Source organism: Hippichthys cyanospilos, chromosome 4, assembly GCF_059441005.1.
Source record: "Hippichthys cyanospilos isolate Australia breed blue-spotted pipefish chromosome 4, RoL_Hcya_1.0, whole genome shotgun sequence".
In the NCBI taxonomy this organism is placed as follows: domain Eukaryota; kingdom Metazoa; phylum Chordata; class Actinopteri; order Syngnathiformes; family Syngnathidae; genus Hippichthys; species Hippichthys cyanospilos.
Window position 1 is genome coordinate 25308785 of NC_142372.1, and position 144179 is coordinate 25452963.

Consider the following 144179-nt stretch of genomic DNA (forward strand, 5'->3'; position numbering starts at 1 on the left):
GATGTTATCTGGTCAGTAGCTTGGAGCTGTAGCTTGAGACTAAAAGTAACCAATTTTGAGTTGTAAACAGCGCACCTTTTATTTGTTTTAATCCTGACACCACATCTCAGCAAGCTTTAATTAAGCTCTTGTTTGTTTTGGGAGGGGGGATTCTCTTTAGTCTTGATTTAATTATTGTAGTAGTTAGGCTTCTTTAAAGCCAATGAGAACAACGATTTAGTTGGGCGTTGTGAAGGGGTGTGTTAGAGAGCTTCTTGGAACTGGATTTGTGGGATGAGGTTATCAGCAACTGATAAGGACCGCGTTTAAAAAGCTTGCTAGAGAATACTTTAGGGCACTTTATATTGTCAAAAAAACAATAGCAGAAACCGGATAGCACCAGTGGTCTAGAAGAATCATGCTCCTGGTTTATAAGGTCAATATTTTGGTTGTTTATTTATTTCTAGTCGTTGCATTTGTTTATATACCACTTTCAAACCTGGGATCCCACTTAAACAACAGCTGGAGCGAAACCGTTCGCTTTAGACACCTGTACGCTGCCAGGGCAGGAGTACATCTAATGATTCAAGAAGATGGACAGATTCTCGGCTCTGCAGATCAAACTCTGTATAGTAAGTAACACGTACAGAATTTGACAGTGCAAAATGCGGTGCTTGTCCGTAATATTGCTAGTGACTGTTTTTTTTCCTACTCTGCTTATTCAACATGAATTAAAAGGTCTGCTGGAGATTCGCCCTGTGCATCCAGGCTGTATAATTATCAGAGGCATTGAAGCCGCGCAGTATCTTTGCATGGAAGCTGATGGAAGGTTGTACTCGTCGGTAAGTAATCAAGTGTGTTGCAAAATTGTTCTTCACTTGATGTGAAAATTGCCAAGTTTTTTTTACATGCGATGTGCACTACAGTACTTTGGATTAATAGTTTTATTTCATGCCTTCAACGGTCATAAGCTTTATTGGGATGATGTTCATGTTGTTTTGAGTGTTGTTTGCTACAACTTGATGTCTGAGAGTTTATTTAATGACTTCAAAGGCATTGATTTTCTTTTTATCTTCAAAGTTGCTAAATAAATCCATCCTCAAGTCAAAATAAGTTCAAAACCTGAAGATGAGAAAAGGCTCACGGTCATTGTCATGTGCTGATTGGAAAAGCAGTCTTTCATGTTGATGTGATCAAGATTTCACCATTCCCTTTTCACCCTTGGGATTTTGGAGCACCCTGCACGTTTGCATTTTCTGCCCGTACTTGCATATTTTCTTTCGGCCTATCTTGAACCCTATCTTGTACGCAGGTGTGCCAGTGCATGGTGGTATTTTGGGATTTACCCTGTGATTAACTGGTGTGGAGGATAATTTGTTCCAACCTCACACTCAAAATTAGCTAAACATTTCAACAAGTATGGTGTACTGTCTACTTTGAAACCAAATTTTTTTTTTTTCAGGATCAGCATGACAAAGGCAGATCATGATATTCTCCCACATTGTATATCCAGGCTTACTAAAAACTCAAAATCATAGGTCTCAAACTGTAGTCCTCGAGGGCCACAATCCTGCAGTCGATGCTGCGCTCTTAAACACACCCGATTCATTTTCACAGTTCACATTCATTAAGTTTCATGCTCCCGCAGTGCTTGCTGATGAGCTAATACTTTGAATAAGGTGTGTTTAATACAGAAGGATCAAATACATGCAGCATTGCGGCCCTCGAGGACTGGAGTTTGAGACCTATGCTCTACATTTCCCATAGGTGTGAATGGTTGTTTGTGTATATACGTCCTGTCCAGGGTGCATCGCCCTTTTTGCCCGAAGTCGGCTGGCTCATGCTCCAGCTCTCCTACAATCCTAATTTGGAAAAGTGTTCTCGAAAATAGTTGGCTGGATAGACAGCTATAGTGCAACCTGGTAAATGGGAGTGCAAGAACTAAGCAAATAAGGGGGAAGGCAAAGAGGCACAGGTTGAAAATATGAGGGCATTGTTGAACGTGAACAGGGAATGGCACGCATGATTACAAGACTGAGGCTCCTGAGATGACCGATGTAAATAAATAAAGTAATTCAATAAAATACATGATCTGGGAAAAAAAAAAAAAAAAGACAGAACAGGCACAGGTTCAGAAATTGAGCAGTTGAGATTTTGTTGTCTTGCAAATGTGTTATTCTAAATTGCTCAAGGGATCCGCTAAACTGCATCTCGTCAACAACACCAACATTTTTAGGATCAAACATTCAAGTTTTGTGCCCCCAAGTCATACATTTTACGGAATTATCAGAATATTAGGATTATCACTTGCAAATGGGCAGTGAGTGATTGCTGCTCAGCTTTTCCTTTTCCTTACATGTTTTCTGTTTGACATCTGTATTCAGACAACACCAGATGTTCGGTCATTCATTTCAAACAGGCATTTGGTTCATCAACCTTTGTCCAGTTTGGTTAAGGATAGGATATGTTTACAAAGCAAAAAAACCTGAATGAAAAGTGCCAGCAAAAACAACCGTGTCCTCTGCAGCCAAGTCAAACAGATTTTGAAGAACTCAGAGAACAATGTCATGTTTTGTGTGTACACATGTACAAAATCTAAAATGAAAGAACAGCCGTATTTAAAGGACTTTTTATTTCATCAAAAGGCTTTGTCTAAAGAGTAACATTTTTTGGTTTTGTCAAAAACAAATAAGAACAAATTACAACACTATAATTAGCAAAGCATTAGACATTTACTGGTTTAACAGAAAATTCAGTCCCCATTTGACTTTGTTCCCTCCTCAAACTATTATTATATTATCTACTGCTGGGTATTGTGTCTTAAAAGTGTTTTGCGATATATTGCGATACAGCAAAATTGTATTGCAATACGGGTTGTGATGTATCGGGCAATGTTTGTTAAAAAAAAAAAAATCTATGGGATTTTAATTAACAATGACCGATTTTTTTTTAATTAGAATAGACACATTCTATTTATTCTTTTTCAGAAGCCACACCATTGTCATCTATGTGCACACATTAAACTTTTTTTTTTTTCCAAGCATGCCCTTGATCGTGTTAATATTCCTCCAGCAGTTGGGAATACTCTTTCATGTGGGACTGATGTGGCAGGAATACAGAGGCAGCACTTTGTCACACGTGCCTCTTATTGCGCACCACTTCCTACTCTTCTTTTTCTGGCATTTTTGCTCTTTAACCGTAAGCAAAACAGATCTGTGACATCACTTGCGTTGGTGTAAAAAAAATACAACAAAAACCAAGGAGATTTCTCTTGTTATAATTGATCAAATACAGTGAACCCTTGAGATACACTCACTTCTGTATAGTATTTTTCTTCATATTAAAAATGTACTTAAAATTACTTTGCATATTGAAAAAAAATCTAAATAAAACAAAACAAAAACAATCTCAAAACTCGTATTTGAATTCACTGCAACATGAGATTCTACTGCTTGTGAATATGGCTGCTTGGATATTATGGAGTTTCTCGGGAACACATACAGGAGCTTACTACACACTACATGAACAAAATTAGGAAGTCCGAGATTGTCACGTTCTGTCTGGGTTTTTCGGATTTAGTTTAAGTAGTTTTTGGTTCATTTCGTCTGACTAACTCGTGTTGGTTTCCCTGCGTCTGCCTTTTTCTCAGTCTAGTTAGTTTTATCTCGTCCACCTGTTGTCCGTGTATCCCCGCTCCTCACGTGTTAGCCAATCCGGTTCCCCTGCCTCTTGTTCCCGTCCAGCTGTAGTGTGTTTTCTGTAATTAGTTTTCATGTATTTAAACCACCGTCCCTCTGTCGCCTTCGTCGAATTATTGCACCTCTTACCCCACCGATATCTTCAATTCGTGTTCCCCGTGCCGCTGTGTTTTTCCCCCCTCCTACTCGCCCTCCATTCTACCCAGTCATCCGAATTAAGTCTCGTGAGTTATATTCCGTACCTCATTTATTTTGCTACTTTGTCCAGTTGCCTACTGCTTTTCCTGCCTTGTTTTATTATTAAAAGAGCATTTTTGTTTGAGCACACCCTCTCCGTCCTCCTGCGTTTTTTTGAGTCCCTTTCCCTCCACCGCCTCACGCCGCCAAACCACAACGTGACGGAGATGTGACTAAAACGGCAGAAATGAAGAAAATGCTAACTCCGTATCATGAGGTTTTCTTTTACTGTTGTTTGCCCTCCTCCTCTGCCGCCACTTTTGCTTTGGAATATCGCCTCACTCGAAAGGTAGCGTATTGTAATATTCAATGTGGTTGTTTTGAGGCGCTTGGAATGATTTACATGAAAACACTATTCAGGTGACAAAAATCATTATACCAAAGCCACTCTGAAGCGGATTGATTAAAGAAACAGAAAACAAAAACGAACGATCGCAAAAGTAAGGGGTTTCAAAACCGGTACGCAATATATTGGAAACTGAACGTTGTATTGCAATACGCGTATGGCGTCGAACTTAGTATTGCTATCTAGCGATATATGGATATTGTCGCCCAGCACTAAAAATGTCGCCCACTCTCACTGATTAGTGATACCTCCAGTTGTTTTATACCATGGATTTTGAAGACATTGTATGATCTCTAGGTGCCTGATCATTCAAATTTTGTTGCCATCTTTGGCATCCCAGTCATGAGTTGGCTGGTGTTGTTTGTTTGTTAATCACTTATGCTCACAATGGTCGCGTCATAGTGGAGCCTATCCCAGATGTATTTGGGCAATAGGCAGTCACAGAGCACACATAAGCAAAGAAACGTCATACTCACAACCTCACATAAGTGGTTAATTAACTTTTTATGCATGTTTTTGGTTTGTTGGAGGCAACCGGGGTACTCAGTCAAAACCCACAAAAGCACGGCGAGCATATGCAAACTCCAAACAGGAAAGTTGGTGCGAAGAATCCAACCCACAACCTCTGCACTGCGAGGCACTCTGCTAATGTGTTGCCTTGTTCATATAATTCGTGACTTCATCAACAAAGATTAACTTTGGTCAATGATTTTACCTATATGATGGACACCACTACAATGGATATGAAATGGAGGTGGTAACCGCACTCTAAAATGTAATTGTTCAAATTGACCAAACTGCATGGTTACATTTAATCAAGTTTGTAGTTATGTGTCCGACCGACCCTTGCCCCACAGGGATACTGTGTAAAATTTGACAGTTTTTCATTACGGACAGCAGGAGGTGCTGCATTTACCATTGTCCATAGCTACTGTATAACAAACATGGCAAACTGATAACTAGATTTACGATTATATTTAAAAGATACTGTTGGTCATCAACAGTTGCAAGTTTTTTAAATTTATAATCATTTAATTTATTCCTTTTTTCTGTAAAATGGTCTAAATCTGACACAGTCTCCCTTTAATACAACCAGAGATGGGCAGTCCATTGCCATCAAAGGACTGTCCGTTGATTCGTTACTGACGGGCACCTGTTTTGCAGACAAAATGCTGAAAGACTGAATGTCACCACCTACCCCAAATATAAGTGTACCACAAAAACAAAGTCACCTAAGAGCTTTAACTTGAAGCTGTAATACACCATCATGTTCTTTTACCTGCATTTTAGTGAAAGCAGGAGGAACGAGAATGCACTTAGCATTCATGTCCACTGGGTAGCATTATCACACTTTACAAGATATACAAATGCTAGATGTCAATTCTCATAACTGTTTGGTTAACTTTTTTAAAACCTTCCATTCAAATTTGTCTAACGTTCATCTCTCACACACACTATAAGTAAAGCAAAGTATTGCTGAGATTGAATTTACAAAAATATGTCTTGAAAAAGCTTCCATTTTGCATTTTCTGGCCAAGAGCCAATCAGTGAAAGAATGCAAATTATTTTTCACCCATTAGTTACTCGAAAAAGTGACCGCCTTGCTTTGGAAACGCATACCAGAACACTCTTATCAACAAACCATTTCTTTATGTAAAACATATTAAAAAAACAAATACAAACAATCCCTAAACACTTAATTTTAAACATTACTTTTAACTTTTGGTCAGCAAGATTTTGGTTTATGAAACCAGGACTAAGAAATGCAGCAACTACAAATCTCCAATAAAGTCAGCTGTCTTTTATCTGTGACGGACAAGTAGAAAATTGAACTAACCCAGTTTATTGACTCAACCGAACATATTTCTCCCCTGCTTGGTTGTGCTGTAAAACGACCATGATCACATTGACTCCAGGCTGATTGCAATTAGTACAATAATGATGCAGCAATATAGCAGATAATCACACAAGTCGAGTTATGTTTCAGTCAGCAAAATGGAGCGTGGAGGGCCAACAGACATCTGACGTAATGTCTATCCTGACAACGACTGATGAAAATTGCACTGCTGACATTTTTAATTCACCGTTTTTTGAGCATACCCGTCATTCGTCAATCTGTCGGCAAAACAGGCCTCTGTCAGCGCTGATGAAGTGCCCAGCACTGATAAAAATGACTGACCGAGTATGACGGAAAGTGGCTTTTCGGCCATTGTTGTAATCGTTGCGGTTAGTATTCTGTCGGCTTTCCGTCTGTCTGTCACTCCCATCTTGCCGACGCCTGACGGAAATATACTGCTTGTCTTTCATTTTTCATTTTTGTATGTGAGAGTTGAATACAAAAATAATTTATTAACTCATTAACATTCCAAGGATCTTGAATATGGAACAGTTGATATATTTAGAACAAGCCAGCAGGATTATGTCACCTCCCTATCTACTTTCCCCTATATGTTACACAGTTTGACAACTGAGTTTCTGGAGATTTCCATATGCAAAATACATTTTAAAATACGGATAATTTACATAACATTGCCCGTCCATTGTTGAACTGACAATTACAGTTTGATTTAGCTGGAAACATGGTAAATGTACAACAAATTCTGCATAATATATTTTGTTTAAAAATACAACATTTTTTGATGTGAGAAAATATGCCTATTTAGCAAAAAATATTTTAACATGATATATTTTAGAGATGTAATGTCAATGCTATAATAGTTTTGCTGAAGGTTACATATCTTCAGAATCTGATATCGCAAATGTTTGCATAAACAAAACAAACAAAAAAAATCATTTAAAATTTAATTGCATTATTAAGTTTAAAAAAATAATAAAAGACCTTTTTATTCACCAACAGATTCAATTTGAATACAAGCACTGTATATGTATTACTTGAAAACATATTGAAGATTAGAAAATAACATTTGCAAATTACCCACCTTAAAACAAACCAGGTTGATTTCCAATTATTTAGTCAAAAACAGTATTATAAAATAAAATGCTACCAAGCAATTGTAGACACAAGAGGCATTTTGACAAATTTCAAAATTGTTGCATTTGCTAAAATATATTTAGTCATATTAAGTCATTCAAATTCAATGCCAGGGATGTATTTTCACGTTTTTTAAGAGTGCAGACATTAAATCCCACATAATTAAGTATTAAATCGATGCGTTTTAAATATATATATATATATATATATATATATATATATATATATATATATATATATATATATATATATCGCAACGTGACTACAGCATATGGTGGGCAATCCAAACCTATGTTAAATAGCCGTCTAAAACCCCAAGTAATTCCCTAGTGAGGGTAGCCTCGCCATAGCTTTCTTAGCCTTCTTCGTATTTCTTGATTATCTCCAGCTTAATTTCCATGAAAATCAGATCAGGATGGTTGTCAAATCGAGCTTCTACCACCTGAGGCAGCTGGCCAAAATTAAGCCATTTCTAACTAACTACCCGGCTGGACTATTGTAACGCCCTTTATGTGGGGGTCAGTGCCTCGGCCATCTCTCGTCTGCAGATGGTCCAGAACGCTGCAGCATGTCTTTTAACAGGCACACAAAAGCATGAGCACATTTCCCCCATTTTAGCTTCACTTCACTTGCCTGTACATTTTAGGATTCATTTTAAAATCCTTTTACAGTACCTGTATTTGCTTTTAAATCCCTGAACGGTTTTTCCCCTTCATACCTCTCTGAGCTACTGCACCCCTACAACCTGCTCGCTATCTCAGGTCAGCTGATCAGCTGCTCCTGAGAGAGCCACAAACTAAGCGGAAGCTCAGAGGGGACCGTGCCTTTGCTGTTGCAGCCCCAAAACTCTGGAATAACCTGCCTCAGCACATCAGGCAGGCCTCCTCCCTGCCTGTTTTTAAATCACTTGTCAAAACCCACCTCTTCTCCTTGGCGTTTAACACTTAGTAAGACAGTAGACTTTTTACTCTTATTTTATTCCTTTATTCTTTTATCCCTTTCATTTTATTCGCTATTTTATTCTTTTTATCCTTCATTTTATTCTATGTTTTACCCTTATCATTTGTCTTATCAGATTTAGCGTTTTATATCCTTGAGCTATTGTGTCTGTTTTTACAATGTTCTTATTGTTTTGTACAGCACTTTGGTCAGCTGTGGCTGTTTTAAAGTGCTTAACAAATAAAGTTGGATTGGATTGGATTGGATATATATATATATGTATATATATATATATATATATATATGTATGTGTATATATATATATATATGTATGTGTATCTGATTTTTTTTGGGGAAAAAATAAATCTATATTGCGGAGACGTGCATGTCAGGCAGACGCGGTAACTATAAACGTACTTGCCACGGTTGTCGAACTACTGCAGTACATTAATTTACTTAAATATTAAATTATTAACCCTTATATTGTAACTTAACAGTTACCCCTCTCCATATCATTTGAAATCTCGCGGCTGCCGCGGTCATTCATATTATCGGCAAATTCGAGGTCGATTAAAGTTAAAGTGTAGATAATCAAACATGATAACATTCAGAGTTTACACTTGAAATACCGTTTTATTATAAAACAAAATCTAGGTAAGAAATTTCCAATGGTCCAGTGAAGGGATTTGCTTCTCTGTCTTGTTCTCTGTCGCCTGCGTATTTTTTGACTGACAGCTGGCTTGCGTATCTAAAGCAGAAGTTGGGGCGGCAGTAGATTACAACTCCTGCCCTCATTGGTCGATGGTTGCGCCGGGAGCCAAGAGGGTGATTGGCTCGTCTATTAAGACGCGCAATTGGCTCCCTGCGCATAAAATATAATAAATAAATACATATACAGAACAAGTAATATATGTATACAGTAATAAATGTGGTTATTTATTTTACAGCACATCTACAGCCAAGATGACTGCACTTTCAGGGAGCAAATCATGGCGGATGGATACAGCACCTACATCTCCGTCAGGCATGGAGTATTACTTAGCCTGGGAAAACATCGGCGCAGGTTGCTCCAAGGCAGAGACAGCAGTGTTCCAGCTTTGTCCCAGTTCCTACCGCGAATCAGTACTGTGGATCGGGCATCAACTCCAGCAGTGCAGTCCTTTTATCGCTCAAGTCAGAATGTATCACAAACAGATAAATCACTTGGTACAGTGGAATCTTTTGGTGTTCTTACACGAATCATTCATAGCCCCAGCTTTGACAAGCGATGAGAATGCACCAATAAACAAAGGTCACCTGCTCGATGCCTCTTATACTTAGGCATATCCAGAGGGACATTGCAATGATATTCAGCTCATAGTCACCTCAATGAAGTCCATTCTGACCTAAGAGAATCTAACAGATGGGGAATTGAATTTGCATCCCATAATCTGTAAAAATCAAACATATCACTGGAAAAAAACATCAAAAACATTAGGTGAAATGGGACTGAAATGGCTGTCTGCTCCAAACTGGAATGGCGTTGGTTTGAGTGTTCCTGTTATCTGAAAAGGATGGTGTATATATTAACGACACAATTCATTTACCTTAGCATTAAACCTGACATTTTTGGATTTAAAAGTCCGAAGAAATTAAGTCAAGCCAACGTAATTACTTGTATGGATAGCGCAAATGTGATATCCGATCATATCATAGCACGTATAAGTGTTTCATTCAAATGAAAGCGCTGCACTATCTGAGCTGCTCCTGGCGACACGAAGGCAGGTGCCACCACTTCACTATCGGTGAAGGTCCTGCAGAAATGCAAAGCTATCGGCAAGAAAAGTCAAGTCAAGTGTAATTGTATAGCCCTGAATTAACACAGTTTTAAGGGCTTCTCGGGTGAAAAAGAAATCCTACAGAGTATCACAAACGCACAACCCTGAAAAAAAGCTACCTGAAGGGGAAGGAGAAACTCAAAAACTCCATCTGGGGAAAATGAGAAACCTTCAGAAGGGACCGCAGGTGGGACGAGCCCCCTTCCAAGCTCAACCAGGAGCCCTAGATGCTAATTGCTAAAAATAACACGTTGTGTCATATTAAGCAGTAGGTGTCCAGTGCAAAGATGCCTTGACGGCAGTCGTGCGGAAAGTGGTAGCCAACCAAAAGTCAAAAGAAAATCCTTGCGAGCCTTTTCGCTTCTCGTTTGTCCCATTTGCTCAAATTGGTGTTAAACTCTGATGATTGTGTTCCCTTGAACAGCTATTTAAGCTGCAGTTTTCTCAGACTAGAATATGCAGATATAATGTGATGCATTGCATGAAATAAAATGCTTCCCTGCAAGATTTAGTTCTTGGATTGAAGCCTTTTGTCAACTACACGTCCCACAATGCATAGCAAGACCTTCACATTAAGGAATTCAGGCTAAGCCACTTAATAAACTCACTGAAAGTCTTGCAAATGCCATTTGTTGTCTACAAGCGCTCCCTGGTGGTTTTGGGGTCTCAACACAAAAACTTCTATTGCTTTTGGAAGGATTCATGCAAAAATGGGGGGTGGGGGGCGTGATAAAACATTGGGTTTTCAATATGTCCAAAATTGACAATATTTCCAGTTTTGAATGTGATTAAATGAGCATATATGGACTAAATTTGACAACTATAGGATGTACCTCTCCGCCTCCCGTTTGCAAGCATTTAGAAGGGACAGCAGGAGACTATATTGAAAGTTGACACGTTTTGACAATCTATGCAATATATTAGTCTCCAAGTGTTTTTTTTTTTTTTTTTTGTATTCTTTTCTTTTGATTTCACACATCAAAAACTGTAAAAGCCCCAGTTGGGTCAAAATTCCCCCCTGGGGTTAATGGAATGGCTCATCAGTGGAAATTTGAACGTTACCACAGTTAGAAATGTTTAAATCTCAACTGCCGACTTATGTACATTGTTCCCTGGCTACTTTGTGATTTGTTCATAGCAGATTCTGTTGAGGGGTTGTCAGTTATGACCTTAACTTAATCTTCTGCGGTTTTACCCTGCTATTTTATAAATGTTCTTCTTTTTTTCTTCCTTGATCTGAACAAGTCAATTAAAATTTTTTCTGAGAAATTTGTTTTACCAAAGATATGACCGCCCCCCTAAAATCCCCATTCTCTCATTGTGTTTGGATTTTGGAAATAAGCACCAATTATTAATATTTGATTTAATAATTTATTTTTGTGAACAGATTCTACTATGATTGCAAAAGAGGGCACTTTAAGTTGAATATTTTTCTGTGGATAAATATTTCTTTCGTTCTTTTTGAGAACACGTCTCACACTTGATGTTGATTATTTTTTTTGGACTAATATTTATGAATACTTAAGTTACTGATTTAATTTTGTGAAGAGATCTCTGCTGTAATCACAAAAGATGATGATTTATGTTTAATCTCAAATATTTATTCATAATTATTTCTTTTTGTGAACAGATCTCACACTTTATGTTGATTATTTTTTGTGTACAAGTATTTGTATTAAGGTAATAATTAAGTTATTCCTTTTTGATAAAAGATCTCTTCTATGATCCAAAAGAGGACACTTTATGTTGATTTTTTTTTTTTTTCTGAACCAATACAAATAAAGTTTGAAGGTGCGGGTATGTTTTTTTTTTTTAAATCCAAAAAGAGCTCAAGCTCAAGACAACCGTTATGCGTGTAACTTTTATAAATACGTAATTAATACTCATCGCTCACCCTACACCGCAGGCCCATAACCAAAGTAGGCCAGAAAATCCTACCTCTCAGTGATTCCGGCCCCATGGCAAAGCGAGGCTCAGAGGCCCATCCTCGCCGCCAAAGGTCATGGTCTAAGTACGACAAAGGGCCTCCTGTGACAAAGGCCTTTCATAACAGTACAAGCAGGAAATAGCATTTGAATGATAAAGTGGATCTTGGCCATTCTCGTTTAACCATATCCGGGCAAACATCTGGATGCTAATATAACACTAGACCCATGTCACGTACACTTACTAGTTTACGAAAAGCTCAAACTCACGTATGAAGCGTACAAATTTTCCCCCACAGAAGCAGGCGAAGATTACAAATCGGTTCCTCAGCCCGAGAACCGTTGGTGTCCAGAGATGCAGGGTTGCTGCCCACAGGCACATGGCCACTGTCCGAGTAATTTGAGATGTGTTGGGATTTCTTTCCACAATGTTCTCAGGTCATTGTCAATGAAGGGGTCCTCAATCTTTCTTAGCCTCATTGATGCCTCTCTTCAGATAAGTTCAGGCCTCATTATTTTGGGTTTTATTGCAAGACCCGAAGGCGGCGTTTGAGAATTTGAAGAGATTGAGGACGTTGCTGTTCATCCAGGCTTACCGATTAGGGAAAACTTGAATGCATTTTTTTTACCTTTAAAATGTCTGTATAGTTCTTAATGTAGGAGAGGACAGTGTCTGTATACTCCCGTATTACTAATGCATTCAGTAATAATGAGGGTTTGTAATGTGTTATAACACACTCTGGCCATTTAGTTAAAGAAGTGCAGCAGCAACTCCTAGTTACGGTGTATTTCGGACTATAATCTGCAACTTTTTTCCTCCAACTTCTTTTAACCCTGCAGCTTATAGACCAGTGCGTCTTATCTGCAGGTTTGTTTGTTTGTTTTTCCCAAGCCATCAGGAGACAATCCACCGATATAGCAAATGTGTGTATCTGTTCAAGGTGTCAATTTATGGAACGAATATAAAATAGTACTGAAATTTCCATGTTTTGTACTCCACATGTGCGGCCATTCATTCATTATTTCTTAACAATTCATTGACAATCCTGCATCATCAAAAGGAAATATTTTCAGCAAGATGAAGCATATAGGAGATTAGTGAATGAAATACCTTAATTCCCCAAATATAAGATGCACCCGTGTATAAGACCCTTCATTTTGTTATTTTCTATATTACCGTGTATTAGACGCACTAACACTTTGGCAACAATGTAAAAACTATCGCAAAACAGAATTAATACCATCTTTTGTAAACTATATTTTCTTGTGTTTACATCTGTAAGTTATATTTGTTACATCTGTGAGTTATATTTGTGTCGTGTTAAGATAAGCTTGTCCGGCTGGAAATGAATGAGTTAAAGACAACATAGAACAGTTTGTGATGGCTACAAAGACAAGAATGTCCAAAGGACAGTGTGCACCAATTTCTATTTAGGATAACACAGGAGAGACAGTGATCTTCAGCAGTTTCAACCATTGGCCTAACCCTTTCTTTGATTTATGATTGAATTTTTCATGGCCTAAAAATAATTTATGCAAACAACTTAAAATGCAGTCCAAAAAATAAATAAATAAATAAATAAAAACCCAAGCAACTCTCCGGTTAAAGTTAAAATACCTTTAATAACTCATGGCATATCAAAATTAGACATAACACCCGACGCGTTTCAGCCAAGATAGCCTTCCTCAGTAGGTCGAACAGAGTTGGAGAAACACAATATAAGTTATATACAAATAAGGTACACATAGGTCTTCAGCACCTGTTAGGATGTGCAGGAACTTTCTGTGTTTGGATAGAATTGTCCCACTAGGTATTGGTGTTAAGACTCTCCAGACAAGACAGTTAAAAACAAACAAACAAACATGTTTACAGACTTTAAAAGCAAAGTGAATAAAAATAACAAAAACACTGTAATCTATGCCCTCGTGATGTCTAGTCTCATGCCTTGCAGAGAAATAAAATCCAGTAGGGCTTATCAAATATGGACCTAACACCCCAACATATGGCTCAGGAAGTCAAAGAGAGTTATCGAAGCACAATGTGCCCTATATACAAATAAGACACCAATAGGAATTCACCACCTGTCAGGTTGAAGTTTTAATGTTTGCCTATAATAAGTGGCCCACCAGGTGGTGGTGTTAAGACCCTTCAAACAAGGAATCTTAAAAAATACATGAAATACAATTATGAATAAAACTTACAAAAACACTGAATTGTTTTGGAGAGAAACCTATTCCCTGCAATGTGATCACATATCCGTAGTTGGTAAGGACTACATTGGACGACCTCATTGCGCATCAAAAGCTAGCCCCTCAGTGTTCAAGAAAACAATGTTCACATAAAAGCAAAACAATTTTTCCAAGTCTTCTCTAAAGTTATTTAAAATAATTGATCTGTTTTGCCATCCGCCACTTGTGGCAGACAGTCCTTGTTACAGGAAAATGTTGAGCAAATATCACTGTCTTTTTGTCATATGATATCAGGGTATGCAAACACAGACATCAGCAAATATGGTCAGAAAAGTGTGTGTCCAAATCCTGTGCGGTGCGACCAGTTGAAAAAGGCAGTAGCAACAATGCTACTAGTGCAAGGGTTATTGTAGAGCCCTTCTACAACTCTCTTGCTCAGTATGGAAAAATACTTGTGCTAGTTACTAGGCTGTACTAGGCTGAAAGTTTCCATTTTAAAAGTGTTGGGGTGTTATGTCTATTTTATAATTGCCATGACATATTAATGCATCTTAATTACTCCAGAGAATGCCTTGGTATTAAGTCTTCCAAGGGTTCAAGTATTTTATTTATTTATTTTTTTGACATTACATCTTTAGAAGTACAAGGCAACAAAATTTCACTTAACAGATTCAGGAAACATACAAAGACAATGACCAACAGAAGTTGTAGTCGCAGAAAATTCAAAAACCTTTCGTCAACTTTTAGTCAAGGAAAACTCAAAATGATTTAGTCCAATTATTCAGCTACAATAAAGTTCCTTAAACTGTGGTCGTTATATGTGACTGGCAATTTACGAGAACAATGAAGCTGTCACAGTGTCCAACGTATTGGTTTTAGTGAGTACCGTATTTTACGCACTATAAGGCACACCTAAAAGCATTATTTTTTTAAAAAAGCTAATGGTGCGCCTTATAATAAGGTGCACCGTATATATGGATCAATATTGAGATAGGGATTCGTAGATGGAGAATGAACTGATAAAGTAAGTTTTCGTTTGTGTGTTTACAGTTGAACAAGGTTGGTCATACTGACATTGAGTTATTATGCTATTGAGAGTTTAGAGTTATTATTTGAGTTATTGTTATTTTGAGTATTACTATATTGTTATTGAAAAAGTTTTAAAATATGTCATTAATTGAGGGTGCGCCTTATAATCCGGTGCGCTTTATATATGGAAAAGGTTTTAAAATATGTCATTATTTGAGGGTGCGCCTTATAATCTGGTGCGTCTTATAGTGCGGAAAATACAGTAATTTTAGTTACTATGGAGGCCCAAAATTCTGTAAATAAATGTAACATTCAACAATTACATAAGTGTTGAATTAATGAAAAGATTTGTTGAGTCATTAATTAAATAAATGTTTAATTAAATAAATGTGTCATCAAGTAAATAAATGTTTCAATATTTAAATAAATGTTTTATTAAAATAATACATTTAAGTAATGAATGAAACATCCTAACTGTTTTAAGCTTTCAAGAGAGTTAGGTAGACATCATTTAGACCCTGCTGAGGCCTTGTCTACATGCAAACTAGCAGTAGATCTCTCCGTTGATGTCTAGCATGAGTTTCCATGGTGGATATGCAAGCACCACCACAAAACTTTAGGCTTAATACAAAAACTAAAAATGTATTACAGGGCTAGCCTAAGTTGCAGGCAGCTTACCTTCGCAAATATAGGATGGCTAGCCTTCAGGTGCCTCTTAAGATTTGTTGTATTTGTTCCTGTGAGTTTGAAGACACAACACGAGGACATCGAGGTGGCGCTATCTTCTGATTCGTATCCCCATCTATTTTACTGTCCCTTGGACAGTATGGTAAGTACTTGGTAAAGTACTACCATATACCATCCCTATTTTTACGACCACCTGGCCCTACTGCCTCTGCCATGGTGTGTGTGTATGTGTTTGCGGACAAGCCCAGTCCCTTCTCTCTCTCTCTCTCTGTGTCTATGTGTGTGCACGCGTGAGGTTACGCGTACTGATGATTAGAGTGTGATCATTCAGTGTTTGTGTGGACATGAGGGGCAAGCGGTAGGCTGATGATGGGGGCGTAATCATTTGGACCAAGCAGCTGGACTCTTTGACACTTTGCACTCACAATCTATTGGGTCACCAACTAACAATTTTCACAATTTTGGTCACAATTTAGTCTTTACAGAGCTATGGTGACATTTGTCGTCATCTCATTTTCATCATAGAAATAAGGGGTCTGACGTCACTTTTTTTTTGTCAAGCCTGACGAAAACAACACTAATGGGAAGACCTGGCGGTACACGCAATATGGCCCCCCCAAGATCTTTGATGAGGAAAGAAAAACACGAGGAAAATGCCACACAGATATTGTGGGGGGGAGCAAGGTTGTGTGTTTCTGTGTGTGTTTTGGAGTGTCCTTCAGTTGATGTGCCAAACATATTGTCTCTTGCATAGAGAAAGTCCTTATCCTTATTATTGTCATGTAGCAGAAGTCCTCCTCCAGGAGAAAACTCCAGATAATAGATGGAGATAATAGTTGTTTTGGGGACTGGCCGACAAACAGTGTGGTCAATCTTGAGTTTTTTGCATGACGCTTAATGGGGCTTTGATTAGAAAAAAAAATAGCAATTAGCAATCAATTCTTCAAGGCGAGATGCCAACTTCTCCATGATGACAATCGTTTTCCCCAGTCTCATCCCACACCATCAAACCGGGACCCCCTTCAATCCTATAAGGTGCATCCCTATTATCAGGATTACGCAATAATGAAGATGTCCTGCATATATTGTACTCTATGGACAAGAACGATAGGCACACAATCTTCCACTTTTCCAGGAATCCATGGTTATCCAGTGGCAAATATCCTAGTGGGACAAGAAGGCTCCCTTGTATCTGCTCTTCTCATCAAGACAATTCTGTCAAATGAGTTGAGAGCTCAGCTGACCAAGTCATTGTTTAGCTTTTCAGAAGAAAATACAACAGGATAAATTAATAGTTGAGACTCGAGACCAATGCAGTACAGGACAAAGTCAGCAAAGCAGGGAGATACGGGTGGGAGATGAGCGGAGCGAAAAGGGACCACCTCTGTTGAGAGCCAAGCAGAATGAGTTCTTTTTTAACTGACTTTCCCATCCCCTAAAAGTACCTCTGGATTCAAAACTTACTCCTTGTATGTCCAGCAAGTGCTTCTCAATTTCAAATTAAAATGCTGGTTGCAGGTACTTCTTTACAGAATCGTTGTTTATGGGACTGAAAGTTTTTTCAGCGTGTTCTTCTATAAAAAACAATGGTTGCCACCAAAATCATTGATGCTACTACCGTGAATGTCCTCCAGCGAGACCATCCATTGATTACACCTTCCTACAATGAAAGGCAGAAAAAAAACTATAGTTCAGTAAAGCAATACCTGTGGTAATAATATTAATGCATAACTCACCCAGCCTCCCTGCTGGACAAGCCAATAGTGGAGTTGTTCTTTGATAACCTGTAGAACCCAGCTGATGATAAGTCTGATGTTCTCTAGATGATTTGTGGTCAGGGCCTTTGGGATAAACCAAAAATAACAAAATCTAAAAACTCTATATATTATATTATATATAATAATAATTATATATATATATATATATATATATATATATATATATATATATATATATATATATATATATATATATATATATATATATATATATATAATTATATATATATATATATGTACACACACACACACACAGTGGTGTCTCTGGCTGACGTTTTTTTCCGGTTACAATGCGGAATGCAGAGTTTTTTCGTCCCAGGCATTTAAGGCATTTATCCTGCTTTACAATTAACATCAACAACTGTCATGACTTGTCATGGTTGTTTCTTGTTTTGCCTCCCTCCTGAGTAATTTTTAGATAATTGCACTTATTTTCTGTTGCGTTTACATATATATATATATATATATATATATATATATATATATATATATTTTTTTTTTTTTTTTTTTTTCTTTTTTGCTGGTCCGACATTCGCCATAGCCCCACCCCCTTTCCATCATCATAGGTCTGTCATTTTTTTCAGGCCAGATGAAATTGGAATTGTCTGTTCGTCATTTCATGGGTGCAAAAGCCCAACCTTCTACCACCACTAAAGGGCGACATTTTTCAAAAAATAATCTGGTCTGTCATTCATCAGGCGCTGATCCACCTCTATCTGCACTCATAATATTTTTTTCCTGTTTTATGATTTAGACTTAAAGTTTAACCTTGTTTGTGGTTTTACAGTTACACTGCAACTGAAACACAACACAGTAATATGTGTAATACAAAAACAAAGCCAACTAAGGGCGTTTAACCCTAGACACACCATCATGTTTAATACAAGGGATGAGAGTGCAATTAACAATCATGCCCACTGAACAACATTATCATATTTTACATGACTCTGAAATGGTAGATGTAGAGTGTCATTTATAACTGCCTGTCTGTAGGAGCCTGTAGGAGATGGTTTCATTAACATTTGTCTAAATTTTATCCCTCATATACACTACAAGTGAAGCAAAGTATTGCTGATCTTGAATTTACAAAAAAAAATGTCTTTAATTAGGGGATTAAAAACTTCTATCTTGAATTTCCTGGCCAAGGGCCAATCAGTGATAAGAATGCAAATTCGGTCTGCGTTCTTTGGTTACTGGAAACGTATCCAGAATACTCTTATCAGCAATAAATGAAATGAGGACTAAGAAAGGGAGTAACTACAAATCTCTGGTAAAGTCAGCTGTAATATAGCTGTGAACGACAAGTAGTGACTTGAACCAACACAGTTTATTTACCCAATTGAACCTATTTCTCCACTGCTTGGTGGTACTGTAAAGTGAATTTTGTCACACTGACTGCAGGCTGATTGCAGTTTAAATTATAAAGATGCAGCAATACAGCAGATAAACATCCAAGTCAGTTGAATTATATTTCAGTAAGCAAATTTTTACGCCATTTTTATTTTGCCATTTTTTTCCAGTATTCCTGTCATTTGTCGGTCCGTCAGCAAAACAGGCGACAGACTGAAGGACAGTCTGTCAGTGCTGATGAAGTGCCCACCTCTGGTACTAATATTGCATATCTGTCAATGATTACCTTTGAAAGGTTTGAGTTCTGTTCAATGGCATGCTCACCCAGGAGCCAATAGGAAACCTTAACTTATACAGGATTTGGCCTGGACCTGCTATGGTCTTTCATAAATACTTGGATTAGCAGCTGTTTACAGTACTATAACACGTATTACAACTCCAACATTTAGGATTTTAATGGTAAACCGAATGATACAAAAGCATAACTTCATATGTTGAGAATTCATAGATTCAGTTTTCACTTTCCCAGTCAGTGTGTAAGTTTGTCTAACATATCACTTTGGCGTGTTGTTACCTTGTATATGAGTCTGTACGCTAGATGAAAAAGAGCCACAACCCGACCCCAGTTGATGCCGTCAGCAAAGATGTTTCTGGCCACCTGCATGAAAATATCCTGAGCACAGTTTCCTTGAACCTGGTTGATTAGTCTGAGAATGAGAAAAGGAAATATGTAAGTCATCACTTGCAGTGAAATTTTGGTAGCGAAATGTGGGGTGACCAGATTTTCAAAATGAAAATCCATTGGTCAGTCTTAAGGATTCATCGTGTCAATTAGGCATGGGGGGATATCAGATTCTGACAGTACACTGCAGTCAGTGACAATATTCACTTTACAGTACCACCAATATTGCGATATCACGGTATTGAAATTACAACTCACGAAACATTCAGGAAGTGGTCTACTGAGGCAGAGCAGGTCATTCAGGAAGTGGTCTACTGAGGCAGAGCAGGCTCTGAGAGACTGCTTTGAATCTACAGACTGGGATGTACTGCAGGGGTCACATGGGGGAGACATTGAGGAGGTGGCAAACTGCACTACAGACTACATCAACTTCTGCATGGACACTGTTGTTCCTGTAAGAACTGTTCGCTGCTATGCTAACAATAAGCCCTGGATCACGAGCGACATCAAAGGCCTTCTGAACCAGAAGAAGAGGGCCTTTAAAGACGGTGATCAGCAGGAGCTAAAGCGGGTGCAGAGGGAGCTCAGAGTCCAGCTCCGGGAGGCGAAGGAGCAGTACAGGAGGAAATTGGAGCGGAAGCTGCAGAACAACAGCATAAAGGAGGTGTGGGATGGAATGAAGACTATCACCGGCTGCAGCACAAAGCGGGGTGCTGCCATGGAAGGAGATAGGGGGAGAGTCAACCAGCTGAATAACTTTTTCAACAGGTTTGACCACCCCCACTCGTTCCCACCCCGGAGTACTGCAGCTTCCCTCCTAGCTCACCCTCCCCCCCTAGACACCAGCACAGAGGAGGACATCCCCCCCCCACCCAAGATCACTGCAGCCCAGGTGTGTGGAGAGCTGAGGAGGCTGCGACCCAACAAGGCAGCAGGTCCAGATGGAGTATCCCCGCGACTGCTGAAGGCTTGTGCGTTGGAGCTGGGAGACCCTCTACAGCGCATCTTCAACCTGAGCCTGCAACGGGGGAGGGTCCCCCAGCTGTGGAAGACATCCTGCATTATCCCAGTCCCAAAGAAACCACGACCGGAGGAGCTCAACGACTTCAGGCCGGTCGCCCTGACATCACACGTGATGAAGACCATGGAGCGGTTGCTGCTACACCACCTGAGGCCACAGGTCCGCCATGCCACTGACCCCCTGCAGTTTGCCTACCAGGAGAAGGTAGGAGTGGAGGACGCTATAATCTATATGCTACACCGATCCCTCTCTCACCTGGACAGTGGCAGTGGTGCAGTGAGGATTACTTTTTTGGACTTCTCCAGCGCCTTCAACACCATACAGCCTCTGCTGCTCAGTGGTAAACTGACAGAGATGGGAGTAGGCTCACACCTTGTGGCATGGATTACGGACTACCTGACAGGCAGACCCCAGTACGTGAGACTGGGGGGCTGTACGTCCGACACTGTTGTCAGCAGCACAGGAGCGCCACAGGGGACCGTGCTGTCTCCTGTCCTGTTCACCCTGTATACGTCAGACTTCCAGTACAACTCTGAGTCCTGCCACGTGCAGAAGTTTGCAGACGACACTGCTATCGTGGGATGTATCAGGAGTGGGCAGGAGGGGGAGTACAGGAAACTGATCCAGGACTTTGTCTCATGGAGCGACGCTAACCATCTGCACCTGAACACCACCAAGACCAGGGAGATGGTGGTGGACTTCAGGAGGCCTAAACCCCATCCGGAACCAGTAACCATCAAAGGAGAATGTGTAGAGTTTGTCCAGACCTACAAATACCTGGGTGTGCAGCTGGACAATAAACTGGATTGGACTACCAACACAGAAGCTCTGTGCAGGAAAGGACAGAGCCGACTGTACTTCCTCAGAAGGCTGGCGTCCTTCAACATCTGCAAAAAGCTCCTGCAGATGTTCTACCAGACTGTTGTGGCGAGCGCCCTCCTCTACGCAGTAGTGTGCTGGGGAGGCAGCACCAAGAAGAAGGACGCCTCGCGTCTGGATAAACTGGTGAGGAAGGCGGGCTCGGTTGTGGGCACAGAGCTGGACAGTCTGACAACTGTGGCTGAGCGACGAGCGCTAAACAAGCTGCTATCAATCATGGACAATCCAACGCATCCACTACACAGCATCATCCACAGACAGAGGAGCTGCTTCAGTGACAGATTGCTGTCACTGTCCTGCTCCACGGACAGGCTGAGGAGATCATTCCTCCCCCATGCCATGAGGCTCTTCAACTCCACCCGGGGCAGTAAAAGCTCACATTAAACTCTAAACCTCATACTCTGCACTGCACTATTCACTTTATACAAGCACCTTAATTATACTTGCACTAGACTCCAACGATTCACACTATTCTGTTTACACTGTTAACAAGCACCTTAAGTATACTTCTGTACTGGACTTATGTGTATCTTGTGTACTTTATTTCTCATATTTTATATCTCGACTTGAGGATACTGCTGGTAATGTGAATTTCCCTACGGGGATGAATAAAGTATCTATCTATCTATCTATCTATCTACATAGATTTAAAATCTTTTGAGGAAAAATTGCCATTTTTCTCCATTATAAAACATTTTTTGGTAAATTGCCATTTTTCTACATATTTTTTTAAACAAAATGTTTAAGACAGCGTTTGTTAAAATAACAAACATTTACCATGCTAAAAAAAAAAAGAAAAAGATTGAGTTTAGTGAGCAACACGGGTTTTGCACACCAATAAAACATATAAATGAATTTTTTCTGATTGAACACATCCCAATTTTAACTGAAATATGGGCACTTAATAAGTATGAAATAACAATATTTTTTAAAATGATCATTCAACAATTATGTGTATCAATGAATAGTACAATGTGGATTCTGCCATTTTACGTTGACTATTTCCAACTACTATGTGTATCAATTAATAGTACAATGTGGATTCTGTTATTTTGTACTGACTATTTCCCCACACACGCACTCACACATGCACATACGTACAGATAAACTAACCTCCTGTCACTTGCGAATCTTCCTGTCACTCGGGCTCTCGCCCGCTTCGGCCACTTTGCGTTTGTTTTGAATAACGCCGCTAGGCATTTGGTAACGTCCAAGATCGCTAGTGACAGCTTTAGGCAACCGGGGGGGGGGTCCTATTTTACCCATAATTGATACACTTTACATGCGATAGTTAGCCGTAGCCGACGAAAAAAGAAAATGCTGCAGGAAATGAGGACCTATGTATGATACACAATGAAAGCTACATTTGCAGCTACCTGTTAAGGTAAATGGCGCGGGAGCGAAAAAAATATAAATTTGGACAGACCGGTTTGGACAGACTTGGACGGTTTTAAATAACCGTGACTTCTAAAACCGCCATATACCGGTAATCCGGTTATCGTCCCATGCCTATTGTCAATTCGTGATGACATCCAGCTTGGCCAGTGACATGGGGTCATCATGGAAAAAAAACTAAGATAGAATGGAATAATCAATTAAATAGTTGTATCTTTCCAGTGATTTTATAAAGTAATTATGCCGTTTTTATTTTATATTTTAATTGCAGTTTTTAAATTGTATTTTAATTGCCGTTTTTATATTGTATTTTGGATTTCACGTTTACCAATAAAGTACTCAGAGACTAAGCAATGTACACAGTGAGACAGCTCCAACATACTGCAGCGCGGGGGTCACCAATGCAATCACATGAGTGGCCCATAGGCCTGTTCTGCAAATAGCTTACAAGATAAAGAACTTTGGTGATTTTCTATGAATTTTACAAACAATTTTACATGTATTACATTTACATTACATATTACACATGATTTCCATATTTACTACAGCTGTTCCTTAATTATTGTGAAAAATCATAAACGTCATTGGTGTTTCCACATAAACTGGTAGCCCTTGGTATCACTCAGTACCAAAGTAGCAGCTCTCAGTTTTAAAAAGTTTGGTGACCCCTCCAGATGAGGGCCCTCATCTGGAGGCCTGGATGCCCTCAATTGGCCTGGCCTACTGTGCACTCTCTTTTTGTTGCTGTTCAATGATCAAATACGATTACTATATGAACTAAATATTAATAATTTCGCTGATTGAAGTAATGATGTGGGTTTTTTTTGTCATTAACTATATTTCTGGAATGTGTTTCTTGTGCCATTCAATGATTGTATATCTGCATTGCAATTATGGATGACAAGTGGTGCATAGGGAGGCTAATTTCTCCTCATTTTCAGTCTTCCTGTTGGGGGCAGTAATGGTGTCAGGGAGTGGCAGTGCAATTAGCAATTTACAGGTAGCTCAAGTGCAGGGTCCTCTATTTTTTCGAGTTGTGTTGCGGTGTTGTCAAACATTTGTAATAATGGACTCTATTCAGAAACTTAAACAATTGTAATCTTTGGTTTTCAACCCAAAGAAGGAAATAAAATCTAAAGTAAGACTGACGCCAGACCTAAGACATAAAAAACTTGCTTCAGAACACGGACCAGAGAACCCGCTCATTTAACACAGACTACACACGAAAACGCTGGCTCTGTGGATGTCCACTCAGAAACTGCCTTTTCTGCTTCTCCTGCCTTTTATTTGCATCGTGTTATGACAGTGTCTGGACGCAAATGGGCTATTTTGACCTTAAAAATGTACAACAAAGCATCATTCATCATGAGCAGTCCACCATTCACATCCAAAGCCAGATCGTGCTAAAAACTCTTGGAATGACAAGGATTGACTTGGCTTTAGATGAACAAAGAAGACTTAACATATTATATAGATTATAAAAAATCTAATTAATGACCTGTTTCCTTGCCAAACAGCAGCTAACATTTTGTGGAAATGAAAGTACAAACTCTCACAATTGTGGCAACTATACTGAACTCTTACATGCTTTTGCAGAGAAAGATGACAGGCTAGATAGACATTTTGAAGACATCCACTGTATTTTCTGGCTTGCCAAACAGAATACAGAATGATTTAACTGACGCAATCGTGGACGTAACTAGAAATGACATAAAGAAGGAGATCCGTGCAGCCTCATTTGTTGCTGTAGAAGTTGATGAAACCATAGAAGTCACAAATCAAGCACACATTTCTGTTATATTGCGCTATGTGGCCCAAACAGAAATGGTTTGTGAGGTGAAGGAGGCATTTTGGGATTATGATGACGTGAGCGAGGACAAACAAACTCCAATTGCCGAGTATATCCTGGGAGTGTTGGAGAAGTATGACTTTTGAAAAGCTTGCAGCTCAGACCTATGATGGAGCAGCTGGAGCAGCTAAAATTAAACAGAGTACCCAAAGCCATTTTACACAGTTTAGCACACAAGCTGAATTTGTTGCTGGTGCATTCAGCAAAATGCATGCCCACGTGTCGCGAGTTTTTCAAAACATGGAAATTGAAATAAAAGCAGAAAATCTGAAAGTGGAATTCAATATACCGTATTTTCCGCACTATAAGGCGCACCTAAAAGCCTTATATTTTTTTAGAAAGCTGATGGTGCGCCTTATAATCAGGTGCGCCTTATACATGGATCAATATTGAGATTGGGATTCATAGATGGGGAATGGACTGATAAAGTAAGCTTTACCTGTTTCTTTTGGGTGTTGAACAAGGTTGGTCATATTGACATTGAGTTATTATGCTATTGAGAGTTTAGAATTATTATTTGAGTAATTATTGTTATTACTTTGAGTATTACTATATTGTGATTGAAAAAGTTTTAAAATATGTTATTAATTGAGGGTGCGCCTTATAATCCGGTGCGCCTTCTATATGGAAAAAAGTTTTAAAATATGTCATTAATTGAGGGTGCGCCTTATAATCCGGTGCGCCTTATAGTGTGGAAATACGGTAAATATTATTTTAATATGTCAATTCAAAGAGTATACAGATTGTGCTTTTAATTATCGCAATGCAAAATTTGTGACACAACAAAATGGGTTTTTTTTCTGAAAAAAAGTGTAGAACAAAAAAATGGAGACCAGCACCTAGAAGAAAATGAAACCCTGTGTCTTAATTAACAAAGGAAAATAAGCTTTTGAAAAACTTTGTTTATTAGTAAAGGAAGTATATGACCCAAGCAGTAATCAGTTGATCTGTTTAAACCCTACCGTTGGAGCTCTGCATTCCTGTTCATCTCATCGGCTATCTTAAGTAGCTGTTCCACAATTTCTTTGATTTGTGGTTCTTCTTGTTCATTTGATCGTCCACCTAAATCCTCATAGGTCACATGCTGATTTGGGTCTTCTGTGTTCATTCGCTCAATCACATACCTGTGATTGAGAGAAAAAAAAAAAGATCCATAGAAAAACGCTTAATCAATGGAATAAGATCCCTTGTTTTTCGCGGGACCGGACCCTCCATCCCCGTGATAAATGAAAAACCGTGAAGTAGCATCAACCCCTCCAAAAAAATTTTTGTGTGTGCTTATGTGGGTACCTGAATATTTTGAATGTAAAATGTATATATACATTACATATTTAAATATTGCTGCAGTACACATATTTACTTAAAACTAAAATTCAAATTACTAAAGGTAAGAGGATCCCAAAGCTTTCTTTTCTCCTTGCCTGTCCGTCTCTTTTAGCCGCTGGTGTGTGATTGACTCAGAGAATTTCCTCCGCAGTGAAAAAAAGATGCTTGCACTTCTACAAGACACAAGATTGTCTCTCAGTGAGACAATCAACCAATCAGAGCAGGAGTTCTAATCCACCCCAGCTCATAAATTGAAATCCACTTCTCATTGGTGTCCGTAGCTTGAGTGCCCCTTGAGCTGACTCACAGATTGCCTGGCCAGTCAGATGAGAACAGTCCTACTTTTTTTTTTTTTTTGGTCATTGGGGAGGAAGTTCTCTGAGTCAGTCACACACGAGCGGCTAAGAGAATGCTTGTGGCATGTGCTTTTACAGTTAGCTTGTCTCTCTGGCATGCAGGGAACCTTCACATTTGCACCTCTCCGCAATATAGCTTTTTTTCTTCATAAAAAAACAAAAAACAAAAAAAAAACAATCTGCGATGCACTGATGGCGCGCTAACGGAGGCGTGAAGTAGCGAGGGATCACTATTATATCCTGGTATTCATGTGAGTAACCCACAATAAAAAAAAATTATGTCCACCCTTGATCATGCAGAGCATAAAAAGGGATGCACATTCTCCAGTGGACCCAATGTCAAAAACAGCCAAGAGAAAATAGATCTCGTCTAGTGCACAAACGTTAAATCTCGAGGCATTCTGTTCTCACAAGATTAGATTGTTTTATGATTGTAGTTACCAAATATAATTGCCATATTGGTGTAACATGTTAGTGGCATCATAGTTCTGAATTATATATAATCCTCTTAGGTTGATTTCAAAGGGAACAGAAAGTTGTTGTCATCCAAGCACATCCTTTGCACGTTTGTATTTTAATGACACTTTTTTTTGTTTGTTTGTTTATATTTTTACCATGTCAGAAACTACAGGTAGTTCTATACAAGACCTGAATGTCTACCAAAAAAAAGAAATATTCAAACGAAAAATAAATCAAGCCAACAAAAATAACGAAGTCCATTAAAAAGTTTTGATCGGACTTACCCTCTGAGGACAATTGCTCCTTGCTCTAGGATGGGATCATCAATGACATCTGTTAAAGGTGACAGATGTTTGATTAGTCTTCAGATCAACTCCACACCAAAGTATTGAACATTTGGGTTTGACATCAAAAGGTAAATATGAGTCTAGGGTGGACTGTATACATGTATGAGAAAATACCATGGTACCTTGCTTTGCTGTTTATAATGAAACGTTACCATTATTTTTTTTCCAAGTACAAGTATTTCATAAACAAAACTCCAACTATGCCAGGAGCGGAGCTAAGTTGTGACCATTGTTTGCCATGGCAACTGTTCAGACTGACTTTCTATTTAAATAAATATTGATACTATTAAACCACACACAGAATCTGAAAGAATCTTTCATATGAGTGAAATGTTTTTACTTGAGTATTAATAACTTTCACCCTGAGCGTACAATCAAAATGACCAAAAGGACATTGTTCATCATGTCATCCGCACTCAGGGTGTCATGAATTCAAATGCATACATACAGTATACCAGTCTTGCCCAACAAAATTACACTTAAGTAAAAAACAACATTTAGAATTGTGAAGAATTATAAGATTCCATTACAATTATAAGATTCCATTACTTAGGGGCCACATGGCTCCGCAGTAGAATGTTTGTCCGCCATCTGGAAGGTTGTGGCGATGATTTCAAAGGCTAGGTTCACACTGCAGGGCTTAATTACAAATTTTTTTGTGAGGATGTTCACGTTTCCAAATAAATGCAACCTGTATGTGATCTGTATTTGAATGCTTAAGAGCCCAAAACTGTGCCGCATACGCATGGAAGTCACAGACAGCGGTGTGCATAAAGTACGTGGCGATGTTGAAATGGCTGTCAAAGTGGAACCCTAATACAGTGGGCCCCCGGGTTACGAACTTAATCCGTTCAGCGGCTACGCTCGTATCTCGAATTGCTCGTATAGCGGGCAATCCAAACCCATGTTAATTCGTGAATGCGTGCAACGCGCGCCGAAGCCTTAGGTAAAAACGACACACTGTATACATATATTAAAATCGAGTGACATAATCTGCTGCACTCTTACATTACATAATAATTACAATGGATATATAGCTTTTACCTTTAAAACGACGAGACTTGAGCTGGGTGTAAGCAGAGGGGGACAGAGCCCTACGCTCAAAGTCAACACGGCGATGGAAATGCTATTGCTCTTACAGTGTTACAGTAACTCTTTCAGTCAGGGTGCAAATCACGCAGATACTAAAACATCATCCTCTTATTTCTTTCTTTACCGCTGCTAGTAATTTTAGAAGCTATGTCTAACAGATAAAGTTTGCAAAGTCTTCACAACATTCCGTTTTTCACTAATTTTCTCTCCTTACTTCCATCCTGTCCCATCAAGCTAGATAAAGGCGTTCGGCCAATAGCATATCGGCATTTCTGTGATTGACGTGTAACGCCGGCCAATAGCATCTCCGTGAGTGAGACCGGGTGACCTTAATCGACCAATAGCATATTCGCATCTCCGTGACTGACTGATAATTATTCGCACTTTTTTTTTTAAACGGTTGGAATGTATTGACAATTAATTTTAAAAAAAACACACATTTAAACCAATGACAATTCTTTGTCCTGCAATCGGCACATTTAATTTCATGTCAGCTGTTTTTCCCTTTAGCTGTACAAACACTACACTTAAATGGTAATATATTTAGACACCGTGAGTGAGACAGTCAGTGTGACGTTGTAAGAGCAATAGCGTTCACGATACTGCCCCAAGCATCTACTGATGATTAATGCTGTCGCTACTGTTGATTTAACTGACGCAATTAAACGAGAACATATCTATATACTCAATGGCCGGCATGTCGAATTGCTCGTAAGGCGAGAGGTTTGTTCGTAAGCGGAGGACAAAATTCCCCCTGATCCACGCTCGTAAGGCGAATTGTTCGTAAATCAGGGTGCTCGTAAGCCGGGGGCCGACTGTATTTGCGATTTCTTAAATTTAAGAAGTAAATTAAAAAGGTGTAGGGTGAGGTTTTATGTCATGGCATTTTGTGCAGTGCCAGCAACATCCCTGTCGCTTGCTTCGAGCAAGTGCCTCACTTACTCCAAGCATGCAAGTGCTCACCTTCACCTCGTTTGCTATTGTTATTTTGTTTTTTTCCAAGCTGCTTGCGACTTTTTGAGAACAGAATTGTGACGTGTATTGCTTGATCGGATACGTATCGGATTTAGTACCACATACCCAATGGCCTGGGTCGCATTTGATAAAAAATTGCCCCCCCCACCCCCTCACCAAAGTTTCAGAAGTCCATCAGTTATGCTTTGTGCATTTCATTTGAAACCCGGTTTACTAAGTGCAAGGGAGTCAGAGGTAAATTCTACATCACTACAGAGTGACAAAATTAACGATCTCATTCACACCCTCACAAAAATGAAACTGGAACCCAATGCAGGTAGGTTAGTATTAGGGTAATATGATCGAACTCTCTCGAACTTGTCAAGAGTTTTGCTGCTAAATTTTGTACTGCCTGTAGGATTTTGATGCAAGACATGGGAAGTCCAAAAAACTACGTTAAAGTTGTCAAGGCAGCATGTAAAAACCACATTAATTAATGTTTCGGCATCGCCAGGGGATAGAATAGAGCGAATCTTAGTGATATTGTTAAGGTGAAAGAACGCAGTTCTCATAGTGTTCTTTAAAGGCTTTTGAAAATAAAGAATTGAGTCGAAAATCAAGCCGGGGTTTTTAGCTAAGCCACTTTGGCCAATGGTACAATTATCCAGATTCAACCTCCAATTTACAGCACTTATGTGGATTTGTTATTTCTAAAGGCATATATATTTGAATTTCATCATATTTATTATCATATTTATGCATATCACCAATCTTAAACGCTTCTCATACCGTGCTCCAGTGCCGTGCAAGAGGAGGGTGGCATTGATAAGATTCAAGAAAGATGATTCTAAAAACAAAAAGTCTATAAAGAAGTTTGCCCGGAAATGGGTCGAGTGTGCAGGTTGTCAGTTTTGCTGTATTAACCAGGTGTGTAGAACAATTCAGAGATACTAAATCAAACTGGGAGAGGGTTATCAAATTTTTATTAGCGTGATTGTCCAATCTTACGTCATCAATCACAGAACCCGAGTGGGTTTGTGGCGCAGCATCCTTTTATTTTGTTCATTAGCTGAATCCTCTGAGTATAACCACTGCATGAAAACGTGCGCTGAATGGAGGGGAGTTCTGAGTGGTCTGCTGCTGTTGTGTTAGCTTAGTTACCGTATCAAATAAATATTTAGATTTGTATTTATTAAGACCAATTATTCTGAAGAAATAATTTGTTTTAGCTAAACCAAGAGCATCTTTATATTTCAGCAAGATATAGCACTAAGCCTGATGGAAGACCTTGAGTTTGGTTTCAAGTTCAAGTTTTTCAACTTCAAGTTTTTCAACTTCAAGTTTCCTACTTAACTGTTTATACGTGCGGGTTTCTTCTGTAAAAGAGTTCGAATGAGTTTTAAGTCTGCTATCAAATCAAGGGCATTTCAAATAACAGTATCAAAAAAAAAAAAAAAAAAAAGGACTGCATAGATGGATAGCAATGCACACTATTCTACACAAATAAGCACATAGTGATAACAACCTAATATATGATTCCCTTCACAGTCTCCTACCATAGAGCCCTCTTTCAGTGAGTTGGCGGCGGATAGTTCACATTGCAGAAATTGTAACTTGTGTCTGAAGGTCAGCTTGAATTTTTTGTTGTTGAATGTTTTGTAGTTGTCTTAGGTTCTTCTGTCACCATTCGAGCAACCCTTTGCTGCAATCTGGTGTATGTATATATATATATATATATATATATATATATATATATATATATATATATATATATATATATATATATATATATATATATATATATTTTTTTTTTTTTTTAATTTTATTTTTTACTGGATATACAGATTACTGGGCCACACATGTCATGTTTCTGTTGTTGGTACGGGTTGTTTTTTTTTCGGGGGGATTTCTGTATTTTCAAATTAGTGTCCTCTTTTTAATTCTTGTCTTGTTCCCATTTGATTTCCTTCATGCCTGTTCTCATTAGCATGATTTGTTTCCACCTGTGTACCCACCCGCCCTCCTTGTGTCATCTAGTCAGCTTCATCTGCCTTTTTGTTCCTCCCCAGCTGTTTCGTGTTTCCTCAAGTTTGAAATTTATTTAAGTCACCAGTTTTTGTTCAGTCAATAGTCGTGTCATTGTCTATGTCGCACGTTGTTGTTTTTTATTGCCCTTAGTCCAAGTTGAGTCCTGAGTTTTCTTACATCACTAGTTGAGTACCATATTTTCCGTACTATAAGCCACACCTTTATATAAGCCGCAGCATCAAAATATGAGTAAAAAACTATTTTTGTCATGGATAAGCCGCACTGGACTATAAGTCGCAGGTAATAACATCAGGTCTTTGTGCAAAAAGGTGGTATATGAAGTTTATATTTTTTTGTTTTAGTTTTTAGTTTAAAAACTTTTAAAAAGTTTCAGTTTTAGTTTAGTTTTAGTTTAAAAACTTTTTTGAAGTTTTGAAATTTTCTGCCAACATCCTTTTTTTGTCCCAAGATATTTATAGAAAATGGATGGATGGATATTTTCAACACTAACAGAATACTGTTAGTTAAATAGCAGTTCAAAATCAAAATCAACACTTCAATAGCATCTTTTTTCGTGACCTTTTTTTGATACGTTACGTAACATGAAAACACATTCCATTTGATTCATATATACAATCATAATTCCATGGATAACATCATCTAAACTGTGTACTGTATATCAAATCTACACATCACAAATTATCCAAAATTTTATACATTCTCTTATTCAATTTAGACGTATATATAAATAGTTCTTTTTAAATTTTTAAACTCTTTTTGAACGCAGCCATTGATTCACATCTTTTCGGTTCTATTTCATAGTTGTTGCATAAATTGACACCTCGAACAGATTCACACATTTGCTTGCTGGTGTCTAGCAAAAAAAAAAAAAAAAAAACACCTACCCTTTAACATAAACATTACAAAGTATTTTTTGTAACTTCTTTTGCAATACAATTAGCAGTATATGCCCAATTCCACACTTCTCAGATGTTGTACTAGCTTGATTTTAATATATTTTCAAAATCTGGCATTACAAGTTTATAAGCCACAAACCTCAGCTAGAACTGAGCCACAGCCGTGGAGCAGGGCCAGCCTGTAGTGTAGACTGTTGCCCTGCTGGTATAGTTGTTAGCAACATGCTGGTTTTGTTGAAAAGGTGAGACACAGTTAGTTGAACGGGTTGTCCAGCAGTCAAAAAGGCAGAGGTACTAAAAGTCCTTGGCCTGTCCGTTATCGAAGTAACCTTTTGCATGATAATGACCCCTAAATTACCTTACATGCCCCCCTCCCCCAATCCTCACACATATATACAGGTGGGGGGGTGACAAAAGCAAGACTAGTTCAAAAAAGCTACGTTGAGCTACGTTTTCTTTTCAGTAGGTTAATGATACACCTGTAATAAGTATCTACAAGCTAATTAGAACAATCAAAAAATTCATAGATCGTAATTACTGAACTTCAGATTACTCAATAATGTTAGTATTTATCAAATTATTCTGAACGAAGAGCATATTGAATAATATCTGGTTAATATGTCCAATCCCCAAGCTACACTTGAGCTTCATTCACATTTGGGTTTATGGCTGACACATCTTTGACCAATTTTTACATTCTTCAGTCTGCACCTCTGTACACGTAAAATCTCCAAAGAACTTAAATACTCACTAAATTAAGATCGAATTTGACTCTGGGGTGCTTTATTTAATTAATAGTAGTCCGCAGTTTTCCAGGTAGTGAACAAAGCTCGCGACTTGTAAAACTTTGCTAACAAAGTTGCAATTTGTCAGGCAAGCAAGCGGTTGACAAACACTTCCTTAAAATGCTTTTCGAGCTTTGAAAACTTGAGCGCTGGACTAAACGCTAAAATTCAGTTTAATGTAAAAGTTCACATCGTTTCATGTGTGCAAGATAAGACGGTGTTGCTCGACATACCTTCCCCACCCACGGCACCGAGAAGTTGTTGTTCTTCGTCGTTGTTCTCCTTTTCCCGGTTGTCAGACATAATCCAAGAGTCTTGTTTTGACGCGGTCACACAACTATACTGTATTTGGATATAATAGTGAGAATAATGAAATATAAAACACGCTGAAGAATCAAACAGAAGAATGTCTCGTTCGAACGTGCCTATTACGTCAAAGGTTTGAGGAACGAGGAAATGAAAGGGACATGGGGATAGTCTTCTCTGTTACCTCCACGCTCCAGTTTAGTGCACACTAAAGCATGCACGTTTTTTTTCACTCGTGGCAGGATACTGCCTCTCCCAGGTGTGAGAGTATCATAACACTCCCAAGTTATTTTACGCCTTCTGACATACAGGGGGCAGTCAGGAACTGGAGATTTTGCCACGTGAATAACTACCTGGGGTGGCAACAACACGTAAAATCAATCCATCTATCCATTTTCTTAACCGCTTATCCACTCTGAACGAGTTGCCAGCCAAATGCAGGGCACATAAAGACGAACAAGCGGTCTCACTCACAATCACACCTAAGTGCAATTTAAAATGTCTAATATACCCAGTGTTAGGCAAATTATTTCAAAACTGTACTGCATTGTTTATTACTTATTACTGTCATTCTAAAGTAATTAGTTACATTACCAGTGTTGGGCAAGTTACTTCAAAATTGTATTGCTTTTTTTTAATTACGTATTACTGTCATTTCAAATTAATTAGTTACATTACAATATTACTATATTTGAAATGTTTTGCATTACACTACTATAGCATGACTTATATATTACTCTCTTCACCATAACTGGAAATATGGATTTCAAATGAGATGGCTGAGCTGGAGGAATGTGACACATTACAGCAAAGTTTCTCAACTATATTTTGCCAGGCCCCCCCTAGAAAAGAGAAAAATTTTCGCGCGCCCCCCCCCCCCCCTCAGTTGATGCACTGAATATAAATAAGATTATTATTGATGAAAATTGTATAAGTATACCTACACATGTATCCTTTTTAATATTAACAACAGAAAAACGCAATATAAATCAACTTTCAACAACTGTTAATTATTTTTATCGTGTTTATACGGTTTATAGCATAGTCTAAAACATAAAAAAGAAGCAAGTGCACCAAAGTGCCTGAAAGTAAAAGAAAACGATGAAAATTATTACTTTATTGCAATTACATTACACATGACAAAAACAAAGCCTTTTTCCTGGGATCATCCGCACCCCCCATGCGCATCACCTCGCACACCCCCCAGGGGGGCCCGCCCCACTATTTGAAAAGCACTGCATTACTTTTCTAATGCATGACTCCCAACACTGTACATTACAATATTACTTGATTTGAAATGTAGGGCATTACACTACTATTACATTACTTTTATATTACCCTCACCAACATAACTGGAAATATGGATTTCCCATTCTAAATGTAGTGCATTACACTCATTTCACATCCAGGGGAAGGCTGGCTTAAGCCCAAAAACAGTGCAAATCATTTAATTTTTAGGCAGAAACACTTAGTGTGTTCCATAATTTCAATTTAATATTCAAATTTACATTCAGTCGGCTAGTTTAGGACAGACGTTTTAAAAATCGATCGTTTTGGTTACATTAGCAGCTAGCCTACATAATCACTATTGTGTTTAACATATTGTTGTTTGCGACAGGGATCTCGCTGGCAAAGTTTGGAAATGCTGGCAAATCCACTACGTACAACATACGCCACAACGAGTTTCCTAACCTCTTGAGGTGGAAGTGGCACCCCTGAGCGAGAAAATGATCATTATGCTTGCTTTGTTTTATGCCATTCTCAATCCTCCATGTGCTTTATTTTCGTTAACTTTCACATTACTATGACTCCGCTCTAAATGGTTTGTCAAATTACTGATGCTATTTGACAATGTGAACCGCTATTTAGGTGTTGTGCACTAAGTGCATCTAACTATGGTATTCTCTTGTCTTTATTTCTGACAAAATGGAAGTAATGGGTGTGTGTCCATACTGCGTACATATTGTCCATATTCAACCTGTCATCAGCTGCTGCCACACTAAATTCCACTGTAGTAGATAGTAATAACCAGAGGTGCACATAAGTGGTATACAGGTACGCATGCAAGACAAAAATCACTGATGCATAGCATCGCATGCCCTTATTGCGCGCATTTGCGTTCCTACTTTTGTTATTGCTCATAAACAAGCTGCTCATGAAAGATGTACATAATTCTCCCTCCATATGTGTATATAGTCTTACACAGAATTTGTAGCATGTGCGCAAGATAAAAACAAACTGTGTCATACAGAACGTTAGCAATTTATTCTTCTTCTAATTCCAAAGCATTATCATTTTAACAGAGATCTTTGCAACATCAACAAACTTAATAGCACGGTAAGAACAGTTTGCCAAAATACACAGAAATGTCATTCATGCTACCAAAAAGCTAGAATGAATAGTTTCCAGCAAATTTTCTTAGCATGGTTTAACACTCATTGAAATGGTCAGAATCATCATCAGGCTTCTGTTGAGCTTGCTAATGACCTGATCATTTGATTTAGGTGTGTCGGGGAAATAAACCTGGAAAACATCCAGGACAGCGGCCCTCGAGGACCGACTTTGGAGACCCCTGGTTTAACAGAAGCTCTTGAGAGACTACACAATCAGCTTTCTTCAGCAAAAGCATGAGGAAAAAGTCAAGTGGATATTTGTGGTATGCGTCACCGGTGTTACCTCGCTACCAGCCTTTCAAATCAAGAGTTCAGATAAATACTTTAATAATTTTAAAAGAATTATAGTAACCCTCCGTTTTAGGAAAATTTTAATACCAAATTCATTCGCAAGGTTTTAATCTTTTGACATGTTTCTCAGTTATGTTGATCGTTTTAGTATTCACAACCAATGTATTTTCTTTGTGAATATTTTATTAAAAAGCTTTTATTTTGTGAGGGCTATCGTGACCAGGGTTATTCTTGCATACATACAGTAGGAAAATGCACGCTCCCTGGCCAAGCAGATTGAGAGGTATGGCATACATTTTAAAAAAGTGTTTTGAATTCCTTCGAACGCATACAACGACAGGTCTGCAAGCTTGTCGAGAAGTAATGACTGATCACCCTACCCCTTGCTAGGTAGTGATGCAAACTACAGGCATTGGCGAATGAACTTTGCAAACCATAACTGATGGACTTATAAAACCTTTTGAGGACACAGGCCGCCGCAGATGGTGCGCTGCTAATGTGGGAACGACACTGAGAAGAACTTTGGGAAGACTGTTTTTAATGAAAGTACTAGTACTAGTGTGAGTAACCCACAAAAATAATTATGTGCACCCATGCTAAAAACAGAAAATAAACATTTTTCACTTCAGTTTCAGGTTAAAAATGCATTGTAATGTCAAAGTCAAAGTCAAAGTCAAGTTTATTGTCAATTTCTCCACATGTGCTTAACATACAAAGGAATCGAAATTACGTTTCTCACTATCCTCTGCGTTTTACATGTACAATAACAAAGTGCAGATGCGCAAGACGAGACAATCCTAAAAACTAGATTCTTATCTATAGTAATGTAATGTGCAGTATGTTAGATCTACTTTGCCTAGTGTTGCTAAACTAATAACTAAAACTAAAAACTAAATACGAAAAACCAGGTATGGCAAGAGTACCCCAAGACAAGACATAAGTAGCAGCATATGATAAGACAATCCAACAGTACGAGACAAAGCAAGACAACTCTGACTGTGGTTGTCCCAGTTGTGTGCATTTGAGGTAGTTGTTATAGTTCTAAGTGTAATCGCAAGTGCAAAAGAGGTATAATTATAAATAAATATGGCAGCAGCAACTCTGTGCAAATTTTGCAAGTGCATGAGCAAAGTTTGAGTTTAGGTGGAAGGGGTCGAATGACCTAAACTTTGTCTGCCAGCTAGGTGTTTCTTCTGGCTGGGGCTGAATGTGGGAGAGAGGAGGGGAGAGAGAGAGAGAGAGTTCAGCAGTCTTACGGCCTAGTGGATGAAGCTGTTCCGGAGTCGGGTGGTGCGGGAGCGGAGGCTCCTGGACCTCTTTCCTGAACAGACTGTGTGCAGGGTTGCTTGTGTCGGTAACAATCGTGACGGCTTTGCCGCCGAGGTGGGTGGTGTACAGGTCTTGCAGGGAGGGTAGCGGAGCGGAGCACCGATAATCCTCTCAGCTGTCCTCACGATGCGTTGTAGAGCCTTCCTGTTGTAGTCAGTGCAGCTCTCGCCCCACATGGTGACGCAGCTGGTGAGGATGTTTTCGATGGTTCCTCTGTAGAATGTGGTCACGATGGGTGGCGCAGCACTTGCCCGCTTCAGTTGGCGCGGGAAGTAGATACGTCGCTGTGCTTTCTTGGCCAGAGATGCAGTGTTGGTGGTCCAGGAGAGGTCATCGCTGATGTGCACCCCCAGGAACTTGGTGCTGCTCACCCTCTCCACTGCAGCACCATCGATGGTCAGTGGGGGGTGTTGCGTGTGGCCTTTCTGGAAGCTGACGACCATCTCTTTGGTCTTGCTGATGTTTAGCAGGAGGTTGTTGTCTTTGCACCATCTGGTCAGAAGCTCCACTTCTTTCCTGTAGTGGGTCTCATCGCCGTTGAAGATGAGGTGTTGTGTCGTCAGCAAACTTCACGAGGTGGTTGGAGCTGTGGGTTGCTGTGCAGTCGTGTGTGAGTAGGGTGAAGAGGAGGGGGCTGAGTACGCAGTCTTGTGGGGCCCCGTGCTCAGAGTGATCCTGCCTGAGATGTTGTTGCCAACATGCACCACCTGAGGCCTCTGGCTGAGATAATCCAGCAGCCAGTTGCAGAGTGAGGTGCTGAGGCCCAGTTTGTCCAGTTTGCAAGTGAGTTGTTGTGGTGTTATGCTGTTGAACGCTGAGCTGAAGTCTATAAACAGCATTCTCACATATGAGTCTTTCTTGTCACAGAGCAGAGCAGAACAGATTGTCGTCTGTGGATCGCTTTGCCCTGTAGGCGAACTAATACGGGTCCAGGCTGGGGAGCAGGATGGATTTTATGTGTGACAGGACTAGTTGTTCAAAGCACTTCATGATGATGGGTGTCAGTGCCACTGGACGATAGTTGTTGAAGCAGGATGGGGAGGATTTCTTTGGCACAGGTATGATGGTGACAGCTTTGAAGCCTGATGGCACAATGGCTTCAATCAATCAATCAAATTTTATTTATATAGCCCTAAATCACCGAAGTCTCAAAGGGCTTCACAGAATGAAAAGAGGTCGTACAGAGACATCTTTTCAGTATGAGGTACACAACAGCATCCCCTGTCAAAGCTCCCAGAAGGGGAAGGAAAAACTCAAAAACCCCAATTTGGGGAAAATCAGAAACCTCCAGAAGGGACCACAGGTGGGAGGAGCCCCCTTCCAGGCCCACAGGTTGAAGTGGATGCTGCATGTACCAGACACAGAAACAATATAAATTACAGAAAACATATTGTGCTATATAGTGCAGTGATGTCTTGACAGCAGGCAAAGCCATTGGGCAGGAACCATAATACATTCCAACCAAGTGGACCGCAGATGGCCTATCTCCTAACCCGTGATGGTCGATCAGCACAGGACCAGATGGAGGCGGTCAAGTCAACCCTCACCATCTAGCTAGCCCCCTCTCCCAACCGGAAGAGAGAGGCAGGAAAAAGGAAAAAAAGAAAAAAGCTGCAGACAGGCTCAATTAACTAAATGCTTTTGAATATAAATGTGTTTTTAGTCGGGATTTAAAGATTTCTACTGAGGTGCCTGCGCAAACTTCCACAGGTAGGGCATTCCATAGTACTGGCGCGCGAATGGAAAATGCCCTTGATCCCGCGGACTTCTTTTTAGCCCATGAGGTCGATAGCAAACCGGCATTTTGTGATCGAAGTTGTCGGGACGGAACATATGGTGATACTAAGTCGACGAGATAGGAAGGAGCTAAACCATGTACAATTTTATGAGTAATTAACAACACCTTAAAATCACATCTCATGTGTATTGGAGGCCAATGCAGGTCAGCTAGAATCGGAGTAATATGATCGAACTTTCTCATCCTTGTCAATTGTCCAATCAATGTCAATGTCTGTGTCGAGGTCTAAACTATCTGAGGTCCCTGGAATACTGTCTCTGTTATAAATGGTTCTGCATTCTTTTAATGTAGGACATGGGAAGTCCAGAAAACAAAACGTTACAATAGTCTAGGCTCGACGTAACAAATGCATGAATTAATGTTCTGCATCGCTAAGAGAAAGAATAGGGCGAATTTTAGTTATATACTGCGAAGGTGAAAAAACGCCGTTCTTGTCATGTTAATATGTGATCATAAGGAGAGAATTGAGTCAAATATCACGCCGAGATTTTTTGCAGAACTACTTTGGGAAATAGTATAGTTTTCCAGGTTCAACGTGGCATTCTTAATCAAGTGCTGATGATGAGCAGGGCCAATAATTAACATCTCTGTTTTATTAGGGTTGAGGAGCAGAAAATTGGAAGACATCCATTGTTTAATCTCGGCAAGACAGGCCTCCAGTTTATTGCACTTGTACGGATCTGTTATTTCTAAAGGCATATACAGTTGGGTATCATAAGTATAGCAACGAAAACTAATAGCATGTTTACGTATAATACTGCCAAGAGGAATCATATAGATGTTGAACAGTAAGGGACCAAGTACTGACCCCTGCGAGACACCACATGAGACAGAGAAAGGTTTAGAGATCGCGTTGCCATAAGAGACACTATGTGTCCTTCCCAGGATGTAAGATCTGAACCAAGAAAGTGCTGATCCCGAGATACCAACACATGATTTAAGACGTTCTATAAGAATATGATGATCAATAGTGTCAAATGCGGCACTAAGGTCAAGCAATAATAATGTTGATGAGATGTTGGAATCCATGGCTAAGAGAAGATCATTCGTCACTTTTACAAGGGCTGTCTCAGTTGAGTGGTTGGCCCTAAAACCTGACTGCAGGAGTTCAAATCTATTGATATCTATCATGAAATTGCTAAACTCTTGTGCTACAACTTTCTCAAGAATTTTGGCAATAAACGGAAGGTGTGACACTGGCCTATAATTAAAGAGATTTTCAGGATCTAGGTGAGGTTTCTTAAGTAATGGTTGAATGACAGCCTTCTTAAAAGCTTCAGGTACAATACCAGAGGAGGGCGACAGATTGAGAATATTCAAGGCAGATGATCCTAAAATCGGGAATAAGTCTTTAACGAGTTTGCCTGGAAGCGGGTCGAGCATGCAGGATTTTGGCTTTGCTGCATTAACCAGGTGTGTAAGACACTCTGGGGATACTAAATCAAACTGGGACAGGGTTACCAGACTTTCATGAACCTGATTGCCCAAACTAGCATCAGGAGTTCATCACAGAACCCGAGAGGGTAAGTGGCGCTGCCTTTTTATTCCGTCCCTTATTAACTGAATCCGCTGAGCAAAGAAGGGGTATGTAAACTCAGGGGAGACATAAACTTTGTAAAAACAAAGGTTTGAAGTATTTTAAAATGCATGTCGAACCGTGGGGGTGACTGTGTAACAGTCTCGATAATGAAGCAGACTAACAACTAGTACAAATATAAATCTGTTAAAAATAAAGTATAAAATATATGGAAGACAAATGTTAACATAACATTGGACGATGAAGGCTGAATCTATAATTAGAATAGAGTAATTGTTCTGTGGTAACTTAGTTTATATTATAAATATATTTATAGGGATAGGTAGTTGGTTATATAGTAGGTATGTGTATATGTTAAGTGTGTATATTAATACTAGTGTAGTAAATAAAGTATATTATAATATATTACACTAATTAAATTACATAGCATTTTGTCATATTCATATGTATAAGTACATGTATATAACCTGTATATCTTTATTATTGTACAGTCATGGCTGAAAGTATTGGTACCCTTGCACATGAAGACCCAACAACGCCAAATGTCTGTAAAATAAGTTAAAATTGAGAAACATGTATTTGGTCTGTCAAGTTCTTTTTGAAACTAATAATAGTCCAGAAACTTTTTTTTTTTTTTAAACCATAAGTTAATACTTCACTGTTAATAATAGAGTACACAGAAATGGTCTGGACAATATTATTGACACCTCTTTAGAGTGACAAAAAAAAAAAAAGAATTTCAAGCAGGTCATTTATCTTGAACTCACCTGTGGTGAGTTTGCAGTTGACAGCAATCTAGTAATCAGTCATTTAAGCAGTTTAAATGGAGCACACCCCTCATTCTGCTGTTGTGTGTCATTGCTGACACATACTGAGCATGGGCAAATGAAAGAAAGAAAGAAAGAAAGAAAGAAAGAAAGAAAGAAAGAAAGAAAGAAAGAAAGAAAGAAAGAAAGAAAGAAAGAAAGAAAAAAAAGCAGAGTTGTCTGTGACAGAAGAACCTAAGACAAATTTTACAAAACAAATTCAAGCTGACCTTCAGACACAAGTTACAATTTCTGCAATGTGAACTATCCGCCGCCAACTCACTGAAAGAGGGCTCTATGGTAGGAGACTGTGAAGGGAATCATATATTAGGTTGTTATCACTATGTGCTTATTTGTGTAGAATAGTGTGCATTGCTATCCATCTATGCAGTCCTAGTTCATCTTGCCCCAGTCGTTAGATAAAGCTGTTGACGCAGGAAAGTGTGAGCTGGGGACCTTGGCCCCGCTGTTGGTGGCGCCCGGCTGGTTCTTTTGTTATGTTTTGCAATGTGCAATGCTTTGCTGAATGAATAAAAAGCAGGTGGGGACGCTTGAGTGACGAAAAATGCTGTTGGCAACACATGAGTATGTACGGCAAGCTTTTCCTTTTGCCTAGGCGGAGAAAAGTCGATCTTGGCTGGTCTGAGTTACTCTTTTGCTGTTTAGCAGCAGGGCTTGTCTTAAGTCTACTTTTAAAGATAACCCTGACAGAGACCCAGAAGGAATTATCAACTGAAAGACAGGCACAAGAAAACCTGGCTAGAGTTTGCCAAAACACACCTGAACAAGCCAAAATCCTTCTGGGAAAATGTCCCGTAGACAGATGAGACCAAATTGGAGCTTTTGAGCTCACATAGAGTAAGTGTTTACAGGAAAAGAAATGAAGCCTTCAAGCAAAAGAACACCCACCCCACGGTCAAACATGGTGCCGGTTCACCAATGTTTTGGGGTTGTTCTGCAGCCTCGGGTACTAGGTGCCTTGAATGTATTCGTGACATTATGAAATCTGGCGATTACCAAGGTATTTTGGAGACAAATGTTTCAACAAATGTCATGAAGCTGGGTCTTCGTCAAATATCATGCGTTCCAGCAGGACAATGACCCAAAACACACATCAAGAAGCACTCAAGAATGGTTCGACAGAAAATGCTGGACTTTTCTAAAGTGGCCAGCAATGAGTCCAGATCTCAATCCCATTAAACACCTGTGTGGAGGGATCAGAAAATGCAAGTTGGAAGAAGGCACCTTTCTAATCTGGGTCAACTGGAGCACTTTGCAAAAGAAGAGTGGGCCAAACTGCCTGTAGTGTAGGCATCTCATTGAAACCTATAGGAAGCATTTGACAGCAGTGTGTATACAGTATGTAGCAATATATATATATATATATATATATATATATATATATATATATATATATATATATAAGTGTATATATAATACAAAAATATTTAAAAATGGGAATGAAAGGGGTGTTTGTTTGTTATGTTTGACTTCTCTTTTGTTCCCATTTTGACTGGTAGTGTTAGGTTTCTTTTTTATGGTGCTGTCAGTTTTTGCTCATACTATATACATTATGGACACATCACTTAAATCTATCCGAAAATCACAGATAACCCTCCTTTCTAATTGATTCATAAATGTTGTTAAGGTTTTGGGTGTGGTTGGTAAAATGACACCAAGGCCTTGCCCTTGTTCAGTAGAACAATGGACAGGATCAGGTATACTCATACAAATGCAGAACTCATTCCCTTCATACCAAGGCCAGGCGTTACTTTCAGCCACGGGAAACCTTGAATGCCTCAAAAACCACAGTGACACTCAACAGTGAATTATTTTGCAAACAGTTTTCTCTGTTTTTGCCACTGCATGAGGAGGCACACAAACCAAACGTTGGTGCTGTGGTCTGAGTCACTGTTGATGAAGCCTGTGCTGATGGTGTCAATCAGGTTGGTTCACTTTGCCTTTATTCACTTGCAAGCCCAGTACTATTTACTAAACAAGACTGTCACTATGTGCTTATTACCATTACGATGACGATTCCCAACAGACAGCTGGGATAGGCGCCAGCAAGCCCAGAACCCTTGTGAGGATAAGTGGTCAAGGGATGGATGAGTAAATATATATATATATATATATATATATATATATATATATATATATATATATATATATATATATATATATATATATATAGGCTCGTAAGACGAATTCACGGAATGGCGGGCAGTCCAAACCGATGTTAAATAGCTAATGCGTTTAGAACCCCAGGTAAAAATATCAAAATTGTACATACATATTAAAAATTGGTACCAAAATAGTAAAGTGCAACATATATATGATATACATGTATACAATTAGAAAACATGATGAATACAAAATTATAGAAAGGATTTATTTACCTTTGCGTACCGCTTTTTATGCCCATATTCCCTAGTAAGCATAACTGAGGCTAGGCCAGCTTCGGATTTCTTGATTATCTCCAGCATCGTTTCCATATAAATCATCTTCTTACTTCTCTCTTTAACATCAATAGCAATCTTGGGACCCTTGGCTAACCCAGCCAGATTTAATAACCACTCACGATAGAACATTCCGCCATTTTGAAACGAGTGAGGCCGACCAATAGAAGACCAGCATCTCTGTGTGGAGACGCCAATCAACAGAGCAGCATTGTAGTGACGCGTTGCATGGAGGCATTGAAAATAATTACCTAAACAAATACAGCCAACCCCATATATATATATATATATATATATATATATATATATATATATATTAGTGCTGGGCGGTAATATCAATATACAGTATTGTGATGCAAAGTGTGGCAGGTTTTTTTTTTTTTTTAGTATTGCAATACTAAATTCAGTTTCCAATCCATCACGTATCATTCCAAGCGCTTCAAAAACACCACAATAAATGTTCCAATACATTACCTTTTGAGTGAGGCCATATTCCAAAGTAAAAGTACCGGCAGAGGAGGAGGCGAAACAGCAGAATAAGAAAACTTTGCGATACGAAGATCACACTTCTGCCGTTGTAGTCACATCTCAGGCTTCTACACAGTGTTCAAGTCATCTGTAGCTCTTGTGTATGTTCATGCGAAGCGCAATAATATCCAATCAACCATATTAACAAGCAGTAGAATCTCATGTTACATCAAGTCAAATAGGAATTTTGAGACTTCAAGTTTTGTTTTATATGCTGGGTAAGTTTCAACATATGAAGAATAAAAACTGTACATGGGCGACAGCATCTCGAGATGTCACTGTATTTGAGAAATGATAACAACAGAGTTCTCCTTTATTTCTCCTTGTTTTTTTGTCATATTTATTTCACCGTTGCAAGTGACGCCACAGATCTGTTTCTTTTAAGAGCAAAAATGAAGAGTACGAAGTGATGGGCAGTAAGAGGCACATGTGCCAAAGTGCTACATCTGTATTCCTGTGACACCAGTGCCATCTGAAATAGTATTCTCAACTGCTGGGGGAATATTAACACAGTCAAGGGCTTGAAATAAAAAATGTGGACATAATACCTATTTTGAAAAAGCATGTTTAATGTGTACTCATATATATATATATATATATATATATATATATATATATATATATATATATATATATATATATATATATATATATATATATATATATATATATATATATATATATATATATATATAATGTGTGTGTGTGCGTGCGTGTATGTACTATACATTAAAGTAGATTTCAAAGCCTGTAGTTTTACTTGAGTATATATTTGGATCAACAATTTTATTTTTATACATGGGTGATTAAACAGAAAATTTAACAGCTGAAATGTTTTCAGCTTTTGCAAATTTAACAGATCTTTGGGCAGTGTACATGTGTGTGTGTGCGTGTGCTGACTTTAAGTCTAGCTAAAAAAATAGGGTTCTGACTTTAAGTGGATGGGAGTTCACCTTGGAAAATAACAAAACATTCAACAAGTGCAAACATGTCTGTCAAGGAATCTCCATCTCACTAAGAAAGCTCAGTTTCTGTAGGAAGGTTGAAATCATGTTGCTGTATAATTTATACATTTTGCCAAACAACCAACAATGTCTTCATGGTCATATACAACATTGTAGGCACAGTTTAGAATTTGTTTTAGCATAGTTTTATTTTTGAATAATTTCCCCCTGCTTCTGGCCAATCAGCTTGTGCTGTACACGTATGGGAGGAGAAACTACCTGGAAAGATGACAAACACTTCCTCCTCCACCCTGTCTGTTTCAGGTGAGAGGGAAGTGTCACAGGCAATAACTGGAATTATTTTGTAAAATTTTCCAATCATTCGGAACCTTTTTAACAGTGCTGGAAAAGGTAAAATCTGAAAAAGGTAAAGGTACCTAATGTTCATTGTTGTTTACTGTGGTAACCTATTTTTTTTTTCACATTTAATCGTTATGTAATTTTCTGTGTTTTCTGTTCAAAGTTAATAATGCCATTAACAATGACAATTACTGAAATAAACATCCAAACGTCACGGCCATGAGTTGGAAAACATATTGTAGCCCCAAAAGAAGGGAAAGATTTCAGATGCCTTTCCTCATCGCATTTTTCTCACCGTAACACTATTTGGTTACATTTTGGGTGTTGTAGTTCATTGTACTTCTCCATATCAACTGCGAAGCTACGCACACTGACCACTCACGTGCAGGTTTTAACTCTCACGAATGATTAAAGTGCTTTTTCTGGAAGTGTAGGCGACTTGAGAGATTTGCCACCTTGATGTTTAAAACACCCCCGTAAACACTGGTGGGTTGTGGTGGTATTTTCTTCCCTCCTTATATCCTTCGCAAGTGGGTGGTACCGACTGGATCGTTGACGCTTCTTCACTAAAACACTGCAGCATTACGACAAATTATTAATGATAATTTCACCGTTTTCTGTGCCAAAATAGGTCAATTGCTGACACCCAAATCAATTCAGCTGTTTGTTTTCTCGAGGTATAAATATTTGTTTTTGTCATTCGCTTGTTAACATACATACATTGCCAAAGCCATATATGAAACCTTCAATGATCTGGTTTGATTTATTATTTTTTGACTAGGTTTCACGCCATGCTTAGTGTTTTATAATTAAATAAACTGCGAGACAACAGAGCAAATTTCAATAGGAAAACGTTTATATATATATATATATATATATATATATATATATATATATATATATATATATATATATATATATATATATATATATATATATATATATATATATATATATATATATATATTCGTTTTAGTCATCCGGGTCATGCGTGTCTAGGCAACAAAACAGGCAGTTATAAACCACGTGGGCACAAGTGCATACACAGATTATATATATACTACAGCGAGGGATCTTGTCGGGTCAGAAGCTGTTAAACGAAATGGAGTGTCAAGCGACTGGCAGTTTAATTGGTCAAGACAAGAGAGAGGATACTGGTGAGAGCGCAATTTTTTGCCATATTGAATGTGCGTGCGCGTGTTCTCTCGCATTTGCTTGTATGTACGTAGGCGCGTGCGTGTGATGGGGATGTTATTTGCTATTATTTAAATAAATGTAGTCCATCCGAGATTCATCTGTATCGGCCTTTACAATTTACAGTACCTCTCATCAACCGGTACTCCGCATGTTTAAAACGATACAAAAACCAACAACCTTGTTTATCGTCACAGTGTTTGTCAAAGCCAGGTGTTTGAAACGATTGATATAAAACACGACGTAAATATTTCATTCATTTTCGTGTAGCTATGTGTGTGTGTGTGCGTGTGTGTGTGTTTGTGTGTGTGTGTGTGTTTGTGTGTGTGGTGCGGGGGAGTTAATGTGGTCAAAGTTTATTTATTTATTTATTTATTCATGAATGTATTCATTTATTCAGTCATTTTCAGTCGGACGCGCACTTTTTAAGCAACGGTTTCATGTACAGTCCCAACACATTTTGTGATCAGTTTCGAGCGTCATATTAAACAAGGAGTCTACTCAGCATTTGCGCAAGTTACTTTAAACCTCACCGTTGTATAGTAATTGCAATGCAGGTACTGTTTAAGAAATTAGATAGTGTAGATTAGATAGAATATTTAGTTTTCTGAAAATCAGTGTTGGGCAAGTTATTCAATAGTTACATTATAATATTACTGTATTTGAAATGTAAGGCATTAGACTACTATTTCATTACTTGTATGTTACTCCCATCAACATACCTGGGAATATGGATTTGCCATTCTAAATGTTGCTCATTACACTCATTACACATCCAGTGGAATGACCTTAGCTCTTTCATTGCCAAGCGTTATCTGAAAAGGCAACAAAGGCAATTTCTAGCTTTTTGACACATCTTTCAAGACTGACAGAATATTGTATTGTATGGCTATGTAGACATCGGTGATACCATATGAAAGCTTGGATTCCATTCTTGATCTAGAAAAGAAAGTAGGATTGTTATCTTAATCTGTTCTTTAGTAATTACTGTTTGAACATAGATGCTTTGAGTGACACCAAGGTATTTTGGAAGAAAAAAAAACGTAAGTAGTTTACATGATGAACATTCTCGTCCATGGCATAAAAGAGTTAAACTCTACTTAAGTCGACTTACATGCTCAAAGTAAATATTATTGCTTCAAAAAAAAAAAAATTGCTGCAAAAAAAATCACTTAAACAAAGTTCTCTGCAACACTACAACTATTACAACTCTACAACATACATGAGCGCCGTCTCAAGGCAACCACATGAACTGTATTCATGTTATCAGCTGCTTCAAATAACATTATAAATTTATAGTGTTTCAGAGCATTTTGGGGGTGGGAGCTATATATTTTTATATATTATGCAACAATTTGTAGCATTTGTAGCAGACCACAGAAACACTAATTGCAAAACATGTTATTTCATAAAGGAGAAACATGCTTTTTATTTCATTATTTTATTTTATGTTGAATTATGAAACATATATCCATCAATTCATCCATCCATCGATAGATGTAATAATTAATAGTGACATTGAAACATTGACTTAGTATGTTGTTTTCATGCTCTTGTGTTTCTTTGTCAAACACCACATTATAAAACTAATCCAATATTAGCTTAATTTCAAAATATTTAACTGACAAAATTAATGGCAAGAAACCGGTTTATATGCAAACAATAGGTAAATTCAGTGTTCAACAATCACCGAGGCATGTTATTTGATGGTAGTTTGAATCCATTAAGGCATCACAAGACCTCCTCAGAACCATTATGCGCTTGTTGCATCCCCTCATGCCATTTCCTCATTTTGTACATTGCCCATGGATCTGCTAAACTTGCAAAAGCAGAAAACATTTCAGCGGTTAAATTGTCTGTTTAATCACCCATGTAAAAACAGACTTGAGTAAAAATAAAATTGCCGGTCAAAATATATACTTAAGTAAAACTACAGGCTTTGAAATTGACTTTAATATGGTATAGTTAAAAGTAAAAAGTACACCCAGGACTGGTTGCCAGCCAATCACAAAGCGCACAGCGATGAACAAATATTCATGCACCCAATTAGACCTAAAGACAATTAAGAGTGTCTAAAACACCTGCCATGCTTTTTTTTGGAATGTGGGAGTAATTCGGCGAGAACCCACCGAGGCTCAGGGATAACATGCAAACCCCACACAAGTTGGAGTGAGTTGAATTTGAACTCAGGACGCTGAACTGTGAGGCGGACATGCTAACCACTCTTCCACCGAGCTGCCCTATGCAAATCAAATAACCAAATAAAGACACATACTTATGCCAAAGATGTACAGTAAATAAATAAATATATAAAACTGCAAATGAATCAAGTTGAAGTAATCAATTCATTTAAAACTCTACTGCATCCCCTTTGCACAACAGTGAAATACATGGATACATGAAATGATAATAATATAATAAAATATAATAACAATTATTTTCCATTTCCATATTGTTGCCTTGGGGATCTGTTTGAGTTGTCTGCAGGCTACTTAAATAATGCCCCATATGCATATCATATTTAATCTCAAATGGAAGAAAACAACATTTCTGTTTGGTTTAATCTGAGTTATCAACTCAGTGATTTCAATGGTGATATATGCAAGTTAAAGGCACCCAGGCACAGATAATTAAGTTCCAGCGATCAAATTGTACTAGAAATGTACTAGAATGTGAATTTGTTGAGATGAAGAGCCGCATCCCTAAATCTGAGGCCATGTTCCTCAGTTGGGAAAGGATGAATTGCCCTCTTCGGGTCGGGGATGTGATCCTGCCCCAAGTGGAGGAGTTTAAGTGTCTTGTTCACGAGTGAGGATGACCAGGATGGAGCAGGAGATCAACAGGCGGATCGGTGAAATGGCTGTTGTGAAACATACACTGTACCGGTCTGTCGTGGTGAAGAAGGAGATGAGCCGAGGGTCAAAGCTCTCTATTCACTAGAAGATCTACGTTCCTACTTTCACTTATGGTCACAAGCTGACCAGATCCCGGATACAAGCGGGCGAAATGTGTTTCCTCCCCAGGGTGTCTGAGCTCTCCCTCAAAGATAGGCTGAGAAGCCTTGTCTCTCAAGTGGGGCTTAGCGTCGAGCCACTGCTTCCCCGCATTGAGAGGAGCCAACTGTGGTGGCTCGGGCATCTGGTTAGTATGCCTTCTTGGTGAGGTGTTCTGAGCAAGTACCACCAGGGAGGCCCTGGGGAAGACCCAGGACATGCTGGAGAGACTACATCTTTCAGCTGGCGTGGGAATGTCTGAAGATCCGGGGAGGAGTTGGATGAATCGGTTAGGGAGAAAAAATTCTGGGCTTTTTGCTAGAGCTGCTGCCCCTGTGATCTGAGCTAAAATAAGCTGTAGATAATTCATGGATGCCGCCCTGAACAGACTCCTCCACTGTTATTTTTTATCGGCAAAGCGACTACAACTAAGGCTTATGTCCCAAACAACATGTGGCGCATCTGTGCATCTCCCCTTTTCCATCGCATTAAATAAATTTGAAGCCGTTTCTTTGACATTTTTAGAGGTGGTCTGCGAGATAAAGCCATCCGGGTCCCCTGTTGACTCATTCTTATTTATTTAACTGGGATTCTTCGTAGCATTGGCAAATAGGTTGTAGCTATTCACTATTGCTGTCTGTTATCTGAAGTTATTGCCCTACAAACACGCTGCAGACAACGCGAACGCAAACCATTCTGCTGTTCTCCTGCTAACTGATGCTTGTAAGAGGGAGCACGTAACTCCAAATCTGGCCTTCTTCACTGGCTCCCTGTACATCTAGCAGTAATGTCAAGATACTTCTATTTGGTTTCAAATCATTAAATGATCTCACCTCACCTTAGCTCGCTGAGGTACTCCACCCCTACATATATGCCTGCAGTCTCAGGTCTGCAGACCAGATGCTATTGGAGATGCCAATAAGCACCGACTCAGAGGAGCTCAAGCTTTTTTCTGCTTTTTGGAATGAACTTCTTTTGAATGTTAGTCACATTTTTAATCTTTGGCTTTCAACTCAATATGAGGTTTGGGATTGACATATTGTATATATGTTTTGTTTCTAAATTATTTTACTTTACATTAATTGTATATGTATTTGTTTATTGGTTTAATTTGTGTTTTAACACTGTTTATACTGTGTAAAGCACTTTATACACAACAAAGGTTGTTTTAAAGTGCTCTATATATAATTAAAGCTGGAAAATCTGTCGCCAAAGAGTCTGTGTACTGGTCACTGTGTATTGTTGCCAAACATGGGCCTTCGGTCAGTGACTCAGTGCTTTGGTGATGGATTGCCCAGTTCTGTAAATACTGTTGAGTTATTTTGAGACATCCAGCACTCTTATCTGCGGACACTCAGAATTTGTCTGCGAGTATCTGGATCAAATTCACCAAAATGGCACACACTACAACCTGTACTAGAACCTAGAAATGCTTTTAGCTATCCTAAAATCAGGCCTACGTCTGGTCACCAAACTGCCAGATGCGTCAGGAGCGTAAATTAGAATACACTGGAATGTCAATTGAAGTGGAGAGTGGTCTATCAAATTCACCCCGGGACAAAAATGAAGATGTACTCATTTTTCTGCCAAACGCATGGGTGCCTGTCTAAGAAAATGGGGCCCATTGACTTCACTAATATTTTTACTGGTTCCATGCAATTGTATTTCTTAGTCAAATATAAAGATGCAAATCCAATATTAACTCAAAAACTCAATGAATACCAGTTTTTAAAGTGTGTCCTGTGTAGAAATGCTTCTCCAATAGTGGGGCGGCCAACCCCTAGGGGGGGCGTGAGGTGATGACAGGGAGGGTGTGGATGGACAAAGGGAAAAGGCCTTGTTTTTGCCATGTGAAGTGCAAAATAAGAATTTCGTCTTTTTTTTCTTTTTTTATTTCAGGGAGTTTGATGCACCTGTTTTTTTTTCTGTTTTAGACTAAGCTGTAACCCATATAGACACTGTAAAAATAATTAACAGTTGTTGAAAGTTGATTTATATTGCTTTTTTTCTTTTGTTACTGTTAAAAAGGATACAGGTTTACAAATACTTATACAATTTTTATTGATATTCTAATTTATAGTAAGCGCGTCAATGGGGGGGGGGGGGGGGGGGGGGGGGCGTTGGCAAAATGTAATTGAGAAGCACTGGTGTAGAACATTTGTCAATGTCAATGTCAATGTCAATATCTCCCAAACATTAAATCTTGCTGACTAAATTCGTTTTCCCATATTATATACAGAGAATGTTTTTCAAGTTTTTTTGAGTTTTTCAATCATATCAAATGTGAAGTGGTGAGGCACTCGTAGTTTTCTGTTTATCATCAAGGAAAATATTGTTCATCAGTCACAGCACATTTGGCATTTGGCAAAATGAACAGTATCATAACACTATTTTTCAAGCAGGTTTCAGCTTGAATTGTTATCATATTTTATACAATTCCTTCAACAACATATTAAAACACCGACGGACTTATTTGGACTTTTAATATTGTATTTGGCTGTTTGAACAATGCCTTCTGTAGTAGCAGCTTATTTTGTCTTGTTTTTCTAGAGCAACACAATTCCTGAAAACATTTTAGTTGTTGCGTGTCAAGATCAATTCAAGACAGACATAAGGTAAAAACTTGCCACTTAGTTCCACACTGTTTACCTTAGGCCAGGGGTGTCCAAACTTTTTGCAAAGTGGGCCAGATTTGGTGTGTTAAAAATGTAGGGGGGCCAACCTTGACAGACGTTCTTTACATATAGCAGCAACTAATTTAAATACATTTCAGCGAGCCGTTCTGTGTTTAACATTTGCTTTTTTATTTTCATTTCAGCTATCTATGTGTTTTGGTTCATTTGAAACATGAATATCAAAATTGAATTGACATTAAATATTGAAATTGAATATTCACTTCACTTCACTTTTTTAACACTTTAATTATTTTTTTTGTAACAGCTGAGCAGATATAATTGTACTCTTGGGTGCAAATTACATTTGAAACATAAAAAAAATATCTCACCATGGCAGTGTAATATTTATAGAATTTTTAAACACAATAACAGAAATGAGCAAGTAATTGTCATATCAACAAGTGCAGGGCTCATTTAAAATATAAAATAAGTGCAGGGCTCATTTAGAATATGAAATTATTAACTATAAATGTTGATTGGATTTTTAAATGTTTATTATTCTGGGGTGAAAACTTAAAAAAAAAAAAGTTTTCAGACTTATTGTAAATGAAAAATGACTTGTCCGCAAGATGTCTTGTAAGTGAGAGTCTGATAGCTGTGTCCTCGCACGGCTCTTATTTGAGTTCATAACCCTGAATGTCTTCTCACACAACGTCGACCCGAACAAGCTTAGCATTTTCTTACCAAATGCTCGAATCTCTTGGAAACTTGTCCTCATCCAGCTGTCAGTAAAAGTTGGCGATATGAAGCTGCTGGTGCTGACCGCAGCTCACTGCGTCACACTGCAGCCCAACTTTACTTCTTTTGTTGATTGTTGCCATTTTAGAAAATTAGGGGCTCATACAGTCAATGACTCATATACTAATTTGCTGTTCCTAATTGAGCCTATAGATAGCAGCATTTAGCACACGCAGGTAACAGCGCTGCTGCCCAACGTATTAATTCTCCATGCGGGCCAGACGTTATTGATTTTATGACGGAGGCTGCGGGCCGGATAGAAATTAACCACGGGCCGCATTTGGCCCCCGGGATGGACTTTAGACATGTCTGCCTTAGGCATTGTCAGGGATTTGCGCCCTATGTGGGAAAAAAAACCACACACTTTTTCAGGACTTGAACAATGGTGTTTAAAATCGCACTCTGAGGTGAGTTGCTGGGGGGAAAGAGATATCATTAATTTAAAGTTATTTTGTTAAAAGTTTAAGCACATCATAAACAACAAGAAAAAGAACAGAGCATATAAACACATGCATGCCTTTTTTAACCCTTTCACTCCCATTTGGACAATGTGTCCCACAACTTTTCAAAATAGGGCAGTGGCATTTAGCAACTTTTCCATACACAACAAGCCAGTGCCGGGTCCACTGTCAACAAGGTAGGTTGCCATCTACAATTTCTCGTGAAACGATCTCATGTTTTCAAACTTTTTGAAGTCAGGCACCCTTTTCAAAAGCAAATTTTCCAAGGACCCCCATTACAAATATTTACGTAAAAAAACAAACAGGAAAAAAAGTAAAATGTAAAATTTATTTGCGTTATTAAATTTAATAAGTGCCCTTTTTATTCACTGAAAGATTAAATTTGCCAACAAGTATATTTATTACTTGTTTTATTACTGAAGTTTAGAAAAGAAAAATTGCAAATTGCACAAGTACTTATGAGAAACTGGGTCAATTTCCAATTATTTATTCAAAAACAACATTATAAAATAAAATGCCGCTTTAGCTTTGCTGGCTTCATTGCCTCGTTAGCCAGAGTTGGTAACAATTACTGTATTCACATCCCCAAACGATTTCAGCGACCCTCACGCGTATTTTCAAACTGAATGGGTTTTTGTCAAACTATTGTTTTGAAAATACATTGATTTTAAATCCATCTCTCTGTACATTTTTAAGGTTCTTCCACACCGAAGACAGTCAGCCATAAAGCTGAGGAGCTCTGCATTATGCGGAGAATTGAGAATTATTCACCAGTTCCCAGTGAGGAGAAAAACCTTGATATGGACAACAACAAAGCCCGGGATGACAACTCCATAGTAGGAAAATGCATCGGTCTTTTTATATGAATAGGAAACTATACAGTTGTTTTACTAGTCATGCCAAATGTACATTAAGTGGTCTAATGTACATTAAGCCTTGAAAACTAACATGTATTTATTGTTTTGAGTAATGTTAAATGTAAAAAAAAAAAAAGTCAGATGAGACGCAATGAATACAGTCAGCCCCCGGCTTACGAGCATCCTGATTTGCGAACAATTCGCCTTACGAGCGTGGATCAGGGAGATTTTTGTCCTCCGCTTACGAACAAACCTCTCGCCTTACGAGCATTCTGACAAACCAGCCATTGAGTATGTAGAAATGTTCTCGCCTAACTGCGTCAACATATTCAGCAGTTGCGTCATCTAATTTCATCAGTAGATACTTGTGGCGGCAACGTGAACGCTATTGGTCTTACAACCTCACACTGACTGTCTCACTCACGGTGTCTAAATATATTACCATTTAAGTGTAGTGTTTGTACAGCTAAAGGGAAAAACAGCTGACATGAAATTAAATGTGCCGATTGCAGGACAAAGAATTGTCATTGGTTTAAATGTGTGTTTTTTTTTAATTAATTGTCAATACATTCCAACCGTTTAAAAAAAAGCGCGAATAATTATCAGTCAGTCAAGGAGACGCCAATATGCTATTTGTCGATTAAGGTCACCCGGTCTCACTCACGGAGATGCTTTTGGCCGGCGTCACACGTCAATCACAGAAATGCCGATATGCTATTGGCCGAACGCCTTTATCTAGCTTGATGGGACAGGATGGAAGGAAGTAGAGAAAATGAGTGAAAAACGGAATGTTTTGAAGACTTTGCAAACTTTATCTGTTAGACATAGCTTCTAAAATTACTAGCAGCGGTAAAGGAAGAAATAAGAGGATGATGTTTTAGTATCTCCGTGATTTGCACCATGACTGAAAGAGTTACTGTAACACTGTAAGACTGTAATAGCCTATCTGTAATAGCCTATCTGCGTTGCCATATTAACTCAAGACGTTAATCTCTGCACCCTGTTACGGGTGATATTACAGTGCTATTTAATGGTCGCTTGACAAAACTGCATGTCATGTTAGTCGGCGACCTCCCGACATGCTTTGGGACAGCGCCATTGTTGCAATTCTGTGAGTTGAAACCAACAGTGAACTGACGCTCGAACAAGCTACAAGTGTGGTGCCTAGTTAATACAACACACACAACCTCCCCTCCGCCTCCACCCAGCTTAATTCACGTCGGGAAAAACAGCTGACATGAAATTAAGTGTGCCGATTGCAGGACAAAAAAATCGTCACAGGTTTAAATGTGTTTTAATCAATAAGATGTCAATACATTCCAACCGTTTCAAAAAAACGTGCCAATAAGTATCAGTCAGTCAAGGAGACGCCAATATGCTATTGGTCGATTAAGGTCACCCGGTCTCACTCACGGAGATGCTATTGGCCGGCGTCACACGTCAATCACAGAAGTGCCGATATGCTATTGGCCGAACGCCTTTATCTAGCTTGATGGCACAGCTGGTTGGGATGTAAGGAAGTAGAGAAAACCCTGACTGAAAAAGTTACTGTGACACTGTAAGACCAATAGCATATCTGATTTACCGTATTGACTTTGAGCATTCATCTCTGCTCATCTCTGCTTATCTCAGCCCAAGTCACGTCTTTCCAAAGGTAAAAGTCATTTTTCCTTTGTATTTGTTATTTAATGCAACTGTACAGTAGATTATGTCACTCAATATTAATATATGTATACAGCGTGATGATTTTACCTAAGGCTTCTGCGCGCGTTGCACGCATTCACGAATTAACATGGGTTTGGATTGCCCGCTATACGAGCAATTCGAGATACGAGCGTTGCCGCTGAACGGATTAAGTTCGTAACCCGGGGGCCCACTGTATATCATTATTATAATTTGACTTTCATAAAAATAAGAATATAATTCCAATGAAGTTGGCACATTGCATAAAATAAAAATTAAAAGTACAAAAAAGCACAATGATATGCCAAATGTCTTCAACCTATATTTAACTGAGTAGATTACATTAGTGGTTCTCAAACTCAAGGGCCACTTTTTGAAAGCAAATTTTCCAAGGACCCCCATAGCAAATATTTGCAAAAACAAAACAAACAATTAAAAAAAACAAAAAAACAATAAGCCAAACATAAGGGCCTTTTTCTTTCAGCTACATATTCAATTTGACAAGTATATTTGTTACTTTTCAGTTATCGTATTTTACGCACTATAAAACGCACCGTATTATAAGGTGCACCTTCAATAAATAACCAATTTTGAAACTGTTTTCATACATAAAGTGCACCGTCTTATAAGGCGCATAGAATAGAAGTTACGGTACTGGCTGGGGTTGTGTTATGCATCCACTAGATGGAGCTGCATTAAAGGGAATGGCAACAAATCAATCAAATAAATCAGTCAAACTTTTAAATCAGAAATTAAGAATAAAGATGATTTCTGAAGACTACTATCTGAAGAAAGAGGGAAAAATACCTCATGGTTAAATCAAAAGATTGTTTAGATCAATGCTAAGATGAATCAAGAGTTCAAATCTAATGTTCTGTCCTTCCTAGATGTTACAATGGCTTCTGTCTCGGGAGGCAGACAGTGAACAGTACATGAGTGTAACTCTACTTTAATTTAGTTGTCAGTAGTACACTTTCACTCATTTATATTGTAAAACTGTAAAGTATATACACCAAACATAACTCATTCCCAAATGTAAAAATTATATATATGAAGCACATGTACACAAATTGCATAGCTTGAATCAATCATATAACTGAATTACAAATGATATTCCTTTCAATAGAAAAAAACGTTAATTAGATTAAGACGAGTATGATTATCAATACAAAACATTTGCATATGCTAACATTTACCAAAAAGAAATACCTTGCACGAATAAAAATGCTAATGAGCTAAACACATACAAGGCTACACGATATAACATGCTGAAGCTAAAAACTAACATTAGCAAGCATGTTATCTACAGTCACAAGCTGGACCAACAAATGACTAATTTTGGGCATATTAGCATAAATAATCACATTCCAACAAAGAAAACACAACTCACCGGTACTTTTGGGCCAGATATCACAAAGAGAAGGAACAACGCGTGCGCACCGACAGGAACTGCTCCCAACTAAAACCACACTGTCCTTCCTCACCACAAAATGCACTATCAACAGCGGCGAGAGGCGGCGCCACAAAACAAAGAATAAGCCAAACAGGGCACAAATCTGTAACTGTTAAAGGATAAACTAAATCAATTCCAAAACACCCAAATTATTGCTGTGGTCAGGCCAAGGACCCCCCGGGGGTCTGCCGACTTGACTTTGAGAACCACTGGAGGACATGGACAAGATATTTAATGTTTAAATAGATCAACTTTATTATTTTTGTGCAAATATAGTCATTGCAAATTTGAATATCAATACCTATAAAAACAAAAAAATTGGAACAAAAGACAAGAAAAGTTGAAACTAAAAAAAAAAAACACCTCTTTGGAATATTCCACTAGCAAACAGGTTAATTGGAAACAGGTGAAAGTCATGATAGTGTACAGAAGGAGCATTCCGAAAGGCTGTCTATGGTGTGAGAATCAGCACTTTGTAAGAAACTGCATGAAACAATAGTCCCAATAGTTTAAGAACAATGTTTCTCTATGTTTAATTGTGAGGAATTTAGAGAGTCCATCATCTACAGTTCATAAAGTCATCAAAAGAATTAGAGAATGTGGAGAGTTTTCTATGTGTAAGTTCCAAGACCTAAAACCAACCATGAACAGCCGTGATCTTCGATCCCTCAGTCATTTATTATTACCATTGACCCAGTCAGGGATTCGCGCTCCCTGATATGATGATATGCAGAGCTCTTCAGCATTAACGACAATGTGTAAAGAAAAATACTGCGAGGACTCAGGAACATTTGAGAAAACTGTTTTCAGTTAACACAGCTCGTCGCTACATCTACACGTGTGTGATATGACTCTACCATGCAAATTGAAAGCCATACATCAAGAACATCCGGACACACCAGCACCTCCTCTGGGCTCTAAGTCATTAAATGGATAGATGCAAAGCGTAAAAGTGCGATATGGTCCGATGAGTCCACACTTTAAATTTTTGGGGGAAATCAAATCGTGTACTCCAGGCAAAGGAGGAGAAAGACCATCCAAATTGTTATCAGCTTGAAGTTCAAAAGCCAGCATCTGTGATGGTATCGAGGTGTGAGTGACCATGGACGACTAGGAGTTACATCAAGTTTTTGGAGCAACACATGCTGCCGTCCAACCAATGTCTTTTTCAGGGATGTCTTTGTTTATTTCAGCAAGATCATGCTAAGCCACATCGCGCATGTTTAAATTAAGATCAGCAAAACCTTGTTATCTGTAGTGCACAGGTGTCAAAGTCAAGGCCCGGGGGCCAGATCCGGCCCGCCACCTGACTTTTTGTGGCCCTTGAAATGCTGATGTGACTTCAGGTTTCTGACTAAAATACCAAAATTGCAAGTTGTCTTTAACTTTTAAAAATTGGGTGGAAGAAAAACAAACGTTTTCTTATTCTCCAAATCTCTTTTGAACAGTTTTTGCCGGCTTCTGATATCAAATCTTGGTAAATGTGTGATCAACACACTTAAAATGTATTTGAATTCACAGTCATTCCGGCCCTTTGACAAAAACGATCACTACAATGCGGCCCAAAATAAAAATTTGTTTGACACCACTGCTGTAGTGTATGGGATAGATTATACTGTATGTGCTCATAATTGAATTTTGTTTCCGGTGTCGGGCAATTTACTTCATAACTGTTATGCATTATTTATTTTGCTACGCGAATAACTACCTGGGGTGACAACAACACGTAAAATCAATCCATCCATCCATTTTCTTAACCGCTTATTCAACCTGAACTAGTTGCCGGCCAAATGCAGGGCGCACAAACACGAACAACCGTTCCCACTCACAATCACACCAAAGTGCAATTTAAAATGTCTAATATATCCAGTGTTGGGCAAGTGATTTCAAAACTGTAATGCCTTTTTTATTACTTGTTACTGTTATTCTAAGGTAATTAGTTACATTACCAATGTTGGGCAAGTTACTTCCAAACTGTATTCCATTTTTTATTACGTATTACTGTCATTTCAAAGTAATTAGTTACATTACAATATTACTGTATTTGAAATGTAATGCATTTTACTAATATTGCATTACTTTTATATTACTCTCACCACCATAACTGGAAGAATGGATTTGCCATTCTATTAAGGTCATTGCGCTCATTACACACCCAGTAAAAGGTTGGCTTAAGACTAAAACCTGTACAAATCATTCCAATGGTATTGTGTTGTGAACCCTCAAAGACAAGATACAAAATCTTTTTTTCTAGTTTAATTCCTTTATTACTTCGCTTCACGACATAATTATGTATTGTTTATGCCTGAGGCAGAAACAGTGCATTTCACAATTTCAATGTTGATATTCAAATTTCAGTCAGTCAGCTCGGTGGGGCTAACTTTAGCATCTAGCCTACATCATCGTTATTGTGTTTAACGTACTGTTTAACGTGTTTTTGATATACATTGACCAGTACTATTTATAAACTAATATTAATAGCAATTGTACAGTAAAAATTAGCATTAACTTACCTTGCTAGTTGCAAAAGGGATCTTGCTGACATGGTTTCAAAGTGCTGGTGAATCCACTGTGGAAAGCGCCAGCATATATTCTACATACGACATACTCCGAAACAATGCTCCTAAACTCTTGAGGTCGAAGTAGCATGCCTGAGCAAGGGAGGACTATTTTTGCCTGTTCTATTTTATCCACACTCTCAATCTTCTGGGTGTTTTCTTTTCATTCTAAAAGGTTTTTCAAATTACTAGTGCTATTTGGTGAAGTGGACAGCTCTTTAGGTGTCACGCACAAAGTTCACCTAACTCTTGTATTGTTGTTTTGTTTATCTCTGATGAACTGAAAGTAATAGGCGTATGTTCATCTTGTGAACATATTTTCCATATTCAACTTGTCGTCTGCTGCCGCCGTACTCATCTGTGCTGTAACAGATACTAACAGGAAGTAAACATTTTGCCCCGAACTTTTATCCTCCGATCTCGTGGTGTGTTTTTGAGAATTTGGGGGAAACCGCCCCCACCATTTTAAGACCAAAAATTACATTGTAATGTATTGCATTCATTTGCTCTCATTTGTACCAAGTAAAATGTCACCATTATTTTGTGTGTAGTATATACTGTACTACCGTATTGCAGCTAAAAATTATGCATTACAGTAATTACATTACTTTTGTAATGCTTTACTCCCAGCACTGTTTGTTTCATGTAACTCTTTATGTAAATGGCCTTTGAAAGAATAACTTCAAAAGCTGAAGTGTGCCTGCCTGAATCAAAACAATGTGTATGCTCCCTAGTGGATGTGATTGCTAATGGCATTTCAATGCAGAGGGAACACATTTTATCAATATATAGTACACACTGTATGTAACAACATACTATGGCGTTATATTTGTGCCACAATTACGAGCGCGCGAAAAAAAAAAACTGAGCGGAGAAAATCAAACTGAGCGAGCGAAAACAAATTTTGAAAGCAAGAAAAAAAGTATTGAGCGCGTAATGATAAGAGTTTGAGCGTGCGCCAATGGAGTTTGAACACAGAAAAAGAAATTGCTCGCTCAAAATTCCTTTTTGCTCGCTCGGGATAGCCCTCTCTCGCTCAACATCTCGCTCTCGCTCGCGATACTCCTCCCTCCCTCGCTCAACATCGCGTTTGCTCAACATCGAGCTCTCGCTCGCTCGAGTCGTCCTCTGCACTCGCTCAGTTCTGCTCACGCGTTACGTTTGTGCCACAAAACCAGACAATCAGAGCTTGTAAAAGCACTTTGATTGACAGCTTGGTATCCAATGAGATTGCTTGTACGCTATCCATTGACGCACTCTCATTTGCCCTGTGTTCACTTGAAAAGGGCAAACGAGGGTGCGTCGACACGGACTTGGGCTGGAGAGTTACTTTTAATATTATTATTATTACTGTATTGTATCATTTGACAGAAATACCTTGTTAGTTTTTGTACTTTAATAATATAAGCCCACCCCTCCCGCCCACGTCGATGTGACACACTCTCGTTTCCCCGTTCCAAGTGAACACAACAAGCAATCTAATTGGATTCCAAGCTGTCAATCAATGTGCTTTTACAAGCTCTGATTGGCTGGTTTTGTGGCACAAACGTAACGCGTGAGCAGAACTGAGCGAGCACAGAGGACGACTCGAGCGAGCGAGAGGTCGATGTTGAGCAAACGCGATGTTGAGCGAGGGAGGGAGGAGTATCGCGAACGAGCGAGATGTTGAGCGCGAGAATGCTATTGCGAGCGAGCAAAAAAGAATTTTGAGCGAGAAACTTCTTTTCAAGAACTTTTTTTTTGCGCTCAAAATCTGTTTTCGCTCGCTCAGTTTTATTTTCAATGCTCAAAATTTTTTCCACACGCTCGTAATTGTGGCACAAATATAATGCCATAACATACAGGCTAGGGTAGTATTTTTTTCTTCTTTGGTATTGTCTTCTTTATATGGACGATTGAGTGACTGAAGTGAAGAATGTAAGGTTAAGCTTTGTCTTTTGTTTTAGGATGACATAGGTCTGTTGGGCTTGATGTTTTTGGTGACAGAAGTGATGATGGATGATTCAAGTGCCAGAAATAATGACGGAACTCTCATATATATATATATATATATATATATATATATATATATATATATATATATATATATATATATATATATATATATATATATACACTATCCTCGCTCCTTTGCGCCCTCAGTGCATCGCAGTTTTTTTTTTCCATTAAAAAAAAAAACTATACGCCGGAGAGACGTGCTATGAAGGTTCCCTGCATGCCAGACGGATGAGTTATAAATGCACTGACTGTAAATGCACTTGCCAAGGGCACACCTCAGATATTAAACTACTACAGTATGCATACAATATTTACCTAAATCTCAAATTGTTAAACCTTATACAGTACAGTAACGGTACTGCTGTCCCTTACTATTCCAATTTATTACAAAAGAAATCTAGGTAAGAGGTTTTACAACACTCCAGTGCAGCGGTGCTCTTTCCCGCGCTTCCTATGCTTCAACATAACAGCGTATGTGAGTTTCATGAGGGAAAAGGGTAGTTCTACAAGGCACATGATTTGCATGACTATTGACCAATGAGGGCAGCAGTTGTGATCTTCTTCTGCCCTTATGTCTTGTTGAACTATGCAGTAAGGCGGCAGAAATATTTATTAGGAAAAGCCACTTATAATGCTTACACAATCAGCAGTTCCGTTACTTTCAAATGCATTCGTTAGCAGCGGCGTGAAATGTTGCACTTGCATTTGCCAGACCACAATGCAGCCATGTTGATGAATGAGAGTGGACCACATCCTGTGTGTCCGACGCTCTGCGCTTCGTCTTGGCTGCGCCGCTGTACACCAACTTTACGCAGGACCTGAAAGATCTGCTCCACAGTCGTGCGCCATGGCCAATTCCACAGTTCAGAAAGCACCAAACAGGAAACAGAACGTGATCTACATCCGGATTTACAAAGAAAAAGCACTGCACTCGGACAAGATTTTCTTCTCCTTGATTGATTGGATGAACCCAAAGGCGACTGGTCCTCCTCTGTGCCATTGTCATAAAGACAAAAAGAGCTTTCCTCCTGTTAAATATATATTACTGTTTGAGTCACAATTCTATCAATTCACTTAAAAGTTAAAAGCAATATCGTATGTGTGAAACAAACGACATTGGGACGCTTTTATTTTGAAGTTACTCGGAAGCAAGGTTGAACAAACTTGATCATCGTTACCTCACAGTGTGAGCAGCACTCGTAAAGATAGTTGTGTTCTTTTTTTCTTTTTTTTTTCTTGATTGACGTCCTTTCTTTCTGTGAGCTCAAAACTCACATAGCGGACGAAGTTGTCAAAAATGTTCCCAAGTGTTTAGGTTTTGCTGACTAAAAGTGTAGATGGATGATGATTAATATTTTGATGTCAAAAAACGATGGACATATGTTGATTTGATTGCTTCATGGTGGATGTTTTTCGGCGATCCTATTTTCAAAGTCAGCTGACTTGATCAACATTGTTTCCAAGCCCCAAAAGGAACCAACATCACTTTTCACACACTAAATATACTGAGCAGCGAAAGGATTCAACATGCTAATTTTACAATGCATATAAAATTATTATGGTGTGTGGGGGTATGTGTATCTATTTAAGATTACAGTGCCTCTGTTATATCAAATAAAAACAATCGCTTAAGAATTTTCTCTTTTTCTTCTAGCCAATGAAAACTCTTAATTCAGAAGACAGAGCACCCTTGTGCCCTCAATTAGGCCCATACTTTGCTGATGGCCAGCGGCGAGTGGACTATGTGCTTGCTTACCACATCCAGAAACCCGGCAATTTTCATCACAAACCATCCAAGTTTGGTGATAACAACTTTGTACGCCGGCTTCGACGCAGTTTGAGTTCGAGGAGCAGCCGCGCACCTTTACAGCCTAAAGAAGACCCTGAGATTGTTGCCCAAGACCAACAAATTGATGATGAGAAGAGATTCAGACGTGAAGAGTTTGAAAAAAACCTTAGAGAAACTGGGTTGGAATTGGAAAAGGCTGATGAGGTAAGAAAAACATGTATGAATTAGGTGCAATATTGGTTTCACATGTTTTTCATTGAATAATCACAAAGTATCAAACGACATTCATATTATGGAAAACATACTTATAGAGGGTTCCCAGCTTTTCGGCTTACCCAGAATGTATAGTCTTGCATGAATGTAGGAAACCTTTTTGTTTGTAGTGACTCTTGCTGTATAATCGGTAGCTGTAATAGTCAACTTCCTTCAGTCCTGAGAACGATTACAAATCAGGGATTAGTATACGGGTGTGAAACTCAAGGCTGGGGTTACCAGATTCGGCCCGCCATGAAGTACTGATTTGACTTGAAATTTTTGGCTTAAATACAATACTTGCGAGTTGTCTCCTTTTCTCGCTCTCTCCTTCCTTCCTTCCTTCTCCCTCCCCTTGTTCCCCTTGCTTCATTCCTTCACATTCCTGAATCCTTTATTTTTTCATTTCTTTATTCCTTCTTTCTCTCTTCTTCCTTCCTTCACATCCCTTCCTTCCTTCCTTTTTTCTCGCCTTTTCTCTCCCTCCTTCACTTCATCCTACCATTCCTTCCTTCTTTCATTCCTTTCCTCTCCTCCAATTGTACTCCCTTTCCTCCCTTTATTTTGACTTCACACTCATTCCGGCCCTCTGACAGAGAGTCTAACTATAATGTGGCCCACCATAAAAATGAGTTTGACAACCCTGTTAAATAGAGGTTTAGAACAAAACGGAATGATGAAGTCTGTCTGTCTGTAATCTGATGAATTTGTACCATGTAAATAAGTCCCCCTCGAACATGGTCAGTCTCAGCTCATCCTATGATACTGCTCTGCAAAAAACACACACACACAGCATACACTCGCATGGAGCAAATATCGTCATGGGATCAGTACACTGGTGAATGTTCGAAATCCAAATATACTGTAGTTATTGCCCTGTATAAATACTGTAGATCTAGGATGGCTTTCTTGAACAAATTATTTCTATTTTGAATTAATGTGTTCATGCGCTTATTGCACAATTTCTGTAACTATCACAATTCTGTGCATGTCAGCTCTACAAATCACCAAGGAAGTGACAGTATAGCAAGTGAGGCTAAGTGTACAGTTTGTTAAATGCCCTGTATCATGTAATATTGTAATTTTATATTGTAAGGTACAATAAGTAATTCAAAGTTTTGATTGATTCGAGATTGATAAATGTCTCCTGGGCAGTTCTTTCAGGTCAACAAGGCGATCTGTTATATTTCATAAGGATCCAAATCACCAATCAAACGCAATTTGCTGGCATACCCTGCACTCGCCTACTTGTTGAATGTTGTATTGTTACAGACTGGCTAGGTCCATTAAAACTGTTACTCACAAACTATTATAACTATTCACAGTGGGTTTTCAGAATAAAAAGGGAGACTGACCAACCAAAATGCCTGGTCGCATGTGATTGTGGTATATGTTAATGTACTATGTTTATATATATATTGTATTTATATATATATATATATATATATATATATATATATATATATATATATATATATATATATATATATATATATATATATATATATATATTGTATTTATATATATATATATATATATATATATATATATATATATATATATATATATATATATATATATATATATATATATATATATAAAACATTAATCTGACATACAACCGACAAAAATTTTTACCTTTCTTAGTAAATTTAACTAATAAAATTTAGGACCTTTAACATAAATTGTTTTTAGTTTCATGAAGATCCATCAAGTACAGTAGGTTCTGAGATATGGCCATTTAGAGTTGGGTCAACCATTTTGGAACACCTTGTACATATAAAGTGCTATTATTATTATCAATATTATTATATTAGAATTAAAACATCTGAATATAAAAGACATCCATCCATCCATCTTCTATGGCAACCTTCAAAGTCATGCTTCGCAGCCGGTACCTGTCAGCCGCCTCTGGAGCCCCACAGGCCAAAAAGGCCCGGTAGGACTCCTTCTTCAGCTTGACGGCATCCCTTACCGCTGGTGTCCACCAGCGGGTTCAGGGATTGCCGCGACGACACTCACAGACCACCTTACGGCTACTACTCCGATTAGCCGCCTCTACAATGGTGGGGGACATTGAGTCCGAGTGGACCATGTTCCGCGCCTCCCTCGAGACGTGGGAGAAATTCTGACAGAGGTGGGATTTAAAACTTCTTCTGACAAGGGACTCTGACAGACGTTCCCAGCATCCCCTAACAATACGTTTGGGTCTGCCAGGTCTGCCCGGCATCCCCCCCCCCACCATCGGATCAGTTGACAGCTCCGCCACTCTCTTCACCCGAGTGTCCAAAATATGTGGCCGCAAATCTAATGATACAACCACAAAGTCGATCATTGAATTGCGGCCTAGGCTTTCTTGGTGCCAAATGCGCGTATGAACACTCCTAGGTTTGAACATGGTGTTTGCTATGAATCCTTGATGAGCACAGAAGTCCAATAACAAAGCACAACTTGGGCTCAGATCGGTGGGGGGGGGGGACGTTCCTCCCAATCACGCCCTGTCATTGTCCACGTGAGCATTGAAGTCTCCCAGCAGAATGAGGGAGCCCCCGGAGGGAGCGCTCTCCAACACACCCTCCAAGTACTCTAAAAAGGGTGGGTACTCTGAACTGCTGTTTGGTGCATAGGCGAAAACAACAGTCAGGACCCATCGAAGGCGGAGGGAGGCTACCCTCTCGTCCACTGGGGTAAACCCCAATGTACAGGTGCTGAGCTGGGGGGCAATAAGAATGCCCACACCTGCTCTGCGCCTCTCACTGCGGGCAACTCCAGAGTGGAAGAGAGTCCAACCCCTCCCGAGAGGACTGCTTCCAGAGCCCAAGCTGTGTGTGGAGGTGAGACCGACGATATCTAGTCGGAACCTCTCGGCCTCGCACACCAGCTCAGGCTCCTTCCCTGGCAGAGAGGTGACATTCCATGTCCCAAGATCTAGCTTCTGTAGCCAGGGATCAATTCGCCAAGGTCCCCGCCTTTTGCCACCGCCCATCTCACTTCGCACCCGAGCCCTATCGCCCCTCCCACAGGTGGTGAGCCCATGGGAAGGGGGACCCACATGGGAAGGAGGACCCATGTCATCCTTTCGGGCTGAGCCCGGCCGGGCCCCATGGGGGCAGGCCCGGCCACCAGGCGCTCGCCTACGAGCCCCACCTCCAGGCCTGGTTCCAGAGGGGGGCCCCTTCTACCCGCGTCCAGTAGAGGGAAACTTGAATCCATTTACCGTATTTTCCACACTATAAGGCACATCAGATTATAAGGCGCACCCTCAATTAATGACATACTTAATTTTTTTTCAATATAGTAATACTCAAAGTAATAACAATAACTCAAAAAATAACTCTAAACTCTCAATAGCATAATAACTCAATGTCAATATGACCAACCTTGTTCAACTGTAAACACACAAAAGAAACAGGTAAAGCTTACTTTATCAGTTCATTCCCCATTTACGATTCCCAATCTCAATATTGATCCATATATAAGGCACACCTGATTATAATGCGGAAAATACGGTATTTAATTCATCATAAGGGGTCTATGAGGTGTGCTTAGTCTGGAACTTCATCTAGGACCTGCTTGTCATGGGTGACCCGACCAGGAGCATAAAGCCCCCAACAACTTAGCTTGTAGGAACACTGGAACACGCAAACCCCTCCACCATGCTAAGATGACGGCTCACAGAGGGGATATAAAAGACTGATTTTTAAATAATCCCTGGCATCAGGCCCAAACCTCATAAATCAAAACGTTGTAAGTTTTATATTTTTTCAACAATCTATTCTATTAGCCTTTCAAAATCCACATGTGGGTGTTCTTACATATCTATCTATATGATATAAATGGCTTGCTCTTTTCAATGACTCGAAGTCAATGGTTAACAAACATGCCATTTTTGGAGTCTTCTAAAAATAGACTACTTTAGAGGTACAAGGTTTCAGCCCAATGTCAACAATATAGGACGATAAAATATGTCTGTCATGCAATTATAACTGGTTTATGCATTTATTTCTTTGAATTTGTAAAGGGTAAGATACCAGGAATTGGCTTTTTGAAGATCCATGCCCCATGGAATGTCCTGTGTCGGGAGGCTGAGTTCATGAAGCTCAAGATGCCAACAAACAAGGTACACAAAAAGAAGGCCATCCTTAAGTAGTTAATCAAAGCTTATTTACAATGTAGAAATAGAGAATATTGTTCTGTCCACTTTTTAGGACTGAAGATGATAAATTAAAAGTCTCAATGAGTACAAGGGGTCTTTGGTTTACACATTGGTGAATGGCATTTGAGGTTCGGCATGCAATTAAGTAGCTTGTACATTGCTGTTGGGATACGTAAACACATAACACAAGCTACTGACTGGCTAACTAATCCCCATTTCATTTGGGCCATATCACAGATAGTGTAGTGGTACATAAACTGTGTTCAGTGAAGTCAGAATGGCTACATTTCCCACTCAGTGCTAGTCTGAAGAACTTTACTCACCATAATCTAATATTGTAATTTTAAATATTAAATTTCATAAAGACGATTTTAAATCTCAACATGATAACCAAACATTGTCCTGTTTTTCTCGCAAAGGTTGCCTTCATAAGGTTATTTTGCTCCTTTTTTTCTACATTTCATCCGTTACAATAACAAAATACTGTAACTTCATATTTGCTAAATTGTCGCTATCTATCTATCTATCTATCTATCTATCTATCTATCTATCTATCTATCTATCTATCTATCTATCTATCTATCTATCTATCTATCTATCTATCTATCTGTGAAAAACATCTATGTAAAACACACGCAGGCACAGTGAAGAAACCAGTTCTACGCAGGAAGGCCCTGAGGCCTGCCTTGAGGCTTTGCAAAGTAAATACAGAGCAAAAGTTGTTGCATTTTATGCAATCAAACAAAAAAGCCTAGAGTTTTTGAAGGCAAAGCTTCAAATTTTCCAAATGCTTAATAACTATGCTGCATGAGCTTTAAAGAATTCCAAACATCACGTTTAATTAGAGTCAAGGCTTGACGACCGATACATACTAATATTCTTTTATACATAAAGCGTCACCTAGTGGCAGAAAAAATATAGCTTTTTACATATTTATGTACTGCACTGAGCCCGTTGAACAAATATAATTGAACATTTGTCAGGAATAGCTGAAGACATGGATATTCATTAACGTGGAACATTGCAATATTTTGATACTGAGCCATGACCGCCAAATTCCATGATGTTATTACTTATGTTATTATTTTTTTGTGCAGTTTCGTGAAGTTCAAAAAATATATATTTTTTGCCACCAAATGAATGAAATTCCATTGTAAACTGAGGACCCCCTGTATATGCACAACTCTATCTTTATCAGTATTGTAATGGTTTATGTTTAGAATTTGTCTTTTTTTAAAAAACAGTATTACCCAGCCCACAATGACACCATCCTAAAAAGTTAAAAAAATTCAACATTACAAATTTAAAGGACTAAAATAGTAGTTTGTTTTAACATGCTCTTCATACACAGGTTCTGTTTGTCTCTTGTTGGCTGGTTATCACATTGCACATAGAGTATTTCACATTTTTTCATTGGTCAACGAGCAACCAAACAAATAATTGACTAAAAAAAACATAAACCTTTGAAAGACAATCAGTTGTCATCTCAAATTAACAGTTTTATTCTCATTGTATCCGTTGTAGGTCTTTGAAGTTAAACAAGGAGGTAATATTGTTGAAAAGATCCGACTGTTCATTCACAAAGCCACATCTCCTTTACACCCAAAAGTGGACACCAATAAGCCAGAAAATGTGAAATCACTCTCACACCCTTTTTCCAGAGAGAAGGAACACCTGTGAGTAATATCTTAACCCGACTAGAAATACTGAATGTTTTTGTCATATCTTGTTGTGATGAATGCTTTTGTTTAACCTTAAACACATTATTCATGAACAGTTCCATATTTTGGCTTTGTTCAGTGATTATTGTAACCACAATAGTAATGTGATATTTAACATACCAGTAAATATAAAGCAGTGCTAAGATGTGATTTAAGCATGATTATCCTGTTTTATGCTGTGTATTTTATCGTTTCTTTAACATCGCACCAAAGAGGCTTCCAAGAGGCACTCTAATTTGAGGCCCGAGCCACATCAGCTGGCTCCTCTCAATGTGAAAGAGAAGCTGCTTGGCTCTGAGTACCTCCCGGATGACTGAAAATCCCACCCTATATCTAAGGCAGTGTTTCTCAACTATATTTTGCCAGACCCCCTAGAAAAGAGAAAACTTTTGATCCCTTGATAAATGGAACACACCCTCTGGTCCCTATTCAAAATGTGCACCACCACCCATGTCTGCCAATCCAGAGGCACTCTCAATGCTGTCCATGCAATGTTGTAGATGCAACCAGGGCATTCTTGTGACTTCAGGAATTACAGATCCACTCTAGGGGCTCTTTGTAGTATTCTCCCCACTGGTTCATGATGTCACGAGTTGAGGTCAACAGTTCAAATGTCCACTAAACACAGTGTTATTGGTGCATTACATCCGCCAGATGCTGGATGGTGGACAAGAATTTTGTCAAAGCCGATTCTTCCCACATCAATATTTTGGACAGTTTATGGACTGATATGGAAAAAAGCTGGCACCGTGTCATTGCGATGATATGCTTGGTGCATCAGCTGAAGGACACTCCGACGCATACACATACACAGAAGTCATACACAACACAACCTTATCTTCAACACCTGCACTGGTCCCTACATTCTGCCCATGTGATGTGACCTGCTGCCGGAGCACCTGGAATTGCCTCATATGCCTCATTTTGTATCCATCTGTTGGTCATTTTCTTTGTATGTTTCTTGGAAGGTTTAAGATTGCTAATTTAAGTTTATAAACACTTTCTTATGAAGGTGTAATGACAATAAAGCAACCATCAATCCCTCAAACTTTCTTCAACACAGCCTCCAAGGATTCCAAAAAGGGTGGGTCCTCTGAACTAGAGGTAAGATCCGGCCTAAAAAATCCAGCCCGACCCAACCCAGGCCCCGGGGTATTAAAGCCCGACCCGGCCCGAGCCCAACCAATTAACTTGATTTGCAGGCCCAAGCCTGAAGCAAACACGACATTTCATATTTTATTTGTGAGGACTGTCGGGAGGAGGAGGTGATTTATGATAACAAATTAAAGCCTTTTGTAATGAAAGTTTAACAAGACTGTATAAACATTTACATCTTTTATATGGTCTGTGTCTGCTGAGGTTACACTAACCGAAAATTTTCCATCATTGATGGATTTTTTTTTTAAGAGTTGACGGGGAAAATTATAAGGCCGTCCGTCATTGGTGTGCACTTGCTTAATTACACGGAGAAATACTACAGCCCACCAGGCTTTAAATAGAATAATGCAAATCAAATAAATGGGAAAAGATACATGAAATTGTTATTTCTATAGTTTTGTTTAAACGAATTGAGGTGCCAGTCTTTTTGCTCTCGTATGAAAGTAAAGTGCCACATTGACTACATTCAGCGAAGCCAATGCAAGTTTCTGTAGCATTTTCAATGATCAATTTGAAGCTTTTCCAGACCTCACTCTTCCCGGTGTGTGTTTGCCTTTGAAGTTCCCCTGTCTTTAGCTTATCCTTGATTTCTTGCTGCTCCATTTTCAGGGATACCAGATCAAAATAGATGCGAACTTGTGAAGGGGAAGTTTATTAAGAGGGCGGCGTTCACTTGATCGGAGCATGCTCTGGCTCTGCACTCTGCTGCTCGTACAGTAGTTAAATAGCAATTACCTTACGGCACCTTCTGTGTTGTATCCAAATTATGTATTTTATAACAAGTATTCCTTAGTTTAGTATCCACATTCCACACATCGTTTTAGTATACATTTTTATAAACATATATTTATTTTTAAAAAGTCAGCGAGATAGAAGCCCGGCACGAACAGACCCGGAAGTAATGAATGACATTTTAGGCCCGACTCGGTCCGGAATTCAGGTCGGATCGGATCGGGTCGGGCTCAAGCTCGGGCTTAAAATCTTACCTCTGCTCTGAACCGCTGTTTGGCAAAAGCAACAGTGTACATCCGCAGAGCCGGTGGGCAGTAAGGATGCACACACTTGCCTTGCTCCTTGCTTTACATCTCTTACTGTGGGCAATTTCAGAGTGGAAATCCAGCCTGTCTTAAGATGCCAGTTACCAAAACTTAAGATGCCGGTGGGCAGTAAGGATGAACACACTTGCCCTACTCCTTGCTTTACATCTCTTACTGTGGGCAATTTCAGTGGAAGTCCAGCCCGTCTTAAGAGGCCAGGTACCAAAACTTAAGATGCGTGTGGAGGCCCCTTCTCTGCCAGAGAGGTGGCCTCCCATGGCCCATGAACTAGCTCCTGAAGCTGAGGATCAGACCATCAAGGTCCCTGCAGTTGGCCGCTGCCCAGCTCCCACAGCATGCAACCCTTATGGCTCCTACCATAGGTGGTCATGCTATGGGAAAGGGGACCCAGGTTACATCTTCGAGCTGTGTACAGTCAGGCCTCATGGGTGCAGGCCCAACCCAAAGAGCTTCAGAGGGGGGCCCTGATGGCTCACGTCAGGCAAAGGGAAAACAGAGTCCATTCATTTCACTCATCATAAGAGTTATACCCTTATAATTGTATTTTTACTTCGTTTCGTGTATTTTGGATGGCAAGGACTTTTCATAGGGTTGATAAATTACACTGAAAACCTATTTGAAACTGTGATTGCTTCGAAGACTAAAAAGTGTCTAACAACATTCGTTTGGGCTTTCGTTTCTAGATTTGATCTATCTGACAAAGATCATTTTTTTGACAACAAGACAAGGAGCTCAATTGTAAGTATGATGATTACCCTAATTCAGGTGTACATCACAAGCCAAAAGTTTGGACACATCTCATTTTACTGTTTTCCTTATTTTCATTATCATTTACATTGTGAATTCTCACTCAAGGCATTAAAACTATGAATGAACACATGGAGTTATACACTAAACAAAAACTGGTGAAAAAGCCAGAGGACCAACGAATGACATGAACAGTAAAAAAAAAACAAACAATGGAATAAGAATGTCGGAAGTGTTTTTCATCGTTGTTGTAATCCTTGGGATAGACATTCTGTCAGATGTCCCTCGGCTCGAGGATCCCTTTTGCTGATGGAAATACAAGCCAACTGTTTGCCTGTTTGTTGTGTTGCTTCTTTCCATTGACTATAAACTGGAATGACTTTACAGACAATGAGACTATAATTGCTTTACGCAGTCATTAAATGAAGTGGAAAAGTATGACTAGTTAAGTGTATGAACTACTTTGGTTCAAGTCACTATTTGTCATTCATAGTATGCATGACTGAGGATGTCCTTGTTTGTGCTGCTTTTCTGACTGATTGTTTTTATGAACCAAAATGCATACTGCACAAAATCTTTCTCAGCAGGAGGATTGTACAGACCTGAGCAAAGCATTCTGGGATGCCTTTCAACAGGCAAAGAGATGATGCCATTCCAGTGACCAATGGGCACATCCCAAAGTGACAAGCTCATTCTTATCTGCTCTTAGCCAGGATATGCAGAAAATATGTTTTAAATTTCCTAATAAAAAGCATCATTTAAAATGGAGAAAAATGTGAGGAAAAAATCTTAATGGAATCTATAATGGTTGTTCAAGCCCAACAATCACTTCATTTCATTCTATGTGTTAGTAGTATAATGGAATTTAAAATAAAAGTTTTTTGAGGGGGGTGCTTACAGAAGTGAGCAATGAGGGTGAGGAGGGATGATGACAGAAGTGAGCGACGGACCGGCAGTTTTATTGATGACAATTACAATTTTTGTCGTGGAAAAAAATGGCGAACCGACGATGACGGAAGGAGGCAGTGCCCTGACGATAAAAATGTTTTATGTTCCGCTTTATTTAAAACAGTCACCCTTTGGGCTGATTGCATTCTTGCACACTCATGACATGTTCTCCATGAGCTTCAAGAGGTAGTCACCTGTAATGGTTTTCACTTCACCTGTCTGCCTTAGGGTTAATTGGTGGAATTTTTTTCTTGATCAATGGTGTTGGGATCATCTTTTATGTGGTATAGAAGTCAGGTTAATATGAACCCGATAGCCCATTTTAATAACTGTTCAAATTTCTATTATGGGCTACTATTAAAATGCATATTATACCTTTCTTTAACAAATTGAATGAGAAACTGTGTCCAAACATTTGGCCTATACTGACTGTATTCATGGATGTATGTACTGTATGGATGTAGGTACTGTATGGATGAATGGATAGAGGGACTTCTTTTATTGTGGCACGTATGCCAGCATGTATCTGCTGTGCCTCACTATTTGTATAGACTGACTGAGAGGGGAGAGAAAAAGAAAGATTGCTGCGCAGTTGTAAATCAGCACCTGCTAGTGATGGATGCTGCCATTCTCTCCCTTCGCATAAGTCTTTCCTCATTCCAGTTCCGTCCCGATTTGTTGTGTGGAAAATGGCAGTGGTACAGTAGGTGCTTCCGACAGATGGCTATTAGTCTGTATCAACCAGACAACTTGAAAAGTGAATGCAATGACACATTAGGTGTATGGGAGCCCCCTACTATCAAGTTTGCGAAAAAAAACAAAAAACATCTACACACGTCATTAGCAGCAACATGAAGCAAATGTTTTGAACAGGAAGAGCAAAATGAGAAGATCACATTTATGATAACATGAAAATGGGTTAAGCACTATACATTATTCACGTTAATAGTTTATGTAATACATAATAGTGTCTATAAAATGTCGCCAATATTAACAAATACTTAAGTCAAGTTAAAATGTTGTCATATGCACAGCGTAGAAACAAGTTTGTCCAATGACATTTTACCTTTGCCGTCCACATGAATGTCTTAAAAAGAAGTACCAAGTTAAGACAAAAATCAAGGTACTGTATAAATAACACACAAGTAACAACGCAAGTAGGAACCGTATGTGGGTAAGTCTTCCATATGTGGGTTAGTTGTGTACAAATATCTACAATAACCTGCAAGATAACGTAATAATGTGGAAGTGCGCTTGGGAGATTAAATAACGTGCATGTATGCATGGTAAGGCATGAATGAGTGGCGGTCCTCAGTGTGGGAGACATCTCTCCTGTGGATTCTTACCTGGTAGATGGTCTGCAGGGAGGGCAGTAGCGCTCTAGTGGTCTTGGATGCCATTTGCCCACTCTGCAGGTATTTGTGGTCCACAGCAGTGGAGCTGCTGTACCACAGAGTAATGCAGCTGGTTAGGATGGACTTAGCAATGCAGCTGTAGCAGCTGCTGAGGACTCAGGGTGAGATACCAAACCTCATCAGACTTTGCAGAAAGTACACGCACTGCTGAGCCTTCTTCACTAAACTGTGTGGTTTTATTATACTCCCTGATGTGGATGCCCAGGTATTTCAAGCTGCTTACCCTCTCCACTTCCCGATCTTATAAGAGCAGTGGCTTTTGAGTCCTTCTCACCTTCCTCATGTTCACTATCATTTCTTTGGTCTTGTCTGTGTTGAGGGTGAATCTGTTGGATTCACACCACGCTAACAGTCTGGCCACCTCCATCCTGTAAGATGCGTCATCACTGCCGGTGATGCATCCCATCATGGCGTTGTCTTCCACGAACTTCAGAAGGACATTTCCTTGTGGGAGGCCACCCAGTCGTGGGTAAACAGCGTATAGAGGATGGGACTGAGTACACTCCCCTGTAGTGTTCTTGTTTTGGTGATGATTCTGGCTAAAGTCTTGTTCCCTGTCCTGACAGACTGAGGCCTGCCAGTCGGTAGGCATAATGCACCTGTCAGTGTGGTATGCTGCTCTGAACGTGGGTCAACATCACTCTTGCAGAGCACTTCATAATGATAGGAGTGAGTATTACTGGCCAGTAGTCATTCAGGAAGGTAAGGGGGCTCTTCCTCAAGATTCAAGAGTTTGATTGACATATATATATATAGTAACACTACACAATGAAATTCTTATTCTGTTCACTTCCCTGATCAGACTTCCATTCCACACAATAGAGCAATTAATAAAGTGGGCAATAAAAAAACAGAAATAGGGCAATAAGGGCAGTGATTATGAAACACTAATAAAGGAACAAGACTCACAACAGGAACAGACTTCTTGAGGATAGCACAATGGAAGTATTCTTGAAGCAGGAGGGAACAGTTCTCTGGTTGATGGAATGACTGAATATGGAGGTGAGAATATCTGTCAGCTCATTAGCACAAAGGCGATGAGGGCTCTTCCAGCGATATTATCTGGTCCCGTGGCTTTGTGGGGGAGGATTCTTTTTAGAGCTTTCTTGACAGCTGATGAGATGACTGGTGTTGTGGAGGGGAGTGTGATGGCCAAAGCACCTGCTAGGCTCCTCTCTGAGTTGGGGATGGAGGTATCAAATTGCATGTAAAAAGAGTTGAGGTCATGAGGCAGGCTGTCCATGACACTGATGGTAATGTATGTATGTACAGTGTGCGTGTGTGTGTGTGTGTATATATGCCTATATGTGTGTGTGTGATTGTATATGTGTGTGTGTGCGTGTGTGTGTGTGTGTGTTAATAGCACATCAACTCACACCGACATTTTGATGTTTGCTCTGTTTGCCAGGTGCATGAAGTGCTCAAAAGGACAAAATGTACTAGAGGAATGTACTCAATGGGTAAGAGTCTTCAGATCACCCTAATTCATTAGTGCTCAATGCATTGACCAGGGTCGCTCTCAGAGGTAGTGTTGGTCGACAGCAGGACATCGCACTACATGAGGGGAAAAAAAGTCAGCCGAAAAAAGATGGTACATCGAAAAAGAAACACGTGTTGTTTCCATCGACAGGTGCTCTGGAAGGAACATGTTGTCAGCTGACTTTTGTCATGACCATGCTTCCGGGATGATCTTCAAAATTATAGTATACCAAGGCTGTTGGTGTTATATATTACTTGTTATGGTACAATTTATTTTGAAGCAATGACTGGCTTTCTCACACCACACTGGTGTCAAACTCAAGGCCTGGGGGCCATATCGAGCCCACCACATTGTTTTATGTGGCCCGTGAAATGCTGATTGGACTTCCAAGTTTCTGGCTAAAATACCAAACTAGCAAGTTGTCTTCAACTTTTAAAAACAACAACATTTTATTTCCCAATCTCTCTTTTGAACAGTTTTTACCAGCCTCTGGTTTCCAAACTAAACTAGCTATGAGTGTGACAAACACACTTCAAATTTATTTAATTGACAATCATTTCAGCCCTCTGACAGAAATTATAATTACAATGTGGACCATGATAAAAATGAGTTTGAGTACCTAGATATAATTGAGAAGAATGGCATGCAGTGCACTGTTCCCATGTATTTCATTACACTTCTGTCTTATCCCTATAAGTTACTGGATGTTAAATGTTTCTCTCTTGCCAGGGTCATTTTTACTTTTTTTTTTTTTAAATATAGGTGCAAAAGAGGAGCTATTATTTCATTATTATATACTAGTGTTGAGCTGTATTGGCTGCTCACTGTAGGTTTTTTTTATATTTCAACAATTATTCTGTAATTTTTTCTAATTATGATACTTATTTTCACAGGGATCTCCAGTCTGCTTGCAAATGGTGTTTATACCTCTGCTTATCCTCCTCACGATGTGAGTATCAACATAAATTCCTCAGGCCTGAGAACAGTTGTCATTTACATGTATTTTAGTGAAGCTCCCACAGACTGCATGATTCTTGTATAGAATGTGTCATTAGTGGATACAAAAAAGTAAATATCATACAACTACTAAATTATGTTCTAGTGTGCTAATGATGTTGAATTTAGTGTTTGAATTTTACAGGGGGAGATAGAGGGAGTTGATGCGGAACCCAATGACAGAAAGGTAACCAAAACTCCTAATGTGCTCCTTAGTAAACACATTCTGAATTAATGCTCAATAAATCATGAAACTGAGTGACACTGTAGCAGAGTGGTTAGCATGTCTGTCTCACAGTTTAGAGGTTGTGGGTTCGCGTTTGGCTTCGTTGTTCTTGTATGGAGTTCTGCGTGGACGTTCTCCACATGCCTTCAAGGGTTTTCTCCGGGTACTGCGGTTTCTCCTAACATTCCAGAAACATGCATGGCGTTATATTGGGCACACTTAATTGTCCTTGAGTATGAGTGTTCTGTTCCCTGTGATTGGGTGGGAACAAGTTCAGGGTATCCTCCGCCTACATAAAGACAGCTGGGATAGGCTCCAGCATGCCTAAAACTCTTGTGAGGATAAGCACTCAAAATAATGAATTGATGTATGAAAAAAAAAACAACTACAAAATAACATGACATTTGATCACAACAAATCAACACGTTTATCTTTTAATATTGTCAGGTGTGCCACATTCTCAATATATTTCGTAAAGACCTTGTATATTATGATGTGCTCTGGCACTGAGTTCCACAAATTGGCAGCCCTTACCGACCACATCGACTTAATAAATGCTCTCATACGCTGAGGAATGTAACAGTCACCTCTGACAGAGCTTCAGGAGCCAAATTATGTAGTGCATTATAAATGAGTTTTATGTCCAAAAAAATTGCAAAGACTTTCAGTTTAAAGTACTGTATTGCTTTTGTATTGCACAGTGATTAAAGAGTCTATTTTTTTTTTTTAAATCAAAACTGGAATTGCTTGTTTGTGCAAGACGTCTAGTGGTTTATGTGCACTCTGACCAGCCTTGGACTGAATAAATAAGTATAGTTAAGAATAGTTAAGTTAAAGTGACTCAGGATCTTAGAATGTCAGTATATTTTTGCGGCTTCAGTTGCATGGAAAATATGTTACGTTTAAAATTTCCTAAACACACCTTAAATTATCAAAGGTAAAGAAATATTTGGATCCATATTATCTAATACAATTAAATTGTAGGTCTATCTTAGTTATCAATTTAGCATATTCTATATATCATATGATTGTTATTCAATATACTGTAGTTGAATTGTTATTGACTGTCTCTTTTCACAGACGTTATATGAGGAATGGGCCAGCTACAGTGTCTTCTACAAGTACCAACCCATTGGCCTCATTAGGTGAGATTTAATGTTGTGCTATTAATATAAGGAAAAAACTAAAAGGGATAACAGATTTTTGAACGTTTATTCATCAGTACACTTCTTGTACATTATTTGTATGTTTATATATATATATATATACAGTCGGCCCCCGGCTTACGAACACCCTGATTTACGAACAATTCGCCTTACGAGCGTGGATCACGGAGATTTTTGTCCCCCACTTACGAACAAACCTTTCGCCTTACGAGCAATCCGACATGCCGGCCATTAAGTATGTGAATATGTTTCTCGCTTAACTGCGTCAACAAAATCAGCAGATGCGTCATTTAAACCTTCAGTAGATAATTGTGGCAGTAACGTGAACGCTATTGGTCTTACAACGTCACAGTGACTGTCTCAGTCACGGTGTGTAAATATATTACCATTTAAGTGTAGTGTTTGTACAGCTAAAGGGAAAAACAGCTGACATGAAATTAAATGTGCAGATTGCAGGACAAAGAATTGTCATTGGTTTAAATGTGTTTTTTTTTTTAATTAATTGTCAATACATTCCAACCGTTTAAAAAAAGTGCGAATAAGTATCAGTCAGTCACGGAGATGCCAATATGATATTGGTCGATTAAGGTCACCCGGTCTCACTCACGGAGATGCTATTGGCCGGCGTCACACGTCAATCACAGAAGTGCCGATATGCTATTGGCCGAACGCCTTTATCTAGCTTGATGGCACAGCTGGTTGGGATGGAAGGAAGGAGAGAAAATGAGTGAAAAACGGAAGGGAGGAATGTTGTGAAGACTTTGCAAACTTTATCTGTTAGACATAGCTTCCAAAATTACTAGCAGTGGTAAAGGAAGAAATAAGAGGATGATGTTTTAGTATCTCCGTGATTAGCACCCTGACTGAAAGAGTTACTGTGACACTGTAAGACCAATAGCATATTTACTTCGCCGTGTTGACTTTGAGCAATGGTCTCTTCTCCCCTCCGCTTCCACCCAGCTCAAGTCACGTCATTCCAAAGGTAAAAGTCATTTTTCCTTTGTACTTATTATTTAATGCAAATTTACAGTAGATCATGTCACTCAATTTTAATATATATGTACAGTCGTGGAGTTTTTACCTAGGGCTTTTGCGCGCGTTGCACGCATTCACGAATTAACATGGGTTTGGATTGCCCGTTATACGAGCAGTTCGAGATACGAGCGTACCCGCTGAACGGATTAAGTTCGTAACCCGGGGGCCCACTGTATATATATATATATATATATATATATATATATATATATATATATATATATATATATATATATATATATATATATATATAAAGGTGAAAATTGTTGATTTAAAATATAATAACAATAATCAGACACAAAACACCCACGCTTGCTCGAACAAGACTAACAAGACTAATAACTGATTTTTTCTCTTCCCACAGGAAGTATTTTGGGGAGAAGGTTGGGCTGTACTTTGCCTGGCTGGGAGTCTACACACAGATGTTAATCCCTGCTGCCATTGTTGGACTTATTGTATTCCTCTATGGCTGTGCCACAGTGGATGATAATATACCGAGGTAGAGTGGAGATTTGATTTGTGACAAAATGTATATTTTGTGGATGAATTCAACCCTTATGAATTTCAGAAAATTCACACACACAACAGTAAAAAAAAAATCTTGATGCACTTTAGGCGCAAAAGATAAAACGTGCATTAGCCAAAGAACACTGTACATATACACACATAATTGTACATTTAATTAAGAGTGGGGAATGCAGAAAATAAAATATTTTCTTATTAGTTAAGGTCATAGAGTAAACACAGTGTTCATATATATCATTTTAATCTAAGGCCCAATCAATTTAACCCTAAATGCAAGACACACACCCCAGTGTCACGTTGCTTGTGCATGTAGTCGGCTAAAACCAAATGGCCTGTTCTCCCAAAGGTTAATACAAACAAATATACCGTTCAAATAAGTTGATTCACTGGGAAGAAGGGGGCAAAAAGATAAGATGCCACATCCTTCCTAAGTCCTACCCAAGTCAGCAACACTGTCTGGCTCCGTCGGGATCCTTGTTGTCCTCCGTACTTTTTTTTTTTTTTTAATTTATGAACGCCTTACTTGTTTGGAGTAAATGTGTCCCCAGCTGTTTAACACAGTCCATGTGCACGTGTTAGCCTCTGTGTTCGCGGGTAAGTCCACAAACTGAAATCTTCCACTGAAAACTCCACTCCAACTGATCACCATGACCACTGTTACCGGTTTGAATCTGATCTTGTTGACCAACATTACTAAATTCCATTAATGCTTTGCATACATCGCATCGTCCGTCGCATCACTTTCTTTCCTCTCTCTCCATTCTCACCCCATGCTCTCCTTCTCATTCTAGATGTGATTTTCTTATTTACATCGATAAATAATTCAACAGATGTACAACCCATATCATATATCCTAAAGAATTAAACAGTATAGTTCAAACAAACTGTAACACGGGAAAAAAAATGCCTGTTCTCTCTCACTCTGTTTCATATTCACTTTTAATTTGTACTCATTTTGCTTTCTTATCTCTCCCCATAGTATGGAGATTTGTGATCCGAGAAACAACATCACAATGTGCCCACTTTGTGATCATGCTTGTAGCTACTGGAAACTTGTTTCAGCATGTGGTACTGCCCGAGCCAGCCACCTCTTCGACAACGTGGCAACTGTCTTTTTCTCCATCTTCATGGCCCTGTGGGGTAACTGCAATTTTTGCAAAAAATAATTCTCCATTATAATTGTTACTCACAAGTCTCCATCATATAATAAATTAAGTAAGTCAAACTTGTTAACTGAATGATTCAGCACAACTTTAGCAGACTCGAATACTTATCTTTACTTTATTTATACAGCCCTTTCACAATCGCTGTAGCTGCAGCAAAGCAATTTGGAAAATATAAAAGACCAACAATAAGTGTCAGTGTATACATTGCTTCAAATATACATGAACTTACTGTAAATGTTGCTCATGAACATTGGAAGACATTACAATGTAATGTTTTCAAATTCTCGTTTTGTACAGGCCGGACATAAAGCCAAGATGTGCGCCTCAATAAAACCCTCTTCTTTCTAAACATCGCCTACAACTGATACACACTATTTCACTAAGGGTGTCACACTTAACCGACAATTTGAAAATATACTTAACAGACAATTTGAAAAATAGGCAAATTCTAATGGGCTAACAACAAATTAATGGGGCAAAGTGTGGAGCTGAGATTTGTCATCAAAAAAAAAAAAAAGCAAAAATAAGAGCAACGACAACAACAAAAATGTACAAATTTACTTGTCATACGGTAGGATGAGGAATTGAATTGCACAGTCTCAAATGTTAGGGGCAAAATGACATTATTTAGATGCAGTCCGGTGTCCCGGATTCTTCTGTATTCAATGACGTCATGAGTGACAAGTGAACGTTGACAAGACTTTCAACACATTAGTTTCAACTTAAAAAAGTTAGTTACCCTTCTATTTTCTTTTGAGCTTTACATTTAGTTGTGTTTGCTTTATTATACAGCTGTACTCTTCATGGAGCACTGGAAGAGACGACAGATGCGACTTAATTATGTCTGGGACCTAACAGGCTATGGGGAGGAAGAAGAGGTGAGCTGAAGCACAATACAAATACAAGATCATTGAATAAATTATGTTTTGGTTTTTAATTTGGGGGAATGTAACATTGAGGCAATATACGTACCCTTGACATGTCTTAATACCAGTTAGAGCAGTGGTCCACAACCTTTTTATCAGCATGGACTGGTCAATGCTTTAGATTTATATTGCGGACCTGGTGTGTGGTGTAATATCACCATGGACCGGGGGGTGCTGCTGCTGGCTGCTTTAAAAAACACATAATTCTTCTCAGTATGTATGTAATATCAACAGCGGCCAGAAGGAGTGCCAAAAAAACAAAGATCAAGCACAAACATATGAACTGTTAAAACTAAATAACTTCCAAAACATTATTTCGGGTACAACCCACACGGCCCGGTACCAGTTGATCCGCGGAGCTTGGACCAGTGATTGGGGACCGCTGAGTTAGCGCATAGGGTGCTGTTTTACATTTATTTCACGTTGGCCTTGAGGCACTTGAACTGACTCTCTAGTGACATGAGAACAACATTATCACAGGTGAAATGTTCATCCATCCATCCATTAACTGATGTTATATCCGGGGTCGGGTCATTGAGGCAGCAGCTTGAGCAGGGAGGCAGAGACTAACCCTTTCCCCGGCCACGTCATCCAGCTCCTCCAGGATAATCCCGAGGCGTTCCCAGGCCAGCCAAGAGACAGAGTCTCTCCAGCGTGTCCTGGGTCGTCCACGGGGCTTCCTCTCGGTGGGACATACCCGGAACACACCAGGGAGGCGTCCTATCCAAATGACTGAACCACCTCAACTGGCTCCTCTCAACACGGAGGAACAGCGGCTCAAAACTGAGCCTCTCAAGGATGACAGAGCTTCTCACTCTATCTCTAAGGGAGAGCCCGAACACCATGCGGAGGAAACTCATTTCAGCCGCTTGTATTTGGGGTCAGTTCGTTCTGTCACAACCCACAGATTGTGACCATAGGTCAGGGCAGGAATGTTGCTCGACCGGTAAATAGAGAGCTTTGCCTTTCAGCTCAGCTCTTTCTTCACCGTGACAGACTATCAATCTTCTGTTCTGTTCTACCCTCACTCGTGAACAAGACCCCAAGATATCTGAGGTCCTCCATTTGGGGCAGGACCTCATTCCCGACCTGGAGAGGGAAATCTGACACAGGTGGGCAGAGTGGGTCTTCTTACCGGGGCAGCAGGCATTAGGGTAGTCAGTAACAAGCAAGGTCAGAATTCAGGCAGGCAGAGCAGGGCAGCAGGTGGTTGGGTAGTCGGGGACAGGTGAGGTCAGAATCCGGGCAGTGTGGCGGTGACGAGCTGGAAGAGGCAGGCTTATATGCTCGGTGGGTATCACCTGGTGGTCATTAGACTGATTGAATGAAACCTGGTTAGACAGAAGGATGGATGAACTGGCTGGTCAGGCTGGCTGTGACACTGACTTGCTGTCCTTTTTTTTATGGATGTTGAGGAGGAACATAACATTTGACTTGCTTTAGCCTTTCCCTCTATAAACACATTTTAGTAAGTTGTCAGCACACGCTCAGTAATAGCAAAATTATCTGCTTCCTTTCTGTCAGCACTTGACAGTTTTAATGTCGACAGGGGACAAATGGTGAATATAAAGTGCATGTATAATATCCTCTTTCGGATACGGCCCATGCAGCCCAGGGTTGCAGACCGATGTTTGGTGACCTCTGATCTACTGGACATATTTGCTAGTGTGAAAGCATCCTCAGTGTGAAAGTGTCTTATGCAAGACATTGTAATATAGTTGAAAATGTTTAGGGATTCATTCTAAAATTGTTGGTACCTACGTGTTTCTGTTTTTATCATTTGATCTTACTGTAGTTCAGTTTATTTCTGTCACCCTATTATTGTTTTTATACAAATAAATATATAAATTCTTTCTAAAGTCATGAGTATAATTACTTGCAGCCTTCTTTTGTGTCTGAAAGCTATTAAACTATAATAATAACTATAACATGATAAAGTAATGTCTGTTTCAGGAACACAAGCGAGCTGAATATGAGGACCGTGTCAGACAAAAGGCAGTAGGAGAAGGAACTTCATTACCTAAGGTACAATAAATGTAAATAAATGTTTCCAACACTCTTAAACAGCTATAATACTTTCATATCAATGAAACGCTGCAAATATGAGCTCACCTTTCATGGTCATTGGCTTGGATTTGTCCCAGATAACTTAGGGGTGAAAGGCAGGGCTGCGTCTATACTGGTCACCAGTCATTTAGAGCGCACATATAGACATACAGTCACACATATTCACATATACAGTATGATGTCCAACAGGATTCCTACCATTACCCTGCCTTGGTCACATTGGGTGGGGCGGTGGGAGGACTCTGCCTAGCCCAATGTGGTCCCTGACGGCCCAAAATAAAGTCAAGTAAATGTTTGACAAGTAAAAGCATTTGTGGCAAAGAAACATACGACCTGTGGTCCCTTCTAAAGATTTCTTATTTTACCCAAATGAGGTTTTTGAGTTTTTCCTTCCCCTTCTGGGAGCTTTGTTCAGAGGATGTTGTGTATTTATGATGAAAAGAAGTTTCTGTATGACTTTTTTTCACCTCTGAAGCCCTTTGAGAACTCGTATGATTCAAGGATATACAAATAAACTTGATTTGATTTGATTTGATTTGTTTTGATTTGACTTTACCCCTGGATGAGGAATCTCGTGGAACAGGGTTGGGAATTATTTTTCCCCAGAGGCCAAAAGAGAAGCGGCCACTTGGTTATGTGTTACTATATCCAATACGTATCCAATCATTTGACAAGCGACTACAGCCTGAACATCCAGATCGCATTCATCTAACTCACACGTAACAAACAAACCACAATTCTGCGGTCAAAAAGGCTCGAGCAAATTGGAAAAACCAAAACAACAGTAGCGGATGAGGCGGAGACTACTCACTGAAAATAGAGTGAAGTGTATTTTGTCTCATTCGTTTTTTTTTCTCTCTTGCTCACTGGGAGCGAGTGATCCGCTTGCTCGGAGCAAGCGAGACTTTGCTGGCACTGCACAAAAAGCCATGACAAAAAAATCCTCATACCTCCCCCTCCTTAATCTGTTCCTTTATTAGAAAATTGAAACTATTCTGGCTCCTCCGTGACAGACAATTAATCATCGCCAGGTACTTCCATAAACGTGTCACTTTCAATCATAGATCACATAAAGTTTGCATTTATTTGGAAACGTGAACGACCACACACACAAAAAAAAAAAATTAAATTAAGATTGCATTTAGTCCTACATTATGAACCTAGCCTGTTTAATCTGATTCAATCCATTTGCTTTTTCTAGTATGGTTAAAAACAAAATTGGTCTTGGCTAATAAATCCATAATCACATAAATTTGAAAAATGACATATTGAAATCTCACTACCAAATTACAGGTCCCAATTGCATTTGCCTTTACAAGGTTGATGCAATAAATATATTGAAATAACAAGTGATAAAGCCATATTTCAATAACAATTATAATTTTAGAGTAAAGGATTTTGTTCATTTGAACAGTGCAGTATCCTTGCCTTATTACAATTATTCTCCCATAATAATGTTTGTGACAAAAAAAAAATGCTCTTCCTTTGTGCTTCCTTGGTTGCTCAGCTCCTCCTTTACCTTGGATTGGAGGCATCTTCATGCAGTGATTCAAATGATACCATGTCGTACATAGTATCTTGGCTGTGGCTTTAAAACCATGCATGGAATAATATATTTACAATTTACTTCATGCAATAATCCAGTCAGCTCTAGATGCAGTATGTTCTTATGTTGCTGTGTTTTTACTCTACGTATATTTTTATGTTAGGGTGAGAAAGTGAAGCTGACATGTGCTGACAGAATGCCAGCTTACTTGAACACTGTGGCCATGATGGCTTTCATGGTGAGTTACACTTCTATTTCTGTTAGATACTTCCTTGGCCTTATTGAAAGTTTTTTTTTTTTTTTTTAACAAAATCCTTTGTACTCTTAATGCTTGAGTCAGACTGCAAAATAATAAAATAATAACTGAAAAGAAACGCATAATACTATTAAGCCAAATAAAGCAAATACTGTACAACAAAAATAATTTCTATCTGATGTATAGTTGTTATATTATCAATGCAGTTCTAGCAAAAGCTGCTCTGCTTCAAATAGTTTAAGCAAGTGATCAAGTGATAGAAAACTTTTTCAAATCTGTTTTGTCTGTTTTGTTTTTTTACACTGAGAATTCATTTTCAACATACGCAGAAGCTTGATTCAAAAACATAATGCATACACCAATTCTTATTTCATACAGATTTATTTCAAAATCGACTCGGACATTTGGACAAATAAAACTAAATTACAAGAAAAAGAGAGGGCCTTGCAAAAGTTTAAAAAAAAATACATGGACTGAGCACTAACTAAAAGCGGGTTTACCTCCATTGATCTTGGTCTGTTCAGACAACTGTGAGTCTTTATTGGTTATATATACCTTCTCTAGTGATTTTTTTTACTTCTGCTGAAGAGAAATCCACAATTGACATTGGTTTTATTACGAACTGATGTGAGAAGCATCTTAAGATCTTATGTCGGCAAGAGGTGGGAAAGGGGAATCGTTTATTATCATATAAACACATAACATATGCTTGAAGATGTGAAAGCTTTAAACTTCATTAGAAAAATCTGAATTTGACAGACAAGCAGTTATGCAGTAGACTAGGCCACTGGTTTCTGTCACGTCAAATTGGTTGTTCTCTCTCTCTTTACTTACTGATAGATCACAGTGACATTTGTCATTGCCTTTGGGGTTATCCTCTACCGGATTAGCATTACGGCAGCCTTACAAATGAGCAATTACCCTTCAGCATGGTACAATGTCCGAGCCACCGTCAAAACAACAGCTGCCATTATCAATCTCATCGTCATCATCATCCTGGATGAAATCTATGGTGCTGTCGCACGCTGGCTAACTGTACTTGGTAAGAAAACACAAAACGCACATGCAAATAAATACAAAGTTTACACTTTCATGATGTTGTGTGTATAGGGCTGCACAATTAGGGCCAACATAATAATATCGATCATTTTGGTCAATATTTAAATCACGATTGTTAATCATGATTTGATCAAACATGTCTATTTATTGCCTTCTTTAAACAAGCGGTATATAATCAAGGCTTTATACTTACAATGAATAAAAATAAACTAAAATAACAACTCTTAATGGTGAATGATATAAATGGATTTAAGTTTCCCTCGCCCGGACCCGGGTCAAAGGGGCCCCCCTCTTGAGCAAGGCCTGGAAGTGGGGCTCGCTGGCAAGCACCTGGTGGCCGGACCCGCAGCCATGGGGCTCGGCCGGGCTCAGCCCAAAGAGGTTACATGGGTCCCCCTTCCCATGGGCTCACCACCTGTGTCAGGGGCCACTAGGGTCAGGTGCAGTGTGAGCTGGGCGGCAGCCAGAGGCGGGAGACTTGGCGCTCAGATCACCGGCTACAGAAGCTAGCTCTTGGGACATGGAATATCACCTCTGAGCTGGTGTGTGAGGCCGAGAAGCTCCGACTCTATATAGTCAGACTCGCCTCCACACACAGCTTGGGCTCTGATACGAGTCCTCTTGGGAGGGGTTGGACTCTCTTCCACTCTGGAGTTGCCCCAGCTCAGCGCCTGTACATTGGGGTTTACCCCAGTGGACGAGAGGGTAGCATTCCTCCGTCTTCGGGTGGAGGGACGGGTCCTGTCCGTTGTTTGTGCTTATGCAGCAAACAACAGTTCAGAGTACCCACCCTTTTTGGAGTCCTTGAAGGGTGTGCTTTTTTTTACCCCAGTGGGCGAGAGGGTAGCATTCCTCCGCCTTCGGGTGGAGGGACGGGTCCTGTCCGTTGTTTGTGCTTATGCAGCAAACAACAGTTCAGAGTACCCACCCTTTTTGGAGTCCTTGAAGGGTGTGCTGGAGAGCGCTCCCTCTGGGGACTCCCTTGTTCTGCTGGGGGACTTCAATGTTCACGTGGGCAACTGATCGCAGTTGTGGCGGCAATCCCAGGACCGGCTGGTGGACACCAGTGGTAAGGGACTCCATTAAGCTGAAGAAGGTGTCCTATCAGGCATTTTTGGCCTGTGGGACTCCAGAGGCAGCTGACAAGTACCGACTGGCCAAGCAGTGTGCGGCTTTGGTGGTTGCCATGGCGAAAACCCGGGTGTGGGAGGAGTTCGGCAAGGCTATGGAAAACGACTTCCGGACTCTCTTCAAGGAAATTCTGGTCCACCATCTGGCGTCTCAGGAGAGGAAAACAGTGCACCATCAACACTGTGTATAGTGGGAATGGGGCCCTCATTGCATGGACATCGGGGACAGCACACCTGGATTGGCAGACTGGGGTGGTGATCCCCCTTTTTTAGAAGGGGGATCGGAGGGTGTGCTCCAACTACAGAGGGATCACACTCCTCTGCCTCCCCAGCAAAGTCTATTCAGGGGTGCTGGAGAGGAGGGTCCATCTGGAAGTCGAACCTTGGATTCAGGAGAAGCAATGTGGTTTTCGTCCTGGCCGTGGAACAGTGGACCAGCTCTAAACCCTCGGCAAAATCCTAGAGGGTCCATGGGAGTTCGCCCATCCAGTCTATGTGTTTTGTGGACTTGGGGAATGAGTTCGACTGTGTCCCTCGGGGAGTTCTGTACGGGCTGTTTGGTCCTTGTACCACCGATGTCAGAGTTTGGTCTGCATTGCTGGCAGTAAGTTGAATCCGTTTCCAGTGGGGGTTGCACTCCGCCAAGGATGCCCTTCATCACCGATTCTGTTCATTACTTTTATGGAGAGAATTTCTTGGCGCAGCCGAAGCGTTGAGGGAGTGTGGTTTGGGAGTCTCGGTATTGCATTTCTACTATTTGCAGATGATGTGGTGCTGTTGACTTCTTCAGACCATGACCTCCAACTTTTGCTGGAGCGGTTGGCAGCTGAGTGTGAAGCAGCTGGGATGAAGATCAGCACCTCCAAATCTGAGTGCCCTCTCCGGGTTGGGGAAGAGGTCCTGCCCCAAGTGGGGGAGTTCAACTATCTTGGGGTCTTGTTCACGAGTGAGGGTAGGATGGAGCGTGAGATCGACAGGCGGATCGGTGCAGCGTCTGCTGTAATGCGGACTCTGTACCGGTCTGTCGTGGTGAAGAGAGAGCTGAGCTGGTCGATCTACGTTCCTGCCCTCACCTATGATCATAAACTGTGGGTCGTGACTGAAAGAACCAGATCACGGATACAAGCAGCCGAAATTAGTTTCCTTCGCAGGGTGTCCGGGCTCTCTCTTAGAGATAGGATGAGGAGCTCAGTCATCCGGGAGGGACTCAGTGTCGAGCGGCTGCTCCTCCGCCTTGAGAGGAGCCAGTTGAGGTGGTTCAGGCATCTGGTTACGATGCCTCCCGGACGCCTCCATGGTGAGGTGTTCCGGGCATGTCCCACAGGGAGGAGGCCCCGGGGATGACACAGGACACGCTGGAGTGACTCTTTCTCTCGGCTGGCCTGGTAACGCCTGGGGGTCCTCCCGGCTGAGCTGGATGAAGTGGCCGGGGAGAGGGAAGTCTGGGCTTCCCTGCTGAGGTTGCTGCCCCCGAGACCTGACCCCGGATAAGCGGAAGAAAATAGATTGATGGATAGATAAAATAAATAAATTAAATAATTAATTTGGCACACAGGGCAACACAGCTAAGTTACTTGCTGAGTGCAAACCAATGAAAAAATAACCCTACTTAGAATCAAGTACATTATTTTCTTTTAAGCACATTTTAATCAGTTAAGCAGTCAGCATGTCATTTTCAGTCATTTCAAACCGAATTTATTCCAATTTATTGCCAATCAGATTTTTCAAAATGGGTCCCATTTCCCAGCATGCACTGTAAATATAAGGAATCAGATGAGAAACTCAACGCCACTTCACACTTTTAAATACGTAATATATTAGGCTGAGAAAATAATAGGCTTTTGTCATGCAAACATGCGAAACATTGCTCTCTAATGGTGGTGCTTGATTTGACTTGTAATCAAAAAAAGTGCTTGACTTTTTAAATGTTAATATCGCAGATTATCATCTTAATTAATCATGGCGGCCAATATCATGATCGTGATTAAAACTTAATTAATTGTGCAGCCCTATGTGTATTCAATAGCAAATGTAATGCATTTTTTCCCCAATCCTTTGCAGAGGTTCCAAAAACAGATAAAAGCTTTGAAGAACGGCTTATCATCAAGACATTTGTATTGAAGTTTGTCAATGCCTTCACACCTATTGTTTATTTGGCTTTTTTTAGGGGCAGGTAAGAAAATCACACATTAGTTTTCCATAGCTGCACGTATTCATTACTAATGATCAAATCTACTATTTAAAGATTAGCAAAGTCCAGGACTACCTTAGATCTTTTTAAAATCAATTACGCTTTTGATTATTCCATCAAATAATTGAGCAATCGACTTCCGTGCTATCCATCAACAAACATTAAAGGGCCTAGAACATGGTATTTTTCAACTTTAAAAATATGCATATAAATTAAAATTGGCACATTGACATGTTCTTTTGTTGTTAAATATGAGTCCTATTTTGCCCCTTCTGACCAACAGAGGCAGTGCTAAAGGCACAGAATAAGCCTTTGCGCAAGCGCAAAGCAAGAATCCATGCCATCTAAAAACGTCATATATGACACGGGGGACGTATATAAGGCAGTGTCACTCAGTAGCCTGTCACTCAGAATCCTTTTCACGCGTTGGTTTGCATGCCAAATGACTGCTGTACTTTTTGCGGTTTCTTTTTTTCGGTCGCTTGTAGCTCGTTGACTTTATCAGTAAGGATTGCAGTTTGCTATCCATCCTCCGGTGGCTGCGACGCCTGTGTCGATTTATTCTCATATGGTTTTGTTGTTGCGCAACGTTTGCGTACTGTGGCTTTACTTCAAAGGGTGAGTTGCATTGTTTTTTTTATGTGGCTATCACTTTCTGGAGGTTTTTCTTTTGTGATTTTTGCCGTTTCTTGTTGTTTACTTCTTTGGCGTTACCTTGTTACTACGTGTCTTTGATGGTGTTCACGACCTGACGTGTGCGTGTTCCCCACACAGTTGTGCTTTGTGCAGCGTTTGCTACCTTTTTTAACAGCTGTTGAACCGTAGTTACTATGCTAACGATAATGAAGCATCGTCAGCTCAGTATTTAGCAGTATTTAGTATTTAGTATCGGCCACTTGATTGCGACATTTTTTTTTTGCTGGCAGGTATTGCCGTAAAGCGAGGGACACGCAGTGTAAAAAAATAAAAGAAGAAGAAAGGTCCTGTCGGTGAAAATATTGGCTCTGCCATATCCCAGAGAACTGAAAGCTCTCAGCAAATGCTCTTCTTTCCAGGTCTACCGTAAAATGAACAGCAAGTTTGGTCCACTCCCCTCTCCTGTCTTTGCATGACAAAAAAGTGGACAAAAACTACAACAGCAACAGAAAGCCCCGCGAATGAGCGTAGCAACGCGAATTTACATGTTCGGTCTGCCCGCACCATAACCCGTGCCATGTCGCTTGCGCTTCGATGTCGGGTGGTTGCTATAGTTCTTCTACCGCCGTACCGGCTGCGTTATGCGTCCGTCGCATTTCTTTCGTTACATGTTCCTCTTGGTGATCTCGCCTCCGCTCTCGGCTCTGTGTCCCGTTCCTGTCTGGCTCGCAGTGATTGCGTCTACAAATGCGCGGCTGAAGTCACAAATGTGTCATGAAGGTCAAAATGTGTACATTGAATTTTGAATGTACTGTTAACACATACAGTAGTTGAATGCGTACGTAGGTCTGTAATTAGAGCGATCTGCGAACACTCGGCTTCCTGGATTGGCTGGAATCATCCATGTGACTTTTGCTACAGTCCTGTCGCTACAGGCGTCACAAATGTGTGAGCGGATTTGCAAATGCGTCAAGGGATCTGAAAAAGTGTATCTCCGTAGCTACTCTTTCGATCCACCAGGGGACGCTACTAGTAAATTGGAAATTATGTCAAAATAAAATGTAAATAAAATGTTGACACATTAACATAAGTACGTATTAAATTTACCACAGAGTGTAGTACAAACAAATGCATTTCAATGGACGATATGGGAAAAACCTATTGGAACACTCTAATCAATATAATTTACACAACAGGCAGTCTCTCTCACAAACGAAAAGTAAATGTTGCCGACATTAAAACTGTATTTGCTTCCCATTTCGAATAACACATTTTGGAATAATTTTTAGTGTTCTTGGGCATTCATTTTGCGTGACCTATCTTTGATTAGCAAAACCAAGGGGCAATACAGTAGTTCCAGCAAAAAAAAAATAACGCACTGTTGAATGTGGCTTCTAATTCGCAGGAGTGAGGAAATGTCATCCAGTTTTTGTTATTAGCTTATGTTAATGTGTTAACATTTTATTTCCATTTTATTTTTACATGATTTCCAATTTAAAGAATATCACATAAATGGTACTTAGACAGTATTCAAGATTCAAGAGATTTATTGACATATGTATAGTTGTACCACACAATGAAATTCTAATTCACTTCCTGAGCAGCAGACGACATTCCATAATCAAGCAATAAATAAATAGCAATAAATGAATTGCGATACAAATGGACAGTGGAGCTAAAAGTGTAGTGCATAATATAATGTAGTGATATTGTTTATGCATAGGTAGGAGTCAGATTAGTTTGTTAGGGATTTGTTAAGAATCCGAATGGCACAGTACCATTGACAGTACCATTGAATAGAAGATGGGTTCATTTTTGTTTTCGAAAAACAAAAACCAAACTTCGAATACTGTACCTAATCTTCAAGCCTGCTTGTGAATTTTTGAGGTACTAGTAGCGTCCCGTGGTGGTTTGCTACGGAGCCACAAACAAGTGCCCAGATAAGCTTTTGCAGATCCCTTCACGCATTTGTGATTCCTGTGTCATGGCAGGACTGTAGCAAAAGTCACATGGAAGATTCCAGCCAATCCAGGAGAAGGCCAAACTTTAGCAGATTGCCCTAATCACGTGTTTAACAGTGATGAGAAGTAACGAAGTACAAATATCTCGTTACTGTACTTTTTTTTTGCCTGTACTTTGTACTTTTACAAGTATTTTTGGTCTGTCAACTTTTTACTTTTACTCCCTACATTGAAAACAAAAATGTCAAACTTTTTACTTGCTACGTTTAAAAAAAAATGCCTCGTTACTTTTTTTTTTTTTTAAACAATTCATAATAAATGGCTTTGTTACTTTTCTTTCAGCATCTTTGCGCAAACTACGTGAACTGTGTTTGACCAATCAGCCTGGCTGCCTCTAAATTTATAAAAACGCAGGGATGTCCCACGACTGTCGGCGCCACATATCCCGGAGAGCAGAGAAGATAGTGGTAGGTAGCCTTTGCTAGAAGCTAGTGTCGATTAAGCCATGGACAAATAAGCCAAATAGGCACAGGCTCAAGTGACTAAAGCCCACAGCCATTCAGCCTCACCCATGGCCTTACTTGAAGGATTTCTTCGCGTTCATTGGGGAAGCCAATCCGTCATGGGGTGGTTGACTTCAAGAACTCTCAGAAAGCTATAACCAAAGTTATAACTTTGGTTATAGCTAGTTAGCTTGGTTATGTTCGCAACGTGGCTAACATTAGCTAACTTTGCTAATAAAGAAAATGCTAACGTCATTAGCTAACTTTTTGTTTTCTTTTTGGACAAAGGATTAGGTCTGGATTCTCGTTGCTTTTATTTTCTACCAGGGTAAGAAACCCCATTTAGCAGGGGTAGCCCATACCAAGCAAAATTGTGAGGATTTTTTTCCAGCATAATTTGATTGATTGGCTTGCTATATTCTCATTGGTTTTATCTTCTACCTAAGTAAGAAACCCCATTTAGCAGGGGTAACCCATACTAAGCAAAATTGTGGGGATTTTTCTAGCACAATTTGATTGCTGTAACTTAATTATCTGTGCCTGGGTGCCTTTAACTTGCAGATAGCACCATAGAAATCACTGAGTTGATCACTCAGGTTATACCAAACAAATGTCGTTCCCTTAAATTTAAGATTACATATGACATGCATACAGTATTAGACATTATCGAAGTTGGCTGCAGACAACTTCCACACACCTACAGGCAGAAATATGAAAATCAAAAATCATTTTGATCATATTTTATTATATTATTATGATTTTATTTATCAGTTTACTACACTGTTGTGCAAATAAGGAGAGTGGATTATGAAAGGAATTGAGTACTTCAACTTGATTAATTTGCAGTTTTACATTTTTTAATGTCCTTCGCATACATATGTGTTTTTACTTGGTTATTTGATTTGCACAGCGCAGCTGGGAGTAAGAGTGGTTCGTACGTCCGCCTCACAGTTCAGAATCTCGAGTTCAAATCAAGATCGCACTGACCTGTGCGGATTAGGCAGTAGGCAGGGGACACTCTGGACTGGTTGCCAGTCACTCGTAGGGCACACCGTGACGAACAACCATTCACGCACCCAATCGCACCTAAGGACATGCATACCATTTTAACAGTTCCAGAATACGTCATTTTTTTACATATGGTAGTTTTACTTTTACTCGTTGCACATTGGTGGTTCTCTTTGCACATCCGTGACTTTGGTTACACATTTGTGGGTTGAAATATGCATTTGTGACTTTGATTACACATTTGTGGATTGAAAGAAACGTTTGTGAATTGAAATACGCATTTTTGAATGCTTTTGCGACAATTGAAATAAGCGTTTGTGATTTTGGTTACACATTTGTGGATTGAAATACGCATTCGTGACTTTGGTTACACATTTTTGGATTGAAATACGCATTTGTGAATTGAAATATTCATTTCAATACTGTTGCTACAATTCTGACCCCATATAACTGGCTTATTTAAACCCGCATGGTCTCCCCCTTGTTGTTGTTGTTTGTGTATTTAAAGAAATCGCATCCATACGAATACAGCGCGGTGTGGATTCATTCACTTATAAGCATACCAAGTCACTAGGGGCTTGGTTGTATTTGTGTTGTTTCGAATTGGACAAATTCTGTCCAGTTGGAAAGAACCTCTGCCTCTGATGTGTCCAATCACAAAGAACTTCCACCTCTGACGTCACCAGTATCTGCATCTTTGTCAGGAAAAAGACTAGCGCGATGACGCAAACCTCTGGTTTAAGCTGGTTTACCCGCAACCACCAAACCGAAGGATAGGGCAAATCTCCACTTTGGCTTTTGAAAGATTCGGTTTTGATTAAAAAATAAAAATAAAAAATGAAAAAAACCCAGCCACATGAAGCAAATAGGACAAACCGGAGACATTTACGGCTAGTTTGGAAGAACCCTCGGTACGCGTAGCCAAGGACTGTGTATGTGTAAAATATGTCTCTGTTTCATAGGCTTGTTGGGCGGCCAGGAGACTATCTGTATGTTGTGGGATCATACAGAATGGAAGAGGTAACAATTGAGTTTTGCGTTTGAAGTATATTCCATATATTTTAATCTAGTATATAGGTAATTCTATGTCAGTTCAAACAAATCCTCAGAAATTCCCCACTGGCAACTCTTTAGTTTGCCTGATCATTATTGTTTTATTTCCTTATGATGCCAAGTGAAAAATCAAAGGTTTTAGCCTCCTTCTAAAACAATTTTTGAGCCACAGATATTCTACGTTTGGGCGACATACACACTTTTGGGACCCAGGAATTGCACACTAGATTTGGGACAGTATTTGGAGGCCCTCATCATTTTTGATATTTATGGGGTCCATACCACATGTTTGGTGGTGTTACAACTCAACAAAAGGATATGAAACAAATTACATTTCTAGACACCCTGCTTCAGGCCCCTCATTGGCCATGTAGGCACATAATGAAGGGTTGGCTCATCACATCATCTTTCAAAGACATCTCAAGACAATAAAAACTTTAATTCTCAAACTTCTTCACGATACACTCCATATGTAAGCCTTTACATATTGTCCCATTCTGGGATATTTTCAGATTTTTTTTTTTTAAAAAGACTTTAGTCTGACATGTAGATTAAGTGTTATTCTAAATGTTTCTGGTAGTAAATACAGACCCACATAATTGAATCCAGGTGTAAATAAATGATGAGCAAAAAGTAATGTTGGCCAATATTTGCCTTGGCGACCACCAAAACAATACTTGACAGGTGCCAGTCGGTGCTTGTTAGCTGCCTCTGGAGTCCAAGAGCCAAAGAGGCCTGATGGGACTCCTTCTTCAGTTTGACGACACCATTTACTGCTTGTGTAAACCGCCAAGACAGGGATAAATGAGTATGTCCACTCCTAGTCTGTGCCTCTCACCGTGGACATCTCCAGAGTGAAAGATAGTCCAACCCTTTTCGAGAAGACTGTTACCAGAACCCTATATGTGTGTGCAGGTGAATCTGATTGTCTAGTCGTAATTTTTGCACACCGGCTCAGATTCCTTCCCTGTTAAAGAGGTAACATTTCGTGTCCCTAGAGCTACCTTCTGCAGCTGAGGATTGGATAGCCAAGGTCCTTGCCTTTGGCCACTGCTCAGCACACATGGTATCTGTCCATGGCCCCTCCAACAAGTAGTGAGCCCATGGGAAGGCGTGACTCATTCAATTTTCAGGCTGTGCCCATCCAGGCCGCATTGGTTGCCCAGCCACCAGATGCTTGCCAACGAGCCCAACCCCGGGCCTAGCTCCAGTGGAATGCCACCGTGACATATGTCAGGGCAAGGGAAAACAGAATTTCAATCTGTCACTCATCATTAAATGTCTGTACTTAGTCTGGTCCTTCACCGAGAACCTGTTTGCCTTTGGTGAACCTTACCTGAACCATTAAGCCAGGAAAAACGTAGCTCCATATATCCTTAGGACACGCAAACCCCCCATCATTTCAAGGTGACAGCTAATGGAGTGTTAACACTAAACCTTTCCAAGATATGGATATTGAAAATGTCAAACAATATCTAAAATCAATTTTGATGTGTTGTTTTCTGTTCAAATAGTATGCCTATGATAATTTGGAGTGCAATTTTTTAGAGACATGATCAAATTATGCATATCCTGTATAAAATTTTCTAGATGTTTACTTAACTCAAACCTGATGCCAAATTTAATGTGTAATTGCAGAATCCAAAAGGGAGGATGCCACCCCAACTTTGAAGGGCCATAACTCGAACATAGTTTGAGCTGGTGTCTTGCTAATAAAATGACAAGGTCTCCTGAGACACCATTATGGAAAGAAATTGACATGATTGACATGTGCCATATATCGGTTGATCAAGGCTCTTCCTGTTTATGACAGAAGTCCTCATTAAATAGGCTTTTTGGTTTCATAAAGTGCAAAACAGGACACTGGATCTTGGCCACTAGAACGTGGCTCTCTCTACCTTCTGACCATATTCGGACAAACATCTGGATGCTTGTGAACCACTGGACCTACGCCCAGTCACGTTCACTTACCAGCTTCAAACTCACATGGAGCATACTGGTTTCTGCCCATACTGGGAGACTCAAACTTTTGATTGTTTTTTTTTGACATCATATGGCAAGAAAAGAATAAATATCTGGCAAGCTGAAACGTTGTACATCAGGAGGGTATGATTGCAATGTATTTAAACTTGATGGAATGTGATTATTTTCATCCACACACACAACACTTTGCATTCTGGATTGAGTGTCTTCATGTTCTCTTTTTCTAGTGTGCCGATTCAGGCTGCCTTATGGAATTATGCATTCAATTATGTATCACCATGCTTGGGAAACAGCTCATCCAAAACAACTTATTTGAGATTGGCATACCGTAAGTGATAACTTTTCATTTGTTTGGAAGAATTTCAATAGTAGTCTGAAAACTATCAGATGAGAACCAAGATCAAGACACATTGGCTCGCAATTAATTATGCTACCAGGATGGCAAGGAAAAACCCAAACCACTTCATCTGGGGAAAAATCCAGAAACCCTGGAAAGAGCAGGCAGATGAGTGAAGATCTACTTTCAGGCTCAACAGGCTGCAATGGATTCAGATTAGCAAAAGTTAGCATTAGCCTTACTATACAATGCAATTGATACTATACAGTTGATAGGCACATAAAAAAATGAAACATTGATTTTTTTATTTTTCTCACAGTCGCAGCAAAATCCATACAAAATCCAACCATCAGCATATAGCCCCTTCTCCAAGCCATATAGAAAACAAGTTACAGACAAACAGGCCAACATATAGGAAAACTAAATGCTAGAAGGCATAAAAATAAGTCTTGGGTCCGGTTTTAAACATTTCTAGTGAAGTATTGATTAGCTCTTATTTCCATGGGTACTGCACTACCACTAAAACCTACCTGATATTGTAACAGAATTCTTTGGTCCTCCATGTCAAACACTGTCCTTAGCTCCAACAAAACAAGACACACATATTCCATTTTTCCAATAGTCCCGAAAAGAGCTTTCACCACCTCATCCCACTTTGCCCAGGCACCACACCACACCACACAACCTCCTTCACATTTCCATTACAAATGGTTCTGGACGGGGATGGGAGTGGAAATTGACTGAAGTGTGCAAGCCCTTTACAGCATGTGAGGTTTTGCCGTAAAATTTCACGATTATCAAGCTTGGGCCACTATTTTTGTGTGATTAAAAAACATTGCATTATCCAGCAATGTTGCAAAGTACTTTACAGCCAATCAAATGCTGTCATAGATGACGAATCAATTTTTGGGTTGAAGCTCATGAAACAAATCATTTATTTGGCCACAACAATTCATTTTTTTGGCCGACTGCCTAGTCCACAGTTCCTTGTCGTCAGTCTTCAATGTCTGAAGCCCTCTGGTGATCACCCAAACTCGTCATATGACTGTCAGTGGGGGGGAGACATAGTCTCTCCAGCGTGTCCTGGATCATCCCCGAGGACCTCCTCCCAGTGGGACTTGAGCTTCTCAGGAGGAGAGCTTGGACACTCTGTGGAGGAAGCCTATTCACACTGCTTGTATCCACAATCTTGTCCTTTTGGTCACGACCCACAGCTTGTGACCAAAGTTGAGGGAAAGAATGTAGAACAGGGGTGGCAAAGTTCCTCAAAAATCCTCAAGAGCCAGCCTGTTTTAATGTATCTCTTCAACCAACACACCTGACTCAAATCAGCGTTGTTATCAAGATTCTGCAAAACATGCTGATGAGCTAATCATTTGAATCAGGTGTGTTAGTTGAAGGGACACAATGAAAACAAGCTGGATTGTGGCTCAAGGACCGAACTTGGCCACCCCTGATGTAGAACGACTCAAAAACCAAGAGCTTTGCCTTTGGGCTCAGCTCCTTCACCACGACAGACCATTACAGAGTCCGCATCACAGCAGAGGCTGCACTGATCCGCCTGTCAATGTCCCGTTCCATCTGGGCCTCACTAGTGAACATGACCCTGACTTACTTAAACTCCTCCGCTTGTTGGAGGAGCTCATTCCCCGGTCCAAAGAGGGCACTACCCACGTTTCCATTCAGGTTCACAGTCTCAGATTTGGAAGTGCTGAGCAGCATCCCAAACGCTTCACACTTGACTGCGAACCACTCCCGTGTGAGCTGGAGATCACGGCGTGAAGAAGCCAACAGCACCACATAATCTGCAAAAAGCAGAGATGCAGTGCTGACACCACCAAACCAGGCCCCCTTATCACTTGGGCTGCGCCCTAGATATTCTGCCCGTAAAGGTAATGAACAGAATCTCTGACAAAGGGTAGCCTTGGTGGAGTCCCACCATTACTGAAAATTAATTTGACATAACTGCAATGTTGGCCAAACTGACATTGGTGGTACAGGGACCAAACAGTCTGAATGTGGGGTTTGGTGAACCACATCCCCGAAGAGCTGTTATAAAGTATCATTTTGTTCGTGAACGTCACATTTCAATGTGGTATCAAGGCTCCAAGTGTACTTTATACATGTAAAAAGCAGAAAAATCAGGTATCAAATTTTCCCCTAGGAATGGGATTAGGCTAAAAGTGAAAATGGGTCATGGCCACCCTAGGCTACCATGTAGCTCCATCCCTGGGCTCACTGGTTGCCTGAACTTTAGGTTTCCACAAAAATCCTCAGATGGAGTAGGGCTGTGGTTGGTGAGCCACAATGTAGCAGGGGAACACTGTGCTTTCATTGTTCTTTTTTTGTAGCAAGCTGAAAAAAATGCTCCTTAAGAAAAAGTCTGAGTTGGATCCAAAGCAACAAGAGGAGCTGATCAAAACCTTGCAACAACATGAGAGGGACCATTTCCTCTGTCCTTTTGGTGGACTTAATCCAGAGTATATGGAAATGAGTAAGAATCTTTGCTTTTTCAAATTCAGAAGTATGTATTTTATATATCTACACCTGAATGTATTGTGTATTATATGTGGCAACGACTGTTTTGGTAGCTCAAAAAAAAAACAATGAAGAAGGAAATAATAGCTAGCATAACAAAAATGATATTAAAAGGATTTAAAGGAAAAGTCAACCCCCCCCCCTTTTTTTTGGGTGTGTGTGTGGGGGTGGGGGGACTTGAGCCCTGAGCAAATGTGATGTAATTTCATTTGCAGTCAATAGCGGCCAAGTGGCAGACCCCGGAAATTGATTGAAAGAAGCGTATTTTTCCGCTGAATTCATTTTTAACAAACACAATATCAATCAGAATGCTATGCTCAGACTAATGAGGGCCCAGAGCATATTATTTTGAAGTAAATAATCGGGGTCTTTACCTTTAACTATTCTAAATATTTTTGCCATTTTATGTATCATTTGTCAACAACCACATCAGTTTCTCAGCTATGATACCCGGCAAAAGTTTTACATAATTTAAATTTTCTGGTTGAATTTCTCTTCTATAGTAATGAATATTTTTAGTTTTTATAATGTTAATGAGCAACTGTCTCATGTTTCTGTAGTCATCCAGTTTGGGATGGTGACTCTTTTTGTGGCCTCGTTTCCTCTGGCTCCACTCTTCGCTCTTCTTAATAATGTCATTGAGATACGCCTGGATGCCAAAAAGTTTGTAATGGAACTCCGAAGGCCGATTGCAGTTAAAGCCAAAAATATTGGTATGTATTGTTCTTGGGAAAAGAAATCATTGATTAACCACTGGGACTCATCCATGAAAGGTCAGATTTTGTTTGTTGGAACAAACAAAAAAAAAGCGAATGAGAGCTCGAGCAGATAAATGATTTGCTTATTGGCAAGGTCTGTATTAAGGATTTCACTTCTCATTGTTCATATACTGGCTTTCTTCCTCTCTGAATTTAAACATTAAGTCTAATTCAATTTTTTAAGGCAACGGTGTTAAAACTGAAATTTTATTGATGTATACCTTACCATTAGTGGCATCGTAATTTCCAATGTTAGGGACTTGAAGCCCCGGTCAAATATTCTCAAGCTCCCCTAATAATGACTGATGCTCCATGTCAAAGTCTACCAAAGTCTGGTATTGAATATGGTATTTCACTGTCATTATGCCTGATTAAAAAAAAAAACAACAACATTAAAACATTTCTTTAGGTATCACTATACTACATTACCCAGGGTGTGCCCCAAGACTGGTGCCATCCAAATCAGATGTTGCATGTCATAATCAAAGTCCCATGAAATCACCATATTTAACAGTCATTACACCTGATGTAAAAAAAAAAAAAAAAATTAGACACAGGGGGTTACAAGCCAGTGCAAACCCGGATGAATACAGGATAACCCATATGGGATAACCTACTGTATATGCAATTATTCTAACATCTTGTAAATGCAGTTTTTACCCGAGACTGACTTTGTCCTTTTTACTGCTCAATTTTTGGGACTCCAAACTTGAATACAGAGAGGGTTGTGTCAAGTGCATTTGACATAAAACTATTGCCAAATCAAATTTCTGTTGTGAACTTGGGCCCCATAGCTTTGTAGTACTGGAAGTACCAGAGATCCAACGGTTACCAGAGGTAAAATAAGCAAATGTCATTAAAATCTCTTTAGCATCCCCACAGACCAACATCAACACGTTGTCCTTAGAGTAATGAAGGTTCTTGTTGCTTGTTTATAGGTATTTGGTACAATCTGCTAAGGGGCCTCAGCAAGGCGGCTGTCATTGTAAATGTGAGTTTTCACGTCAGTCAGTAGTTGTCCTTGCAGATCATACTTCAAGATAAGAATGTTGTCCTTATCATTTCATCATCATTCCTTGAAAACACTAACTCATTTTTGGTTCTCAGGCCTTTGTGATCTCTTTCACATCTGACTTCATCCCACGACTTGTCTACCAGTACATGTACAGTCCAGATGGCACCTTACATGGGTTTGTCAATCACTCTCTGTCTTACTTCAACGTGAGTGACTTTGAGCCAGGCACAGACCCTTTAAAGCCAATGAACCTTGGCTATAAAGTAAACATATGCAGGTAAATGTATGTTTTGAAGCGAGCTAATTGTACATATGTAATACTTGTGCTGTCTGTGTGACATAACAAGTAAAGATGTGATCAACTTCTGACAAATCCTTTTAAGATGTTTTTATCTTCTTAATTAGATATAAGGATTACAGAGACCCTCCCTGGTCCAGCACACCATATGATTTCTCCAAGGAGTTCTGGGTTATTCTTGCTGTTCGTCTGGCTTTTGTTATTGTCTTTCAGGTTTGTGACAACACATACAATGACTAGCAACTAATTTTGTGATAACGTGCTCAAGCATTCAAATTCAATAATCTACTGAATCATTCACAAGATAATGCTAAAATGCCTTTCAAAACAATAGCCCCTATTCAATTTTGTTCGTTCAAAGTCTTGCTCGGGTTTTTCTTTTTTTTTGTTGCTAAGATTTCTTTTTTTTTTTTTAAAGGTTCTTAAGAAAAGACTACAATCTATTAATGCATTTTTTGAATGTGTATAATATCACTTCCTTAACTTTAGTATTATACAAAACCTTAAAATAACATAAATACCATTCTATGATGAGGGATGTTGTGCTCAATAGTATGCTGTTGGGGTTCAGGGTTCAATTTGGTAGATTAGTGAGTGCCACATCTTCAGAATTGATTGATTACTGAATGTTAAACCGCCATATTTTATTCTGGATGGGGCAGAGGGCAGTGATTACTGAATATGAAGATTCCTTATTTTCCCCTTAACCCTTTGAACTCCATTGACTGCAATTACGCCTGCAAAAGCCCCTCACAACTCAGTGTTCTTGGTGAGCAAAACAAATCCAGTCTATTAGCACAACATTGGAATGACAGAATTGGGCAGTAGCAGAGATGTCTACATACTGATTGTGGACCAGTTTTTGACAGTATTACTGATGTATAAACAATTATTTTGAAACAGAGGTAGGGGGCGTTGCCATATTGTTCATTGGACAGAAGCAGTTGAGTATATTGTTAAATGTTTCTTGCAAAACCTGGGTAAATATATTTGGAATCGAGCGTGTATGCCTGCATGCATGGGATGTTTTATGAGCATGCACAAAATAAAAGAGTGGTGAGTAGAGCTCACAAATGACGAAAGGCTGTCTGTTGATTTTCTCAAGGAAATGCAAGTAGCAGAAGAACATTAGCTAACCACTTTGTTACACAACTGTTACATTAAAACCACTACTTTGGCCTCTGTTACACATAAACTGCTCTAAAAATGTCCCGTGCAACAGAAGTGCTGCTTATCCTGAGCTATAAAAATCTCCAGGGGTCGTGCTGCACTTGGACGGTTTTCTTTCGTCCATGCTTCTTCTGACTGTCTAACGAGGAATCAAAATTTATCACTGACCTTTTTCAAATATGAACTGGATCTATAGTTGATTCCTAATTAGAGGTTAATACCCCTACTCATGATGACTAAAATCATTGGATTTGAGTTTCCTTTCCCAGGACACAGGTCACCTGGGCTGTGTTCAGCCCAAAAGGACAAAGTGGGTCCCCCTTCTAATGGGCTGCTGGCAGAGCCAAAGGGGTCAGGTGCTGGGCGAGCTGGGCGGCAGCCAAAGATGGGGACCGGTTGCTAGCTAGAGAAGCTAGTACTCGAAACATGGAATGTCACCTCTCTGCCTGGAACGGAGCCTGAGCTGGTGTGTGAAGCAGAGAAGTTCTGACTAGATATGGTCGGGCCTGACTCCACACACAGCTTGGTCTCTAGTACCAATTCTCTCGAGAAAGGTTGAACACTGTTCCAATCTGGAGTTGCCCATGGTGAAAAGCATCAAGCAGGTGTGAGTCTACTTATTGTCCCCGCTTCGTGGGACCTCAGTTTAGTCACTCTTCACCTTCAGGTCCTGACTATTGTTTTTGCCTATGCCCCATACAGCATTTAAAAATCCCCACACTTTTTGGAGTCTTGAAAGGGTGTAATGGAGAGCGCTCTCCCTAGGGATTCACTTGTTTTGCTGGGGGACTTCACATGTTCACATGGGCAATGACAGTGAGAATTGGAGGGGCATGATATCAAGGAACCCAAGCAGTGGTCTGTCATTGGACTTCTGTGCGCATCATGCATTGCATGTAACAAGCACAATGTTCAAGCATAAGGACGTCCATATGTGCATTAGGCAACCCAGACACCCTTGGCCATGGTTTGATAATTGACTTTGTGGGCACGTCATTAGATTTGTGGCCACATACTGTGGACACCCTGGTCATGAGAGTGGTAGAGCTGTCAACGGATCATTACCTAGTGGTTTGTAGGCTCTGATGGGGGTGGAGATACCGGTCTGACTCGGCAGACAAAAATTTATTGGAGGGCTTTTCTGGGAATATCAGGCATAATCCCGTCAGACGGAATGCCAACTCCCATCTCTGGTAGAGTTTTGTCTACAACCTGGAAGGCGCGGGGGCCTTTAATTCTGAGTGGACTATGTTCTGCTTCTCCATTGTCGAGGCGGCTAATCGGAGCTGTGACTGAAAGGCGGCAATCCCTGAACACCACTGGTAAGGGATGCTGTCAAGCTGAAGAAGTCCTTTTGGACTATGTGACGGACTGGAGACTGCTAATGGGTACCTGCTGGCTGAACGGAAGGTAGCTTCTGTGGTCACTGAGACAAAAATTCAGGCGTGAGAGGAATTAGGCCTGACCATGGGAAAACAAAAAATCATCTGGATGGCTTTGATGAAATTCTGGTCCACTTCTCTTGTGGCTCAGTAGAGGGAGCAGTGCACTATTAACTGTGAATTGCGGAGATGAGGTGTTGACTTCAACTCTGGATTTCATAAGTCTATGAATTTCTGTCATTTACTTTCTAATGTGTACTTCAATTCCTTTGGATCATGACATCATTTTCACATCTTGTTACTTAACTTTGTGTGAAAGGCACTACAGTATTCAAGTGATTTTTTTTCATCATCTGGTGTTGTTCAGGACTATGTGTGGGATGTAAAATTAAATCACATTTGTTATTCTTGACTTAAAAAAAAAACATTTATAAAGTACATTTTGGATTTACTTGGATTGTCTATGTGAGATATCAAAATTGGCTTAGTGACCCAATAGAATTTGTTAAAGTGATACAACGGCATTATTCTTGCCATTTCTCTTCATTTAAAATGTTTCTAATCTTTCTTCATATGCTTCCTTCCACCCAACAGAATGTAGTGATGCTCATGAGTGACTTTATTGATTGGTTGATCCCAGACATACCGAAGGACATCAGCCTCCAGATCCGTAAAGAGAAAGTCCTCATGGTGGAGCTATTCATGAAAGAGGAGTATGGAAGGAGTCATGCTGTATCCGACAGTCATAACAATAGCAGTTAAAACCAGAGCGAAGGATAACCACGTTCGCAGCTTGTATCAAACACAAACTGCAATCACGGTATTAGCTGTAAGATTCTGGAAAAACTATAAGCACAAATTATTCAAACAAAATACAGGGCTGTCCCCCAACTGTTCTGCCAGATGAGATATAAATATTTTTGCCTTAAAAAATTAGGGATCTCTAAAACAATAAATACAACGTGTTAAACAGGTGGGCAGTCCGTCATCACACTTCGTCTGTCAATTCTAAAAGTTTTCTTGTCATTCAGCTGTCTATCGGCAAATGAGTGATGGACCTCCGAATGATGATAATCTTTTAGAAATGGCAGACTAAGCCTGACGGAGTGGTAGATTTCCTTTGTCGTTTTCCTCCATTGTTATATTCGTCAGCTGTCACCCAATTGAATCTTCTAATGTTCTATGCACATAGGGATAACTGGTGGGTTCTGATGCATAAGGACACTGCAGTTTCACTTCAGATTGAAAGCAACACCTTCATGTCTTCTTTTTTATGTATGCACCTTGTAGTTATTACTGATCATGGTTGATATGTCATTGTTTGCTCTGCACTTCACAGTCATGGTTTCATAAAGTGAAACGCAAATAGGCTCCAGCCACGGGTGGTAAATCTCAACCCCAGGCCTTCAGTAGCATCATATTTACTCCTACCTAATATGCCTCACAATAACATCAATATGACATCAGTGCTTATACATATACAGTGTTTCCCTCGTTTTTCACGGTTAGTGAGGACCGGAAATCCCCCACAAATTCTACCCCTTCCCTGACCCATCGCACAGACATACATAAATAAACTTTTTGAAATGTATTTAGTAAAACCTACTCTAGCTTTCTTTCCCATGCCCATGGATCTCCTTACTGTAGTATGGAAATTGAACAGTCTCTTTTTAGGGCCTAACTTTCTTTTTCAGCACATAGCAGAGTGCATCAGTGAATGAAGAGCACCGGTTTCTAAATCTCTACTCTCACAGCAGGACAGAGCGTTATCGCTAACCCCCCCCCCCCATTCCAACATTACAACTGTTCTTAAAAGCCTGTCCTCACCCTATTAAATCAAAAATCTGGTCAAACTCTGCTCACAATATCTAGATTTTCTTAGAAGGTCCATCATGAAAAGATCAGATCTACCTCTTCACCTTCTGCCATCGTGGCTTAAAAAAAGAAACGATTTGTTGGTAGCAATAAATCCCTTGGTTAAAACTCACAGCATTTTACTTCAAAATGACAGCCTCACGGGAGACCTCATCCGATGACAAGACATGTACATGACTTCATGTTGATTTCAACGAAGGGCAAGCTAGCTTCTCCTGAGGTCGCAGTTTCACGAGATGATTGGTCCTCGGCATTGTAAAGTAAACAGGCTATGTCGTTTCAGGGCTTTCTCTTTTCATTCTGATGGCTCTGGGAGATTTCAGAGAACCTGGTAATACTAATTAGCTGAAATATGATTGGATAAAAAATGTTGAATCTAACTTTTTAAATATATAGCACTGCAATAAAGTGAATGTAATACGGCATACTTAGAACTGACAAGGGAGTATAAATATGTTAAAAAATGTTTATGAATAAATGTGTTTTCTGAGTATTTTTAGATCAGCAGAGTGGATTTAGCCCCCAGCGCTCACCACTGGTGTACACAATCTTGCTCAACACATTCATTGTACAGACCTAAAGTAAAAAGCAATGTTTAAAAATAAGTATTAAGGGTTTTTTGTTGTTGTTGTTATTTTCCTTTAAAATATGATTTGAATGAATACCTGGCTTTACCATACTGTAGCTAAGAAAGCATTCTGTGAAGCCTATCCTCCGTGGCAAAAAAAGGTGATGTCATCCCACAAACCAATAATGACACAATGTGGTGTCAGTGACAACCACTCTGATTGTCTCTCAGCCAGGAAATCCACGTCAGTTTTTGAGATACAAGTATAGAAATTACAAAGAAATTGGCATTCTCTTGTAAATTAAGCTCAGAAAAACTTTACTTGGGCTCGGTAGTTGTGTACGTGGTGGATGACATGCTCACGCGAACTTTGTTTTATGGAACCATGATTGTGAACGGCATTCAGAACAATTACTTCTGAGTGATGGCTGCATTAAAAACAACTATGTGTATGCCCACTGGTGTATGTATTTATGTGCAGACTACTGTCTGGGTCACACATTTAAGCAATATGCAGTACTCTTGTTGCTACCCCCCATGTGTTGACTTGGATTGATGGATGCAGTGAAGGTGGTGTCATTTTTTTTTTTTTTGTCTGTGTTGGATGCCTGAGTTGACTGAAGGGGACAGATGGAGGTTATATTTATTCTATAAAAGTTTTTTTTTTTTAAATAATGGAGGTTTTATTTATTCTTTATAATCTGCAACAAAAGTGAAGATGGGAGTGCTGTTAATATTTGGCTGACTGAGCAACTGATGAACTGTAAAGACAAACCAGCAAAACAAATGCCCACCTCTGTTGTTACAATTGTATTTATGGAAATCTATGGCCCACCCTGCACTATAATACCCATTGTAATCAAGCGAATAGCCTCCTAATCCGCTTTGTCTCTCTAGCTATAGAATGTTAGGCAATTAAATAATAAAAGCTTTGTGGTTCTGCATTCTGGGTTTAAAGGTTATGATTAGCAGAGCTGGGCAATCCATTGGCTTCTGTGACTGCTTCAGTGTTTTTGGTGTGTGCTTTATTACACGAAGCCTTGAAAAAAATTCAAGGTTCTAAGCAACAACTGAAGTGGGATCATATCTGTCAATTGGGATCAGTACAGGTGGTCCATATCTGTCTGTGTATTCTTAGGCACCACATGATAAAGCACTCAGCGAAAGTGCGGAAGCACTCGCCAAAGGAGGGCATTACCTCAGTGACTTGTCACTTTGGCAACTGATTGCCCAGCTCTGATAATTTGTATTGTTTAAATCAAAATCTTAATATAATGTAGGTGATCATTATCCAGTGTTGATTGAGTTGTATTTTTGTTCCCAACATGATTACGATGTTAATTTTTTTTCTTTAACTTTCTTTTTGTATCAATCATTTTATTGCTTGGTGTAAGACATATTTTTCTTGAGGATTGCATATTGAGGCAGCTTGTTAGACTTGTGGTGCGCATGTCCGCTTCAGTTCTGATGTTCTGGGTTCAAATCTCAGCTCACACTGTCTATGTTTGTTTGCATGTTTGTGCTCTCATGCTGGGATCAACTGTCTGGTTCTCAGGTATTCTAGCATATACTTACTATATGTAAAATAAAATCAAATAAAAGTTTTTTATTTGACTGATGTGTCTCATGATTGTGCACTGATGCTACTGAATTGTAATATAATAACCAGATTTGGACACTTCATCAGTGGGGAGTCACTGGTGACTAACCGATGGCCGTTTTGCTGATGGACCGATGGATGACAGGAATGCTAAAAAAAAATGCGAATTGAAAATGTCAGAATCGTAATCGTTGAGCTAGACATTACGTCAGATATCCGTCAGCCCGCCACACCCCTTTTTTGCTTACTGAAATATAAATCCACTGACTTGGATCAAAGGAGTAATTTATGTGAAATATAACTAGTACCAAAGTAGTAAAAACATTTAAGAATCAAAACACTTGTACACACAATGAAGAAGACACTCACTCTTGATTGCAATTTGAGCTGTGCATTATCTCCAAAGTCCAATAAGTACAAAGACAGAATTCTCGACGTTCTGACCGCAAAGACACCACTTGCGAGCAAGTTGGGAAGAAAAAGTGTACCTACACAATTTAGCCCAAGATTATATAGTTACAATTTACGAGTACATTCCCCTCTAGGGCTTTTTTTTTTTTTTTGGGGGGGGGCAAATGATATGACACCATCTGACTTGATTCTTCCATTCAAGGCAACTTCCTTAGGTCGACCAGATCTAGCCTTCGCAATCTGTAAATTCCTGTAAACACAGCCCACAAGCCCCCGGCTCCCCTTTCCTTTCTCCAAACATCAGCTCCTCATCCACTAAATATCAGCATAACAACATACCTATTTAATTAACATGCAGGCTGTTCCAAAATACTTTTTCCATGTATTCAATATTTATCTGCTATATTTCTGCATCTTTATAGTACAAACTGCAAACAGCATGCAGTCAATGTGACAATAGTCACTTTACAATACCACCAAACAGTGGAATCATATGTTCAATTGAGTGAATAAATAAAAAATAAAACCAATTGAATACAGAAAAACATTGCATTCTTTTACTAACTGGCCCTTGGCCAGGAAATAAAAGATAGTTGTTTAATTCCCTATTTTTTTTTTTTTAATAAATTCAATCTCAGCAATACTTTGTTTCACTTGTAGTGTATGTAACAGATGAAATTTAGACAAATTTAGACCAATGTTAATGAAACAAAAATTATAGCGCATGAGAACCGACATCCACCATTTGAGAGTCATGTATAACATTATAATGCCATCCAGTGCACATGATTATAAATTGCACTCTCATCCCCCCGCTTTAAACTTGATGGTGTATTATAGCCTAAGGTTTAACCCCTTAGCTGGCTTTGTTTTCGTGTTACATTTATATTACTGTGTTATGTTTAGATTGCAGTGTAATGTAGAACCACAAGCATGGTGTTAATTTTAAGTGTAAGTACTAAAACAGAAAATAGAATTAACACAAGTGAAGCCAGAAGTAGACCAGTGCCTGATGAATAAAGGACCAGAAAAAACAAAAACTGTCAAATGTCGCCCTCTATTGGTGGCAGAGGGTTGGGTAAAAATAAACTGAGGGACCGACGATTACAATTTTGTATGGCTTGAAAAAAATGACAGACTGACTATGGAGGAAAAGGGGGCGAGGCTCTGAAAACTGTCGGACCAGCGAAAAAATGTAAATCACCAACCTCTGATAATAACACATCCTCCAGTATATAAGTAGTTGACTAAACATGTTCAGATGAGTGAATAAACTGCATTGGTTCAATTCACTACTTGTCATTCACAGCTATAATACAAGTGACTTTACTAGCATTTTCGTTGTAGTTGTTCCCTTTCTTTGTCCTGGTTTCATGAACCAAAATGCATACTATACACCATCGGTCCCCAACCCCCGGTCTGCGGACCGGTGCCGGTCCGTGGATCAACTGGTACCCGGCCGCGTGGGCTGCACCCGAAAAAATGTTTTGGAGATGATTTAGTTTAACAGTTCATACGTTTGTGCTTGATCTCAGTTTTTTTGCCACCGCCTCTGGCCGCTGTTGATATTACATACATAGTGAGAAGGATGATGTTGGTTTTAGAGCAGCCCCCCCAGTCCGCAATATAAATCGAAGGCGTTGCCTGGGTCGTGGTGATCAAAACGTTGGGGACCACTGCTATACACCAGCGGGGGGTGCTGCTGCTGGCTGCTCTAACAACGATCAAGCACAAACATATGAACTGTTAAACTAAATAATTTCCAAAACATTATTTCGGGTGCAGCCCACGTGGCTCGGTTGATCCACGGTACCGGTTCCGGTCCGCGGACCGGGCGTTGGGGACCGCTGCTGTACACAATCTCGCTGACCAAAAGTTAAAAGTAATATTTAGAATTAGTGTTAAGAATTTTTTTGTCATATTTTGCTTTTAAAAATTGTTTGACATTAATAATTTGCTTGCTGAAAAGAGCATTGTGGAATGTGTTTGCATTTTGTATGATTGGCTCTTGACCAGGCAATGAAAGATATATGTTTTTAATTTCCTAATTAAAGATGGTTTTAGTAAATTCTGTTATGTTCAGTTGTGATTTTGGTGTTGTGGGTTTTGGGCTTGCTGTGGGGTTTTGTTTACGTTTCTATTTCATGTCACTGTTCCGTTTGCGTCTACCTTTCCTATCTGTGTTCTCGTTAGTTTGATTTTGTCCATCTGCCTGTTTACCTGCCCCCTGCGAGTTATCCAATCCGCTTCCCCTGCCCCTCGTTCCTTTCCAGGTGTTTCGTGTTTCCCTAATTAGTGTTCTTGTATTTAAGTCGCAGTTTTGTTTCACTAGTTTTCAGGTCATTGTCTTTTCCTCTCTGTTTTGCTACCACTCTGTCTGAGGTCACCATCTCCCCTGAATCAGTCCCTGTCTCCGTTCTCTACTGCCTCCTGTGAGTTTGTTTCTGTTTTGAGTATTTTTTATTTTTGTTACTTTGTATTATTTTTGCACCTCTTGAACCTGCCTCAGTTTTTGTTAAACCTCCTATTTTTGAGCCACATACCTAGCAGTTTCCTGCATTTTTGGGTCTCCCTCCTTCCATACCTCAACTCACCATGCCGAGATGTAACAAATTCAAGCTTAGCAATACTTTGTTTTACTTGTAATGTACGTGAAATAAAATTTAGACACATTTAAATGAAAACTGTCTTTTATACTTGTTAGCCAGGCAGTTCTGCATAAGAAGCGACATCCAGCATTTGTGGGGAAAAAAAAAAAATTCAATGCTGATTGATCAGTGTTGTGCCTACTGTGCTCCAGAACTAGTATGGTTGTAGGATCCTGACATTAGTGTTTGATGTGTTTTTTACTAATCAGAGATAATGGCTGAAGATGCAAAATTGATGTTTTTTTTTTTGTTTTTGTTTTTTTTTTTTTAACATCAGATCTAGATAAGAGCATCTGTACTGGATAACAGTGGGTCTTAAGTCTTACCTGGTCTGGTTGTGGGATAGCTACGGTTTAATTTTGTTGTAATTACAGTTTTCAATAGTTTGTCCAATAGATCAGTGGTCCCCAACCCCCGGTCCACGGACCGGTACCGGTCCGTGGATCAACTGGTACCGGGCCGCATGGGCTGCACCCGAAATAATGTTTTGTAGATGATTTAGTTTAATGGAGTTCGCGTGACTGGGCGCGAAGGCACGTCGGGCGACGCGATGGAAGCGAATGGAGTGACGCAAATGGCCGCGAGAAGCGAAATTTTGCCTTTTGCGTGAAGTAATTTTTGATGTACTTTTTCCGTGTTTCGAGTCGCCACAGCCAATCAACTTCGGGAACATTCAATGGCTCACGCAGGGGGCAGGAATGAATCATGGCGGCCGCTTTGCGGTCGCCCGGAGCAATCCAACACGGCCAGCTGAGCTTTCAATACGAAACAGAGCCAAGCAAGAGCCCTCACCTGGCTTGTCGAAAGACAGAAGCGAGAACTTGGGACAACTGGTATGTGCAGCGTTTGCTTCACTTAACAGCTGTTAAACCGTAGTTACTGTGCTAAGCTGACGGTAGCGCAGCATTGTCAGCACAATATTTAGCACGGTCTCGGCCACTCGATTGTGACATTGAAAGTTTTATTTTTTGCAGGCAAGTATTGCCGCAAAGAATAAAGGTGCTGTTGGTGAAAATATTGTCTGTCACATCCCAGAAAAGTGAACGTTCTCAGCAATGCTCTTCCTTCCGGATCTACCGTAAAGCGCACAGCAAGCTCTGTCCACTCTCCTCCCCTCTCCTCGCGCGGTTAAAAAAAAAAAAGTGGACAAAAAGTACAACGACAGAAAGCACCGTCCATACGTTTGTGATGTGGTTTTTAAAGCAACCGGGTTACGGTGATCAAAAGGTTGGGGACCACTGCAATAGATGACACTGTTTTGTCATTGTTTGGTTCTACTTCTGCAGTCTGCCTCGGAAGAAGAGCGAATAACATCCTTCCTTACATGCTATCTTTGATGGCTGTGTGTTTGCATGCTGATGAAAAAACTCTGCCAAGTAATACAATTTAAAAAGAATTGAAAGCAAATGACATGGTTGGTTCTGAAATTCCGAGGTTTTTTATTTTGAAAAGCAATATTAGTTCCAGCTAAGAGCACCTGTGCTTGACACCAGGGGGTGCCTAGTGTTGCATAGACCTTAGCTAGCTATGGTTTATTTTTCCATAGTTTTTTAAATTCATGAGTAATGGTCAAAGGTGCAGAATTCAGAGGACTTTTATTTTGAAATGCAAGATCAGCTCGAGATAGCAGCACCTGGGCTGGATGCTGAGGGATGACTTGTCTTGCCAAGTGTTGGTTTTGTTGCTGAATTATTATGGTTTGATTTTTATTTATTTTACATCAGTCATAATGGTCAATGTTGCAGAATTCAGAGAGCATTTGTCTTGAAAAGCAAGAGCTGGATAAGGTGCTGAATTCCATACTCTAGTCTTGCCTGGACCTGGTTTGGTTACGGGATAGCGATTCTGTGCTGGATACCAGGGGATCCTGAGTCTTGCCTGGACCTGGTTTGGTTGCGGGATAGGGATTGTTACGTTTTTATTTTTATCATTTATTTCTTTATTTTATTTTTTCAATCAAGCACAAGTGAAAGTCAAGGCGACACCACTATAAATACACTACAGTGTAAAAGAACTTTGTGCAGCTTCCATGAGGCGCTCCAGTGTTGTACAGAGCTGGTTAAGAAAATTACTGTACACGTTTTCGTTTTTGTTTTTTTTTTTTAGGTCCAGTACCCTAAGTTGCAGAATTCAGAGGCCTTATATTTGAAAAGCAACACCGGATCTCGATTAAAGAACCTTTACAGGACACCCAGAGGGTTGCAGTCGTTCCTAGAGTTAGTCCGGGTGCGGAAAACATCTTGATTTATTTGTTGTTGTTTTTTTGTGAATATTGGAATCGGGTATATTAGCAGTCACAGCATTTGTTAGGCGCTTTTATTTTGAAGGTGCTCAACTGGGCTCGTTGACGGCGTATTACCGTATTGCATAGTATTGTCAATCGATGTGGCAGCTCTTCGTACAAGTGTACGCTGGCCTAACTGCTGTATATCAAGGATGGTGTGACAATCTAAGTAATATACTTGTGTTGATACCCGTAGTATTAAACGATTTGAGGCTTTAGCGTACCTGTGCCATTTACTGTACAGTGAAGACAATTGTACAAGTTAAATAAGGAGCCATAATGTCGACAAAATCGTCTGTGGTCTTCAACTTTCCTCTAAGTGACTGTGTGACTTAAAAAAACGGAAGTGAAAGTAAAACGTTTTTTTCCTGACGACAGTTTCAACGAAACCTCCTCCAAGCAATGGGAACATTCCACTTTAACACAATTTTACTGGATATATCGAGTCATCTTAACACCGAACAGCTGGAAGCTCTCAAGTATCTCTGTTGTGACAATGTTGGAAAAAGGCAGTTGGAAACGATTGACAGCGGATTCAAACTGTTCCAATGTTTGACCGAAAGAGGACTGCTAAGTCAAGAAAAACCCGAGTTACTGTCGGAACTCCTCAAACAAATCAAACGACAGGATTTATCAGAAAAGTTGAACAGCTTTCAATCACCTTCAGAGTGTGCTGGCACCCAACTCTGCGAAACGGAGAGAGGTATGGTTTGAGTATATATCCGACTGAGGTATCATACAAAATGTCCATTTGATCTTGTGCAGCACCTCATATTTGACGGCGTGGTCACGAAGAATCAAAATTTGTAAGTGTACGAGAATGTATTGTTGAATGTATATTGTTTTCATTTTATTATTTATTTATTTGTTTTGTGTATATGTCCAAAGGTTTGGAACAATTATTTCTTATATTATCGATTAACCAGCAGGCTCATTTATGTTAATAATAATAATAATAATAATACGCGAGGATCTAAATATGACCATCCTATGAACATATCTCCGTTGCAACTAATATTAATAAAGATAATAATAAATTTAATGATGGTCACATTGCTGACAGTCGGCCTACCTTTTGGATAATGGCAAGTGCGATTCAAAAATCAGAGGTTTAGGGGCGCTACAGACAAGTCAAAAAAATCCAACTTGATTTATAAAGCACTTTATTAACAAAGTTGATCAACGTGCTGTACACAAATAAAAAAAAGTTCTAACTGCAGCACCAATCATAATAATAAAAAAAACAACAACAATAAGGTTAGAAGTAAAAATGAAGGATGGATGAATACTATAAAAATAGTAAAAGGAACAGAGAAGATCAAAACTTACAGAATCAAAAACAACTCTCAATGTAACTTACCAGCTGCCAGTGATAATCAATTGAGTTTTAAGCAGTAACGTAAAAGTCAGGAGTAAATTAGCCTGCCTGATTGGAATTGTCATTCCATAGTCTCAGCCCAGCCATTACAAAGAAAAGATGAACTTACTTTGTTTTAGGCACAAACACAAGAACATGACTTTAATTAGCGTGGTGGATAATATAGCTGGGCAGAGAATATAGCTGGACCCCCTCCCCCGAGAGGTGTTCCAGCCGTGTCCCACTAGAAGCAAGCCCCAGGGACCAACCAGGACGTGCTGGAAAGACTGTCTCTCGGCATACCTGGGAATGTCCGGGGTTCCCCCCAGAGAACCTGGAAAAATTGGCTGGGAAGAGGTAAGCTTTCTGCTGCTGCTGCTCCCATGACCCAACCGATAGGCAGTAGAATAATGGATGGAGTATAGCACCAGCAAGATGCTTGGGTGTCAAATAATAAAGATATTGAGATTTGAAAGTTTGAATTTTAAAATCAGCACCGAAGTGCATTGGGGAGCTAGTGAAGGGAGTAATATGGTAAAACTACGCAAACCAATTGAGGCGAGAGTCTGCATTATGGTGCCACCGAGGAGAGATTTACTGAGTCCAAAGTACAGAGCATTGCAAAAAATAACATGAGTGACATAACAGACCTGTTTCGTTTACAGTTGAAGAGCAAAAATGGCAGGAAATGTAGAGTATAAACTGGCACGCAATAATAATAATATGATATTCCTGCCACATCAGTGCCTTCTGAAAGAAAATGTGGACATGCTCCTTTTTTTTTCAGAATGTTTAATGTGTGCTCATAGATATCAATGATGTTTGGCGTCTGAAAAAGAATAAACAAGATTTCTCTCTTCTAATTTCCTTTTGTTTTTTTTTCGGTCATTGTTAATATATATGCAATTGATTTTTTTTTTTTTTTTAACAAACATTGACTGATATATTTCATTACATATTGCAAAATGTGTTGCTGTATCTCAGTATATCACAATACACTTTTAAGAGACATTACCCAGCACTACTAAAAACCATTCTTTGGGTACCGTACTTTGGCTACCCCAGGTGTCCCCAAACCAGGTCATATTTCTCATTAGTAAAATTTCTTGTTTTTTTTTTTTTTTTTCTTTCTTTCCAGACAAACTGAAGATTGCCACAGAAGTGATTGCTGAGAATGTGGGGCGAACCTGGCGAAAATTAGGACGCAAACTGTGTATGAATGAAAGCAAGCTGGATTCTATCGCACTGAGGTTCCCAACAGATCTGGAAGAGACAGCCAGAGAGCTACTGAAAGAATGGAGGAAGACTCGCGGAGATGGTGCTCATTCAGGGGAGTTAATTGACGCGCTCAGAGCATGTCAGCAAAATCTCACAGCCGATAAATTAGAAGAAAGATTTTCATGCATTTGATGTCAATTGAGACAGAAGAAGGTAACATTACAATTCAAGCCATATATAAATGTCAACCATCAGTGATCACTATTGGTAGAATTTAATTTAAATAGATGTTTTACTTGTGAACATCAGGGTCATGAATTGTAAAATTTTGTGACAGGCTTTTTTGTGTTCACAATATTTTTCACCTTTCATTTTTTGAACCATGATTGAACTTTTGTTGTTTGTCTTTACAATCATCAAAGGAAAAGAATCGGCTCTTCCCAACTACCTTTAGATTCAAAGGCCACCATTGTATTGCATTGAAATTAAAATGTTAATCATCATATTACCTGAATCCAGCTTTTTTCCCTCCCCTTTTTGTTAATGGTGATGAGGTGGATGATGATGATTAAACAGGACAACATGCAGAGGATTCACAAAAAGGGTCCTTAGGGAGTAATGGCAACATTCATTGGTTCAACTGTTTTCAACATTTATAAAGATAAACAAAGAGGTATGTTTCTCATTAAATAAAAAAATAAAAAAAACAACACAAAATATCCAACCATCCATCTACCATCTATGATCCAAGAGTGTGTGAGTTTCAAGGCACAAATTGATGGCCGAATAATGACCTTCAGCATCTTCTAGTAAACATCCATCCATCTTCTATAGCCACTTATTCTCACAAGGGTGGCAGGCTTGCTGGTGCCTATCCCATCTGACTTTGGGTGAGTAGGCGGGGGACACCCTGGACTGGCTGCCAGCCAATTGCTGGGCACACAGAGACAAACAACCATTCATGCCCCCAATCACACCTAAGGACAATTTAGAGTGTCCAATACACCTGCCATGTATGACTGTCATTTCAAAGTAATTGGTTACTTTACAGTATGACTGTATTTGAAATGTAAGGTATTACACTACAATTGCATTACTTTTATATTATTGTCACCAATGTAACGGAAATATGGATTTGCCATTCTAAATGTAGCTCATTACACATTCAGGTTGGCTTAAACCTAAAAAAAAACTTTTAATTTTAATCCCTGTATTATTTAGCTTCACAGCATAGTGATACATTGTTTATGCTTTAGGCAGAAACAGTTTGTACATTCCACAGTTTCAATGTTAATCTTCAAATTCAAGTTAAGTCAGCTAGTTTAGGCACAGACGTTTCAAAAATAGATTTTTTCAGCGGGGTTTACATTAGCAGCTAGCCTACATCTTCGTTATTGTGTTAAACATACTGTTAAAGATGAATTTTTGCATGCTTCATTATGATTAACATTGGCCAGAACTATTTACAGTGAACCCTCGTTCATCACGGTAGATACATTCCGGAGCCGGCCAGTAGCGCAAATCCGGAAAGTAGCGCCCCCACTTTTCCCCTTAAAAAAATAAAAAACAAAAACAAAAAATAATTATTTTTTTAAACATGAAAAGTCTTCATGCTATGCATATTATTTAAGACAAATATTACTGCAGTACAGATATTTACTTTAATCTTAAATTAATAAACCTTATACACTGTACAGTAATGAACTTGGAGAGAGAGAGAGAGAGAGACTGCTACGCTGCGCTGGAGCACCTCATCCACAAAACAGCGGAGATCAAAGAGTGTCAGACTCATATGGCTCAACAACGTGGCTTTTATTTTCCTCACAACTTCACAACTGAACGTGGCAACAGTCATATTAGCAGCGGCCCGAAGGCTGTATTAAAGTCTAATCCGTACATAATTAAAGATTATTACAATGCTGAGTTTACACTTGAAATACCATTTCACTATAATAGGCAACCCTTTTATGGGGGGGGTTGAAACGTGTGCCTTTTGCTGTGGATGCGCTGACAAGAACGTGCTGTAGGGTGGGTGCTGGGCGGAAGTAGATCAAAACTCCACAGGCACGCGCCATATAGCTGATGAAGTGCACCCCAGCGTTGTTGTTGTCAACACACACGGCGAGGAGGCAGAGACAAGAGGAGCAAAGATGACGTTCACCAGACTGTTGGAAACCTCTTCCCAAGTTTTCTTTTATAATGAAATGGTAATGCAAGTGTTACCTCTCCATTTAATCACGTACTGATTGGACTTTAATTTGTCGTCCGGGCCGCTACTAATATGACCGCAGCTGCGCAAGACTTCAAAATAAAGGGCTTCTTCCGTCCGAAGTCGGCAATCCAGATTGCTGAAGCAGCTTCCTTATGGACGATCGTTTGACTACGGGCCGTGACAACTGTTTTCGCCGAATTGCCAAAGGTGATTGCAGCCGTTGTCTAATGTAGCCAACGGTGGATTCGTTCACTCCCAAATGGCGGGCCACGGCCGCGTAAGTTTTCCCAACTATCAAAAAGAACTGAAAAGATATGAATCAATGGTTGTGCTCAAAAACATTTCAAACAATATTATTAATATATATATCAGTCTAAATTTAATAAGAGAATGTATAAAAATTTTGGGTAAATCTGATGTGTAATTTTATATACAGTACATAGTATATGTGATTTTATTTATGTATTTATGATTGGATATGAATTATGTCGAATGTGTTATTTTGTTCACCACAAAAAATCAAACAAACGGAGACAAAAAAGCTTTTGAAGTATTGATTTCAGTTTTGAAGTTCTATTTAACTGACAGATATCCATCCATCCATCCATCCATCCATCCATCCATCCATTTTCGATAAATATGATGGGACTAAACATGCAGGCATGTTCAGTCTGTTAAAGAGAGGATGTCGCTGACAATTACAAAAAAACAACTAAAAAAAATGATAAACTTCATACACCGTCTTTTTGCGTAAAGATCTGATGTTATTACCTGCGGCTTATAGTCCAGTACGGCTTATCCGTGACAAAAATCTTTTTTTTGCTCATATTTTGCTGCTGCGGCTTATATAGCGGTGCACCTTATAGTCCGGAAAATACGACAGACTCGTGTAGCAGGCTGGCGCATGTGGCAAGAAACTGCCTTTGAATAATGTACAGTCCAGCCAATTCTGTACTTATGTTTTTCAGAGGCTATTTGGGATATTCTGACTAGGACGGAAGAGCATTTTCAGGATTTCCTTTCTATTTTGGATTCTCACCATCAGACTATGTCAATTACACATAATGTCCAGCAGAGAGAACTGGAGCTCCTAGATACACAGGTTTTTTTTTTTGTTTGTTTGTTTTTTTTTCAGTTAGGGGAGCCCCTAAAGGTGCATGGAGGGATATTTTTTTATTATTGTTACTATTTTTTTTTGCAGGTGGCTACAGAGCCCCTTAAGGGCCATTGAAGGATTAATCTTTTTTATTTTTTGCGAGATCTTGCAAAAAGTGTTTTTAAATGATTGTTTTTTTTTTCCTCTGTCAGAAAACAGGAAGTGAAACAGACACAATACGGTATATAAAATATGGATGTTCATTCAATACCTTTATTGGAGATGGCCGATTGAATTCATTCACATTTAATTCACGAAGTATGTCACGATGGTAACTTTCTCTCTCTCTCACTGCCTAAGGCCTTAAGCAACCCCTTACATCTTTTGCAGGCTTTTTAGGAAATCAATCAGAAATGCCAATATTTATTAATGAAAACATATTTGGAGGTCATTTGAGCTCATTGCTATTTTAAATGAAACTGGTAGTTCTCTAGCCAAGAAGAGGAAAAGATCTGAAAAAGGTTGGAGGCCCTATTCTACATCAGTATAGAGAAATGATGGACAAACTATGGTTTGGGATATTCAAGTTGGAGCCAGACAAAGTTTTATTGCTCTGTTGAATAAATCAATTTATTGTCTATGGTGCAGTATTTTACATCATAATTCAATGCAGCATTACAGTAGTTTAAGATGCACTAAGTGAGTGTGCAGCAAGTATCGACTTTGCATTTTACAGACTACCCTTTAGATTCATTAAAAGACAAGAAAGAAGATAGAAGCAAGATGTAAGCAAAGAATTTATCAATAAATCAAGCGAGGTGATCCGTGTTCTGGGGTTGGTTAAAGGTAGGTATTGCACGCATAAAGAATGTTCACCCGACGAATGTCAATCGGGCTCATTCTGTCGGCCCTGCCAATGGCAACATTACTGTTGGGGATAGGAATTATTGTTGGTTGTCTGTTCCTGGAAAAGGCAAACCTGTAAGAAACACAAAAAGTGTGGGTTTCTTTTGTTCATGTTTGCTCACCTGTTACAAACTCAGATAAATGAATTGATATTAGATATTTTCTGTCTTTCCGTTCATTCATGTGATTTTTTTTCTTTCAATCGGAGAGCTGTTTTTAAAAGCGTTCACTATAACAATTATAACAATGCCAAAATAGAACAAGTTTAATGTTTTGGGGGAGTCAGAGGATATGTAATTATGCACCAGGGCCAGAGTACTTCCTCCTGCGCAGTTAAATTAAATCCATCATTTAGTCTTGTGTGTGCAGCAATCACTTTGTGAGCGGAAAGCTTCTTTACGTTTGAAATCTAATGAACAAATAGAGTACAACAAGTAGTAGTTTTAACAAGAATGTGGGAGTCGGGTTGAAACAGGCTTTACCTAGGTCCGTGTATGTAGGATACACCCGTTTTCTGCCGAAGACCAGTTTTTTGTATGCCTGATATTTTGTAGACCGACAAACATCTGTTGCATTCATGCCCTATCGATCATGTACATTTGGGCCATCCTGTCTATGTGGGCTACAGTGGAACTTTATGCCTAGTAACACCCCTGATTCCCAGCCAATCAACAATTCACAGCCAATCAAATTTGTTGTAAACAAGTGATGCAAGATAGGGAAGTCTGTTCCAGCTACGATGATGACTGCTTATCGTGTGCTATTTGCTGAGTTAGGTCAGGGAAGCTATGGGGTGCTGTTTGCTTGCTTGTTCCATGAATCACATTTTGCTGTTGTTTGTCTTTGAGCTGATAAGACTCCCAGGCTTGCTGAATTGGAAAAAAGAGACTTCCCACAATGCCTTGCTCTGAGCAGCATTCAGGTGACCTATTTACTGTGCGATCTTCTAGTCTTTGTTTGGCTTGGCAGAAATCTTCTCGCATCGATTTATTTCTGTAATTAGTGCAGCGTTGATTTTTGTTGCGTATAGTCTGAAGTCAAATGTATTTTGATTATCAGATGCCAAATGCCACTTTGCTGTGCATTACCTTCCATAGTGCATGACAGAGTTGTAATCATAGGGAGTGCCAAGATTTCTTGTGTTGAGCCTTCGGAAGTTGTTCTCCATTCCTGCAGGAAATTATTGTAATTCAGGCCATTTTTTTTCCTTCACAGTTAACTCATGATGTTTACATTCTCACACAAAAATCTGAACTTGAAAGAAACAACGTATTTTAGGGATTATATGATATGAGACTTTAACATCATCCCACCAGGCATGACATTCTGAAGGAGAATTCTAACATGCTGGTCCCTGTCAGATCGAGTCTGTTCATGATTGAATCCCAGGGCATGGAGCAATTCATGTTGGATGACCTGTTGAAAAACGCAGCCCCGGCGACTCAAAGACACTACTTGAGCACGACCACGACGTCCAACAAATGAATAACACCTAAAAGCAAACGAAAAGAAAACACACTTTAATTGGGTGTGGAAAAAAAAACCATGTTCTCCATTGCTGACACTACCTTTAGTGTACAGGTAATGGTGTTCTCTAAATTTTGATTCAAATTAGAGGCTCACCTTTCGAGAAATGCCTGTATATTGTGTTTGTATTCGCATTCTTTCAAATCCATACCAATAACCATCCAACAATACTTCACTTTGTTTAATGTTTTTTTTTTTATGTTAATTTACAGATAGTTTTCAAGTAATACCAATTTTATTGCCATTTTTCTCAGCTGCGTTAGTACATTTGAAATGTTCAAAAATACTCACAATCATTATATTACTTGAGCATATTAAAACAAGTTTCTCATTTATTTAAAAAATGGCAAATGCTTTGGCACACTCATGCAGATGATGACACTGGTCAGCAGCTATTAATAATCAGAAATGGTTTACGTGTCCCAAACATGAACTAATGGCGTTAAATTAAAAAATTACTTGGGACAGTGGCCACTTTTGGCCGATTGTCTAAACAAGCCAAAATGGCCTTTTTAGGCTAATGGTTTTCTGTTTTTAAGTCCTAAATAGGGATTTTGGAGAAATATAGGGGTTGGTTCGAATTTAAGCACGGATGCTTTCAGCTGTTCTGCCTGTTCAGACTGTTGGCTGAAAGCTGCCGCTGTGCCCAGTGAGGGTTCATTTGTTTTCCAGCACATGAGGTTTTTGACATATTTTCTCTCTTTATCGAATTGTTTTGATGTTTGATGTTTAAACCTGTATTGTTTTTAACATTAACAAAAGAAAAAAGCAATATAAATAAACCTTCAACAACTGTTGATTATTTTTTACAGCAAATATATGGGTTACAGCTTAGTCTAAAACAGAAAAAAAAATAACCAAATGCATCAAAGGGACTGACACTAAAAAAAAAACAAATGATGAACATTCTTATTTTATTGCAATTACAATTCACATGACAAAAACAAAGCCTTTTTCCTGGGGTCATCAGCGCCCCCCCAGGGGGGCCCGCCCCACTATTTGAGAAGCACTGCTGTACATGGAGCCTATGTTACATCATAGGTCTAAAACTCCAGTCCTCTTAGGCCGCAATCCTACATGTTTTTAATGTTTCTTTGTCACACCTGATTCAAATGATGAGGATCATTTTCAAACTCCTGCAGAGCTTACTGATAAACGAATCATTTGAATCAGGTGTGTTTATGACAGAAGCGTCAAAAACATGCAGGATTGTGGGCCTCAAAGACTGGAGTTTGAGACCTAGACAAAAATGGCCTTAATTAGACTCGTTTTTCTATTTTTAAGTCCTAAACAAGAATTTTCAGGATTTTAGAGAAATTTAGGCATATGTTAGAATTTAAGCGATACCTGCTACGGATGCTTTCGGCCGTTTTGCCTGTTTAGACTATCGGCCAAAAGCCTGTGCCCAGTAAAGAGTTAAGGATAATGTATGCTCATTTTTTTTCGCATTGGATAAATGAAGTTTTTGTGCTGCACCAAACCAATTGTGCCTTGGCCCACCAGCAAACTGATTGGAAATTCACTCATCGTGTAACAAGAAAATGCCCCAACACACACTGCCGAATGAACATTCAACATGAGTTTGATCTGTCAGCAACAGTTCCTACATAATAATAAAAAATAAAAAAAAAAAGTTCAGATGACCTTGAAGTAAAAGTGAAATCATGTATCTTTTGTCTCATAATCATCATATACCGGTAATTCAAACAGCATTTTTTTGAAGCCACAATTAAAAAAAAAAAGTCTCACTAAATGAGATTAGTGTGTATTTTTCATACCCTGAGCGAGACTGGATGTCCACAAAGTCCCTCTGTCCATTCAGTGGGGTGAAGCGAATGCAAGTGGATTGTGCAAAGGACCGCAAACCATTAACTATTGTCTCTCTTTCTCGAGTAGCTTGAATGAAAGAAAAAAGAAAAGAGAAAATACAATGGTTTTGGTTCTTGAATGATATTTGGCAATGTGGAAAAAGAAATAGTTAGACTTCATAATTTTTGCATATTACTGTTTGGAAGAGGTGGGTATACTGGCAAATGTGCTGCAATTGTCAGAATGCTATAAAAACAGGAATGAGGCATACAAACTAAACCAAAACAACAAAGAATAGATGCAAACCCATCTGGAAAACACAGCAAAACGATGCATTCACACTCTTTACTTCAGTTCTCATTTCATTATTTTACAAGTATTTTGACTAATGTGATGTGTAGGTGACGTGGGTACCACTGTATACTATCATTAGCACATTCAACTCTGTTCCACAGGCATAGAACTATATTACATTATACTATATTATAGCATCATATCAGTGGAATTAGTGACACAATATAGGATGAATTAACGTCAACAGAAACCATCAACGATGCTTCACCTCTCACTTACATTCAAGTAAATCTAGCCTTGACCAGGAGGACACAACAAGCATGTGTGAGTTTCATGAGTGAGTTGGGCACTCCTTACAAGACACGTGATTGGCTCCCACCGCGACCATCGACAGATGAGGGCAGGAGTTGTAATCAACTCCCGCTGTAACTCCCACTTGTTAGGTAGACCATGAGAGCAGTGACCTTCTTCCTCATGGATCACACATGCTGCTAGCAGCGAAGGGAGAGAGGAGAGCAACGCAGGAGCAGAGCGTTGTAAATCTCTTACCTAGATATCTTTTGTAATAAATTGGAATTTCAAGTTTAAACTCTTATGTCATCATGTTTGGTGAGCTGGAAGCTTCACTTTAATTAGATATCCGTGTGCCGCTAATATAACCGCGGTTCCCAAATGTGACATTCATTTCTGTTACCTCTTTCCTGTTTAATGCTATTGCTAACATTAAAACTTAAAATGCAACAACAACCAATTTGCAGCACTTTGACAAAAGGATAGAAAAACCTGTGTTAAAACTGACCAGATGAATAATTATTACCTGTCCTGCAACAAAATTTGCACGGTAAAATAACATGTCGCATTTACAACAAGATGGGTTAACAGATCTGAAAAGTGAGTGATTGAATGTTTGTAAAATTGATTTAAAATGTTTTCACTGAAGAGAAGTAAATGAGAATGTGACGCAGGGGTTGAACTTAAAGGAAAAGATGCTTTTTTCATGGAGTAAAATCACCTACAAAAAGACGTAAGTGTGTTTAACATTTCTCAATTACACGTTTAACTACCAAAAATATGCATTTGTTATAGTTTTTGATGCATTTGTACAATTTTTAGATATCCCGGCTTCTCCACAAATGAGAGACATGAGTTCTGCACTGAGGTTTACTGTGGTCTTGCACTTTTCCTCTTTACAAAGCTTCAACCACAATTTCCTCCAAAAGTTCACACCGTAGAGCTAACAAATATAAACCTGACATTAGCTAGAGCTAACGCAGCACAATGTTCACAAAAAAAAAAAAACACATACCACTTTGGGCAGCTGTAAACAAACCGCTGAACACTTCCTCTTGAATCGTTTGTTAACCAGCAGACTGTCATTTGACGATAGCGTTGTTAGGATGTAAACATAACACATCGGAAGTACTTTGCATGATCTTAAATTAAAGTTAAGTAAATTTACATGCTTTGAATGATCCCAGAATAAATATTATTTCTCATTAGGACATGTAAATGATGCGTAGATCACTGGAAATGTCAAATTCAAAAGTACAAATAAAACAACATACAAGTTCCCTGCACGCCGTCTTGGTTGGAACGGATTACGCGTTGTAAATCTAAAAAGTGCCTCTTAGAAAAAAGCTGCACTTAATGAGTTTCAACTAGAGGGATCACATAAGCATACTACTGTAAAAAAAAATGCAATGGCTCAAGTTGTGAAAACAGTTTTTTTTGTTTGTTTGTATCTAATTGTGATGATTTTACAGTATGAGAAGGCGTAGCTTAAAGAAATTAAGACGAAAGGGTTTATGTAAGGAAACAATCTCTTTTTGAACATGATTACTTACAGTAGGCTCTGGAAATTGTGTACGGCACATAGACAAAGCCATCTGATGCCTTTGGCCACAGGCACCGGTCCCTTGTGCAAGCATCAGCATTCTGCAGTCCGGTTGGTATGGCTATGTCTCCAAACAACACTAGAGGCTCGTTTTGGTTCTTGCCTAGGAAATTACATTGTTCATCATTGGAACTCTCTTGACACTATACATATACAGCAGGCATAATTCAGACTAGGATAGGAGATCATACAGTATCATGAAATGATTCATATTCTTAATTTTCAGTTGGGGATCCACAGAATTTTAATGAAAATATTATTGGCCAATTGATTTGCTGCCATTTGCTATCACAGCCTATGACAAACGTGTTTTCAACAGATGTTAACCAGACTTTAAAGGCATTATATCACTCTCTTAAACCCGTGTGCTGAATTTCTAGTACTTAGGTCCCATCAAATAATGATAGAGAAGAAAGACTTTTATTTTTCTTTAAATTAATGCAAACTTATACAAATCTGAAACTTTAGAACAGGGGTTCCCAAATTTATTGGACAGGACCCCTTTTAGAAGGCAATTATTCTAAGGAGCCCCATTGCAAATATTTGCGTGAAGAAAACAAACAAAAAAATCCTTCAAATTTAAAATTCATTAACTTTATGAAATTTAAATATTTAATAAGTGCCCTTTTTACTCACAAACAAATTCAATTTGACAAGTACATTCGTTACTTTTCAGCTATATTAAAGTTTAGGGAAAAAAATTGCAAATTGCACGCCTCCTTATAACAAACTGGCTCAGTTTCTATTTGTTTAGTCAAAAACAGCATTAGCCCATCTGTGGAACGGATTAATCTCGTAACACAGTGACGCGTTGCATGGAGGCATTGACAGCAACTGAAAATAAGTGCAATTATCTAAAAACGCCTGCAGATGTAACCAAAACAACACAAATACAGCCAACCCCCTAGGGTCATGACAGTTGTTTTTGTCACAAAGCCGGAAAAATACCTATGAGAGGGGACGAAAAAACTCAGTATTCCCCGTCGCAACATGAAAAAAACATAAGCCAGGGACGCTCTAACACGGGGCTCCACTGTATTTTTTTTTTTTTTTTAGGACACCGGGGCTAGTGTGCCCATGCAGTCGGAGTATTTCTTTGAATACTACGTTGTTTATTTTACCTAACCCTTAACCCCGAAACCTAACCCAATTGTTGATAACTCAAATGATTTCACGGACCCCCTGCAGTCAGGCCACAGACCCCTGATGGTCCGCGGACCCCACTTTTTACAACTACTGCTTTAGACAGAATTTTACATTTTGCTAAAAATGACATTTCTTTAATTAAATCTGACTTGTTGGGTAAGCAACTGAGGCAGTCAAAATTCACAGCTTTAGAGTTTTAGAATGGTCAACATGGGGTGGACTGACAAGAAAAATAATACATCAGTGGTAGCCATGAATGGAAAATGTATGCTCACCCTTTAAGTGCCAAAGTAGCAAAGTTGCATTACATTTACAAAGTATGTCTTTTTCTTATCAAGCTTCAACCTAAATGAACCTAACCTTGAAATAAAAATAATTTAAAATGTCTGGAAACAAAATGGCAGACAATAACCTATACTTGATATTTCAAATTATATTGTCAGTTAAATATCTTCAACTGGATTAAAACACATTGAATGAGGTTGATGACTACTACACTGTTTATATGCAGGAACTGAAGTGTAAAACTTACATGACAAAAAGAGCAATATAATAATGTACTTCAAAATAGGCATCACTATCATCATTATCTTGCATTTCATAAAAAGAAGTGAGATTAACTTACCGACGTTAACATTTGCCTTTTCTATCAGGGTGGAAACACTGTTGTCCTCATCTGCAAGGCTTTCACCTGTGAGAAAATAACAATCATAAACATGCGTGCACCATTATGTATTGTTGTCAATTCTATGAAATATTTTCTTTTATGGAAACCAACCCTGCCTTACCTGACTCCCTGTTAGTCCTATCGAGAGAATCCTGAAATAGAAATGATAAGTGGGTTAAATAATAGGGCAAGTCTCGAACCGAAAGGCGAAGCTCTCAATTAAGCGGTCGATCTATGTTCTTGCAATCACAGATGGTCACAGGAACTGGTTGTTGGTCTTTGTGTGCCCTGCAATTGGCGGGCAACCAGTTCAGGACGTCCCCTGCCTACTGCCCGAAGCCAGCTGGGAAAGGCACCATTAAGCCTGCGACGCTTGTGAGGATAAGTGGTGATAGAAAATGGATATATACATGATTTTATTTGCACAAAATATTACCCCTGTTTTTTATTTTGTTTTTGTTCTTTTGTTTGTTTAATTTTTGGATGTATTGTAATGTGTAACTCATTTCAATATCGGCGGAATAGTGGTTTGGACTTTTTTGTGTAAGGGGGGCACTTTTTCATTCCCCTTGCTTTGCTTCAGCTTCCATTGACACTTACCAATCAATAAACATGATACATTTGAGATGGTTCATTTTCATCTATTCAGGCTTATATCATTGCATTTATTTTGCTGAATGTTTACAATCTACATTAATAATGGAAATAAAACCAACCTTCTGATATTTCATTTCCCTCTCATATTTAATGTATCTCTGGTGAACACCTTTTCTCCATTTTAAAAGATTTCATATTATAAATTGTGGCTTACAGTACATTAAACACCATCCCTGTATGATTACAACAGTATACTGCTTTGAAATGTAATCTTTGTCAATGTTTAATTTATGTTCACACCTTTGTAGTTGAGTAAATGTTCTCATTGATTGCAATTGTCATTGAAATTAATTTGTTGATTATAACCATGAGATACTCGATTAAAATTACTGAAGACACACAAAAAACACACACACACAAATAATGTCTGATTAAAAATAATAATTAAAAATATTATTATTAAAGAATTATTATAAAAATAATATTATTATTATATTAAATATTAAAAATAATAAGTCCTTACTTACTTTTATGGTGAAACTCCAGACAGAGGAGAAGAGGAAGCTCAGCGCTGCAATATGGAGGATCATGTCTGCTTGAAGAATAACCAGTCATGAAACTATCAACAGAAGTGTTTCATCTTATATATATATATATATATGTATGGGAAAGACAACCTACTGTTATCCATATATGGCATGTTTCTTACATGAAATGTCAAGGAAGGGAAGTACATTTTCCAGCATCTTGAAATATAGTGCCCTGGTCCCTATACCTTCCGTTAATATTGTTTGAATTCACAATTTGGAAATGCAAATCTGAAAACCAAAAAAAACTGGCATTTTTCAATAATTGTCAGCCTTAAAATCAGTTTTCCAATGTTTTTCCATTAAAAAAACAATGACATTGGATTTTGTGTGGTTTACCTGTCTTTATTCTTTTTCCCAATAATTTAGATGAATCCAATATGTATTCATCCAAAATGTAAAAATGCGAGGATATTTTAAAATCACTAATAAAGGTGAACCCGAGGCAGTATACTCAGAATCAGTGTTGTAATTCATCCTTAGTAGCACTAACAGAAGCAGGTTGGGCAAGAATTGAGAGAAAATTGAGTTATTCATATATCCTAATTCCTCACCTAATTCCCTGTCAAATTATATGTAATACATAGAGGTGCCGCAAAAATCCACTATAAGAACACTAACAAGGTATTTGACCCCCCCCCCCAAATTGAAACTTCATCACCTTGATCTGATATTTCTTCAACTTCAGGCTCTTTCCCACTGAGGGTTGTACGTTGGCGAGTATTTTGAGCCGCTGGTGTTCGCTTTGCATACGCTTACTGCTCTTTTGGTGTGAACATTTTGAACAAGTTATTAGAAATTTTGAAACGTGTTCAGAATTTGGCAAATGCTCTGGAAATACCCTTAACCCCGAGTGCTCCCGAAATACACCCCGATGAACACTTGCACATGCACATTTGTTGCTTTGCCACTACTTGCAACGATCACCACCTCTGGGAATAGGAGCTTTAACCAGATTCACTCTGGAGAGGACATGCTAGTTAGTAGGTACCCTTTCACATCAATAGTCCTTCACCTTGAAATGCTTTGAAATCCACCTTCTTCATTTCGTTAACTCTTTACCTCTCTTTCCTTTCACCGTGACGATTAGTTTTCATAGTCGAGTGAATGTGTGCAGAGGTCAAAAACTATGTCAAGAACTTCTCAATATATATAGCAATATCACCAGATAGTAAACATTAAGCCTTTGTGCTGAGCTGTTCAAGATTAGCATAACAAGAGCTGTTTTTGTACAATTCTGTTCACTACTTTCTTTATATTTTGCCCAAACTCAGAGCGCATACAAACAAAAGCTGCCGTTTTTTCTTTTTTTTTTTTTTTTACCTGTAATGAATTATAGGCAAAAATCAAACAATCTTTTGGCAACCGGAGGATGTTTAAAAACACAGGAGATGAGGTTTGCCACATCTATCCCCAGCAGCAGGTATGTACCAACAGGATGTTGGCTCATCACTTACAAGGGTACCCTGTTTTGGAACGATCCCCTTCTCAACTGTAGCAGCCAAACTGTCAGCAGAACAGCATTTTCCAAAGGTGAACTGTGATATTTCAGTTTTACAGTATATGACAATGTGGAAAACTATACCTTTATTGTCACTTTATAGCTGGTTGGTGCAAAATTAAATCAATATGAACAATAAATCAAATCAATATTAAAAATCATCAATCAATATTAAAATCAGAAAGCAAAATTATTATATTTAGTGTGTTCTTGTTTTGTTGTTAACAACAATAGCAACTTTAAACATTAGACTATGTTTTATAAACAAAGAACATTTCAAATTTTAATTTTTCAAAAGTGCACTGAAAAATGTTCAATCACAAAAATATTCTGTAACCTTCACAACCTGAAAATTAAACAAAACAAAAAAAAACTTATTTAGCCAGTTTCAGAACTGAAAATTTGACATTTTATCTATAATTTATTTGATAACATCACTGTTCTTTCACGTACAATTAATACATTTAAAACTATATTTTGCCACATAAGTGACAGGGAATTATGACATTTATTTTCTGGATTTGGTGAAGCGACATTCATTCCTTCAGGTGACCTTTTCACCTGATCCTTAAACATGTGACGTCTTTTTCAACAGAAAGCAAGTGGCAAAACACATTTTAAAGGTATTAATTAGAAAAATTCACAAATTAATTGTGAGCTGATTAACTCATCACATATTAACTATTTAGTGCTGAAAATGGTTAAATAAATATCTTTTAATTAACGCTTGATTCATTAGGGCATTCAATGTGGTTGTTATTTTAAAGTACAGTAGACAAAACATTACATCAAAGAACATGTGACAGAGCTTTGCACACACTATAAACAAAGGCCCTCATCCATGTTATCATAATGTTAGTCAGAACCTGCATCGTGCAACTGGTGTTGGCATGTGTTGCCAGGTCCTGTGGTGACTTTCCACAGCGCTTGAGCCAAGATCACATCTTCAATTTAATCTCAGACCTGCTGAAGACTTGTGGAGTACATAGCTTTAGTTCTACAAGTGACAAAAACAACAACAACAATACCTAAAATCTGTATGAACATCATCGATCCGATTTCTACTACTAATTTCGTGTCAGATCGGGGGGGGGGGGCAGCTTTAGCAGAGAAGCCCAGACTTCTCTCTCCCCAGCCACTTCGTCCAGCTTCTCCGGGGGGTACCCCAGCTAGCCAAGCAACATAGTCTTTCCAGCATGTCCTGGGTCATCCCTTGGGCCTCTTTCCAGTGGGACATGCCCGGAACACCTCACCGGGGAGGCGTCCCAAAGGTATCAATGTTGCTCATCCAATCTCTAAGGCAGAGCCCAAACACCCTACCGAGGAACCCCATTTCAGCTGCCTGTACCCAGGATCTCGTTCTTTCGGTCATGACCCACAACCTGTGATGATAGGTGAGGGTAAGATTGTAGATCAAGCAGTAAAATGAAAGCTCCTTCTTCACCTCAACAGACTGGTACAGAGTCCACATTACAGCATGTGCTGCACCGATCCGGCTGTCGATGTCTCGCTCCATCCCTAACCCTCACTCGTGAGACCCAAAGATACTTAAACTCCTCCGCAGGCTGCAGGAGCTCATCCCCGACTCAGAGAGAGCACTCAGTCATATTCCGACTGAGGACCATGGTCTCAGATTTGGAGGTGCCGATCTTCATCCCAGCCGCTTCACGCTCGGCTGCGAACCACTCCAGCAAGAGTTGGAGGTCACAGTCTGAAGAAGCCAACAGCACCACATCATCTGCAAAAAACAGACCTGCAGTGTTGATAACACCAAACCTGACCCCCTCAACCCTTCAGTTGCTCCTTGAAATTCTTTAAGTCCTCTAGGAACAGATATTACATACACCTCTTTCTTCTTCCTCACATCAAAATTAAGCAATTCAAAAATGAAAAAATATTTAAGCAGGAGAGATATAAATATTATGCAGGCTATTCAAACACAATAGTGCAGTGTGTTAACAAAGTGATAATTATAAATTCATGTTTGTAACTAATTCAAAATGTAGAAACAAAATTCGTAATGCCAAAATGAATGTAAATAAATCATAGTGCTACTTGTAATTGGCTCGTAAAACATGGCTATGGTCTTTATTTTGATCTTTTAGCCCCACCTCCCTGCCAGTATGGACATATTTTGATCGTTTGAAGTGTGGTTGATGTCAGACTCATGGTGTGGCCACTCACCCATTCTGAGACAGAACAAATGTATACAGTATTGTAATCTGACAGCAAAACACGAACGACAAAAAAGTTGTACCAGGGCAAATGCTTGGAAAAAAGTCATGGGGAGCGGATTCTTCAATGTGGGGGTCTCTGTCCGGTGTCTATTTACATAAATAGTTGAATAGGATGAGTTTCAGTTATTTAAAACTCTGAAAACTACCCTTCTATTTTTTGTTTGGAGGAGGTGTGAGTGTGTTTTTATTTTAAATGTTTGAAGGAGATGTGTTGTTTTGAACCACAATCTCGAGAATCAATACCAACACAAGGACGCTTTCTATGATGAAAACACATCTTTTGCTATAACTACTAGACATAAACATCACCTGCCGTTTGCCTTTTGATGGGAGGTATCCACCCAAAAAGTGCTGCTTGCCACTGCTCCCTTTATTTAGTCTTTTGGCTAATGCATTAGAATGTGTGAGGGATACATTATGATTGACAACTTAAGTACAATGACTCCAAGATTTGCATGCATTTTAATGATCAGTTCACAGTGTACACGAACTGCAAGCCATATTTGCACAACACTCAGTGGTTATCACATGGTTGCAAGATCTTGCTTTAAGACAACTTCTCTATTTGTGGGAAAAATTACTGTTCACTTGCTTGGCAAGCAGTATTGCATAGTTTTACACAAGTTTAATAAAGACATACATACGTATAAATGTATGTTTGCATACTCAGATACAGTATATTGTACTGTATACTAATCACATAAAAGCTTGGGATTCATAAGATTGTTTCTAACGTTACATTGTATAATACTTGTATATTTTTAAAATATGTTGTGCTATTTTAACAATACTTGTTGCATTTTTTACAGCTATGTTTGAAATATGTTTCAACCAAAACTGTTTGTAGCCCAAACACCCCTAAATTACTATGTCCTCCTTAAACAAAACGGGCCTCGATACACGCTTAGCGGGAATGCCCCTTTTGGTATTTGATAAACTCTTTGAAGGTGCCTTGGCACATCACGTAGCATCTAAGTTATTTGAATTGACCATATAGTTCCTTTACTTTTGTGCTTATGTAGCTTCATTCACTTATAGCTTGAAATGTAGCATGTAGAACAAAGCTACTTCCTGTTTTAACAATTTAAATGCAAACTGAGGTGGGGGTAGGGAGTGTATATGCACTTTAAAAAACACTGTTACTGATTGGGACAATATAGAAAAATAACTACAAGGTGTGACTGGAGTTCACGGGTTATCTGCATTCTGGGTTTGGTAACGGGATGTTCTCAGGCTGAGCCCGGGGGTACTGTAACATCAATTTTGACTACCAGTACAGGAAAAAAGTGGCATCCCTCCTGAAAGAATAACAACAGGTGCCTTTTATCATGTATCTACATATTTGTCTATTATTGGAACTGCTTCTCCTCACGAGGGTCATGGGCAAGCTGGGGGCTATGACGAGAAGTGGGGTATTCAACTGAACTGATTGCCAGCAGGGATCGCAGGGAACACAAAGACAAGCAATTACAGTGATCCCCCCCTACTTCACTGTTAATGGGGGGTGTCAACCCCCCGTGAAGTCTGAAACCCGCGAAGTAGGGTATCAGTTCCTAGATTTCTATGTACGCCCCAATATAGCCGCAGTAACCATAAACAATCCTTTTTTTTTTGTATTTTTTGCATATTTTATGTCCTTGCTCCTATTATTTAACATTACATTATCCTTATTAACATTATTGTATATTCATTAAATAACTAATATTACTTAGTTTGTTGAGAATTTGTTCTCGGGACTGGTTATCTTCACCAAGACTCCGGTGAAAGAGTACGCAAGTCATCACGTTGAACTTCAAATTTATTTTGGCTCATGTATGGTGTATCATGTACAGTAGTATCTGTTGAATAATAAATCAACGACAATGTCAGTCAACTAACATATAAACACTTGCCGAACTTTAATCTATTAATATACTGTATTTTTAGCCAACATTAGCGGGTTAGCAACAACTAACAACAACTACTAACTATAAAGTGCAACCTCTACACAAACGAACACATAAACAGAATAAACACTCATCGCTTACTAAACATAGGCAGTAGCGTGCGTTATCAACATAAATGATAATAAACTATAAATATGAGTTTGGTTGTCATTCACTACGTCACCGTAAACCAGCCGAATGAAGCACAGAGAACGTAAAACAGGAAACGGAAATGCAACGCGACCCGACAAATTAAAAGCATGATTTCGAAATTAGATAACAAACGTCACAAACTCTAACGCTTGAAGAATTCTTAACATAGTTATTAACTAATATTACTTAGTTATTTGATGAAAAAAGTACTGTATAATGTACTTTTTTGCTTTTTTCAATTGTTTCAATTTTTGCGCATTTTTAACCTATTTTTTATTTTGAAATATTTTTAATTTTTCCTGGAAAAACCCGCAAAGTACTGAGACCGCGATATCTGAGACCGTGAAGTCATCGTACTCACACAAAAAAAAAGAAAACAAAGGACAATTTATATTGTCTAACAATTTATATTGCCATATGTACCTACCATGCATATTTTTGGAATGTGGGAGGAAAACGGGTACCCGGAGAAAACCCACACAGGCATGGAAAGAACATGCTAATTCCACACAGGAAGACCAGAGTTGGAAACAAACCCATTTACCCTTGCACTGTGAGATGGCTGCGCTAAGCAGATGCTGCCTTTTATCATTACTCTTATTATTTTGAATTATTATTTACATTGCATAAACCATATGAAGCAGAATGTTGGGTTTATGGAAGTAGGGGTGTATACAAAACATTATTACGATTTTTTTACTTGACTTTTGTTATGAGTCCTGCTACTATGAATGTTTTTTGCTTAAAACAAAGTAAAAAGTTTGTTTTCATGAAGGACTGCTGAGACCAAAACCTCCTCCTCACGTGACACCAAATGTCCAGTAGCCACAATTTTTTTATTGTATGGCCATGTTAGCATTTTGTGCACCTTGATCATTATTTCTACAATATTAATAACAATAATAATAATAATAATAATAATAATAATAATAATAATAATAATAACATTCCATGTGCCCTCTTTTCAACTCCAAAGAACTCTGAAGGCCCCTGCAGCCAAGTTTGAGCAGTAAAGCACATCTGCAGCTAAAGTTTTGTATGTGCACACATCAATACAGAGTTTAGTTTTAATACCACAATTATTCATGTTGGTGGATAAAAGCGACTTGTTTAATGACAGGTTTGAAAATCTATTTTAAAGACAGACTTTTCTAGAAAAGCTACACATCATGTGGTATTGTTTCTCAATAGAGTTGGTGGTTTTCATGGTTTAACTGCCAAGTGCCGGTGGTATTAAGAGGTGGATGCAAACAATAAGAATGTTTTTGAATTGTTCATCTAAAATTTGTATGCCTGCCGTTCATAGGTTTCTTCTTCATAGGTTGCTGCAACAACCATGCTTTCATCTGTTGTTAGAAACCATGTACCGTAGTACAACTGCGTTTGCATTGCACATTTGTGAAAGATATGCCGAGCTGTGCCAAAACAAATGAACACTGAAATGGCACTGGTGCTGACCATTTACTTTCCTACAAGTGTGTAATTCCCACGGACATTTGCAATGGGTGTGTTTGAACCATATGCTACTGATAAGTCTGGGAGTTTTGTGGGCAACTGATTATTGATATCTGGTTTTGCAGGCATAAAAGCATATAAATACCCCAATGAAAACCCTAGCTAGCAAGTCCACGCATAGGATTCAAGGTAAGCTTAGTTGGTGATTCTGGTGGTAGAAAATCATGGTAAATATACACTGTTTGAAGATGTCAGTTGTAATACACATATTTCAAATAGTTGTCTTGTTTATGCATTTTTGTTTCTTGTCCGTTTCCCCTTCAACGGTTACAGTGTAGTCTTTCGTTTTGTCCAACAGGTCTGCTAGAATGGCTTTTTTGAAGTTCTCAGCTCTGGCTATACTGCTACTGTCTGCCTATTGTTGGGCTGACAATGAGGTAACTTAACCAAGCATTTCAATTTGGTAAAGCTTTTCGACTGTATCATCAACTACAATGCCAGTGTTGCAATATTAGCTATTGTGTGACAAACACTCAGATGACTATAACATTTCACGAGTGTGTTGTCCAATTTGGGCTGCTAAATTATTACATCCGTTACACAGTAGTTCCTCTATGTAAGGCTATGGAGAGTTTTAAAACATAGTACACCAGCGATTTGTGTTAAGATGGCAAAAGGATTAAAAGAAAAACTCATTTAAAATTGTCACTCAATATTTGAATCTGATTATTTAAGATGCAACATATTGAAATACTGTAGTAGTTTGTGTTATATGTTAGCTTCAAATTTAATGAGAGCATGCAGAAAGATCTTGAAGAACGCTGGGCACCTGCTTGTATGCACTAAAACGTGATGTTCGGTCGCCGTGAAATTTGAAAAATAAAACCGCAAATCAGCTAATGATACATAGCACCTCTCAAGCTAACAAACAAGTAACCAGAAGAGGTTGCTCTAAGTCTATGTACAAATCTTAACAAAGGTAGTACTGGATTTTGAAGGGCAGAATAATCTTATTCAATTTAGACTTTTTTTTTTAATATTTTAAATAATATAATTTAAAAATCAATTGATTCACATCTTTGCAGTTCTATTTCGTAGTTGTTTCATAAACTGACTCCTTGAGCAGATACACGCATTTGCTTAACTGGTGGGGAAACAACACCAGATAAACCGCACTGGACTATAAGCCGCAGGGCTCAAATCATGAGGAAAAAGTCACGGTTTATAGTCCGAAAAATACGGTACATTACAATTTAAGTTTGCCGAGTTTTTGTGCCACAATATGTGTTCATCTGCATTTCTAATATTTAATTTCTTCTTCTGCTCCCTCCATAATCCTGCGCAACACAACCAGGCAGGTTTGTATCAGATGTCGTCACCTACACTGTACTGTACTTCCAACAGCCTGTAACACCTCCCAGTGACATTGTATTATTTCACAAACAGATAATGTTGCAGAGGACCTGAGTGACCTTTCTGTGTCTGAACTTCTGGAGAGAGCCAACAATAACCGCAGTGAGTATCAGCTCAGTATTATCTCAGTAAAGATTAAACAGAGAATCATCAGGCCTTAAACAATTTGAATGTATTCCAGTCCGTTCAGTTGATGAGCCAATCCTGACTGAGGGGGACATCGCCATTGACAATGATGCGGAAAGAAATGCTGACCCCTGCACCAGCCGAAGCTGCACATGGGGCAAGTGGAGTGATGGAAAGGTCTACGTTCCCTATTACATCAACAATCAGTTCTGTAAGTGGTCTAATGACATGCTTCTACACTGTGTCAGCATTTCATTATTTAGCCTTTCCTGGTATCCTGGAAAATATTGTATTTCAGAGTTGTGTTTAATCAGTCCTCTTCAGGCATACAGATAAAGGCACTTCGAATTTATTCATGGCTAATTTGCAGATGAGCAAGCTTGTTTGCAGTTTAAAAAGGACATTAACCAACGACCTTTCTTGACAATATTATGTTCTATGCTCCCTTACCAATCTACCGATCATTTTATTCAATATTGTGTTTGTGAAATATGAAATCAGCAGAAAAATCCACACGTTTTAATGCATCTCATAGGGTGGCTATTTTGTCCCTTGCTGTCAACTGAAAATGATATCAGTTGTGCAGGTAATGACCAATCACGGCTCAGCTTGCACATGTCACATCGAAACTTAGAAAACAGGAGCTTGGTGAGATTGGTGTGATTGGTCATTGGGCCACCAAAGCCCTGTTCAACTCTGATGTCATGTTCAGTCAACAGCATGTAGCAGAATGGCTGCTCCCTGAGATGGATAAATATTGATGTATTTTGCGGCCTAATTCATATTCCACAAAAACAATATTAATCAAAATGCCATGTTAAGACTAGTTTGGAAGGGACCGTAGTTTGTTTCTTCCCCTGGTGTAGTTTAATTGGACTTGTAAGGTACATTGTTTCAGACCAAATCAACTGTTTCTAGACCTTTTACAGGAGTTTTGACTTCTGGAGCATTGACAAATGACCGGGGGATGTATGACTCTTTAAAAAAAATGTTTGCTGGTCTGTCGTTTAGACTCAGTGGGTAGGGTACCATGGACCACCTTCAGTCTCAGTCAGACCAACCTTTTTGAAGTTGACCCAAATTGTAATCATCTGTCTGTCGCTCTGTAAACCAGATATTAACGGCACTTCCATCACGGATTAAATCCAAAAAAAAAAAAATGTAATTAAAAATAAAACCTAAGCAACTGCATTTGTTTCGGTCACTCCGTCATCCGAGAGAATTTTATTTTTCAATTAAAAATGCATGCCACTTCAACTGAGTCTTGACCACAACCAGTTAATGGGGTAGCAACAAGTGCTCTACATTTTGATTAAATGTGTGTCCCAGGCAGTCATCTGCACAAGAACACGTGCACTAGCGGGCACACTCATGGTTATAATTCACACAGCCCTCACTCAGAAGTCATTCTTCCCAAAGCAAAGTTTTGCGGTGCTTAATTGACTGGATAACGCCCTTTTCTTTGCAATTTCTTAACTTGTATCTCACAAGCTGATTTGCATTTCCTGGCCAAAATCTAATCAGAATGATTGTCGTCGACACCACTTTGCGATGAGCGTAGTGACCGTTTGTATGACATCATGGGTATTTGCCTAGAATGATTTGCCCAGCTATGTTCAAGCAATCTAGTCATTCAAATCATATTTTAAATAACGTAAAAACTCATAATACTGAATTCTAAACGTTTCTTCTTACGCAAGGCCAATACAATGAATGTGTTGAGCAAGATTGTGCCCATGCATGTGAGTTGGTTCATGAAACATTGACTGACGTGCAGCGCGAACAATAATCTCTCAGCCATTATCAGCAGGCACAAAGAGATGAACGTACGTTATGACAGCATCTTTCCCTGCGGGGCTTTGTTGACACTACTAGACACTGACACTGTTGGAATCTACCAGATATTCCAGGATCCATACTTGATAGAATCTTATTGGTTTTGGCTGTTTCATACTGCAATAATACAGCAAAAGACAGAATTTCTCAGAAGTTTGAAGGCGGGCATCTATCAGTGATGGACCGACAGACAGTCCTCGATACAGACTACCCACCTCTGCAAATGAAACATGGAAATGAGGAATATGTTTTTATTCAATGTTTATGATGATTTATGATTGTTGCTCAATTTACCATAAAAACCCACAACAGCATGATAGCAAGATGAAACTTATTTTTTCTTTGTGTACTGTATGGTAATTACTAATCAACATGTATTGCTGTGTTACTGATAAATTAGTCCCTACCGCTTTAACTTGTTGCTAGCCTCCCGTGAGAGGGCCATCATCACCCGTGGACTGGACTCCTTCTCTTCCTTTTCCTGCATCCGCTTCAGGCCCACCAGAAGCAGCGATCGTGACTGGCTGAGCATCGAGTCACAGTCAGGGTATCAAAAAGACAGAAGTCAATTATTTTATTTAAAAGTGTTTCACACCGTTCGGTCCTCATCAACTTCCCTATTTCATTCAGGTGCTACTCTTTTGTTGGTCGTCGTGGTGGTAAGCAGGTGGTTTCTCTGGCTCGCAGTGGATGCCTTTATCATGGCACTGTCCAGCATGAGCTGCTCCACGCTCTTGGATTCAACCATGAACAGACACGCGCCGACAGAGACAACCACATCAGAGTTCTCCTTCAAAATGTTCAATCTGGTAAAGGAGTTGAGAATGAGTGACTCTTTTGAAAGAAAAGTGAAGAAAAACGCTTATCTTTTTGTTCTTCAGGAATGGAGCACAACTTCAGGAAAATTGCCACCAACAACCTGGGGACCTCTTATGACTACAACTCTGTCATGCAGTACCACAAGTATGAGCATCTGTAATGCCCTGCACACAGGGGCCCAGTCTGGGCTTCGGGGCCAGAGTTCGAAATGTAACTTTTTTGAATACCAACCAATGTGGTTGGTGACTCTCAAAAGATACCAGCCAATCAGAGTTTCAACTAGCCTTTTCTATTTTAATTTTTTTAGCGCTGGTTGCACTCAAGACAGTGGTATGAAATACAGGTATTCACATTGTTAATGGCCGTATTAAATGTTATCTAGGATTATGGCATAATATTTATTGGCATTGTAGGAATCACTCATAGGAGAATAAGTGACTGGAAAAAAAGGTTGGCCAGCTTCTGAATTTGAATGTTTCAGACTAAGGCTGGCTCGGTGGAAGAGTGGTTAGCACGTTTACCTCATAGTTCAGAGACCCGAGTTCAAATCCAGCTTGTTCGGCCTTCCTGTGTGGAGTTTGCATGTTCTCCCCAGTCCTGCGTGGGTTCTCTTCGGGCACTCTGGCTTTCTCCAACGTTTCAAAAACATGCATAGCAGGTGTATTTTACACTCAGAATTGTCCTATGGTGTGATTGGGTGCGTGCCTCTGGGCGCCCTGCAATTGGCTGCCAACCAATCCATGGTGTCCCCCGCCTAATGCCCAAAAACTGCTGAGATAGGTTCCAGCTAGTCAGTATAAGCTAGTGAGTATAAGCAGCCACAGATAATGGATGGACGGTTCCTGGTGTCTAAACCATGGCCATTCTTTTTCCAAGGCCGAAACGTGAACATATCCTCTCTGAGTCACAATCCCTCATTTTTTTATCCCTGATCCTGCAACATTCAAGATGTTTTCTTTGATCCTGTTGGATGTCCGCAGTGCAAATATATTTGGTTTTAACAAAATGCTTTGTGTCATGTTATAGGTATGCTTTCTCCAGGAACAATCAGCCCACCATGTTACCCATTCCTAACGCCAACGTATCCTTTGGCAACGCCAAGGAGATGAGCCGCACTGACATCGCCAGGCTCAATAAACTCTACAAGTGTTGTGAGTGTCCACCTTTGCCAACAGTATTGAAATTACAACTATAATCTTTCTGACCTGATATGTAATGACCTGTTATGTTTATTGTTTCAGAGGAAATTGTCAAAGTGACGACAAAGGGCTCAAGGGGTAAACTAATTCCCCCGGTTTCAAAGTGCCCCTGGGAATCAGAACAGCAGTGATGAACTTTACAGCAAACTCAATAATTTAGCAATAAAGTTACATGACAATAAGATTTTGTGTCAGTAAATTGTGTGTCATTGTGTCCTTGTTTTTATTTGAATAAAAATAGGGTTTTACCTCGAAATTTCATATCAAGCCAAGAAACACATGCTTCTCAAACTTCCCTTGCCCCCACCTCACAGTGTATGTACATATATATATATATATATATATATATATATATATATATATATATATATATATATATATATATATATATATATATATATATATATATATATACACACACAGTAGCATTGGTATGTGATATATTTTCAAGTTTGGTGAACTCCAGGAGCTGAACTTGCAAAAGCAGTAGTGTCAAATCGACCTGGGACTGAACATAACAACATATCACATTAAATTCCATCACTACATCAGACATGGCACATTTGTGATGTGTTTTCATCATCTTCCATCACCCAGTGAGGCTTGTCAGCATTAGAACACTTGACTCGACACCCCCCCACATAGGTTCAGTACCAGTAATTAACTCGGGAATTCAAATAAATTCATGTTTCATGAAATGTCAGTGGGACCCCAGTTCACGAGATTAATTGGCTCCGCGGTTGGAA

General features: G+C 39.2%; 6 protein-coding genes across 9 annotated transcripts in view; 4 read left to right on the forward strand and 2 right to left on the reverse strand.

Annotated features, from left to right (window-relative positions):
* Nucleotides 1-240: 240 nt before the first annotated feature.
* fgf19 (fibroblast growth factor 19) lies at nucleotides 241-11803 on the forward strand. The gene is made up of 3 exons (XM_088412175.1): nucleotides 241-611; nucleotides 718-821; nucleotides 9139-11803. Exons 1-3 carry the CDS (start codon nucleotides 398-400, stop codon nucleotides 9460-9462), a joined length of 642 nt encoding a protein of 213 aa, XP_088268301.1. The 5' UTR covers nucleotides 241-397; the 3' UTR covers nucleotides 9463-11803.
* Nucleotides 11804-13536: 1733 nt separating this feature from the next.
* Nucleotides 13537-33534, reverse strand: LOC148425150 (apoptosis regulator BAX). Of its 3 annotated transcripts, none has more exons than XR_015865481.1 (7): nucleotides 33291-33529; nucleotides 27219-27267; nucleotides 25756-25917; nucleotides 19542-19674; nucleotides 17576-17680; nucleotides 17304-17499; nucleotides 13537-17223 (listed from the first exon to the last, which is right to left on the reverse strand). XR_015865481.1 is itself a non-coding variant. In XM_088413912.1 (7 exons), exons 2-7 carry the CDS (start codon nucleotides 33358-33360, stop codon nucleotides 17401-17403), a joined length of 618 nt encoding a protein of 205 aa, XP_088270038.1. In that variant the 5' UTR covers nucleotides 33361-33399; nucleotides 33490-33534; the 3' UTR covers nucleotides 13537-17400. The 3 variants fall into 3 exon arrangements, 2 of the variants coding, with proteins under 2 accessions (XP_088270038.1, XP_088270037.1); XM_088413912.1 differs by having other exon boundaries at nucleotides 13537-17499; nucleotides 33291-33399; nucleotides 33490-33534; XM_088413911.1 differs by having other exon boundaries at nucleotides 13537-17499.
* Nucleotides 33535-45772: 12238 nt separating this feature from the next.
* ano1a (anoctamin 1, calcium activated chloride channel a) lies at nucleotides 45773-110130 on the forward strand. The gene is made up of 25 exons (XM_088413377.1): nucleotides 45773-45875; nucleotides 54566-54705; nucleotides 64073-64411; nucleotides 68481-68579; nucleotides 70140-70291; nucleotides 73236-73290; nucleotides 77071-77122; nucleotides 78036-78091; nucleotides 78284-78325; nucleotides 79445-79509; nucleotides 80930-81064; nucleotides 82070-82230; nucleotides 83049-83134; nucleotides 85136-85207; nucleotides 86959-87033; nucleotides 87892-88093; nucleotides 91302-91413; nucleotides 96502-96559; nucleotides 98803-98903; nucleotides 101264-101406; nucleotides 102011-102163; nucleotides 103147-103199; nucleotides 103316-103500; nucleotides 103629-103734; nucleotides 106668-110130. The coding sequence occupies exons 2-25, from the start codon at nucleotides 54616-54618 to the stop codon at nucleotides 106833-106835; spliced, it is 2760 nt and encodes a 919-aa protein (XP_088269503.1). The 5' UTR covers nucleotides 45773-45875; nucleotides 54566-54615; the 3' UTR covers nucleotides 106836-110130.
* Nucleotides 110131-115531: 5401 nt separating this feature from the next.
* fadd (Fas (tnfrsf6)-associated via death domain) lies at nucleotides 115532-118548 on the forward strand. The gene is made up of 2 exons (XM_088412188.1): nucleotides 115532-116162; nucleotides 117955-118548. Exons 1-2 carry the CDS (start codon nucleotides 115862-115864, stop codon nucleotides 118224-118226), a joined length of 573 nt encoding a protein of 190 aa, XP_088268314.1. The 5' UTR covers nucleotides 115532-115861; the 3' UTR covers nucleotides 118227-118548.
* A 3410-nt stretch (nucleotides 118549-121958) lies between these two features.
* Nucleotides 121959-144179, reverse strand: part of LOC148425153 (low choriolytic enzyme-like) — a 23265-nt gene continuing 1044 nt past the window's right edge. Inside the window, exons 1-9 of one of the 2 annotated variants that reach the window (XM_088413751.1) lie at nucleotides 130892-130992; nucleotides 130710-130801; nucleotides 129707-129737; nucleotides 129544-129609; nucleotides 127723-127875; nucleotides 125554-125671; nucleotides 123562-123740; nucleotides 123337-123418; nucleotides 121959-122321 (exon numbers count right to left, since the gene is read on the reverse strand). In XM_088413751.1, coding sequence (XP_088269877.1) covers nucleotides 122183-122321; nucleotides 123337-123418; nucleotides 123562-123740; nucleotides 125554-125671; nucleotides 127723-127875; nucleotides 129544-129609; nucleotides 129707-129737; nucleotides 130710-130772 — 831 coding nt within the window. In that variant the 5' untranslated portion in view covers nucleotides 130773-130801; nucleotides 130892-130992 and the 3' untranslated portion in view covers nucleotides 121959-122182. Of the gene's footprint in view, nucleotides 122322-123336; nucleotides 123419-123561; nucleotides 123741-125553; nucleotides 125672-127722; nucleotides 127876-129543; nucleotides 129610-129706; nucleotides 129738-130709; nucleotides 130802-130891; nucleotides 130993-144179 lie in introns of those variants that run through there. The other variant, XM_088413750.1, reaches the window with a different exon arrangement.
* LOC148425154 (hatching enzyme 1.2-like) lies at nucleotides 138164-143617 on the forward strand. The gene is made up of 9 exons (XM_088413752.1): nucleotides 138164-138229; nucleotides 138399-138478; nucleotides 139484-139555; nucleotides 139635-139790; nucleotides 141842-141962; nucleotides 142046-142224; nucleotides 142297-142378; nucleotides 143261-143385; nucleotides 143476-143617. Coding segments are annotated over exons 2-9 (807 nt in total). The 5' UTR covers nucleotides 138164-138229; nucleotides 138399-138408; the 3' UTR covers nucleotides 143478-143617.

What these genes read in the sequence shown, in the direction of transcription:
- fgf19 (XM_088412175.1), top strand. Translation starts at nt 398, where the DNA reads ATGCTCCTGGTTTATAAGGTCAATATTTTGGTTGTTTATTTATTTCTA. An exon ending in TGCAGATCAAACTCTGTATA is followed by an intron (nt 612 to 717) that starts GTAAGTAACACG and finishes ATGAATTAAAAG; the next exon opens with GTCTGCTGGAGATTCGCCCT. An exon ending in ATGGAAGGTTGTACTCGTCG is followed by an intron (nt 822 to 9,138) that starts GTAAGTAATCAA and finishes TTTATTTTACAG; the next exon opens with CACATCTACAGCCAAGATGA.
- LOC148425154 (XM_088413752.1), top strand. Translation starts at nt 138,409, where the DNA reads ATGGCTTTTTTGAAGTTCTCAGCTCTGGCTATACTGCTACTGTCTGCC. An exon ending in AGCATCGAGTCACAGTCAGG is followed by an intron (nt 141,963 to 142,045) that starts GTATCAAAAAGA and finishes TATTTCATTCAG; the next exon opens with GTGCTACTCTTTTGTTGGTC. An exon ending in TCTGTCATGCAGTACCACAA is followed by an intron (nt 142,379 to 143,260) that starts GTATGAGCATCT and finishes GTCATGTTATAG; the next exon opens with GTATGCTTTCTCCAGGAACA.
- fadd (XM_088412188.1), top strand. Translation starts at nt 115,862, where the DNA reads ATGGGAACATTCCACTTTAACACAATTTTACTGGATATATCGAGTCAT. An exon ending in ACTCTGCGAAACGGAGAGAG is followed by an intron (nt 116,163 to 117,954) that starts GTATGGTTTGAG and finishes CTTTCTTTCCAG; the next exon opens with ACAAACTGAAGATTGCCACA.
- ano1a (XM_088413377.1), top strand. Translation starts at nt 54,616, where the DNA reads ATGCGGAGAATTGAGAATTATTCACCAGTTCCCAGTGAGGAGAAAAAC. An exon ending in CCCGGGATGACAACTCCATA is followed by an intron (nt 54,706 to 64,072) that starts GTAGGAAAATGC and finishes TTTTTCTTCTAG; the next exon opens with CCAATGAAAACTCTTAATTC. An exon ending in CGGAACCCAATGACAGAAAG is followed by an intron (nt 78,326 to 79,444) that starts GTAACCAAAACT and finishes CTCTTTTCACAG; the next exon opens with ACGTTATATGAGGAATGGGC.
- LOC148425150 (XM_088413912.1), bottom strand. Translation starts at nt 33,360, where the DNA reads ATGTCTGACAACCGGGAAAAGGAGAACAACGACGAAGAACAACAACTT. An exon ending in CGGTGCCGTGGGTGGGGAAG is followed by an intron (nt 27,268 to 33,290) that starts GTATGTCGAGCA and finishes CACCTTTAACAG; the next exon opens with ATGTCATTGATGATCCCATC. An exon ending in GGAGCAATTGTCCTCAGAGG is followed by an intron (nt 25,918 to 27,218) that starts GTAAGTCCGATC and finishes TCTCAATCACAG; the next exon opens with GTATGTGATTGAGCGAATGA.